Source organism: Urocitellus parryii, chromosome Y (assembly GCF_045843805.1).
Source record: "Urocitellus parryii isolate mUroPar1 chromosome Y, mUroPar1.hap1, whole genome shotgun sequence".
NCBI classification, from domain to species: Eukaryota; Metazoa; Chordata; class Mammalia; order Rodentia; family Sciuridae; genus Urocitellus; species Urocitellus parryii.
In genome coordinates, this window is record NC_135548.1 from 39989947 (window position 1) to 40134125 (window position 144179).

Sequence of the window (144179 nt, forward strand, 5' to 3'; positions counted from 1 at the left end):
TCGTGGCAGTCAGGACCCAAATTTTCAGTGCATCTGCCTCTTGCACCCACAAAGGCAGCCTGCATCCCAGATCACACTTGGTGCGCAGATCCCTGGCCCATTGCTCTCATCTCAGTGAGATGAGAGTGTGTCTGTGCATAGGCAGTTTGGTCCTTTGACATGAGTGGAATGTGGCTCCCCAGGGGGAGGGGAGATGGCAGGTACAGGCAGATATTTGTACCAGGATTGTTCTAGTAGCACATTGCAAGAACCCAGGTGGTATATGGAGGACACACTCAGGTAGCAGGATAACAAGATTGTGCCCTTGTATATGTAGCTGAGATTTCTCCTGAATGTTTGACCACAGTCTTCTGGGTAGCTCTTCTAAAAGCCATTCTCTGATGACATTTGTCCCACCCTGATCCAGGTGACCTTTCAGGAGACGGTGACAAGCCTCATCCGCAGGGCCTTGGACCAAAATTTGTTGCAGCATGAGGATGTGGACAACTTTGAGCTGCTGTATATGATGTCTGAGGATGAGAGTAAGTATTACAATCAGACAGTGGGGAGACATGATCCACAGTGGGCTCAGGAAAACTGACAGCCAAGAGAAAGTGGGCCTTGGCCCCAAAATACCAAAGTGTGATGGGCCTGGCGGAGACTCTCAGGGGTTGTGGGTGTTTTGTGGTATAATCCTTGAGTGCCACCTAACAATTCTCTCCACTTCGCTCTGCAGAAATCAAGGTCTCTGACCACTCACTCGTGTGTCTGTCCATGAATCTGGGAATACAATATTTCATCGTGAGGAAACGCCCCCAGGTCAAGGGAAAGGAGGTAAACACCTACCTTATTCAAGCTGTGCATGTGCTGCCATTCCACTCCGACCTGAGGAAATAAGAAGCCTCAGCACCTGGACATATTTGCTGGAAGCCCATAGAGCCAACTGACAGTCTGGGGTGGCTTTCTGTTTCTGGGTTTGCTGATGTTCCATCCCCCACAGTTCTCAGAATCAACCTGCAAGTCCTCCAGGCCGCTTTCCCACAAGCAGGTGGGAGACACCTGCTTAATTCGTGTCCACTTAGAAACACAAAGTCCAGAGATGGCCAAGAGTGTTCTGGTAAGCCTGGGAGCAGGGGTGTCCCGTGGTGCTTACACCTGGGTGGGGAGCAGACACTGGTCCAATACCATGGACTACTCATGCCCTCTTGAATTTGGAGCTTCTGGATGATCAGGAGGATAGATGGGAATCAAGAAGGGAGAGGTCAGTGTGAAGGGCTGGAGCTGAGATGAGCGAGTGCAGCAGCTTGTCCACTGCCATGTCTGAGGGAGTCTGTGTGTCAGGTGGCAGCATGCAGTCCAGAAGGGCAGGGACAGGTATGGGTGAAAGATGAGAATAGGACAGGAACTAGGTTGCAGGTTCCCTTGTATGGGATGCTGACGTCTATGGAGGAGGACAGCAGTGTGAGGTTCTCCATGTTCCTTGAACAAGGAGCTGAGAGAGTCTCTCTGCAGAGTCGATATGGATGTGGAGCAAGCACACTAAATGTCCAGGTAACCCAATGACCACCCTTGCCGGATGAGGTGCCCTCCTACATCCCAGCCAGCACTGAGCCTCTGGAGGCCAGGAGCTCTCGTGGCTATCTTTCAGCTCTCCTGTGTGTGGTCATGTTCCTGGGTCTGTTTTTGGCCCTGGCAATCCAGACCAAAGCCTCTAGGTTTTGTGCCTAGGCCATTCCCAATGCCGCCTGCATCCTCGGGCAGACCTGGGATCTTGGAGGCTATTGTCCCATTCCTCCCAACTTGTGGGATGAGATTGCATCTGTATGCAGGTAGTGGGGTCCTTTCACTCCGAGAGGAGTGCAGCTCCACAAAGAGCAATGGCAGGCCCAGGAAGTCCTATGTACAAGGATTGGGCTAGTAGCCTGTGGGAAGAGCCCACACGATGAGCAGGAGGTCAGCCTCGGGTAGTAGGGTCATGGATGTTGCCCTTGTATTTAGAGTGGAGGTGCCTCCAGAATGCCCCTGCCCACTGTCCTTGAGTAGTCACTTCAAGGCCCATTTCCTGAAGGCCTGTCTCCCATGCTGCTCCAGGTGACCTGCCACGATAGGGCTCCTGTCGTCATCCGCAGCGCCCTCGACCTACACTTCCTTACTGAGGAGACTCCAGAGGATTATGAGCTGGGCCAAATCATCTCTCGCCGTCAGAGTAAGTGAGACAATCAGATAGCAGAGAGCAAGGGTCAGGATGTGGACTCAGGTCAACTCTTAGCAACAAAGAGTAGTCTCTGACCCCCAAGAACACTCCAACAGGTGTGTTGGGTTCGTGCACAAAGCCAACTGCACTTCTGCTGGTGGAAGGTCTTGAGGTCCAATGGTATACCCCGGTGGATATTGCGGCTCCCCACCAGGTGCCCTCCCCTGGACATGAACAGGCATCCAAAGCTGACATCTTTGAGGAGTGAGGAGGAAAGCCTCTCTCCAGGAGCAGTATGTTTTCATGGTCTGGGATAGGAGTGGTTTCAAAAGAACATGGGAATGCATGGGCTAAAGAGGGAACTGGCATTTTGTGGACTGAAGCAGTACTATTGAAAGCCTTCTGTGTGACCAAAAAACCACTGCCTGGGCAGAGCATTGCCAGGATTCTAGCAAGCAGTAACAGGATGAAATTGGGAAGAAAACACAGCCTGGGAGACAGCCTGAATCATCTGTTTTTGCATAAATTCCATGGTCTTACGCACCTGAGTCCACTAGGAAGGAGTGATCACAATAGCCAGGTTGTGATCCCTAACTAAAGTCAGATGAGGGCTTCCTGAGCACGTAGCCACAGAGCTCATCTGATAATAATGCCAGCGCTTTTTCGTTGGTTGGTTGGTTGTTTTTTGTGAGCCAAACACCACAGCAGCCATTATCCCAGCCTATGTACCCTGAAGACCACCATCCCTATGAGTTCTAGCATCACTTGTCTCCTATCTTAACCTACTGTTAGGTTAGTAGAGTCTATGGAAGAGGAAGTCTGTCTGGGGCCTTGGTAGCCTAAGAAATTCATAGCAGAGATCTCCACATCCAACCCAGAAGGGATGGAGAACAGGCTCTAGGTTAGAGGAGGGCGACAGGAAACACATGTTCAGAGGAAGGAGAAGCGGCTGTTGTATTCCCCCACTCGGGGTCATGGCACCACTGGGCCATACACCATGTTGGAGGGAAGCAGTCCCTTTGCTGGTCTTTGGAACCATTGTTCTCAGTAGGGCAGTATTTGGAATGTGGCCTCCATTCTCAGAAGCCTGGTTCACATGGAGGCGGGCTCCACCAACGCAGAAGCATGGCTCTAACGTGGTATCCGCGCTGGTCAGCCTGTCCTCACTGTGGCCATACTTGAGGAAAATAACTCAGAGGAGGAATCCTAGGCCTTTTTTCTCTGGGTTTCATAGCTTTCTCTTTGGTTGTGCACTGAGGCTGTCCATAAAGCTCTAGTGTGTGGCAGTGGAGAGCTCCTCAGCCCTTGCCACAAAGGCATAGACTGGGAGAGAGAGAACGAGGCTGGCAGAGAGGGAGAGAGAGAAAGATGGAGAGGGAGGACCTCTCCTTGGAGAATGAGGATTCAGTGGAGCCAACAGGAACAAGGTACTGTTGCCCAGGGCACAACCCTGTTTAGGTCTTACTTCAACCATGCTCAACCTTTCTTCCAGTCCCTCCCACCCCCCAGTAGTGTATTCATCTTGAATGAGAATTTCATGTTGACATCAGAGCACTCACCATCCAATGCTTCCCTCCAAACCCACCTATGAAGATGGCTCATGTGGGGACTGAATCTTCGGCACAGGAGCCTTTTGTGGGAGATTTCAGATGCAAACCCTAGTGGTGTGCTTTGGCAGATGCAAGAGGACCTGAGATATTCTGGAGTCCAAAGCCTTCGGTAGGAACAGACATTAGGTCTGTTGAAGTGCTCTGCCTAGTTCTTCCTCAGGGAGGACTGTGGAGGCTGTCTTTGTTGGTATTGGTGCTGAATTGGAGAGCTCACAGGTGTGTGGCTCTGGCCTTTTCTGGCACAGGCTCTCAGATGTTGGCGTGTCCTAGGGAGCACCTCCTGAGTGCCACCTTCTTTTTGTACACCCCTCTCTCCCCAGAGCTGAGGATTCCAGCAGAGGCCAACGTATTTTATGCCAAGAATCCTCACAAAAAATCCAACTTTGTGCTGAGGAAAAGGAGCCTCTCCCAAAAGAATGATGGGTGGATCGAGCCTCAACCTCCCTCTCGTCCTGCAAAGAAGGCTCCTGCCCTCCTGAGGATGCTTGCAAAACCATTCTGGGGCTGTGTGCCTGGGCGGGGCTGAGGCAGCCCAGGAATATTTACATTGATTACTATTTTCTTCAAAGTTTGAATCTATAGTTTGCCATTGTCCTTGACCTTGTTTAGTAACACAGTTGTTACTCTATCCTGTATTTGTTGTTTCCATTAATATATTATTATTATTATTTTAAAATATATATGTTTTTGTTACCTGATCTACTGTGATGATTTGAGTATACTAAATGTAGCAGTGATTCATAAAGGACACATCCAAACCAACAGGAAGGAATGCTTCATTCTATCAGCAAGAACTTTGGTTTTTAGGAGTTTGGCAGATGGCATTATCTGAGTCAGTTTTCCAATGGGGGCAATGAAGTATCAGCTATGATGGTACAAACACAAACAAAGACACACAAACACACACAAGAGCACACACACTCACTGAGAGATAGATAGACAGATGGAGTTGGTCTCTGCTGAAATACTTTGGAGACATGGTTCTGATTTCTCCCCTTTTGGAGTATTTTCAATTGCACAAGGTGTCTTTCAAATGAACCCATGTCTGAGGAAGACATGCATGTGTACTTCACATGCCACTTTTCACATAGCAGGAAGGTCATGTAATATTTTTCATGCAGCTGTCTTTTGAGTGTGAACCATCCCATGAAGTCAGCTGTGGAATTTTCAACTTGTAGCATCACAATGGGGATCCACTCTTTGGATTTGGGGATATTTCCGATTTTCTTGATTCAGATTGGAATGATATATATATTAGTTTTTGATGAAAATTCTGCATTTGATGGTAATGAATGTCGTGCATCTAGGAATCTGTAGAGTGCAGACAATGAATGGATGCCTACTGTTGTCTGGACTGGTCTGAAAAGTCCTGTAGCATCTGAGCATGTGTGAGGGCTGTACAGGTCTTGCCAAAAGTCCAGGTCAGATGATCCTGCACAAAGCTGAACTCCTAGTGGTCTCCACAACAGTGTAAGGGCCAAGGAGAAACACACTTCCACACAGAAGTTGGGAAGCTACCTTATGAAGGTGATCATAGATACGGGATTATTAATATATCCAGGTTGACATCTATTATTTTTTTAGCTTTTGACTTTCGCAGCTGTGGGCATCTTGACAACCATCAACTCCCTGTAAGCACAGACAACTCTATAAGAACCTGAGGATAAATTTCCCTGTGCATGTCCCCTTGTGAAACTGCTTAAGCACCGCCTGGTTTACACACAGGTGGAATTTCTAGGTCAAAGTGTGCATGTTTACTTCTTTGACTAAGCACTGCCAGGTGGCTCTTCTGCATAGCTCTACCTGTGGCCAGGATTGTATTATCTAACTTTCTAACTTTTGCATGTTGAGTAGATACATAGTGGGAGCACACTGTTTTTGTTGGTATTTTTCTTGGTATCTATTCTGATGCTTTTCACTGGGGGATTTTTTCCTGTGAAAATGGGCTTCCTCTACTTGACCTTATTTTCTTCTTTTTAAAATTTTTTCAATGTGACTTTTTAATTTTAGTTTTATTAAAGACATTGCCCCTTGCTTGCATAGTCTATATCTAAAGCACTAGTCCTTGCTCCAAGGCCCAGCTTGCTCTCAGCTGCCCCAGGAGGGGAACAGTCTTTGGCGGTAGACAAGAGACGCCCCTGCAGGGGGCACAAGTGCTTTGGCCCTCTGGTGTCTTGCCAGCAGTGCTTCCCATGCTCACAGAGGGTTTCAGACACTGAGTCAATGGTCCAGGTGGTCTTTTGTTCAGTCTGATCTCAAATTGAGCTCCTCTGAGAGGTCATATTGAAGTCCTTGTGTGTACCTGACCCATCATTTTAAACAATATTCCAAGTTCACTTTTTGTGTGTACGTGGGTTCTGGGGATTGAACCCAGGGCCTTGAGCCTGTGAGGCAAGTGACCTACCTGAGCTACACCCTCAGAGACCCCTGTAAAAGTATTTCCCCTTTGCCTCGGGGTCTAAGTTGCCAAGGCTGACCTCAAACGTTCCTCTTGCCTCAGCCTCCCTGGTGGCTGGCATGACAGGCATGCACCTGGGACTGTCACACTCGAGCCTGTGATGGGAACTCATGTGCATCTGTCCAGGGCTGAGCATGGTTAGGCAGAGCTGTGCTCCAGGCTCCCTGCAGGGCTGTGGAGGCTTCTGCTGCCCAGCAGCCCTGGTGCCATGGCCAGGGCTCCTCCCAGCCGAGGGCAGGCAGCTGCCCATTGCTGTAGGCTGACCTTATTTTCTTCTTATGGCACTCGTCCGTTCTCTGGAGTATGTTGTATGGTTTGTCCATTAGGAGTCTAACAGGTCCTCTAGAACCTTCAAACAATTAGTAAAATTCCTGAACAGTAAGTGAGCGCGTGCAGAAATTGGGCTAATATTTTGGGAAGAACAATGTTGGATGATATATTCATGGCTTGAATATGTCATCCAACATGAAGTTATATTTTATTACTTACAAAATAATAAAATAATGAAGCAATACCATGGGCTGAGCTAAAATAGATCCTTAGGATCTTAGGCATTCTGTAATAAATCTGTGTCACTTGAAGTATAGAGTTGATCGACTCTGAGTAATGAAACAGAAGTAAAGGTATCAAAGCCAATGATCATCTGTTTCCAATTTTCTGTGATTTGGTTCAAGTGGTAAAGTGGTGATATTTATTAATAATGGATCGAATAGGTTCATAATTGTTTTAGAGTACAATTAGATGCCTTCAAACTTTAGGCTACATGGGCACATTTGAGAACGGTTCCAGCCATTGTCTCATCCTTTGGGTCATTCCCCTCCTATGTCCTGTGAGACATTTTCTATGTGAGGCTTTAAGAAGAAGAAGAGAATATTCTGTAAAGAAAACCTTGTGATCTGTGCAGTATGAAGTTGAATGGATTCATTCAGAAATCAGAAATTCTTTTGAAAGATATTTATTTGCATGAGCCAAATAAAACCTATTTTTAGGCATCCTGGTGAAGACAAGGTTTTATCTTTATGTCTCATTTTCTATGTTTTGTTGTTGTTGTTGTTGTTAGAATGAAATTCATATGTTGCCCGACCATTCTATCAGATGTGTAACTAGATGCCATTTAAATTACCCACTTTTACATGGTAGACAGTTTTTAATGAACACTGCCTGTCTGCACCTTTTTTAAAAACAGGACTGGGATCAGAAGCCCAAATACCAATGGTTAGCTGGAGCATATTTTTCATTTGGCCTATCTGTCAGTATTCCCTGAGGTCATCTGTGCAATCAGCTTCGTTACTCCTGCTCCCTCACTGGATTTCATAGAAACCATATGCTATGTATGAATCAGGGACACCAATCCCACATCATAGCATTCTTGGAATATCCAAAGTCCCACTTTTCACTTCGCCATGCCTGAGATCAGCAGTAATATTTATCAGCAAATGTGAGATTTTCAAAAATCCAATTCTATGTGCTCCTTTCTCATAGAGCCTTAGGCAGGGATATAGCATACATAAATATTAAGTAAAGTCCATAGTTTTTAAAATGTCATCCATTGAATAGTTGACACATGTCTGAGATACTTTTTATTTTGGAGGAGGTATTATTTAATAGGGAATTCCAACAGCTACCTAATAGTGAAATGAGAAGTCTTGCATCCATTTTATTTTGTTTCTGATGATTTTTATGAGTAAGGGTAAGATACTTCCTTGTTCTTATGCAGATGTTGCCCACTTTTGTGAATGGATGCGGGGTGTCACCTACTACTTGCATATCTGCATATTGGGCTTGACACTGCTATCGTACTTGGTAGTTGGCAAAAAGTCAATACTGAAGTTAAGCTCTTGTGTTCTAGCAGCAGAGCTGAAGATCCTTGATGTGCCACCTTCTGCAATCCATGCTGCTCTCTTCATGTTCCTTATTGACTTCCTGGTGATGAGCATCATGGTCTCCTGGTCTTGAGAATGGCCAAGCATTGCTCTGTGAATGTGGAAGATGGGCATGTGGAAGGCTCCAGGGAGGAGGGATCATTGAACATGTACTCGAATCCATGTGCCTGTTGAATGACCTGTTTTTTTTATTTTTGGGTTTTAAGGGAGACACTGCCCTAAAACACTTCTGTGCAGCTGGGGATGCAGGCTTCTGCTTCACCTTGCAGGAAGCATTAACGAATCCTTTCCAGAAGACATGAGAAGAGAGAAGTGAGCCTCTGGTATCATGCAGGTTCCTTGCATTGCCCATGGGCTAGAAGAGAGAAGAGTTGCTTCATGAGATTTGATCCCCTTTTTCCTGAAAAGTTCCACACAGAGGTGAGTCCCCAGCATGTTTAGAAATCATTTCAGACACCTTTCTGGACGGAATTGAATCAGAGCCCCTGATGATGTGGAAGAGCTAAAGATGGGTTTGCTATGAATTTTCTATTTCATTCATCAGGGCCTGAGTCAAGTCAGTCATTGTGCTGTCAACACATGAGCTGCTGGTCAAATGTGAGGAAGTGGTCTTGCTTTATGAAAACACCACCCTGATTCAGTGAGCCAGAGGCAGCCTGCAGTCCCTGTTTTCCTGTAAAGGCAGATTGCTGTGGATGGCCTCTGGCCTCGTCATGCAGCCCTGCTCAGAGTAGGGGATTGAGGGACCAGGCAGATCCCTAGTTCCTTTTGACCTTTATTGCCATTGGGCCACCCCAGGGTCCTTGGACTCTACCTGGTGTTCTGGCCTGGGTCAGGGGATGTGAGGTTTGGAATCCCCCTCTGTGGCAGGATCCCAGCCCCCCAGCCACTTGAGGTCAGCACATCCTTCCCTAATTGTGTTAGAGTTGGAGACTTCTCCCACCCATCCTCATCCATGCTCATCCCACATTTTGTAGCTTGGCACCTGAGGACCTTTATTCATTGACTTAGTTGTTAGTGATGATGGTTACTAAGACTAAGTGACTCTTTCAAGTCACATCACTTGCATGGTAGGGCTAGAGCATGGATCTTCCTAATTGATTTCATGGGACTCTCTCATGGAAACTGTGACTGCTTCCTAAACACACACTCTACATTTGGAGTGTCAAAATTCTTGCCACTGCCTCCTTGGCAAGTGTATCTTGTCTTCTACGTGGGAATTTCACAAATATTTTCCTTTGGTTTGTGGAGGTCATGCAGAAGGGATTTCATTTGAAATAGCCCAAACAAGAAATACCAGTTGTCTTTTTCGCACATGGATGTGTGTAGTGAACACCCCTTTCTGTGTGCTTGCATGAGTTACTCCTTTGAATTTGTTGAAGAATGGTTGGCTGGGGAGCAAGTTAACGAGAGATGGATATCAATGGTTGTCAAGTATTCTGACGTGAAGAATGTATTGAGGATGTGAAGGCTTTTCTAGCCAGTTCCTATGGCTCAGTCAGGGATCAGTCAGAGGATTCTGTTTGGTAGACTCTTTGGCACAGATGTCAAAGTGGCCTGGTCTTACCCTGTCCAGGACTGAATGCTGAGCTTGAGTGGGAGCTTCTTGTCATTTCAAGCATTTCCATGAGTCTGTCCTCTGTTCTCTTGTATCCAAGTGGTTTCTAATGGGAAAGCAGAACAAAAATTGAAAGTATGGTGATTGATTATTTTTACCAATGTTATTTCAATCCACTTTGTTTAATACGAAATTACCTTTATGCTAGTAAGATTTCATATGTGAGGAAATAATGAAAATATTGGGGTTAGGGGATGAGAATATGCAAATCAAACATTTTTGAGCACCAAGACCCGTTTTTTGTTTTTTTTTTTTTTTTTTTTTTTAACTTAAATAATATTAAGTGCCAGAGTACCACCGCTGCCATTCAGCCTCAACAACCTCCAGGTCCAGCCTCCAGGTGGCCCATTTCACCAGGGTGTGTGGGACCACACTGTCCTGGGATGAGAGAACAGTACCCACGGATGTTGACATCTCACAGAGTAGATATTGCCAGTGACAGTAGGGAGCTATTGGCACATGAGGAAGGGAAGAGCTCTCAGGATGGGAAGAGGGGGCCGCTTCGAGACTCATTGGGTATGGCACGAGGCTGCTGGGTGTGGTGTTGGCCTGGGCCCACTGAGTGGGGCAGATCCGTGGTCTGTGTTTCTGTACCCTCCTCTGTAGCCTGTGTTGGCAGCAGATCAGGGAATTGCGATCAGAAGTGCTCCCAGTAACACAGGCACCAGCCCCCAGAGTGTGTGCCTATCCGTTTCCCCACCTGGCCTGACTTAGTGCCTGTCTTGCCTCAGGGCTGAGACCCTACAATCTCTGATGAGGGTGTCTGTGGTCCAGATCCAACCTGCATGGCCAACATGCTCAGACCTTCAGCTGGGTCCTAGGCTGCTGCAACCAAACTCTGTTAACTGGGTGGCCGACAACAGAGGAAGTGTCTTCCGTTGAGCTCCAGAGGCTCAACACAGTAGGTGTTGGGCTGTCCCAGTGCCATAACCCCTCCCAGGTTTCAAGGGGACTGTCTCCCCAACTCTCCCAGCCCTTGCCCACTCTCCTATTGCTGCCCACGATCTGTGGTTCCCATATGGGCATCCCGCCCTGGCTCCAACCTCACATATCTGGTATCCCCCAGTCTCCCTGGTATCTGGGTCCAGACTCTCCTCTTCCTACAAGAATATCAGATATTGGATTTGGTCCCAGTTGATGCTGTGTTCCATCATGTGAGCTCTTAGCTTCATCACTGTGCAAAGACTCTTTTCCCACACAAGTTCGCACGGCTTTTGGCTGGCTAAGAATTTTCAGGCGACACTTTTCTAATGAGTACACTTTCCTTCCTTCCGATCTCCCACCAGTGAGCATTCCTCGCACCCTTGTCCTAGTTCCTTTATGGCAGTTTCCCTCCTTATGGCTGAGAGGACCTAGTGACCCCTGAATTCACACGTTCTCCTTAATCACCAACACACTGCAGAATTCTCCAGGGGGCCATATATGCTCCTGGAAGTTGGTGTTGGAAATAGTTCTCCATCCATTAATCACTCCCTCACTCACTAATGTCCTTGTGTCGTTGAGAAAGGCTCTCCCTTTCCTGGTTTTCCTGAATAGAAATCCTCTTGCCTCTTGGGTGAATAGGGTTATGGGTTGTGCAGAGGGTGTTGGTCCACTGAGCATCTTAGAGACTCTCCTTTATGGAGCCTAATGATCCTCACTGGGGAATGAGGCCAGGGTCCTAACTGTGGTTAGTTAGAGAGGGAAAGAAGGACAAGGGAAACTCAGATGTCCCTTCATGGCCCCTGGAGTTAGAGGACTTACCCCTTTGCACCTGGGATCAGGAGACCTCATTTCCTGGAGGACACGCACACTCAGACGTTAATCTTGAGTGTGGGTTCCTTTCTGGGGTCCAGGGCTGTTGTTAGCCACCAGGAATGACAGTGCTCTCCATGCTGAGTGGAGCCATTTTTGCCAGGAAAGAGAGCCCATGGTCACGCCTTGTGCAAAGCATCCCACGCCAGGGGCTCCCATGCCTACATTCCTGTCCTGAAAGGAAGCCACTCAGAGGCAAGGTGGGTCCAACCACCTCCCATGTGTTCACTCATCACTGTGTTCCAGCAGTCACCCCAGTGAACAGTCCTGATGGGATTGGATGTGGCTCAGAATGTCACCCTCATGAGCTCTACCCTGCCACAGCTGCAGTTCTGCAGTGGGAGAAACTCAAAACCTCAAAACACATGCACATGAAAGAAAAGAGCAAGAGCCAGAGCCCAAACAGGCCAGGTGTGGCAAAGACAGCTGGAGTGCCTAGGTTGGGGCTCAGAATTATGTCAGTGGGGTGGCATTGCTGCTGGCACCAGCATGATAACCGAGAGCCAGCCCTGCTCATTTTGGGGAGCAGTGTGTTGGGGAAGGCAGCAGAAATTGAGAGGCAGGATTGAGTTTGGCCCTAGGAGGAGGTTGGGTAAGAGGCCAGTGTGGGTTGGAGAGCCTGGGCAGATAGACAGAGGCCAGGACACACCCCAAAGCCTGGAGACTGCACTTGATGTCCAGGGTTGTGAAACACCACTTCCCCTCTTACTCACAACTGAGAGCAAGGGGCATTGATGAGTTCAGTTTGTGTGCGGCTGCATCCAAGGTGGCTCGGTTAGGAACCTCTGTTTCCTTGACTCAGGAGGCTGGGAGTCCAGGCTCCACTGAGGCTCGGCTGGGAGGATCGGAGTCTGAGTTTATGCCTGTGTTCCCTGTAGGATCCATGTTGGCTGAGCCTCAGTGTTTTTGTAATGAGAGGATGGGTGACCGTCATGTCTTTATCACAGGACACACTTGCTAAATGGATTTGTTTGCTCTGAGGAGGAAAGAGAGAGGGGGGAGTGGTGCTGGAGACAGGGATGCAGACAGGGGTCATGGACTTGGCATAACTCAGTCTTGGAGGTGATATCCCATCACCTGTACCCACTTCAATTCCCATGAATCCAGAGGCTGAGCCCCCTTGAGGTGAGGGGTGAACCGGTTCTGGGCAGCAGGATGCTGTGGTACCTCGGAGTCTCTGTGAGACCCCAACACTAGACACACTTGGCCCTTTTGAAATCTTAGGAGAAGCCTTGGGAAGTTGTATGGCAGAGGGGAGCAGCCTCTGCATCTCAGTCCCCTCCAACTTGCCATGGTGTAGAGAGGGAACTGCAGCCATGATGGGACGGACATTGGCCATGTCCCTGTGTGGGACACAGGCCTGATTGAGTTAGGGTGCATTCTTTGTCTCTCCCTTTCTTGTGATTATCCCATCTCTACATTTGTGCTTTAGCCACCTGTGAGTCCCATCTCTGGTTTCAGAGAGAACAGAGGGTGTTATGGGCCAATAGACACAATAAACCCTAGAGATTAGATGCTACCCTACTTTCCAGAAAAGACTGGGCACACCATGAGTTGCACAATGATGGGACCAGGGTCCAAAAGCTGCTGAGAGGGAAGGACTGGTTGTGAATGCATTTTTGAAGGCTCCAAGCTGGAACTCTAGTGGCACCAAGCAGGGCAGATGCTGGTGGGGATGTTTGGGTAGTTGTTGGTGAACACCTGCGCACCTGAGATGGGTAGGCATGGAGGAGAAATCGGCAGCCCATAGGGCTGTTGAAAGTGGTCTTATGTGAAAAGAGGCTCAGGTATGGGCACAGGAAATGACATCATTGCCTTGACAATGGATCAAACAGAACATGGAACCCTGGTATCCAGGCACCCACTTCACTGACCAAGCCATCCGAGCTCACTTGGTTGGAGCCACTGGAGGGAGAAGGATGTTCTCCTGTGGTTGCAGACAATGCCGAGCCTCAGGCTCCCAGGAATCTCAGGGGGGCCAACTAGCCCTTTTGTGGATACACTGGGTGAGGCTTCATCTTAGACGCCAGAGCCTCTGGCGATTGTCGCAGAGGAGCTCAAGAGTAACAGTGAGTAGCACAGGGCAGGTGAGCCCAGCAGGCCCTCTAGTCTGATCCCTGATGAATGGCCCAGGACTCCTATTCTGACTCTGTGTGTGTGTGTGTGTGTGTGTGTGTGTGTGTGTGTGTGTGTGTGTGTGTTTGTACTGATGGGAACTGTCCCATTGTGCTTTGACTCTAGTGTATTGGCACAAGTCATTTTTCTGTTTATCACCATTTCCATTTTGAACCCACCATTCTTGGTCCCAACCCAGGGTGAAAATGATCAGAACACGGAGGAGCCCTTCAGGGTTCAGAGCCTTGAACCTTACAGGCAGGACCAGCTTAGGAATGAGCTCCTGCCTGTCATTTGTGGGAGGAACCTACATTTCAGCAGCAACATGGGGTTAATCTCCTGGGATTTCATCCCCACCCAGCAGGTGCTGGATCTCTTGTTCCCAAAACAGCCACCTTCTTCAGTCTTTACTCCTGGTGCCACTCCACATCCTCCAAGGGGACAAGAACCTCAGGTTCTGGATGGATGTTGTAGAATGCCCACAGAGCCAACTGCCAGGCTGGGTGGGGTGCAGTTGCTGGGCTTTGCTGATGTTGTCATCCCCCACAGTTCTTGGAACCTTCTGTGGCAGTGGCATCCAGGACCCCAGCAGCTGTGAGTAGCAGCTCCTCACTGCTTCACTCCAGCGAGCAGGTGGAAGACAGCCGCGTTGTTCACGTCCTCCTAGAGGGACAGAGCCTGAGGGAGACAAAGCGCATCCCGGTAAGCCCGACAGCAGGGCTGCCTCCTGGGTGTCCACACAGTGGAAGGCAGGAGACACAGCCAACCCCAGGGCTATGGTGGGAAATAAAGAAGAGAGAGGTCCGTCTTAAGGGCTTGACCTGAGGAGGGAGAGCATCAGCATGCCCAGCTTCAGTGGTGAGTGGGCCTGTGTATTGTGGGTTTTGCAGGCCAGAAGTGCAGACGGAAGTGCTGTGGACAGATGAAGGCAGAGATATGTCCAGGGTGCAGGCTGCAGTGCCTAGAACTTGGTATTCTCAATGAGTGAAGTTGGAGCAGAGGAGGTGGCAGTGACTTGTCACATGTGTAGGAGGGGATGTGTTCCTGGTGGCAGGGAAGAGAACCTCCTTAGCATGACTAGGTGTAGGAATTTGGGGTCGGGATCACCTGGGGGGTCATGCCAAAGCTTCGGAATGTTAGGCTTTGCATGTATGTAAATACGGAGCTAAAGGGGTTCTTGGCAGAATTTCTATGGATGTGCAGTAGACACGCTAATGCTGCAGGTGTCCAGCTGCAGAGGAGACATGTTCAGTGACTGCCAGTGCTGAGTCAAGTACATCATTACAACCAGACCCGCACCGAGCTTCCAGAGGCCAGGGTCTCTCAACGCTATCATGAAGCACTCAAGTGCACACTCTTGTATCTGAGTCTGTTTTGTGTCGTGGCAGTCAGGACCCAAATTTTCAGTGCATCTGCCTCTTGCACCCACAAAGGCAGCCTGCATCCCAGATCACACTTGGTGCGCAGATCCCTGGCCCATTGCTCTCATCTCAGTGAGATGAGAGTGTGTCTGTGCATAGGCAGTTTGGTCCTTTGACATGAGTGGAATGTGGCTCCCCAGGGGGAGGGGAGATGGCAGGTACAGGCAGATATTTGTACCAGGATTGTTCTAGTAGCACATTGCAAGAACCCAGGTGGTATATGGAGGACACACTCAGGTAGCAGGATAACAAGATTGTGCCCTTGTATATGTAGCTGAGATTTCTCCTGAATGTTTGACCACAGTCTTCTGGGTAGCTCTTCTAAAAGCCATTCTCTGATGACATTTGTCCCACCCTGATCCAGGTGACCTTTCAGGAGACGGTGACAAGCCTCATCCGCAGGGCCTTGGACCAAAATTTGTTGCAGCATGAGGATGTGGACAACTTTGAGCTGCTGTATATGATGTCTGAGGATGAGAGTAAGTAGGACAATCAGACAGTGGGGAGACATGATCCACAGTGGGCTCAGGAAAACTGACAGCCAAGAGAAAGTGGGCCTTGGCCCCAAAATACCAAAGTGTGATGGGCCTGGCGGAGACTCTCAGGGGTTGTGGGTGTTTTGTGGTATAATCCTTGAGTGCCACCTAACAATTCTCTCCACTTCGCTCTGCAGAAATCAAGGTCTCTGACCACTCACTCGTGTGTCTGTCCATGAATCTGGGAATACAATATTTCATCGTGAGGAAACGCCCCCAGGTCAAGGGAAAGGAGGTAAACACCTACCTTATTCAAGCTGTGCATGTGCTGCCATTCCACTCCGACCTGAGGAAATAAGAAGCCTCAGCACCTGGACATATTTGCTGGAAGCCCATAGAGCCAACTGACAGTCTGGGGTGGCTTTCTGTTTCTGGGTTTGCTGATGTTCCATCCCCCACAGTTCTCAGAATCAACCTGCAAGTCCTCCAGGCCGCTTTCCCACAAGCAGGTGGGAGACACCTGCTTAATTCGTGTCCACTTAGAAACACAAAGTCCAGAGATGGCCAAGAGTGTTCTGGTAAGCCTGGGAGCAGGGGTGTCCCGTGGTGCTTACACCTGGGTGGGGAGCAGACACTGGTCCAATACCATGGACTACTCATGCCCTCTTGAATTTGGAGCTTCTGGATGATCAGGAGGATAGATGGGAATCAAGAAGGGAGAGGTCAGTGTGAAGGGCTGGAGCTGAGATGAGCGAGTGCAGCAGCTTGTCCACTGCCATGTCTGAGGGAGTCTGTGTGTCAGGTGGCAGCATGCAGTCCAGAAGGGCAGGGACAGGTATGGGTGACAGATGAGAATAGGACAGGAACTAGGTTGCAGGTTCCCTTGTATGGGATGCTGACGTCTATGGAGGAGGACAGCAGTGTGAGGTTCTCCATGTTCCTTGAACAAGGAGCTGAGAGAGTCTCTCTGCAGAGTCGATATGGATGTGGAGCAAGCACACTAAATGTCCAGGTAACCCAATGACCACCCTTGCCGGATGAGGTGCCCTCCTACATCCCAGCCAGCACTGAGCCTCTGGAGGCCAGGAGCTCTCGTGGCTATCTTTCAGCTCTCCTGTGTGTGGTCATGTTCCTGGGTCTGTTTTTGGCCCTGGCAATCCAGACCAAAGCCTCTAGGTTTTGTGCCTAGGCCATTCCCAATGCCGCCTGCATCCTCGGGCAGACCTGGGATCTTGGAGGCTATTGTCCCATTCCTCCCAACTTGTGGGATGAGATTGCATCTGTATGCAGGTAGTGGGGTCCTTTCACTCCGAGAGGAGTGCAGCTCCACAAAGAGCAATTGCAGGCCCAGGAAGTCCTATGTACAAGGATTGGGCTAGTAGCCTGTGGGAAGAGCCCACACGATGAGCAGGAGGTCAGCCTCGGGTAGTAGGGTCATGGATGTTGCCCTTGTATTTAGAGTGGAGGTGCCTCCAGAATGCCCCTGCCCACTGTCCTTGAGTAGTCACTTCAAGGCCCATTTCCTGAAGGCCTGTCTCCCATGCTGCTCCAGGTGACCTGCCACGATAGGGCTCCTGTCGTCATCCGCAGCGCCCTCGACCTACACTTCCTTACTGAGGAGAATCCAGAGGATTATGAGCTGGGCCAAATCATCTCTCGCCGTCAGAGTAAGTGAGACAATCAGATAGCAGAGAGCAAGGGTCAGGATGTGGACTCAGGTCAACTCTTAGCAACAAAGAGTAGTCTCTGACCCCCAAGAACACTCCAACAGGTGTGTTGGGTTCGTGCACAAAGCCAACTGCACTTCTGCTGGTGGAAGGTCTTGAGGTCCAATGGTATACCCCGGTGGATATTGCGGCTCCCCACCAGGTGCCCTCCCCTGGACATGAACAGGCATCCAAAGCTGACATCTTTGAGGAGTGAGGAGGAAAGCCTCTCTCCAGGAGCAGTATGTTTTCATGGTCTGGGATAGGAGTGGTTTCAAAGGAACATGGGAATGCATGGGCTAAAGAGGGAACTGGCATTTTGTGGACTGAAGCAGTACTATTGAAAGCCTTCTGTGTGACCAAAAAACCACTGCCTGGGCAGAGCATTGCCAGGATTCTAGCAAGCAGTAACAGGATGAAATTGGGAAGAAAACACAGCCTGGGAGACAGCCTGAATCATCTGTTTTTGCATAAATTCCATGGTCTTACGCACCTGAGTCCACTAGGCAAGGAGTGATCACAATAGCCAGGTTGTGATCCCTAACTAAAGTCAGATGAGGGCTTCCTGAGCACGTAGCCACAGAGCTCATCTGATAATAATGCCAGCGCTTTTTCGTTGGTTGGTTGGTTGGTTTTTGTGAGCCAAACACCACAGCAGCCATTATCCCAGCCTATGTACCCTGAAGACCACCATCCCTATGAGTTCTAGGATCACTTGTCTCCTATCTTAACCTACTGTTAGGTTAGTAGAGTCTATGGAAGAGGAAGTCTGTCTGGGGCCTTGGTAGCCTAAGAAATTCATAGCAGAGATCTCCACATCCAACCCAGAAGGGATGGAGAACAGGCTCTAGGTTAGAGGAGGGCGACAGGAAACACATGTTCAGAGGAAGGAGAAGCAGCTGTTGTATTCCCCCAATCGGGGTCATGGCACCACTGGGCCATACACATTGTTGGAGGGAAGCAGTCCCTTTGCTGGTCTTTGGAACCATTGTTCTCAGTAGGGCAGTATTTGGAATGTGGCCTCCATTCTCAGAAGCCTGGTTCACATGGAGGCGGGCTCCACCAACGCAGAAGCATGGCTCTAACGTGGTATCCGTGCTGGTCAGCCTGTCCTCACTGTGGCCATACTTGAGGAAAATAACTCAGAGGAGGAATCCTAGGCCTTTTTTCTCTGGGTTTCATAGCTTTCTCTTTGGTTGTGCACTGAGGCTGTCCATAAAGCTCTAGTGTGTGGCAGTGGAGAGCTCCTCAGCCCTTGCCACAAAGGCATAGACTGGGAGAGAGAGAACGAGGCTGGCAGAGAGGGAGAGAGAGAAAGATGGAGAGGGAGGACCTCTCCTTGGAGAATGAGGATTCAGTGGAGCCAACAGGAACAAGGTACTGTTGCCCAGGGCACAACCCTGTTTAGGTCTTACTCCAACCATGCTCAACCTTTCTTCCAGTCCCTCCCACCCCCCAGTAGTGTATTCATCTTGAATGAGAATTTCATGTTGACATCAGAGCACTCACCATCCAATGCTTCCCTCCAAACCCACCTATGAAGATGGCTCATGTGGGGACTGAATCTTCGGCACAGGAGCCTTTTGTGGGAGATTTCAGATGCAAACCCTAGTGGTGTGCTTTGGCAGATGCAAGAGGACCTGAGATATTCTGGAGTCCAAAGCCTTCGGTAGGAACAGACATTAGGTCTGTTGAAGTGCTCTGCCTAGTTCTTCCTCAGGGAGGACTGTGGAGGCTGTCTTTGTTGGTATTGGTGCTGAATTGGAGAGCTCTCAGGTGTGTGGCTCTGGCCTTTTCTGGCACAGGCTCTCAGATGTTGGCGTGTCCTAGGGAGCACCTCCTGAGTGCCACCTTCTTTTTGTACACCCCTCTCTCCCCAGAGCTGAGGATTCCAGCAGAGGCCAACGTATTTTATGCCAAGAATCCTCACAAAAAATCCAACTTTGTGCTGAGGAAAAGGAGCCTCTCCCAAAAGAATGATGGGTGGATCGAGCCTCAACCTCCCTCTCATCCTGCAAAGAAGGCTCCTGCCCTCCTGAGGATGCTTGCAAAACCATTCTGGGGCTGTGTGCCTGGGCGGGGCTGAGGCAGCCCAGGAATATTTACATTGATTACTATTTTCTTCAAAGTTTGAATCTATAGTTTGCCATTGTCCTTGACCTTGTTTAGTAACACAGTTGTTACTCTATCCTGTATTTGTTGTTTCCATTAATATATTATTATTATTTTAAAATATATATGTTTTTTTTACCTGATCTACTGTGATGATTTGAGTATACTAAATGTACCAGTGATTCCTAAAGGACACATCCAAACCAACAGGAAGGAATGTTTCATTCTATCAGCAAGAACTTTGGTTTTTAGGAGTTTGGCAGATGGCATTATCTGAGTCAGTTTTCCAATGGGGGCAATGAAGTATCAGCTGTGATGGTACAAACACAAACAAAGACACACAAACACACACAAGAGCACACACACTCACTGAGAGATAGATAGACAGATGGAGTTGGTCTCTGCTGAAATACTTTGGAGACATGGTTCTGATTTCTCCCCTTTTGGAGTATTTTCAATTGCACAAGGTGTCTTGCAAATGAACCCATGTCTGAGGAAGACATGCATGTGTACTTCACATGCCACTTTTCACATAGCAGGAAGGTCATGTAATATTTTTCATGCAGCTGTCTTTTGACTGTGAACCATCCCATGAGGTCAGCTGTGGAATTTTCAACTTGTAGCATCACAATTGGGATCCACTCTTTGGATTTGGGGATATTTCCGATTTTCTTGATTCAGATTGGAATGATATATATATTAGTTTTTGATGAAAATTCTGCATTTGATGGTAATGAATGTCGTGCATCTAGGAATCTGTAGAGTGCAGACAATGAATGGATGCCTACTGTTGTCTGGACTGGTCTGAAAAGTCCTGTAGCATCTGAGCATGTGTGAGGGCTGTACAGGTCTTGCCAAAAGTCCAGGTCAGATGATCCTGCACAAAGCTGAACTCCTAGTGGTCTCCACAACAGTGTAAGGGCCAAGGAGAAACACACTTCCACACAGAAGTTGGGAAGCTACCTTATGAAGGTGATCATAGATACGGGATTATTAATATATCCAGGTTGGCATCTATTATTTTTTTAGCTTTTGACTTTCGCAGCTGTGGGCATCTTGACAACCATCAACTCCCTGTAAGCACAGACAACTCTATAAGAACCTGAGGATAAATTTCCCTGTGCATGTCCCCTTGTGAAACTGCTTAAGCACCGCCTGGTTTACACACAGGTGGAATTTCTAGGTCAAAGTGTGCATGTTTACTTCTTTGACTAAGCACTGCCAGGTGGCTCTTCTGCATAGCTCTACCTGTGGCCAGGATTGTATTATCTAGCTTTCTAACTTTTGCAGGTTGAGTAGATACATAGTGGGAGCACACTGTTTTTGTTGGTATTTTTCTTGGTATCTATTCTGATGCTTTTCACTGGGGGATTTTTTCCTGTGAAAATGGGCTTCCTCTACTTGACCTTATTTTCTTCTTTTTAAAATTTTTTCAATGTGACTTTTTAATTTTAGTTTTATTAAAGACATTGCCCCTTGCTTGCATAGTCTATATCTAAAGCACTAGTCCTTGCTCCAAGGCCCAGCTTGCTCTCAGCTGCCCCAGGAGGGGAACAGTCTTTGGCGGTAGACAAGAGACGCCCCTGCAGGGGGCACAAGTGCTTTGGCCCTCTGGTGTCTTGCCAGCAGTGCTTCCCATGCTCACAGAGGGTTTCAGACACTGAGTCAATGGTCCAGGTGGTCTTTTGTTCAGTCTGATCTCAAATTGAGCTCCTCTGAGAGGTCATATTGAAGTCCTTGTGTGTACCTGATCCATCATTTTAAACAATATTCCAAGTTCACTTTTTGTGTGTACGTGGGTTCTGGGGATTGAACCCAGGGCCTTGAGCCTGTGAGGCAAGTGACCTACCTGAGCTACACCCTCAGAGACCCCTGTAAAAGTATTTCCCCTTTGCCTTGGGTTCTAAGTTGCCAAGGCTGACCTCAAACGTTCCTCTTGCCTCAGCCTCCCTGGTGGCTGGCATGACAGGCATGCACCTGGGACTGTCACACTCGAGCCTGTGATGGGAACTCATGTGCATCTGTCCAGGGCTGAGCATGGTTAGGCAGAGCTGTGCTCCAGGCTCCCTGCAGGGCTGTGGAGGCTTCTGCTGCCCAGCAGCCCTGGTGCCATGGCCAGGGCTCCTCCCAGCCGAGGGCAGGCAGCTGCCCATTGCTGTAGGCTGACCTTATTTTCTTCTTATGGCACTCGTCCGTTCTCTGGAGTATGTTGTATGGTTTGTCCATTAGGAGTCTAACAGGTCCTCTAGAACCTTCAAACAATTAGTAAAATTCCTGAACAGTAAGTGAGCGCGCACAGAAATTGGGCTAATATTTTGGGAAGAACAATGTTGGATGATATATTCATGGCTTGAATATATCATCCAACATGAAGTTATATTTTATTACTTACAAAATAATAAAATAATGAAACAATACCATGGGCTGAGCTAAAATAGATCCTTAGGATCTTAGGCATTCTGTAATAAATCTGTGTCACTTGAAGTATAGAGTTGATCGACTCTGAGTAATGAAACAGAAGTAAAGGTATCAAAGCCAATTATCATCTGTTTCCAATTTTCTGTGATTTGGTTCAAGTGGTAAAGTGGTGATATTTATTAATAATGGATCGAATAGGTTCATAATTGTTTTAGAGTACAATTAGATGCCTTCAAACTTTAGCCCTCCTATGTCCTGTGAGACATTTTCTATGTGAGGCTTTAAGAAGAAGAAGAGAATATTCTGTAAAGAAAACCTTGTGATCTGTGCAGTATGAAGTTGAATGGATTCATTCAGAAATCAGAAATTCTATTGAAAGATATTTATTGGCATGAGCCAAATAAAACCTATTTTTAGGCATCCTGGTGAAGACAAGGTTTTATCTTTATGTCTCATTTTCTATGTTTTGTTGTTGTTGTTGTTGTTAGAATGAAAGTCATATGTTGCCAGACCATTCTATCAGATGTGTAACTAGATGCCATTTAAATTACCCACTTTTACATGGTAGACAGTTTTTAATGAACACTGCCTGTCTGCACCTTTTTTAAAAACAGGACTGGGATCAGAAGCCCAAATACCAATGGTTAGCTGGAACATATTTTTCATTTGGCCTATCTGTCAGTATTCCCTGAGGTCATCTGTGCAATCAGCTTCGTTACTCCTGCTCCCTCACTGGATTTCATAGAAACCATATGCTATGTATGAATCAGGGACACCAATCCCACAACATAGCATTCTTGGAATATCCAAAGTCCCACTTTTCACTTCGCCATGCCTGAGATCAGCAGTAATATTTATCAGCAAATGTGAGATTTTCAAAGATCCAATTCTATGTGCTCCTTTCTCATAGAGCCTTAGGCAGGGATATAGCATACATAAATATTAAGTAAAGTCCATAGTTTTTAAAATGTCATCCATTGAATAGTTGACACATGTCTGAGATACTTTTTATTTTGGAGGAGGTATTATTTAATAGGGAATTCCAACAGCTACCTAATAGTGAAATGAGAAGTCTTGCATCCATTTTATTTTGTTTCTGATGATTTTTATGAGTAAGGGTAAGATACTTCCTTGTTCTGATGCAGATGTTGCCCACTTTTGTGAATGGATGCGGGGTGTCACCTACTACTTGCATATCTGCATATTGGGCTTGACACTGCTATCGTACTTGGTAGTTGGCAAAAAGTCAATACTGAAGTTAAGCTCTTGTGTTCTAGCAGCAGAGCTGAAGATCCTTGATGTGCCACCTTCTGCAATCCATGCTGCTCTCTTCATGTTCCTTATTGACTTCCTGGTGAGGAGCATCATGGTCTCCTGGTCTTGAGAATGGCCAAGCATTGCTCTGTGAATGTGGAAGATGGGCATGTGGAAGGCTCCAGGGAGGAGGGATCATTGAACATGTACTCGAATCCATGTGCCTGTTGAATGACCTGTTTTTTTTATTTTTGGGTTTTAAGGGAGACACTGCCCTAAAACACTTCTGTGCAGCTGGGGATGCAGGCTTCTGCTTCACCTTGCAGGAAGCATTAACGAATCCTTTCCAGAAGACATGAGAAGAGAGAAGTGAGCCTCTGGTATCATGCAGGTTCCTTGCATTGCCCATGGGCTAGAAGAGAGAAGAGTTGCTTCATGAGATTTGATCCCCTTTTTCCTGAAAAGTTCCACACAGAGGTGAGTCCCCAGCATGTTTAGAAATCATTTCAGACACCTTTCTGGACGGAATTGAATCAGAGCCCCTGATGATGTGGAAGAGCTAAAGATGGGTTTGCTATGAATTTTCTATTTCATTCATCAGGGCCTGAGTCAAGTCAGTCATTGTGCTGTCAACACATGAGCTGCTGGTCAAATGTGAGGAAGTGGTCTTGCTTTATGAAAACACCACCCTGATTCAGTGAGCCAGAGGCAGCCTGCAGTTCCTGTTTTCCTGTAAAGGCAAATTGCTGTGGATGGCCTCTGGCCTCGTCATGCAGCCCTGCTCAGAGTAGGGGATTGAGGGACCAGGCAGATCCCTAGTTCCTTTTGACCTTTATTGCCATTGGGCCACCCCAGGGTCCTTGGACTCTACCTGGTCTTCTGGCCTGGGTCAGGGGATGTGAGGTTTGGAATCCCCCTCTGTGGCAGGATCCCAGCCCCCCCAGCCACTTGAGGTCAGCACATCCTTCCCTAATTGTGTTAGAGTTGGAGACTTCTCCCACCCATCCTCATCCATGCTCATCCCACATTTTGTAGCTTGGCACCTGAGGACCTTTATTCATTGACTTAGTTGTTAGTGATGATGGTTACTAAGACTAAGTGACTCTTTCGAGTCACATCACTTGCATGGTAGGGCTAGAGCATGGATCTTCCTAATTGATTTCATGGGACTCTCTCATGGAAACTGTGACTGCTTCCTAAACACACACTCTACATTTGGAGTGTCAAAATTCTTGCCACTGCCTCCTTGGCAAGTGTATCTTGTCTTCTACGTGGGAATTTCACAAATATTTTCCTTTGGTTTGTGGAGGTCATGCAGAAGGGATTTCATTTGAAATAGCCCAAACAAGAAATACCAGTTGTCTTTTTCGCACATGGATGTGTGTAGTGAACACCCCTTTCTGTGTGCTTGCATGAGTTACTCCTTTGAATTTGTTGAAGAATGGTTGGCTGGGGAGCAAGTTAACGAGAGATGGATATCAATGGTTGTCAAGTATTCTGACGTGAAGAATGTATTGAGGATGTGAAGGCTTTTCTAGCCAGTTCCTATGGCTCAGTCAGGGATCAGTCAGAGGATTCTGTCTGGTAGACTCTTTGGCACAGATGTCAAAGTGGCCTGGTCTTACCCTGTCCAGGACTGAATGCTGAGCTTGAGTGGGAGCTTCTTGTCATTTCAAGCATTTCCATGAGTCGGTCCTCTGTTCTCTTGTATCCAAGTGGTTTCTAATGGGAAAGCAGAACAAAAATTGAAAGTATGGTGATTGATTATTTTTACCAATGTTATTTCAATCCACTTTGTTTAATACGAAATTACCTTTATGCTAGTAAGATTTCATATGTGAGGAAATAATGAAAATATTGGGGTTAGGGGATGAGAATATGCAAATCAAACATTTTTGAGCACCAAGACCCGTTTTTTGTTTTTTTTTTTTTTTGTTTTTTTTTTTTAACTTAAATAATATTAAGTGCCAGAGGACCACCGCTGCCATTCAGCCTCAACAACCTCCAGGTCCAGCCTCCAGGTGGCCCATTTCACCAGGGTGTGTGGGACCACACTGTCCTGGGATGAGAGAACAGTACCCACGGATGTTGACATCTCACAGAGTAGATATTGCCAGTGACAGTAGGGAGCTATTGGCACATGAGGAAGGGAAGAGCTCTCAGGATGGGAAGAGGGGGCCGCTTCGAGACTCATTGGGTATGGCACGAGGCTGCTGGGTGTGGTGTTGGCCTGGGCCCACTGAGTGGGGCAGATCCGTGGTCTGTGTTTCTGTACCCTCCTCTGTAGCCTGTGTTGGCAGCAGATCAGGGAATTGCGATCAGAAGTGCTCCCAGTAACACAGGCACCAGCCCCCAGAGTGTGTGCCTATCCGTTTCCCCACCTGGCCTGACTTAGTGCCTGTCTTGCCTCAGGGCTGAGACCCTACAATCTCTGATGAGGGTGTCTGTGGTCCAGATCCAACCTGCATGGCCAACATGCTCAGACCTTCAGCTGGGTCCTAGGCTGCTGCAACCAAACTCTGTTAACTGGGTGGCCGACAACAGAGGAAGTGTCTTCCGTTGAGCTCCAGAGGCTCAACACAGTAGGTGTTGGGCTGTCCCAGTGCCATAACCCCTCCCAGGTTTCAAGGGGACTGTCTCCCCAACTCTCCCAGCCCTTGCCCACTCTCCTATTGCTGCCCATGATCTGTGGTTCCCATATGGGCATCCCGCCCTGGCTCCAACCTCACATATCCGGTATCCCCCAGTCTCCCTGGTATCTGGGTCCAGACTCTCCTCTTCCTACAAGAATATCAGATATTGGATTTGGTCCCAGTTGATGCTGTGTTCCATCATGTGAGCTCTTAGCTTCATCACTGTGCAAAGACTCTTTTCCCACACAAGTTCGCACGGCTTTTGGCTGGCTAAGAATTTTCAGGCGACACTTTTCTAATGAGTACACTTTCCTTCCTTCCGATCTCCCACCAGTGAGCATTCCTCGCACCCTTGTCCTAGTTCCTTTATGGCAGTTTCCCTCCTTATGGCTGAGAGGACCTAGTGACCCCTGAATTCACACGTTCTCCTTAATCACCAACACACTGCAGAATTCTCCAGGGGGCCATATATGCTCCTGGAAGTTGGTGTTGGAAATAGTTCTCCATCCATTAATCACTCCCTCACTCACTAATGTCCTTGTGTCCTTGAGAAAGGCTCTCCCTTTCCTGGTTTTCCTGAATAGAAATCCTCTTGCCTCTTGGGTGAATAGGGTTATGGGTTGTGCAGAGGGTGTTGGTCCACTGAGCATCTTAGAGACTCTCCTTTATGGAGCCTAATGATCCTCACTGGGGAACGAGGCCAGGGTCCTAACTGTGGTTAGTTAGAGAGGGAAAGAAGGACAAGGGAAACTCAGATGTCCCTTCATGGCCCCTGGAGTTAGAGGACTTACCCCTTTGCACCTGGGATCAGGAGACCTCATTTCCTGGAGGACACGCACACTCAGACGTTAATCTTGAGTGTGGGTTCCTTTCTGGGGTCCAGGGCTGTTGTTAGCCACCAGGAATGACAGTGCTCTCCATGCAGAGTGGAGCCATTTTTGCCAGGAAAGAGAGCCCATGGTCACGCCTTGTGCAAAGCATCCCACGCCAGGGGCTCCCATGCCTACATTCCTGTCCTGAAAGGAAGCCACTCAGAGGCAAGGTGGGTCCAACCACCTCCCATGTGTTCACTCATCACTGTGTTCCAGCAGTCACCCCAGTGAACAGTCCTGATGGGATTGGATGTGGCTCAGAATGTCACCCTCATGAGCTCTACCCTGCCACAGCTGCAGTTCTGCAGTGGGAGAAACTCAAAACCTCAAAACACATGCACATGAAAGAAAAGAGCAAGAGCCAGAGCCCAAACAGGCCAGGTGTGGCAAAGACAGCTGGAGTGCCTAGGTTGGGACTCAGAATTATGTCAGTGGGGTGGCATTGCTGCTGGCACCAGCATGATAACCGAGAGCCAGCCCTGCTCATTTTGGGGAGCAGTGTGTTGGGGAAGGCAGCAGAAATTGAGAGGCAGGATTGAGTTTGGCCCTAGGAGGAGGTTGGGTAAGAGGCCAGTGTGGGTTGGAGAGCCTGGGCAGATAGACAGAGGCCAGGGCACACCCCAAAGCCTGGAGACTGCACTTGATGTCCAGGGTTGTGAAACACCACTTCCCCTCTTACTCACAACTGAGAGCAAGGGGCATTGATGAGTTCAGTTTGTGTGCGGCTGCATCCAAGGTGGCTCGGCTAGGAACCTCTGTTTCCTTGACTCAGGAGGCTGGGAGTCCAGGCTCCACTGAGGCTCGGCAGGGAGGATCGGAGTCTGAGTTTATGCCTGTGTTCCCTGTAGGATCCATGTTGGCTGAGCCTCAGTGTTTTTGTAATGAGAGGATGGGTGACCGTCATGTCTTTATCACAGGACACACTTGCTAAATGGATTTGTTTGCTCTGAGGAGGAAAGAGAGAGGGGGGAGTGGTGCTGGAGACAGGGATGCAGACAGGGGTCATGGACTTGGCATAACTCAGTCTTGGAGGTGATATCCCATCACCTGTACCCACTTCAATTCCCATGAATCCAGAGGCTGAGCCCCCTTGAGGTGAGGGGTGAACCGGTTCTGGGCAGCAGGATGCTGTGGTACCTCGGAGTCTCTGTGAGACCCCAACACTAGACACACTTGGCCCTTTTGAAATCTTAGGAGAAGCCTTGGGAAGTTGTATGGCAGAGGGGAGCAGCCTCTGCATCTCAGTCCCCTCCAACTTGCCATGGTGTAGAGAGGGAACTGCAGCCATGATGGGACGGACATTGGCCATGTCCCTGTGTGGGACACAGGCCTGATTGAGTTAGGGTGCATTCTTTGTCTCTCCCTTTCTTGTGATTATCCCATCTCTACATTTGTGCTTTAGCCACCTGTGAGTCCCATCTCTGGTTTCAGAGAGAACAGAGGGTGTTATGGGCCAATAGACACAATAAACCCTAGAGATTAGATGCTACCCTACTTTCCAGAAAAGACTGGGCACACCATGAGTTGCACAATGATGGGACCAGGGTCCAAAAGCTGCTGAGAGGGAAGGACTGGTTGTGAATGCATTTTTGAAGGCTCCAAGCTGGAACTCTAGTGGCACCAAGCAGGGCAGATGCTGGTGGGGATGTTTGGGTAGTTGTTGGTGAACACCTGCGCACCTGAGATGGGTAGGCATGGAGGAGAAATCGGCAGCCCATAGGGCTGTTGAAAGTGGTCTTATGTGAAAAGAGGCTCAGGTATGGGCACAGGAAATGACATCATTGCCTTGACAATGGATCAAACAGAACATGGAACCCTGGTATCCAGGCACCCACTTCACTGACCAAGCCATCCGAGCTCACTTGGTTGGAGCCACTGGAGGGAGAAGGATGTTCTCCTGTGGTTGCAGACAATGCCGAGCCTCAGGCTCCCAGGAATCTCAGGGGGGCCAACTAGCCCTTTTGTGGATACACTGGGTGAGGCTCCATCTTAGACGCCAGAGCCTCTGGCGATTGTCGCAGAGGAGCTCAAGAGTAACAGTGAGTAGCACAGGGCAGGTAAGCCCAGCAGGCCCTCTAGTCTGATCCCTGATGAATGGCCCAGGACTCCTATTCTGACTCTGTGTGTGTGTGTGTGTGTGTGTGTGTGTTTGTACTGATGGGAACTGTCCCATTGTGCTTTGACTCTAGTGTATTGGCACAAGTCATTTTCCTGTTTGTCACCATTTCCATTTTGAACCCACCATTCTTGGTCCCAACCCAGGGTGAAAATGATCAGAACACGGAGGAGCCTTTCAGGGTTCAGAGCCTTGTACCTTACAGGCAGGACCAGCTTAGGAATGAGCTCCTGCCTGTCATTTGTGGGAGGAACCTACATTTCAGCAGCAACATGGGGTTAATCTCCTGGGATTTCATCCCCACCCAGCAGGTGCTGGATCTCTTGTTCCCAAAACAGCCACCTTCTTCAGTCTTTACTCCTGGTGCCACTCCACATCCTCCAAGGGGACAAGAACCTCAGGTTCTGGATGGATGTTGTAGAATGCCCACAGAGCCAACTGCCAGGCTGGGTGGGGTGCAGTTGCTGGGCTTTACTGATGTTGTCATCCCCCACAGTTCTTGGAACCTTCTGTGGCAGTGGCATCCAGGACCCCAGCAGCTGTGAGTAGCAGCTCCTCACTGCTTCACTCCAGCGAGCAGGTTGAAGACAGCCACGTTGTTCACGTCCTCCTAGAGGGACAGAGACTGAGGGAGACAAAGCGCATCCCGGTAAGCCCGACAGCAGGGCTGCCTCCTGGGTGTCCACACAGTGGAAGGCAGGAGACACAGCCAACCCCAGGGCTATGGTGGGAAATAAAGAAGAGAGAGGTCCGTCTTAAGGGCTTGACCTGAGGAGGGAGAGCATCAGCATGCCCAGCTTCAGTGGTGAGTGGGCCTGTGTATTGTGGGTTTTGCAGGCCAGAAGTGCAGACGGAAGTGCTGTGGACAGATGAAGGCAGAGATATGTCCAGGGTGCAGGCTGCAGTGCCTAGAACTTGGTATTCTCAATGAGTGAAGTTGGAGCAGAGGAGGTGGCAGTGACTTGTCACATGTGTAGGAGGGGATGTGTTCCTGGTGGCAGGGAAGAGAACCTCCTTAGCATGACTAGGTGTAGGAATTTGGGGTCGGGATCACCTGGGGGGTCATGCCAAAGCTTCGGAATGTTAGGCTTTGCATGTATGTAAATACGGAGCTAAAGGGGTTCTTGGCAGAATTTCTATGGATGTGCAGTAGACACGCTAATGCTGCAGGTGTCCAGCTGCAGAGGAGACATGTTCAGTGACTGCCAGTGCTGAGTCAAGTACATCATGACAACCAGACCCGCACCGAGCTTCCAGAGGCCAGGGCCTCTCAAAGCTATCATGAAGCACTCAAGTGCACACTCTTGTATCTGAGTCTGTTTTGTGGCGTGGCAGTCAGGACCCAAATTTTCAGTGCATCTGCCTCTTCCACCCACAAAGGCAGCCTGCATCCCAGATCACACTTGGTGCGCAGATCCCTGGCCCATTGCTCTCATCTCAGTGAGATGAGAGTGTGTCTGTGCATAGGCAGTTTGGTCCTTTGACATGAGTGGAATGTGGCTCCCCAGGGGGAGGGGAGATGGCAGGTACTGGCAGATATTTGTACCAGGATTGTTCTAGTAGCACATTGCAAGAACCCAGGTGGTATATGGAGGACACACTCAGGTAGCAGGATAACAAGATTGTGCCCTTGTATATGTAGCTGAGATTTCTCCTGAATGTTTGACCACAGTCTTCTGGGTAGCTCTTCTAAAAGCCATTCTCTGATGACATTTGTCCCACCCTGATCCAGGTGACCTTTCAGGAGACGGTGACAAGCCTCATCCGCAGGGCCTTGGACCAAAATTTGTTGCAGCATGAGGATGTGGACAACTTTGAGCTGCTGTATATGATGTCTGAGGATGAGAGTAAGTAGGACAATCAGACAGTGGGGAGACATGATCCACAGTGGGCTCAGGATAACGGACAGCCAAGAGAAAGTGGGCCTTGGCCCCAAAATACCAAAGTGTGATGGGCCTGGCGGAGACTCTCAGGGGTTGTGGGTGTTTTGTGGTATAATCCTTGAGTGCCACCTAACAATTCTCTCCACTTCGCTCTGCAGAAATCAAGGTCTCTGACCACTCACTCGTGTGTCTGTCCATGAATCTGGGAATACAATATTTCATCGTGAGGAAACGCCCCCAGGTCAAGGGAAAGGAGGTAAACACCTACCTTATTCAAGCTGTGCATGTGCTGCCATTCCACTCCGACCTGAGGAAATAAGAAGCCTCAGCACCTGGACATATTTGCTGGAAGCCCATAGAGCCAACTGACAGTCTGGGGTGGCTTTCTGTTTCTGGGTTTGCTGATGTTCCATCCCCCACAGTTCTCAGAATCAACCTGCAAGTCCTCCAGGCCGCTTTCCCACAAGCAGGTGGGAGACACCTGCTTAATTCGTGTCCACTTAGAAACACAAAGTCCAGAGATGGCCAAGAGTGTTCTGGTAAGCCTGGGAGCAGGGGTGTCCCGTGGTGCTTACACCTGGGTGGGGAGCAGACACTGGTCCAATACCATGGACTACTCATGCCCTCTTGAATTTGGAGCTTCTGGATGATCAGGAGGATAGATGGGAATCAAGAAGGGAGAGGTCAGTGTGAAGGGCTGGAGCTGAGATGAGCGAGTGCAGCAGCTTGTCCACTGCCATGTCTGAGGGAGTCTGTGTGTCAGGTGGCAGCATGCAGTCCAGAAGGGCAGGGACAGGTATGGGTGACAGATGAGAATAGGACAGGAACTAGGTTGCAGGTTCCCTTGTATGGGATGCTGACGTCTATGGAGGAGGACAGCAGTGTGAGGTTCTCCATGTTCCTTGAACAAGGAGCTGAGAGAGTCTCTCTGCAGAGTCGATATGGATGTGGAGCAAGCACACTAAATGTCCAGGTAACCCAATGACCACCCTTGCCGGATGAGGTGGCCTCCTACATCCCAGCCAGCACTGAGCCTCTGGAGGCCAGGAGCTCTCGTGGCTATCTTTCAGCTCTCCTGTGTGTGGTCATGTTCCTGGGTCTGTTTTTGGCCCTGGCAATCCAGACCAAAGCCTCTAGGTTTTGTGCCTAGGCCATTCCCAATGCCGCCTGCATCCTCGGGCAGACCTGGGATCTTGGAGGCTATTGTCCCATTCCTCCCAACTTGTGGGATGAGATTGCATCTGTATGCAGGTAGTGGGGTCCTTTCACTCCGAGAGGAGTGCAGCTCCACAAAGAGCAATGGCAGGCCCAGGAAGTCCTATGTACAAGGATTGGGCTAGTAGCCTGTGGGAAGAGCCCACACGATGAGCAGGAGGTCAGCCTCGGGTAGTAGGGTCATGGATGTTGCCCTTGTATTTAGAGTGGAGGTGCCTCCAGAATGCCCCTGCCCACTGTCCTTGAGTAGTCACTTCAAGGCCCATTTCCTGAAGGCCTGTCTCCCATGCTGCTCCAGGTGACCTGCCACGATAGGGCTCCTGTCGTCATCCGCAGCGCCCTCGACCTACACTTCCTTACTGAGGAGAATCCAGAGGATTATGAGCTGGGCCAAATCATCTCTCGCCGTCAGAGTAAGTGAGACAATCAGATAGCAGAGAGCAAGGGTCAGGATGTGGACTCAGGTCAACTCTTAGCAACAAAGAGTAGTCTCTGACCCCCAAGAACACTCCAACAGGTGTGTTGGGTTCGTGCACAAAGCCAACTGCACTTCTGCTGGTGGAAGGTCTTGAGGTCCAATGGTATACCCCGGTGGATATTGCGGCTCCCCACCAGGTGCCCTCCCCTGGACATGAACAGGCATCCAAAGCTGACATCTTTGAGGAGTGAGGAGGAAAGCCTCTCTCCAGGAGCAGTATGTTTTCATGGTCTGGGATAGGAGTGGTTTCAAAGGAACATGGGAATGCATGGGCTAAAGAGGGAACTGGCATTTTGTGGACTGAAGCAGTACTATTGAAAGCCTTCTGTGTGACCAAAAAACCACTGCCTGGGCAGAGCATTGCCAGGATTCTAGCAAGCAGTAACAGGATGAAATTGGGAAGAAAACACAGCCTGGGAGACAGCCTGAATCATCTGTTTTTGCATAAATTCCATGGTCTTACGCACCTGAGTCCACTAGGCAAGGAGTGATCACAATAGCCAGGTTGTGATCCCTAACTAAAGTCAGATGAGGGCTTCCTGAGCACGTAGCCACAGAGCTCATCTGATAATAATGCCAGCGCTTTTTCGTTGGTTGGTTGGTTGGTTTTTGTGAGCCAAACACCACAGCAGCCATTATCCCAGCCTATGTACCCTGAAGACCACCATCCCTATGAGTTCTAGGATCACTTGTCTCCTATCTTAACCTACTGTTAGGTTAGTAGAGTCTATGGAAGAGGAAGTCTGTCTGGGGCCTTGGTAGCCTAAGAAATTCATAGCAGAGATCTCCACATCCAACCCAGAAGGGATGGAGAACAGGCTCTAGGTTAGAGGAGGGCGACAGGAAACACATGTTCAGAGGAAGGAGAAGCGGCTGTTGTATTCCCCCACTCGGGGTCATGGCACCACTGGGCCATACGCCATGTTGGAGGGAAGCAGTCCCTTTGCTGGTCTTTGGAACCATTGTTCTCAGTAGGGCAGTATTTGGAATGTGGCCTCCATTCTCAGAAGCCTGGTTCACATGGAGGCGGGCTCCACCAACGCAGAAGCATGGCTCTAACGTGGTATCCGCGCTGGTCAGCCTGTCCTCACTGTGGCCATACTTGAGGAAAATAACTCAGAGGAGGAATCCTAGGCCTTTTTTCTCTGGGTTTCATAGCTTTCTCTTTGGTTGTGCACTGAGGCTGTCCATAAAGCTCTAGTGTGTGGCAGTGGAGAGCTCCTCAGCCCTTGCCACAAAGGCATAGACTGGGAGAGAGAGAACGAGGCTGGCAGAGAGGGAGAGAGAGAAAGATGGAGAGGGAGGACCTCTCCTTGGAGAATGAGGATTCAGTGGAGCCAACAGGAACAAGGTACTGTTGCCCAGGGCACAACCCTTTTTAGGTCTTACTCCAACCATGCTCAACCTTTCTTCCAGTCCCTCCCACCCCCCAGTAGTGTATTCATCTTGAATGAGAATTTCATGTTGACATCAGAGCACTCACCATCCAGTGCTTCCCTCCAAACCCACCTATGAAGATGGCTCATGTGGGGACTGAATCTTCGGCACAGGAACCTTTTGTGGGAGATTTCAGATGCAAACCCTAGTGGTGTGCTTTGGCAGATGCAAGAGGACCTGAGATATTCTGGAGTCCAAAGCCTTCGGTAGGAACAGACATTAGGTCTGTTGAAGTGCTCTGCCTAGTTCTTCCTCAGGGAGGACTGTGGAGGCTGTCTTTGTTGGTATTGGTGCTGAATTGGAGAGCTCTCAGGTGTGTGGCTCTGGCCTTTTCTGGCACAGGCTCTCAGATGTTGGCGTGTCCTAGGGAGCACCTCCTGAGTGCCACCTTCTTTTTGTACACCCCTCTCTCCCCAGAGCTGAGGATTCCAGCAGAGGCCAACGTATTTTATGCCAAGAATCCTCACAAAAAATCCAACTTTGTGCTGGGGAAAAGGAGCCTCTCCCAAAAGAATGATGGGTGGATCCAGCCTCAACCTTCCTCTCGTCCTGGAAAGAAGGCTCCAGCCCTCCTGAGGATGCTTGCAAAACCATTCTGGGGCTGTGTGCCTGGGCGGGGCTGAGGCAGCCCAGGAATATTTACATTGATTACTATTTTCTTCAAAGTTTGAATCTATAGTTTGCCATTGTCCTTGACCTTGTTTAGTAACACAGTTGTTACTCTATCCTGTATTTGTTGTTTCCATTAATATATTATTATTTTAAAATATATATGTTTTTGTTACCTGATCTACTGTGATGATTTGAGTATACTAAATGTAGCAGTGATTCCTAAAGGACACATCCAAACCAACAGGAAGGAATGTTTCATTCTATCAGCAAGAACTTTGGTTTTTAGGAGTTTGGCAGATGGCATTATCTGAGTCAGTTTTCCAATGGGGGCAATGAAGTATCAGCTATGATGGTACAAACACAAACAAAGACACACAAACACACACAAGAGCACACACACTCACTGAGAGATAGATAGACAGATGGAGTTGGTCTCTGCTGAAATACTTTGGAGACATGGTTCTGATTTCTCCCCTTTTGGAGTATTTTCAATTGCACAAGGTGTCTTTCAAATGAACCCATGTCTGAGGAAGACATGCATGTGTACTTCACATGCCACTTTTCACATAGCAGGAAGGTCATGTAATATTTTTCATGCAGCTGTCTTTTGACTGTGAACCATCCCATGAGGTCAGCTGTGGAATTTTCAACTTGTAGCATCACAATGGGGATCCACTCTTTGGATTTGGGGATATTTCCGATTTTCTTGATTCAGATTGGAATGATATATATATTAGTTTTTGATGAAAATTCTGCATTTGATGGTAATGAATGTCGTGCATCTAGGAATCTGTAGAGTGCAGACAATGAATGGATGCCTACTGTTGTCTGGACTGGTCTGAAAAGTCCTGTAGCATCTGAGCATGTGTGAGGGCTGTACAGGTCTTGCCAAAAGTCCAGGTCAGATGATCCTGCACAAAGCTGAACTCCTAGTGGTCTCCACAACAGTGTAAGGGCCAAGGAGAAACTCACTTCCACACAGAAGTTGGGAAGCTACCTTATGAAGGTGATCATAGATACGGGATTATTAATATATCCAGGTTGGCATCTATTATTTTTTTAGCTTTTGACTTTCGCAGCTGTGGGCATCTTGACAACCATGAACTCCCTGTAAGCACAGACAACTCTATAAGAACCTGAGGATAAATTTCCCTGTGCATGTCCCCTTGTGAAACTGCTTAAGCACCGCCTGGTTTACACACAGGTGGAATTTCTAGGTCAAAGTGTGCATGTTTACTTCTTTGACTAAGCACTGCCAGGTGGCTCTTCTGCATAGCTCTACCTGTGGCCAGGATTGTATTATCTAGCTTTCTAACTTTTGCAGGTTGAGTAGATACATAGTGGGAGCACACTGTTTTTGTTGGTATTTTTCTTGGTATCTATTCTGATGCTTTTCACTGGGGGATTTTTTCCTGTGAAAATGGGCTTCCTCTACTTGACCTTATTTTCTTCTTTTTAAAATTTTTTCAATGTGACTTTTTAATTTTAGTTTTATTAAAGACATTGCCCCTTGCTTGCATAGTCTATATCTAAAGCACTAGTCCTTGCTCCAAGGCCCAGCTTGCTCTCAGCTGCCCCAGGAGGGGAACAGTCTTTGGCGGTAGACAAGAGACGCCCCTGCAGGGGGCACAAGTGCTTTGGCCCTCTGGTGTCTTGCCAGCAGTGCTTCCCATGCTCACAGAGGGTTTCAGACACTGAGTCAATGGTCCAGGTGGTCTTTTGTTCAGTCTGATCTCAAATTGAGCTCCTCTGAGAGGTCATATTGAAGTCCTTGTGTGTACCTGACCCATCATTTTAAACAATATTCCAAGTTCACTTTTTGTGTGTACGTGGGTTCTGGGGATTGAACCCAGGGCCTTGAGCCTGTGAGGCAAGTGACCTACCTGAGCTACACCCTCAGAGACCCCTGTAAAAGTATTTCCCCTTTGCCTCGGGGTCTAAGTTGCCAAGGCTGACCTCAAACGTTCCTCTTGCCTCAGCCTCCCTGGTGGCTGGCATGACAGGCATGCACCTGGGACTGTCACACTCGAGCCTGTGATGGGAACTCATGTGCATCTGTCCAGGGCTGAGCATGGTTAGGCAGAGCTGTGCTCCAGGCTCCCTGCAGGGCTGTGGAGGCTTCTGCTGCCCAGCAGCCCTGGTGCCATGGCCAGGGCTCCTCCCAGCCGAGGGCAGGCAGCTGCCCATTGCTGTAGGCTGACCTTATTTTCTTCTTATGGCACTCGTCCGTTCTCTGGAGTATGTTGTATGGTTTGTCCATTAGGAGTCTAACAGGTCCTCTAGAACCTTCAAACAATTAGTAAAATTCCTGAACAGTAAGTGAGCGCGCACAGAAATTGGGCTAATATTTTGGGAAGAACAATGTTGGATGATATATTCATGGCTTGAATATATCATCCAACATGAAGTTATATTTTATTACTTACAAAATAATAAAATAATGAAGCAATACCATGGGCTGAGCTAAAATAGATCCTTAGGATCTTAGGCATTCTGTAATAAATCTGTGTCACTTGAAGTATAGAGTTGATCGACTCTGAGTAATGAAACAGAAGTAAAGGTATCAAAGCCAATGATCATCTGTTTCCAATTTTCTGTGATTTGGTTCAAGTGGTAAAGTGGTGATATTTATTAATAATGGATCGAATAGGTTCATAATTGTTTTAGAGTACAATTAGATGCCTTCAAACTTTAGCCCTCCTATGTCCTCTGAGACATTTTGTATGTGAGGCTTTAAGAAGAAGAAGAGAATATTCTGTAAAGAAAACCTTGTGATCTGTGCAGTATGAAGTTGAATGGATTCATTCAGAAATCAGAAATTCTATTGAAAGATATTTATTGGCATGAGCCAAATAAAACCTATTTTTAGGCATCCTGGTGAAGACAAGGTTTTATCTTTATGTCTCATTTTCTATGTTTTGTTGTTGTTGTTGTTGTTAGAATGAAATTCATATGTTGCCAGACCATTCTATCAGATGTGTAACTAGATGCCATTTAAATTACCCACTTTTACATGGTAGACAGTTTTTAATGAACACTGCCTGTCTGCACCTTTTTTAAAAACAGGACTGGGATCAGAAGCCCAAATACCAATGGTTAGCTGGAGCATATTTTTCATTTGGCCTATCTGTCAGTATTCCCTGAGGTCATCTGTGCAATCAGCTTCGTTACTCCTGCTCCCTCACTGGATTTCATAGAAACCATATGCTATGTATGAATCAGGGACACCAATCCCACAACATAGCATTCTTGGAATATCCAAAGTCCCACTTTTCACTTCGCCATGCCTGAGATCAGCAGTAATATTTATCAGCAAATGTGAGATTTTCAAAGATCCAATTCTATGTGCTCCTTTCTCATAGAGCCTTAGGCAGGGATATAGCATACATAAATATTAAGTAAAGTCCATAGTTTTTAAAATGTCATCCATTGAATAGTTGACACATGTCTGAGATACTTTTTATTTTGGAGGAGGTATTATTTAATAGGGAATTCCAACAGCTACCTAATAGTGAAATGAGAAGTCTTGCATCCATTTTATTTTGTTTCTGATGATTTTTATGAGTAAGGGTAAGATACTTCCTTGTTCTGATGCAGATGTTGCCCACTTTTGTGAATGGATGCGGGGTGTCACCTACTACTTGCATATCTGCATATTGGGCTTGACACTGCTATCGTACTTGGTAGTTGGCAAAAAGTCAATACTGAAGTTAAGCTCTTGTGTTCTAGCAGCAGAGCTGAAGATCCTTGATGTGCCACCTTCTGCAATCCATGCTGCTCTCTTCATGTTCCTTATTGACTTCCTGGTGAGGAGCATCATGGTCTCCTGGTCTTGAGAATGGCCAAGCATTGCTCTGTGAATGTGGAAGATGGGCATGTGGAAGGCTCCAGGGAGGAGGGATCATTGAACATGTACTCGAATCCATGTGCCTGTTGAATGACCTGTTTTTTTATTTTTGGGTTTTAAGGGAGACACTGCCCTAAAACACTTCTGTGCAGCTGGGGATGCAGGCTTCTGCTTCACCTTGCAGGAAGCATTAACGAATCCTTTCCAGAAGACATGAGAAGAGAGAAGTGAGCCTCTGGTATCATGCAGGTTCCTTGCATTGCCCATGGGCTAGAAGAGAGAAGAGTTGCTTCATGAGATTTGATCCCCTTTTTCCTGAAAAGTTCCACACAGAGGTGAGTCCCCAGCATGTTTAGAAATCATTTCAGACACCTTTCTGGACGGAATTGAATCAGAGCCCCTGATGATGTGGAAGAGCTAAAGATGGGTTTGCTATGAATTTTCTATTTCATTCATCAGGGCCTGAGTCAAGTCAGTCATTGTGCTGTCAACACATGAGCTGCTGGTCAAATGTGAGGAAGTGGTCTTGCTTTATGAAAACACCACCCTGATTCAGTGAGCCAGAGGCAGCCTGCAGTCCCTGTTTTCCTGTAAAGGCAGATTGCTGTGGATGGCCTCTGGCCTCGTCATGCAGCCCTGCTCAGAGTAGGGGATTGAGGGACCAGGCAGATCCCTAGTTCCTTTTGACCTTTATTGCCATTGGGCCACCCCAGGGTCCTTGGACTCTACCTGGTCTTCTGGCCTGGGTCAGGGGATGTGAGGTTTGGAATCCCCCTCTGTGGCAGGATCCCAGCCCCCCCAGCCACTTGAGGTCAGCACATCCTTCCCTAATTGTGTTAGAGTTGGAGACTTCTCCCACCCATCCTCATCCATGCTCATCCCACATTTTGTAGCTTGGCACCTGAGGACCTTTATTCATTGACTTAGTTGTTAGTGATGATGGTTACTAAGACTAAGTGACTCTTTCAAGTCACATCACTTGCATGGTAGGGCTAGAGCATGGATCTTCCTAATTGATTTCATGGGACTCTCTCATGGAAACTGTGACTGCTTCCTAAACACACACTCTACATTTGGAGTGTCAAAATTCTTGCCACTGCCTCCTTGGCAAGTGTATCTTGTCTTCTACGTGGGAATTTCACAAATATTTTCCTTTGGTTTGTGGAGGTCATGCAGAAGGGATTTCATTTGAAATAGCCCAAACAAGAAATACCAGTTGTCTTTTTCGCACATGGATGTGTGTAGTGAACACCCCTTTCTGTGTGCTTGCATGAGTTACTCCTTTGAATTTGTTGAAGAATGGTTGGCTGGGGAGCAAGTTAACGAGAGATGGATATCAATGGTTGTCAAGTATTCTGACGTGAAGAATGTATTGAGGATGTGAAGGCTTTTCTAGCCAGTTCCTATGGCTCAGTCAGGGATCAGTCAGAGGATTCTGTCTGGTAGACTCTTTGGCACAGATGTCAAAGTGGCCTGGTCTTACCCTGTCCAGGACTGAATGCTGAGCTTGAGTGGGAGCTTCTTGTCATTTCAAGCATTTCCATGAGTCTGTCCTCTGTTCTCTTGTATCCAAGTGGTTTCTAATAGGAAAGCAGAACAAAAATTGAAAGTATGGTGATTGATTATTTTTACCAATGTTATTTCAATCCACTTTGTTTAATACGAAATTACCTTTATGCTAGTAAGATTTCATATGTGAGGAAATAATGAAAATATTGGGGTTAGGGGATGAGAATATGCAAATCAAACATTTTTGAGCACCAAGACCCGTTTTTTGTTTTTTTTTTTTTTTGTTTTTTTTTTTTAACTTAAATAATATTAAGTGCCAGAGGACCACCGCTGCCATTCAGCCTCAACAACCTCCAGGTCCAGCCTCCAGGTGGCCCATTTCACCAGGGTGTGTGGGACCACACTGTCCTGGGATGAGAGAACAGTACCCACGGATGTTGACATCTCACAGAGTAGATATTGCCAGTGACAGTAGGGAGCTATTGGCACATGAGGAAGGGAAGAGCTCTCAGGATGGGAAGAGGGGGCCGCTTCGAGACTCATTGGGTATGGCACGAGGCTGCTGGGTGTGGTGTTGGCCTGGGCCCACTGAGTGGGGCAGATCCGTGGTCTGTGTTTCTGTACCCTCCTCTGTAGCCTGTGTTGGCAGCAGATCAGGGAATTGCGATCAGAAGTGCTCCCAGTAACACAGGCACCAGCCCCCAGAGTGTGTGCCTATCCGTTTCCCCACCTGGCCTGACTTAGTGCCTGTCTTGCCTCAGGGCTGAGACCCTACAATCTCTGATGAGGGTGTCTGTGGTCCAGATCCAACCTGCATGGCCAACATGCTCAGACCTTCAGCTGGGTCCTAGGCTGCTGCAACCAAACTCTGTTAACTGGGTGGCCGACAACAGAGGAAGTGTCTTCCGTTGAGCTCCAGAGGCTCAACACAGTAGGTGTTGGGCTGTCCCAGTGCCATAACCCCTCCCAGGTTTCAAGGGGACTGTCTCCCCAACTCTCCCAGCCCTTGCCCACTCTCCTATTGCTGCCCACGATCTGTGGTTCCCATATGGGCATCCCGCCCTGGCTCCAACCTCACATATCCGGTATCCCCCAGTCTCCCTGGTATCTGGGTCCAGACTCTCCTCTTCCTACAAGAATATCAGATATTGGATTTGGTCCCAGTTGATGCTGTGTTCCATCATGTGAGCTCTTAGCTTCATCACTGTGCAAAGACTCTTTTCCCACACAAGTTCGCACGGCTTTTGGCTGGCTAAGAATTTTCAGGCGACACTTTTCTAATGAGTACACTTTCCATCCTTCCGATCTCCCACCAGTGAGCATTCCTCGCACCCTTGTCCTTGTTCCTTTATGGCAGTTTCCCTCCTTATGGCTGAGAGGACCTAGTGACCCCTGAATTCACACGTTCTCCTTAATCACCAACACACTGCAGAATTCTCCAGGGGGCCATATATGCTCCTGGAAGTTGGTGTTGGAAATTGTTCTCCATCCATTAATCACTCCCTCACTCACTAATGTCCTTGTGTCCTTGAGAAAGGCTCTCCCTTTCCTGGTTTTCCTGAATAGAAATCCTCTTGCCTCTTGGGTGAATAGGGTTATGGGTTGTGCAGAGGGTGTTGGTCCACTGAGCATCTTAGAGACTGTCCTTTATGGAGCCTAATGATCCTCACTGGGGAATGAGGCCAGGGTCCTAACTGTGGTTAGTTAGAGAGGGAAAGAAGGACAAGGGAAACTCAGATGTCCCTTCATGGCCCCTGGAGTTAGAGGACTTACCCCTTTGCACCTGGGATCAGGAGACCTCATTTCCTCGAGGACACGCACACTCAGACGTTAATCTTGAGTGTGGGTTCCTTTCTGGGGTCCAGGGCTGTTGTTAGCCACCAGGAATGACAGTGCTCTCCATGCAGAGTGGAGCCATTTTTGCCAGGAAAGAGAGCCCATGGTCACGCCTTGTGCAAAGCATCCCACGCCAGGGGCTCCCATGCCTACATTCCTGTCCTGAAAGGAAGCCACTCAGAGGCAAGGTGGGTCCAACCACCTCCCATGTGTTCACTCATCACTGTGTTCCAGCAGTCACCCCAGTGAACAGTCCTGATGGGATTGGATGTGGCTCAGAATGTCACCCTCATGAGCTCTACCCTGCCACAGCTGCAGTTCTGCAGTGGGAGAAACTCAAAACCTCAAAACACATGCACATGAAAGAAAAGAGCAAGAGCCAGAGCCCAAACAGGCCAGGTGTGGCAAAGACAGCTGGAGTGCCTAGGTTGGGACTCAGAATTATGTCAGTGGGGTGGCATTGCTGCTGGCACCAGCATGATAACCGAGAGCCAGCCCTGCTCATTTTGGGGAGCAGTGTGTTGGGGAAGGCAGCAGAAATTGAGAGGCAGGATTGAGTTTGGCCCTAGGAGGAGGTTGGGTAAGAGGCCAGTGTGGGTTGGAGAGCCTGGGCAGATAGACAGAGGCCAGGGCACACCCCAACGCCTGGAGACTGCACTTGATGTCCAGGGTTGTGAAACACCACTTCCCCTCTTACTCACAACTGAGAGCAAGGGGCATTGATGAGTTCAGTTTGTGTGCGGCTGCATCCAAGGTGGCTCGGCTAGGAACCTCTGTTTCCTTGACTCAGGAGGCTGGGAGTCCAGGCTCCACTGAGGCTCGGCTGGGAGGATCGGAGTCTGAGTTTATGCCTGTGTTCCCTGTAGGATCCATGTTGGCTGAGCCTCAGTGTTTTTGTAATGAGAGGATGGGTGACCGTCATGTCTTTATCACAGGACACACTTGCTAAATGGATTTGTTTGCTCTGAGGAGGAAAGAGAGAGGGGGGAGTGGTGCTGGAGACAGGGATGCAGACAGGGGTCATGGACTTGGCATAACTCAGTCTTGGAGGTGATATCCCATCACCTGTACCCACTTCAATTCCCATGAATCCAGAGGCTGAGCCCCCTTGAGGTGAGGGGTGAACCGGTTCTGGGCAGCAGGATGCTGTGGTACCTCGGAGTCTCTGTGAGACCCCAACACTAGACACACTTGGCCCTTTTGAAATCTTAGGAGAAGCCTTGGGAAGTTGTATGGCAGAGGGGAGCAGCCTCTGCATCTCAGTCCCCTCCAACTTGCCATGGTGTAGAGAGGGAACTGCAGCCACGATGGGACGGACATTGGCCATGTCCCTGTGTGGGACACAGGCCTGATTGAGTTAGGGTGCATTCTTTGTCTCTCCCTTTCTTGTGATTATCCCATCTCTACATTTGTGCTTTAGCCACCTGTGAGTCCCATCTCTGGTTTCAGAGAGAACAGAGGGTGTTATGGGCCAATAGACACAATAAACCCTAGAGATTAGATGCTACCCTACTTTCCAGAAAAGACTGGGCACACCATGAGTTGCACAATGATGGGACCAGGGTCCAAAAGCTGCTGAGAGGGAAGGACTGGTTGTGAATGCATTTTTGAAGGCTCCAAGCTGGAACTCTAGTGGCACCAAGCAGGGCAGATGCTGGTGGGGATGTTTGGGTAGTTGTTGGTGAACACCTGCGCACCTGAGATGGGTAGGCATGGAGGAGAAATCGGCAGCCCATAGGGCTGTTGAAAGTGGTCTTATGTGAAAAGAGGCTCAGGTATGGGCACAGGAAATGACATCATTGCCTTGACAATGGATCAAACAGAACATGGAACCCTGGTATCCAGGCACCCACTTCACTGACCAAGCCATCCGAGCTCACTTGGTTGGAGCCACTGGAGGGAGAAGGATGTTCTCCTGTGGTTGCAGACAATGCCGAGCCTCAGGCTCCCAGGAATCTCAGGGGGGCCAACTAGCCCTTTTGTGGATACACTGGGTGAGGCTTCATCTTAGACGCCAGAGCCTCTGGCGATTGTCGCAGAGGAGCTCAAGAGTAACAGTGAGTAGCACAGGGCAGGTGAGCCCAGCAGGCCCTCTAGTCTGATCCCTGATGAATGGCCCAGGACTCCTATTCTGACTCTGTGTGTGTGTGTGTGTGTGTGTGTGTGTGTGTGTGTGTGTGTGTGTTTGTACTGATGGGAACTGTCCCATTGTGCTTTGACTCTAGTGTATTGGCACAAGTCATTTTTCTGTTTGTCACCATTTCCATTTTGAACCCACCATTCTTGGTCCCAACCCAGGGTGAAAATGATCAGAACACGGAGGAGCCCTTCAGGGTTCAGAGCCTTGAACCTTACAGGCAGGACCAGCTTAGGAATGAGCTCCTGCCTGTCATTTGTGGGAGGAACCTACATTTCAGCAGCAACATGGGGTTAATCTCCTGGGATTTCATCCCCACCCAGCAGGTGCTGGATCTCTTGTTCCCAAAACAGCCACCTTCTTCAGTCTTTACTCCTGGTGCCACTCCACATCCTCCAAGGGGACAAGAACCTCAGGTTCTGGATGGATGTTGTAGAATGCCCACAGAGCCAACTGCCAGGCTGGGTGGGGTGCAGTTGCTGGGCTTTGCTGATGTTGTCATCCCCCACAGTTCTTGGAACCTTCTGTGGCAGTGGCATCCAGGACCCCAGCAGCTGTGAGTAGCAGCTCCTCACTGCTTCACTCCAGCGAGCAGGTGGAAGACAGCCGCGTTGTTCACGTCCTCCTAGAGGGACAGAGCCTGAGGGAGACAAAGCGCATCCCGGTAAGCCCGACAGCAGGGCTGCCTCCTGGGTGTCCACACAGTGGAAGGCAGGAGACACAGCCAACCCCAGGGCTATGGTGGGAAATAAAGAAGAGAGAGGTCCGTCTTAAGGGCTTGACCTGAGGAGGGAGAGCATCAGCATGCCCAGCTTCAGTGGTGAGTGGGCCTGTGTATTGTGGGTTTTGCAGGCCAGAAGTGCAGACGGAAGTGCTGTGGACAGATGAAGGCAGAGATATGTCCAGGGTGCAGGCTGCAGTGCCTAGAACTTGGTATTCTCAATGAGTGAAGTTGGAGCAGAGGAGGTGGCAGTGACTTGTCACATGTGTAGGAGGGGATGTGTTCCTGGTGGCAGGGAAGAGAACCTCCTTAGCATGACTAGGTGTAGGAATTTGGGGTCGGGATCACCTGGGGGGTCATGCCAAAGCTTCGGAATGTTAGGCTTTGCATGTATGTAAATACGGAGCTAAAGGGGTTCTTGGCAGAATTTCTATGGATGTGCAGTAGACACGCTAATGCTGCAGGTGTCCAGCTGCAGAGGAGACATGTTCAGTGACTGCCAGTGCTGAGTCAAGTACATCATGACAACCAGACCCGCACCGAGCTTCCAGAGGCCAGGGCCTCTCAAAGCTATCATGAAGCACTCAAGTGCACACTCTTGTATCTGAGTCTGTTTTGTGTCGTGGCAGTCAGGACCCAAATTTTCAGTGCATCTGCCTCTTCCACCCACAAAGGCAGCCTGCATCCCAGATCACACTTGGTGCGCAGATCCCTGGCCCATTGCTCTCATCTCAGTGAGATGAGAGTGTGTCTGTGCATAGGCAGTTTGGTCCTTTGACATGAGTGGAATGTGGCTCCCCAGGGGGAGGGGAGATGGCAGGTACAGGCAGATATTTGTACCAGGATTGTTCTAGTAGCACATTGCAAGAACCCAGGTGGTATATGGAGGACACACTCAGGTAGCAGGATAACAAGATTGTGCCCTTGTATATGTAGCTGAGATTTCTCCTGAATGTTTGACCACAGTCTTCTGGGTAGCTCTTCTAAAAGCCATTCTCTGATGACATTTGTCCCACCCTGATCCAGGTGACCTTTCAGGAGACGGTGACAAGCCTCATCCGCAGGGCCTTGGACCAAAATTTGTTGCAGCATGAGGATGTGGACAACTTTGAGCTGCTGTATATGATGTCTGAGGATGAGAGTAAGTAGGACAATCAGACAGTGGGAAGACATGATCCACAGTGGGCTCAGGATAACTGACAGCCAAGAGAAAGTGGGCCTTGGCCCCAAAATACCAAAGTGTGATGGGCCTGGCGGAGACTCTCAGGGGTTGTGGGTGTTTTGTGGTATAATCCTTGAGTGCCACCTAACAATTCTCTCCACTTCGCTCTGCAGAAATCAAGGTCTCTGACCACTCACTCGTGTTTCTGTCCATGAATCTGGGAATACAATATTTCATCGTGAGGAAACGCCCCCAGGTCAAGGGAAAGGAGGTAAACACCTACCTTATTCAAGCTGTGCTTGTGCTGCCATTCCACTCCGACCTGAGGAAATAAGAAGCCTCAGCACCTGGACATATTTGCTGGAAGCCCATAGAGCCAACTGACAGTCTGGGGTGGCTTTCTGTTTCTGGGTTTGCTGATGTTCCATCCCCCACAGTTCTCAGAATCAACCTGCAAGTCCTCCAGGCCGCTTTCCCACAAGCAGGTGGGAGACACCTGCTTAATTCGTGTCCACTTAGAAACACAAAGTCCAGAGATGGCCAAGAGTGTTCTGGTAAGCCTGGGAGCAGGGGTGTCCCGTGGTGCTTACACCTGGGTGGGGAGCAGACACTGGTCCAATACCATGGACTACTCATGCCCTCTTGAATTTGGAGCTTCTGGATGATCAGGAGGATAGATGGGAATCAAGAAGGGAGAGGTCAGTGTGAAGGGCTGGAGCTGAGATGAGCGAGTGCAGCAGCTTGTCCACTGCCATGTCTGAGGGAGTCTGTGTGTCAGGTGGCAGCATGCAGTCCAGAAGGGCAGGGACAGGTATGGGTGACAGATGAGAATAGGACAGGAACTAGGTTGCAGGTTCCCTTGTATGGGATGCTGACGTCTATGGAGGAGGACAGCAGTGTGAGGTTCTCCATGTTCCTTGAACAAGGAGCTGAGAGAGTCTCTCTGCAGAGTCGATATGGATGTGGAGCAAGCACACTAAATGTCCAGGTAACCCAATGACCACCCTTGCCGGATGAGGTGCCCTCCTACATCCCAGCCAGCACTGAGCCTCTGGAGGCCAGGAGCTCTCGTGGCTATCTTTCAGCTCTCCTGTGTGTGGTCATGTTCCTGGGTCTGTTTTTGGCCCTGGCAATCCAGACCAAAGCCTCTAGGTTTTGTGCCTAGGCCATTCCCAATGCCGCCTGCATCCTCGGGCAGACCTGGGATCTTGGAGGCTATTGTCCCATTCCTCCCAACTTGTGGGATGAGATTGCATCTGTATGCAGGTAGTGGGGTCCTTTCACTCCGAGAGGAGTGCAGCTCCACAAAGAGCAATGGCAGGCCCAGGAAGTCCTATGTACAAGGATTGGGCTAGTAGCCTGTGGGAAGAGCCCACACGATGAGCATGAGGTCAGCCTCGGGTAGTAGGGTCATGGATGTTGCCCTTGTATTTAGAGTGGAGGTGCCTCCAGAATGCCCCTGCCCACTGTCCTTGAGTAGTCACTTCAAGGCCCATTTCCTGAAGGCCTGTCTCCCATGCTGCTCCAGGTGACCTGCCACGATAGGGCTCCTGTCGTCATCCGCAGCGCCCTCGACCTACACTTCCTTACTGAGGAGAATCCAGAGGATTATGAGCTGGGCCAAATCATCTCTCGCCGTCAGAGTAAGTGAGACAATCAGATAGCAGAGAGCCAGGGTCAGGATGTGGACTCAGGTCAACTCTTAGCAACAAAGAGTAGTCTCTGACCCCCAAGAACACTCCAACAGGTGTGTTGGGTTCGTGCACAAAGCCAACTGCACTTCTGCTGGTGGAAGGTCTTGAGGTCCAATGGTATACCCCGGTGGTGGATATTGCGGCTCCCCACCAGGTGCCCTCCCCTGGACATGAACAGGCATCCAAAGCTGACATCTTTGAGGAGTGAGGAGGAAAGCCTCTCTCCAGGAGCAGTATGTTTTCATGGTCTGGGATAGGAGTGGTTTCAAAGGAACATGGGAATGCATGGGCTAAAGAGGGAACTGGCATTTTGTGGACTGAAGCAGTACTATTGAAAGCCTTCTGTGTGACCAAAAAACCACTGCCTGGGCAGAGCATTGCCAGGATTCTAGCAAGCAGTAACAGGATGAAATTGGGAAGAAAACACAGCCTGGGAGACAGCCTGAATCATCTGTTTTTGCATAAATTCCATGGTCTTACGCACCTGAGTCCACTAGGCAAGGAGTGATCACAATAGCCAGGTTGTGATCCCTAACTAAAGTCAGATGAGGGCTTCCTGAGCACGTAGCCACAGAGCTCATCTGATAATAATGCCAGCGCTTTTTCGTTGGTTGGTTGGTTGGTTTTTGTGAGCCAAACACCACAGCAGCCATTATCCCAGCCTATGTACCCTGAAGACCACCATCCCTATGAGTTCTAGGATCACTTGTCTCCTATCTTAACCTACTGTTAGGTTAGTAGAGTCTATGGAAGAGGAAGTCTGTCTGGGGCCTTGGTAGCCTAAGAAATTCATAGCAGAGATCTCCACATCCAACCCAGAAGGGATGGAGAACAGGCTCTAGGTTAGAGGAGGGCGACAGGAAACACATGATCAGAGGAAGGAGAAGCGGCTGTTGTATTCCCCCACTCGGGGTCATGGCACCACTGGGCCATACACCATGTTGGAGGGAAGCAGTCCCTTTGCTGGTCTTTGGAACCATTGTTCTCAGTAGGGCAGTATTTGGAATGTGGCCTCCATTCTCAGAAGCCTGGTTCACATGGAGGCGGGCTCCACCAACGCAGAAGCATGGCTCTAACGTGGTATCCGCACTGGTCAGCCTGTCCTCACTGTGGCCATACTTGAGGAAAATAACTCAGAGGAGGAATCCTAGGCCTTTTTTCTCTGGGTTTCATAGCTTTCTCTTTGGTTGTGCACTGAGGCTGTCCATAAAGCTCTAGTGTGTGGCAGTGGAGAGCTCCTCAGCCCTTGCCACAAAGGCATAGACTGGGAGAGAGAGAACGAGGCTGGCAGAGAGGGAGAGAGAGAAAGATGGAGAGGGAGGACCTCTCCTTGGAGAATGAGGATTCAGTGGAGCCAACAGGAACAAGGTACTGTTGCCCAGGGCACAACCCTGTTTAGGTCTTACTCCAACCATGCTCAACCTTTCTTCCAGTCCCTCCCACCCCCCAGTAGTGTATTCATCTTGAATGAGAATTTCATGTTGACATCAGAGCACTCACCATCCAATGCTTCCCTCCAAACCCACCTATGAAGATGGCTCATGTGGGGACTGAATCTTCGGCACAGGAGCCTTTTGTGGGAGATTTCAGATGCAAACCCTAGTGGTGTGCTTTGGCAGATGCAAGAGGACCTGAGATATTCTGGAGTCCAAAGCCTTCGGTAGGAACAGACATTAGGTCTGTTGAAGTGCTCTGCCTAGTTCTTCCTCAGGGAGGACTGTGGAGGCTGTCTTTGTTGGTATTGGTGCTGAATTGGAGAGCTCTCAGGTGTGTGGCTCTGGCCTTTTCTGGCACAGGCTCTCAGATGTTGGCGTGTCCTAGGGAGCACCTCCTGAGTGCCACCTTCTTTTTGTACACCCCTCTCTCCCCAGAGCTGAGGATTCCAGCAGAGGCCAACGTATTTTATGCCAAGAATCCTCACAAAAAATCCAACTTTGTGCTGAGGAAAAGGAGCCTCTCCCAAAAGAATGATGGGTGGATCGAGCCTCAACCTCCCTCTCGTCCTGCAAAGAAGGCTCCTGCCCTCCTGAGGATGCTTGCAAAACCATTCTGTTGCTGTGTGCCTGGGCGGGGCTGAGGCAGCCCAGGAATATTTACATTGATTACTATTTTCTTCAAAGTTTGAATCTATAGTTTGCCATTGTCCTTGACCTTGTTTAGTAACACAGTTGTTACTCTATCCTGTATTTGTTGTTTCCATTAATATATTATTATTATTTTAAAATATATATGTTTTTGTTACCTGATCTGCTGTGATGATTTGAGTATACTAAATGTAGCAGTGATTCCTAGAGGACACATCCAAACCAACAGGAAGGAATGTTTCATTCTATCAGCAAGAACTTTTTTTTTTTTTTTCATATTTTAGGTATTTTATTGGATATTATACATGATAATACTCTTAATTCATCACAAGTTCCCCTAAAATTTCTTTTATTTTAGAATTCAGATTATTTATCAAAGGATTCTCAATATAGTTCAATGCTGCTGTTGGTTTTGAAAATCTACAAAGCCAGGAAGACAAGCAAAAATGTTACCTGACATTTGTAAAACCTAAACAATTACTGAATAAAAATGAAACAAAACAAAACTATATTTTAAATATACTCAACCTTAAATAGCATTTAGAAATGCATTTTTACTTTTACTTATCTAATCAGAAAATTTTATTTTATCCAAAATAAAATAAAATATCTATGAATTATATTTTAAGTTTCCATGGAATTCTTTTTTTTTTTTTTTTTTTTTTTTTTTTTTTTTTATTGGTCGTTCATAACATTACATAGTTCTTAATACATCATATTACACGGTTTGATTCAAGTGGATTATGAACTCCCGCTTTTACCCCGTATACAAATTGCTGTATCACATCAGTTACCCTTCCATTGATTGACATATTGCCTTTCTAGTGTCTGATGTATTCTGCTGTCTGTCCTATTGTCTACTATCCCCCCTCCCCTCCCCTCCCCTCCCCTCCCCTTTTCTCTCTCTACCCCTTCTACTGTAAATCATGTCTTCCATTTGTATTCTCTTGACTTACCCCTCCTTACCTCTTATATGACATTTTGTATAACCCTGAGGATCGCCTTCCATTTCCATGCAATTTCCCTTCTCACTCCCTTTCCCTCCCACCTCTCATCCCTGTTTACTGTAAATATTCTTCTCAAGCTCTTCGACCCTACCCTGTCCTTGTTTACACCCCTTATATCAAAGGAGTCATTTGGTATTTGTTTTTTAAAGATTGACTAGCTTCACTTAGCATAATCTGCTCTAATGCCATCCATTTCCCTCCAAATTCTATAATTTTGTCATTTTTTAATGCAGAGTAATACTCCATAGTGTATAAATGCCACATTTTTTTTATCCATTCATCTATTGAAGGGCATCTAGGCTGGTTCCACAGTCTTGCTATCGTGAATTGAGCTGCTATGAACATCGATGTAGCAGTGTCCCTGTAGCATGCTCTTGTTAGGGCTTTAGGGAATAGACCGAGAAGGGGAATAGCTGGGTCAAATGGTGGTTCCATTCCCAGCTTTCCTAGAAATCTCCATACTGCTTTCCAAATTGGCTGCACCAATTTGCAGTCCCACCAGCAATGAACAAGAGTGCCCTTTTCCCCGCATCCTCTCCAGCACTTATTGTTGTTTGACTTCCTAATGGCTGCCAGTCTTACTGGAGTGAGATGGTATCTTAGGGTAGTTTTGATTTGCATTTCTCTGACTGCTAGCGATGGTGAGCATTTTTTCATGTACTTGTTGATTGATTGTATGTCCTCCTCTGAGAAGTGTCTGTTCAGGTCCTTGGCCCATTTATTGATTGGGTTATTTGTTATCTTATTGTCTAATTTTTTGAGTTCTTTGTATATTCTGGTTATTAGGGCTCTATCTGAAGTGTGTGGAGTAAAGATTTGTTCCCAGGATGTAGGCTCCCTATTTATCTCTCTTATTGTTTCTTTTGCTGAGAAAAAACTTTTTAGTTTGAGTAAGTCCCATTTGTTGATTCTATTTGTTAACTCTAGCGCTATGGGTGTCCTATTGAGGAATTTGGAGCCCGATCCCACAGCGTGTAGATCATAACCAACTTTTTCTTCTATCAGATGCCGTGTCTCTGATTTAATATCAAGCTCCTTGATCCATTTTGAGTTAACTTTTGTGCACGGGGAGAGATAGGGATTCAGATTCATTTTGGTGCAAATGGATTTCCAGTTTTCCCAGCACCATTTGTTGAAGATGCTATCCTTCCTCCATTGCATGCTTTTAGCCCCTTTATCAAATATAAGATAGTTGTAGTTTTGTGGATTGGTTACTGTGTCCTCTATTCTGTACCATTGGTCCACCCGCCTGTTTTGGTACCAGTACCATGCTGTTTTTGTTACTATTGCTCTGTAGTATAGTTTGAAGTCTGGTATGGCTATACCGCCTGATTCACACTTCCTGCTTAGTACTGTTTTTGCTATTCTGGGTCTTTTATTATTCCATATGAATTTCATGATTCTTTTATCTATTTCTACAAGATATGCTGTTGGGATTTTGATTGGCATTGCATTGAACTTATAGAGAACTTTTGGTAATATCGCCATTTTGATGATGTTAGTTCTGCCTATCCATGAGCAGGGTATGTTTTTCCATCTTCTAAGGTCTTCTTCTATGTCTTTCGTTAGGGTTCTGTAATTTTCATTGTATAAATCTTTCACCTCTTTTGTTAGGTTGATTCCCAAGTATTTTATTTTTTGGGGGGATATTGTGAATGGAGTAGTTGTCCTCATTTCCGTTTCAGAGGATTTGTCGCTCATATACAGGAACGCCTTTGATTTATGCGTGTTGATCTTATATCCTGCCACTTTGCTGAATTCATTTATTAGCTCTAATAGCTTCTTTGTAGACCCTTTTGGGTCTTCTTTTCCTATTTTTATGCCTTTAATTTCTTTTGACTGTCTAATTGCTCTGGCCAGTGTTTCGAGGACTATGTTGAACAGAAGTGGTGAGAGAGGGCATCCCTGTCTTGTACCAGATCTTAGAGGGAATGCCTTCAATTTTTCTCCATTCAGAATGATGCTGGCCTGTGGCTTATCATAGATTGCTTTTACAATGTTGAGGTATGATCCTGTTATCCCTAATTTTTCTAGCGTTTTGAACATAAAGGGATGCTGTACTTTGTCGAATGCTTTTTCTGCATCTATTGAGATGATCATATGGTTCTTATTTTTAAGTCTATTGATGTGGTGAATAACATTTATTGATTTCCGTATATTAAACCAGCCTTGCATCCCAGGGATGAATCCTACTTGATCATGATGTATAATTTTTTTGATATGTATTTGAATCCGATTCGCCAGAATTTTATTGAGGATTTTTGCGTCAAGGTTCATTAGAGATATTGGTCTGTAGTTTTCCTTCTTTGATGTGTCTTTGTCTGGTTTCGGAATCAGGGTGATGTTGGCGTCGTAGAATGAATTTGGAAGTTCTCCCTCTTTTTCTATTTCCTGAAATAGCTTGAAAAGTATTGGTGTTAGTTCCTCTTTAAAGGTTTTGTAAAACTCTGCTGTATACCCATCCGGTCCTGGGCTTTTCTTAGTTGGTAGTCTTTTGATGGTTTCTTCTATTTCCTCTATTGTTATTGGTCTGTTTAGGTTGTCTATATCCTCCTGGCTCAATCTGGGCAGATCATAGGACTCAAGGAATTTATCTATGCCTTCACTATCTTCTATTTTATTGGAGTATAAGGATTCAAAGTAATTTCTGATTATCTTCTGTATTTCTGAAGTGTCTGTTGTGATATTGCCTTTTTCATCCCGTATGCTAGTAATTTGGGTTCTCTCTCTTCTTCTCTTCGTTAGCATGGCTAAGGGTCTGTCAATTTTATTTATTTTTTCAAAGAACCAGCTTTTAGTTTTGTCAATTTTTTCAATTGTTTCTTTTGTTTCAATTTCATTAATTTCAGCTCTGATTTTAATTATTTCTTGCCTTCTACTTCTTTTGCTGTTGTTTTGCTCTTCTTTTTCTAGGATTTTGAGATGAAGTATGAGATCATTTATTTGTTGGTTTTTTCTTTTTTTGAGGAATGAACTCCAAGCAATGAATTTTCCTCTTAGAACTGCTTTCAATGTGTCCCATAGATTCCGATATGTTGTGTCTGTGTTTTCATTTAACTCTAGGAATTTTTTAATTTCCTCCTTGATGTCTTCTAAAACCCATTGATCACTCAGCAACCTATTGTTCATTCTCCAGGTGATGCTTGCTTTTTCCTTTCTTCTTTTATCATTGATTTTCAGTTTCATTCCATTATGATCAGATAAGATGCATGGTATTATCTCTACCCCTTTGTATTGTCTAAGAGTTGCCCTGTGACATAGTATATGGTCTATTTTTGAGAAGGTTCCATGTGCTGCTGAGAAAAAAGTGTAGCTACTTGATGTTGGGTGGTATAGTCTATATATGTCAATTAAGTCTAGGTTGTTAATTGTGTTATTGAGTTCTATAGTTTCCTTATTTAACTTTTGTTTGGAAGATCTGTCCAGTGGTGAGAGAGGTGTGTTGAAGTCTCCCATGATTATTGTATGTTGGTCTATTAGACTCTTGAACTTGAGAAGAGTTTGCTTGATGAATACAGCTGCACCATTATTTGGGGCATATATATTTATGATTGTTATGTCTTGTTGGTGTATGGTTCCCTTGAGCAGTATGAAGTGTCCTTCTATATCCCTTTTGATTAGCTTTGGCTTGAAATCTATTTTATTAGATATGAGTATGGACACTCCTGCTTGTTTCCGCGGTCCATATGAGTGATATGATTTTTCCCAACCTTTCACCTTCAGTCTATGTATATCTTTTCCTATCAAATGCGTCTCCTGTAGACAGCATATTGTTGGGTCTTGTTTTTTGATCCATTCTACTAGCCTGTGTCTCTTAATTGGTGAGTTTAAGCCATTAACATTTAGGGTTATTATTGAGATATGGTTTGTTCTTCTATCCATATTTGTTTATTGATGTTACTAAACCTGATTTGTTATCCTCTATGACTACTTTCCCCCCTTTACTGTCCTACCTCCCATTGTTGGTTTTCAATGTTGTTTTCCATTTCCTCTTCCTGTAATGTTTTGCCAAGGATTTTTTGAAGAGATGGTTTTCTAGCTGCGAATTCTTTTAACTTTTGTTTATTGTGGAAGGTTTTAATTTCATCTTCTAACCTGAAGCTTAATTTCGCCGGATACACGATTCTTGGTTGGAGCCCATTGTCTTTCAGTGTTTGAAATATGTTATTCCAGGATCTTCTAGCTTTCAGAGTCTGTGTTGAGAGATCAGCTGTTATCCTGATTGGTTTACCCCTAAATGTAATCTGCTTTCTTTCTCTTGCAGCTTTTAAAATTCTCTCCTTATTCTGTATGTTGGACATCTTCATTATAATGTGTCTAGGTGTGGATCTCTTATGATTTTGCACATTCGGCGTCCTGTAGGCTTCTAGGATTTGGAATTCTGTCTCAATCTTCAATTCTGGGAAGTTTTCTCGTATTATTTCACTGAATAGACTGTTTATTCCTTTGGAATGGAGCTCTGTGCCTTCCTGTATCCCAATGACTCTTAAATTTGGTCTTTTGATATTGTCCCATAATTCTTGGATGTTCTGCTCATGGTTTCTTAGCAGACTTGCTGAGCTGTCTATGTTCTTTTCCAGTTGAAATACTTTGTCTTCATTGTCTGATGTTCTCTCTTCTAAGTGATCTACTCTGCTGGTAGTATTCTCAATTGAGTTTTTAAGTTGGTTTATTGTTTCCTGCATTTCTAGAATTTCAATTTGTTTGTTTTTTATTACCTCTATCTCCCTGTGAAATTGATCTTTGACTTCCTGGATTTGTTTGTCAATGTGATCTTTCATTGTCTGATTTTGCTGTCTCATGTCTTCCTTGAGACTCCAGATCATCTGAAGCATATATATCCTGAACTCTTTATCTGATATTCCATCTGTTGCAGCTATTACCTCTTCTAAAGTTGAGTTGACCTGCATTGCTTGTGGTCCTTTCTTTCCTTGTCTTTTCATACTGCCCGCGTTTCTTTCTGCTTGGTGCAACTGTTGTGTTTTGAAATTTACCCCCTATTTATTTATGTTGCTCTTGTATACTTGAAAAGTCTCCCTTGCAGGTGCGGGCGGCGGCTGTGCCCCTACTCCAATTGGGGTGACGTGTCTATCACGCTGGCGGCTCTCTGGGCCTGTTCCGGGAGTGGAAGGCGGCTCTGCTCTGTCCCTATTCCAATTGGGGTGTCGTGACTACAATGCTGGCAGATCGCTGGGCCTCTTCCGGGCGTGGGCGGTGGGCTTGGCTGGTGGGATTCCACCTAATGGCAGTCCCTAACCTCCCTGCTTGCTAATTAATGGCTTCTCTGAGGCGCCACGCCTTCTGTAGCTGCGGGGCAGGCCGCGCGAATCAGTTGGCCTGGATCTCCGGGGTCCTGCTGCTGGCTGTTTTGATGTTACAAGCTGTTGGAGAGTGGTGGTGTATTCTTCAGCTTTCCCGGATGGTGGCCACTGACTGCCTGGATGGAGTGTCCCCTGTTTTGATGTTGCACTCTGAAGGAGAGTGGCGGTGTATCCTTCAGCTTTCCCGGATGGTGGCCGCTGACTGCCTCGGTGGAGTGTCCGCTGTGGGGGATGGGACTGTACCGCTTTCTTCCCCTTCTGAGAACCCGAGCTCGGCCCAAGGGTCCGTGTGGGCTTGGCTGGTGGGATTCCACCTAATGGCCTTCCCTAACCTCCCTGCTTGCCAATTAATGGCTTCACTGAGGCGCCACTCCTTCTGTAGCCGCAGGGCAGGCCACGCGAATCAGTTGGCCTGGCTCTCCGGGCCCTGTTGCAGGCTGCTGGGATCCCTGGCACTCTATCACTTTGATTCTTTCTGCTTGCCCCTCCCCCAGCGCTGGCTAGCCAGGTTTCCTTTTGGCTGCTACTGGGAGGAGGGGTTGGAGGTCAGGTGTCTCTGGTTTCCCCCTAGCCTGTATGGAGGCTCAGCTTGATACTCCCTCTCCCGGCAAGCCTAGGAGAGATTTTATGCGAATTCCCGCTGTCTGGGGGGTGAGCTGAATGACACCGACCTGTTTTGATGTCGCACTCTGAAGGAGAGTGGCGGTGTATCCTTCAGCTTTCCCGGATGGTGGCCACTGACTGGCTCGGCGGAGTGTCCGCTGTGGGAGATGGGACTGTACCGCTTCCTTCCCCTTCTGAGAACCCGTGCTCGGCCCAAGGGTCCGTGTGGGCTTGGCTGGTGGGATTCCACCTAATGGCCTTCCCTAACCTCCCTGCTTGCCAATTAATGGCTTCACTGAGGCGCCACGCCTTCTGTAGCCGCAGGGCAGGCCACGCGAATCAGTTGGCCTGGCTCTCCGGGCCCTGCTGCAGGCTGCTGGGATCCCTGGCACTCTATCACTTTGATTTTTTCTGCTTGCCCCTCCCCCAGCGCTGGCTAGCCAGGTTTCCTTTTGGCTGCTACTGGGAGGAGGGGTTGGAGGTCAGGTGTCTCTGGTTTCCCCCTAGCCTGTATGGAGGCTCAGCTTGATACTCCCTCTCCCGGCAAGCCTAGGAGAGATTTTATGCGAATTCCCGCTGTCTGGGGGGTGAGCTGGATGACACCGACCTGTTTTGATGTCGCACTCTGAAGGAGAGTGGCGGTGTATCCTTCAGCTTTCCCGGATGGTGGTCGCTGACTGGCTCGGCGGAGTGTCCGCTGTGGGGGATGGGACTGTACCGCTTCCTTCCCCTTCTGAGAACCCGTGCTCGGCCCAAGGGTCCGTGTGGGCTTGGCTGGTGGGATTCCACCTAATGGCCTTCCCTAACCTCCCTGCTTGCCAATTAATGGCTTCACTGAGGCGCCACGCCTTCTGTAGCCGCAGGGCAGGCCACGCGAATCAGTTGGCCTGGCTCTCCGGGCCCTGCTGCAGGCTGCTGGGATCCCTGGCACTCTATCACTTTGATTTTTTTCTGCTTGCCCCTCCCCCAGCGCTGGCTAGCCAGGTTTCTTTTTGGCTGCTACTGGGAGGAGGGGTTGGAGGTCAGGTGTTTCTGGTTTCCCCCTAGCCTGTATGGAGGCTCAGCTTGATACTCCCTCTCCCGGCAAGCCTAGGAGAGATTTTATGCGAATTCCCGCTGTCTGGGGGGTGAGCTGAATGACACCGACCTGTTTTGATGTCGCACTCTGAAGGAGAGTGGCGGTGTATCAGCAAGAACTTTGGTTTTTAGGAGTTTGGCAGATGGCATTATCTGAGTCAGTTTTCCAATGGGGGCAATGAAGTATCAGCTGTGATGGTACAAACACAAACAAAGACACACAAACACACACAAGAGCACACACACTCACTGAGAGATAGATAGACAGATGGAGTTGGTCTCTGCTGAAATACTTTGGAGACATGGTTCTGATTTCTCCCCTTTTGGAGTATTTTCAATTGCACAAGGTGTCTTGCAAATGAACCCATGTCTGAGGAAGACATGCATGTGTACTTCACATGCCACTTTTCACATAGCAGGAAGGTCATGTAATATTTTTCATGCAGCTGTCTTTTGACTGTGAACCATCCCATGAGGTCAGCTGTGGAATTTTCAACTTGTAGCATCACAATGGGGATCCACTCTTTGGATTTGGGGATATTTCCGATTTTCTTGATTCAGATTGGAATGATATATATATTAGGTTTTGATGAAAATTCTGCATTTGATGGTAATGAATGTCGTGCATCTAGGAATCTGTAGAGTGCAGACAATGAATGGATGCCTACTGTTGTCTGGACTGGTCTGAAAAGTCCTGTAGCATCTGAGCATGTGTGAGGGCTGTACAGGTCTTGCCAAAAGTCCAGGTCAGATGATCCTGCACAAAGCTGAACTCCTAGTGGTCTCCACAACAGTGTAAGGGCCAAGGAGGAACTCACTTCCACACAGAAGTTGGGAAGCTACCTTATGAAGGTGATCATAGATACGGGATTATTAATATATCCAGGTTGGCATCTATTATTTTTTTAGCTTTTGACTTTCGCAGCTGTGGGCATCTTGACAACCATCAACTCCCTGTAAGCACAGACAACTCTATAAGAACCTGAGGATAAATTTCCCTGTGCATGTCCCCTTGTGAAACTGCTTAAGCACCGCCTGGTTTACACACAGGTGGAATTTCTAGGTCAAAGTGTGCATGTTTACTTCTTTGACTAAGCACTGCCAGGTGGCTCTTCTGCATAGCTCTACCTGTGGCCAGGATTGTATTATCTAGCTTTCTAACTTTTGCAGGTTGAGTAGATACATAGTGGGAGCACACTGTTTTTGTTGGTATTTTTCTTGGTATCTATTCTGATGCTTTTCACTGGGGGATTTTTTCCTGTGAAAATGGGCTTCCTCTACTTGACCTTATTTTCTTCTTTTTAAAATTTTTTCAATGTGACTTTTTAATTTTAGTTTTATTAAAGACATTGCCCCTTGCTTGCATAGTCTATATCTAAAGCACTAGTCCTTGCTCCAAGGCCCAGCTTGCTCTCAGCTGCCCCAGGAGGGGAACAGTCTTTGGCGGTAGACAAGAGACACCCCTGCAGGGGGCACAAGTGCTTTGGCCCTCTGGTGTCTTGCCAGCAGTGCTTCCCATGCTCACAGAGGGTTTCAGACACTGAGTCAATGGTCCAGGTGGTCTTTTGTTCAGTCTGATCTCAAATTGGGCTCCTCTGAGAGGTCATATTGAAGTCCTTGTGTGTACCTGACCCATCATTTTAAACAATATTCCAAGTTCACTTTTTGTGTGTACGTGGGTTCTGGGGATTGAACCCAGGGCCTTGAGCCTGTGAGGCAAGTGACCTACCTGAGCTACACCCTCAGAGACCCCTGTAAAAGTATTTCCCCTTTGCCTCGGGGTCTAAGTTGCCAAGGCTGACCTCAAACGTTCCTCTTGCCTCAGCCTCCCTGGTGGCTGGCATGACAGGCATGCACCTGGGACTGTCACACTCGAGCCTGTGATGGGAACTCATGTGCATCTGTCCAGGGCTGAGCATGGTTAGGCAGAGCTGTGCTCCAGGCTCCCTGCAGGGCTGTGGAGGCTTCTGCTGCCCAGCAGCCCTGGTGCCATGGCCAGGGCTCCTCCCAGCCGAGGGCAGGCAGCTGCCCATTGCTGTAGGCTGACCTTATTTTCTTCTTATGGCACTCGTCCGTTCTCTGGAGTATGTTGTATGGTTTGTCCATTAGGAGTCTAACAGGTCCTCTAGAACCTTCAAACAATTAGTAAAATTCCTGAACAGTAAGTGAGCGCGCACAGAAATTGGGCTAATATTTTGGGAAGAACAATGTTGGATGATATATTCATGGCTTGAATATATCATCCAACATGAAGTTATATTTTATTACTTACAAAATAATAAAATAATGAAGCAATACCATGGGCTGAGCTAAAATAGATCCTTAGGATCTTAGGCATTCTGTAATAAATCTGTGTCACTTGAAGTATAGAGTTGATCGACTCTGAGTAATGAAACAGAAGTAAAGGTATCAAAGCCAATGATCATCTGTTTCCAATTTTCTGTGATTTGGTTCAAGTGGTAAAGTGGTGATATTTATTAATAATGGATCGAATAGGTTCATAATTGTTTTAGAGTACAATTAGATGCCTTCAAACTTTAGCCCTCCTATGTCCTCTGAGACATTTTGTATGTGAGGCTTTAAGAAGAAGAAGAGAATATTCTGTAAAGAAAACCTTGTGATCTGTGCAGTATGAAGTTGAATGGATTCATTCAGAAATCAGAAATTCTATTGAAAGATATTTATTGGCATGAGCCAAATAAAACCTATTTTTAGGCATCCTGGTGAAGACAAGGTTTTATCTTTATGTCTCATTTTCTATGTTTTGTTGTTGTTGTTGTTGTTAGAATGAAATTCATATGTTGCCCGACCATTCTATCAGATGTGTAGCTAGATGCCATTTAAATTACCCACTTTTACATGGTAGACAGTTTTTAATGAACACTGCCTGTCTGCACCTTTTTTAAAAACAGGACTGGGATCAGAAGCCCAAATACCAATGGTTAGCTGGAGCATATTTTTCATTTGGCCTATCTGTCAGTATTCCCTGAGGTCATCTGTGCAATCAGCTTCGTTACTCCTGCTCCCTCACTGGATTTCATAGAAACCATTTGCTATGTATGAATCAGGGACACCAATCCCACAACATAGCATTCTTGGAATATCCAAAGTCCCACTTTTCACTTCGCCATGCCTGAGATCAGCAGTAATATTTATCAGCAAATGTGAGATTTTCAAAGATCCAATTCTATGTGCTCCTTTCTCATAGAGCCTTAGGCAGGGATATAGCATACATAAATATTAAGTAAAGTCCATAGTTTTTAAAATGTCATCCATTGAATAGTTGACACATGTCTGAGATACTTTTTATTTTGGAGGAGGTATTATTTAATAGGGAATTCCAACAGCTACCTAATAGTGAAATGAGAAGTCTTGCATCCATTTTATTTTGTTTCTGATGATTTTTATGAGTAAGGGTAAGATACTTCCTTGTTCTGATGCAGATGTTGCCCACTTTTGTGAATGGATGCGGGGTGTCACCTACTACTTGCATATCTGCATATTGGGCTTGACACTGCTATCGTACTTGGTAGTTGGCAAAAAGTCAATACTGAAGTTAAGCTCTTGTGTTCTAGCAGCAGAGCTGAAGATCCTTGATGTGCCACCTTCTGCAATCCATGCTGCTCTCTTCATGTTCCTTATTGACTTCCTGGTGAGGAGCATCATGGTCTCCTGGTCTTGAGAATGGCCAAGCATTGCTCTGTGAATGTGGAAGATGGGCATGTGGAAGGCTCCAGGGAGGAGGGATCATTGAACATGTACTCGAATCCATGTGCCTGTTGAATGACCTGTTTTTTTATTTTTGGGTTTTAAGGGAGACACTGCCCTAAAACACTTCTGTGCAGCTGGGGATGCAGGCTTCTGCTTCACCTTGCAGGAAGCATTAACGAATCCTTTCCAGAAGACATGAGAAGAGAGAAGTGAGCCTCTGGTATCATGCAGGTTCCTTGCATTGCCCATGGGCTAGAAGAGAGAAGAGTTGCTTCATGAGATTTGATCCCCTTTTTCCTGAAAAGTTCCACACAGAGGTGAGTCCCCAGCATGTTTAGAAATCATTTCAGACACCTTTCTGGACGGAATTGAATCAGAGCCCCTGATGATGTGGAAGAGCTAAAGATGGGTTTGCTATGAATTTTCTATTTCATTCATCAGGGCCTGAGTCAAGTCAGTCATTGTGCTGTCAACACATGAGCTGCTGGTCAAATGTGAGGAAGTGGTCTTGCTTTATGAAAACACCACCCTGATTCAGTGAGCCAGAGGCAGCCTGCAGTCCCTGTTTTCCTGTAAAGGCAGATTGCTGTGGATGGCCTCTGGCCTCGTCATGCAGCCCTGCTCAGAGTAGGGGATTGAGGGACCAGGCAGATCCCTAGTTCCTTTTGACCTTTATTGCCATTGGGCCACCCCAGGGTCCTTGGACTCTACCTGGTCTTCTGGCCTGGGTCAGGGGATGTGAGGTTTGGAATCCCCCTCTGTGGCAGGATCCCAGCCCCCCAGCCACTTGAGGTCAGCACATCCTTCCCTAATTGTGTTAGAGTTGGAGACTTCTCCCACCCATCCTCATCCATGCTCATCCCACATTTTGTAGCTTGGCACCTGAGGACCTTTATTCATTGACTTAGTTGTTAGTGATGATGGTTACTAAGACTAAGTGACTCTTTCAAGTCACATCACTTGCATGGTAGGGCTAGAGCATGGATCTTCCTAATTGATTTCATGGGACTCTCTCATGGAAACTGTGACTGCTTCCTAAACACACACTCTACATTTGGAGTGTCAAAATTCTTGCCACTGCCTCCTTGGCAAGTGTATCTTGTCTTCTACGTGGGAATTTCACAAATATTTTCCTTTGGTTTGTGGAGGTCATGCAGAAGGGATTTCATTTGAAATAGCCCAAACAAGAAATACCAGTTGTCTTTTTCGCACATGGATGTGTGTAGTGAACACCCCTTTCTGTGTGCTTGCATGAGTTACTCCTTTGAATTTGTTGAAGAATGGTTGGCTGGGGAGCAAGTTAACGAGAGATGGATATCAATGGTTGTCAAGTATTCTGACGTGAAGAATGTATTGAGGATGTGAAGGCTTTTCTAGCCAGTTCCTATGGCTCAGTCAGGGATCAGTCAGAGGATTCTGTCTGGTAGACTCTTTGGCACAGATGTCAAAGTGGCCTGGTCTTACCCTGTCCAGGACTGAATGCTGAGCTTGAGTGGGAGCTTCTTGTCATTTCAAGCATTTCCATGAGTCTGTCCTCTGTTCTCTTGTATCCAAGTGGTTTCTAATAGGAAAGCAGAACAAAAATTGAAAGTATGGTGATTGATTATTTTTACCAATGTTATTTCAATCCACTTTGTTTAATACGAAATTACCTTTATGCTAGTAAGATTTCATATGTGAGGAAATAATGAAAATATTGGGGTTAGGGGATGAGAATATGCAAATCAAACATTTTTGAGCACCAAGACCCGTTTTTTGTTTTTGTTTTTTTTTTTTTTTAACTTAAATAATATTAAGTGCCAGAGGACCACCGCTGCCATTCAGCCTCAACAACCTCCAGGTCCAGCCTCCAGGTGGCCCATTTCACCAGGGTGTGTGGGACCACACTGTCCTGGGATGAGAGAACAGTACCCACGGATGTTGACATCTCACAGAGTAGATATTGCCAGTGACAGTAGGGAGCTATTGGCACATGAGGAAGGGAAGAGCTCTCGGGATGGGAAGAGGGGTCCGCTTCGAGACTCATTGGGTATGGCACGAGGCTGCTGGGTGTGGTGTTGGCCTGGGCCCACTGAGTGGGGCAGATCCGTGGTCTGTGTTTCTGTACCCTCCTCTGTAGCCTGTGTTGGCAGCAGATCAGGGAATTGCGATCAGAAGTGCTCCCAGTAACACAGGCACCAGCCCCCAGAGTGTGTGCCTATCCGTTTCCCCACCTGGCCTGACTTAGTGCCTGTCTTGCCTCAGGGCTGAGACCCTACAATCTCTGATGAGGGTGTCTGTGGTCCAGATCCAACCTGCATGGCCAACATGCTCAGACCTTCAGCTGGGTCCTAGGCTGCTGCAACCAAACTCTGTTAACTGGGTGGCCGACAACAGAGGAAGTGTCTTCCGTTGAGCTCCAGAGGCTCAACACAGTAGGTGTTGGGCAGTCCCAGTGCCATAACCCCTCCCAGGTTTCAAGGGGACTGTCTCCCCAACTCTCCCAGCCCTTGCCCACTCTCCTATTGCTGCCCACGATCTGTGGTTCCCATATGGGCATCCCGCCCTGGCTCCAACCTCACATATCCGGTATCCCCCAGTCTCCCTGGTATCTGGGTCCAGACTCTCCTCTTCCTACAAGAATATCAGATATTGGATTTGGTCCCAGTTGATGCTGTGTTCCATCATGTGAGCTCTTAGCTTCATCACTGTGCAAAGACTCTTTTCCCACACAAGTTCGCACGGCTTTTGGCTGGCTAAGAATTTTCAGGCGACACTTTTCTAATGAGTACACTTTCCTTCCTTCCGATCTCCCACCAGTGAGCATTCCTCGCACCCTTGTCCTAGTTCCTTTATGGCAGTTTCCCTCCTTATGGCTGAGAGGACCTAGTGACCCCTGAATTCACACGTTCTCCTTAATCACCAACACACTGCAGAATTCTCCAGGGGGCCATATATGCTCCTGGAAGTTGGTGTTGGAAATTGTTCTCCATCCATTAATCACTCCCTCACTCACTAATGTCCTTGTGTCCTTGAGAAAGGCTCTCCCTTTCCTGGTTTTCCTGAATAGAAATCCTCTTGCCTCTTGGGTGAATAGGGTTATGGGTTGTGCAGAGGGTGTTGGTCCACTGAGCATCTTAGAGACTGTCCTTTATGGAGCCTAATGATCCTCACTGGGGAATGAGGCCAGGGTCCTAACTGTGGTTAGTTAGAGAGGGAAAGAAGGACGAGGGAAACTCAGATGTCCCTTCATGGCCCCTGGAGTTAGAGGACTTACCCCTTTGCACCTGGGATCAGGAGACCTCATTTCCTCGAGGACACGCACACTCAGACGTTAATCTTGAGTGTGGGTTCCTTTCTGGGGTCCAGGGCTGTTGTTAGCCACCAGGAATGACAGTGCTCTCCATGCTGAGTGGAGCCATTTTTGCCAGGAAAGAGAGCCCATGGTCACGCCTTGTGCAAAGCATCCCACGCCAGGGGCTCCCATGCCTACATTCCTGTCCTGAAAGGAAGCCACTCAGAGGCAAGGTGGGTCCAACCACCTCCCATGTGTTCACTCATCACTGTGTTCCAGCAGTCACCCCAGTGAACAGTCCTGATGGGATTGGATGTGGCTCAGAATGTCACCCTCATGAGCTCTACCCTGCCACAGCTGCAGTTCTGCAGTGGGAGAAACTCAAAACCTCAAAACACATGCACATGAAAGAAAAGAGCAAGAGCCAGAGCCCAAACAGGCCAGGTGTGGCAAAGACAGCTGGAGTGCCTAGGTTGGGACTCAGAATTATGTCAGTGGGGTGGCATTGCTGCTGGCACCAGCATGATAACCGAGAGCCAGCCCTGCTCATTTTGGGGAGCAGTGTGTTGGGGAAGACAGCAGAAATTGAGAGGCAGGATTGAGTTTGGCCCTAGGAGGAGGTTGGGTAAGAGGCCAGTGTGGGTTGGAGAGCCTGGGCCGATAGACAGAGGCCAGGGCACACCCCAAAGCCTGGAGACTGCACTTGATGTCCAGGGTTGTGAAACACCACTTCCCCTCTTACTCACAACTGAGAGCAAGGGGCATTGATGAGTTCAGTTTGTGTGCGGCTGCATCCAAGGTGGCTCGGCTAGGAACCTCTGTTTCCTTGACTCAGGAGGCTGGGAGTCCAGGCTCCACTGAGGCTCGGCTGGGAGGATCGGAGTCTGAGTTTATGCCTGTGTTCCCTGTAGGATCCATGTTGGCTGAGCCTCAGTGTTTTTGTAATGAGAGGATGGGTGACCGTCATGTCTTTATCACAGGACACACTTGCTAAATGGATTTGTTTGCTCTGAGGAGGAAAGAGAGAGGGGGGAGTGGTGCTGGAGACAGGGATGCAGACAGGGGTCATGGACTTGGCATAACTCAGTCTTGGAGGTGATATCCCATCACCTGTACCCACTTCAATTCCCATGAATCCAGAGGCTGAGCCCCCTTGAGGTGAGGGGTGAACCGGTTCTGGGCAGCAGGATGCTGTGGTACCTCGGAGTCTCTGTGAGACCCCAACACTAGACACACTTGGCCCTTTTGAAATCTTAGGAGAAGCCTTGGGAAGTTGTATGGCAGAGGGGAGCAGCCTCTGCATCTCAGTCCCCTCCAACTTGCCATGGTGTAGAGAGGGAACTGCAGCCACGATGGGACGGACATTGGCCATGTCCCTGTGTGGGACACAGGCCTGATTGAGTTAGGGTGCATTCTTTGTCTCTCCCTTTCTTGTGATTATCCCATCTCTACATTTGTGCTTTAGCCACCTGTGAGTCCCATCTCTGGTTTCAGAGAGAACAGAGGGTGTTATGGGCCAATAGACACAATAAACCCTAGAGATTAGATGCTACCCTACTTTCCAGAAAAGACTGGGCACACCATGAGTTGCACAATGATGGGACCAGGGTCCAAAAGCTGCTGAGAGGGAAGGACTGGTTGTGAATGCATTTTTGAAGGCTCCAAGCTGGAACTCTAGTGGCACCAAGCAGGGCAGATGCTGGTGGGGATGTTTGGGTAGTTGTTGGTGAACACCTGCGCACCTGAGATGGGTAGGCATGGAGGAGAAATCGGCAGCCCATAGGGCTGTTGAAAGTGGTCTTATGTGAAAAGAGGCTCAGGTATGGGCACAGGAAATGACATCATTGCCTTGACAATGGATCAAACAGAACATGGAACCCTGGTATCCAGGCACCCACTTCACTGACCAAGCCATCCGAGCTCACTTGGTTGGAGCCACTGGAGGGAGAAGGATGTTCTCCTGTGGTTGCAGACAATGCCGAGCCTCAGGCTCCCAGGAATCTCAGGGGGGCCAACTAGCCCTTTTGTGGATACACTGGGTGAGGCTTCATCTTAGACGCCAGAGCCTCTGGCGATTGTCGCAGAGGAGCTCAAGAGTAACAGTGAGTAGCACAGGGCAGGTGAGCCCAGCAGGCCCTCTAGTCTGATCCCTGATGAATGGCCCAGGACTCCTATTCTGACTGTGTGTGTGTGTGTGTGTGTGTGTGTGTGTGTGTGTGTGTGTTTGTACTGATGGGAACTGTCCCATTGTGCTTTGACTCTAGTGTATTGGCACAAGTCATTTTTCTGTTTGTCACCATTTCCATTTTGAACCCACCATTCTTGGTCCCAACCCAGGGTGAAAATGATCAGAACACGGAGGAGCCCTTCAGGGTTCAGAGCCTTGAACCTTACAGGCAGGACCAGCTTAGGAATGAGCTCCTGCCTGTCATTTGTGGGAGGAACCTACATTTCAGCAGCAACATGGGGTTAATCTCCTGGGATTTCATCCCCACCCAGCAGGTGCTGGATCTCTTGTTCCCAAAACAGCCACCTTCTTCAGTCTTTACTCCTGGTGCCACTCCACATCCTCCAAGGGGACAAGAACCTCAGGTTCTGGATGGATGTTGTAGAATGCCCACAGAGCCAACTGCCAGGCTGGGTGGGGTGCAGTTGCTGGGCTTTGCTGATGTTTTCATCCCCCACAGTTCTTGGAACCTTCTGTGGCAGTGGCATCCAGGACCCCAGCAGCTGTGAGTAGCAGCTCCTCACTGCTTCACTCCAGCGAGCAGGTGGAAGACAGCCGCGTTGTTCACGTCCTCCTAGAGGGACAGAGCCTGAGGGAGACAAAGCGCATCCCGGTAAGCCCGACAGCAGGGCTGCCTCCTGGGTGTCCACACAGTGGAAGGCAGGAGACACAGCCAACCCCAGGGCTATGGTGGGAAATAAAGAAGAGAGAGGTCCGTCTTAAGGGCTTGACCTGAGGAGGGAGAGCATCAGCATGCCCAGCTTCAGTGGTGAGTGGGCCTGTGTATTGTGGGTTTTGCAGGCCAGAAGTGCAGACGGAAGTGCTGTGGACAGATGAAGGCAGAGATATGTCCAGGGTGCAGGCTGCAGTGCCTAGAACTTGGTATTCTCAATGAGTGAAGTTGGAGCAGAGGAGGTGGCAGTGACTTGTCACATGTGTAGGAGGGGATGTGTTCCTGGTGGCAGGGAAGAGAACCTCCTTAGCATGACTAGGTGTAGGAATTTGGGGTCGGGATCACCTGGGGGGTCATGCCAAAGCTTCGGAATGTTAGGCTTTGCATGTATGTAAATACGGAGCTAAAGGGGTTCTTGGCAGAATTTCTATGGATGTGCAGTAGACACGCTAATGCTGCAGGTGTCCAGCTGCAGAGGAGACATGTTCAGTGACTGCCAGTGCTGAGTCAAGTACATCATGACAACCAGACCTGCACCGAGCTTCCAGAGGCCAGGGCCTCTCAAAGCTATCATGAAGCACTCAAGTGCACACTCTTGTATCTGAGTCTGTTTTGTGTCGTGGCAGTCAGGACCCAAATTTTCAGTGCATCTGCCTCTTCCACCCACAAAGGCAGCCTGCATCCCAGATCACACTTGGTGCGCAGATCCCTGGCCCATTGCTCTCATCTCAGTGAGATGAGAGTGTGTCTGTGCATAGGCAGTTTGGTCCTTTGACATGAGTGGAATGTGGCTCCCCAGGGGGAGGGGAGATGGCAGGTACAGGCAGATATTTGTACCAGGATTGTTCTAGTAGCACATTGCAAGAACCCAGGTGGTATATGGAGGACACACTCAGGTAGCAGGATAACAAGATTGTGCCCTTGTATATGTAGCTGAGATTTCTCCTGAATGTTTGACCACAGTCTTCTGGGTAGCTCTTCTAAAAGCCATTCTCTGATGACATTTGTCCCACCCTGATCCAGGTGACCTTTCAGGAGACGGTGACAAGCCTCATCCGCAGGGCCTTGGACCAAAATTTGTTGCAGCATGAGGATGTGGACAACTTTGAGCTGCTGTATATGATGTCTGAGGATGAGAGTAAGTAGGACAATCAGACAGTGGGGAGACATGATCCACAGTGGGCTCAGGATAACGGACAGCCAAGAGAAAGTGGGCCTTGGCCCCAAAATACCAAAGTGTGATGGGCCTGGCGGAGACTCTCAGGGGTTGTGGGTGTTTTGTGGTATAATCCTTGAGTGCCACCTAACAATTCTCTCCACTTCGCTCTGCAGAAATCAAGGTCTCTGACCACTCACTCGTGTGTCTGTCCATGAATCTGGGAATACAATATTTCATGGTGAGGAAACGCCCCCAGGTCAAGGGAAAGGAGGTAAACACCTACCTTATTCAAGCTGTGCATGTGCTGCCATTCCACTCCGACCTGAGGAAATAAGAAGCCTCAGCACCTGGACATATTTGCTGGAAGCCCATAGAGCCAACTGACAGTCTGGGGTGGCTTTCTGTTTCTGGGTTTGCTGATGTTCCATCCCCCACAGTTCTCAGAATCAACCTGCAAGTCCTCCAGGCCGCTTTCCCACAAGCAGGTGGGAGACACCTGCTTAATTCGTGTCCACTTAGAAACACAAAGTCCAGAGATGGCCAAGAGTGTTCTGGTAAGCCTGGGAGCAGGGGTGTCCCGTGGTGCTTACACCTGGGTGGGGAGCAGACACTGGTCCAATACCATGGACTACTCATGCCCTCTTGAATTTGGAGCTTCTGGATGATCAGGAGGATAGATGGGAATCAAGAAGGGAGAGGTCAGTGTGAAGGGCTGGAGCTGAGATGAGCGAGTGCAGCAGCTTGTCCACTGCCATGTCTGAGGGAGTCTGTGTGTCAGGTGGCAGCATGCAGTCCAGAAGGGCAGGGACAGGTATGGGTGACAGATGAGAATAGGACAGGAACTAGGTTGCAGGTTCCCTTGTATGGGATGCTGACGTCTATGGAGGAGGACAGCAGTGTGAGGTTCTCCATGTTCCTTGAACAAGGAGCTGAGAGAGTCTCTCTGCAGAGTCGATATGGATGTGGAGCAAGCACACTAAATGTCCAGGTAACCCAATGACCACCCTTGCCGGATGAGGTGGCCTCCTACATCCCAGCCAGCACTGAGCCTCTGGAGGCCAGGAGCTCTCGTGGCTATCTTTCAGCTCTCCTGTGTGTGGTCATGTTCCTGGGTCTGTTTTTGGCCCTGGCAATCCAGACCAAAGCCTCTAGGTTTTGTGCCTAGGCCATTCCCAATGCCGCCTGCATCCTCGGGCAGACCTGGGATCTTGGAGGCTATTGTCCCATTCCTCCCAACTTGTGGGATGAGATTGCATCTGTATGCAGGTAGTGGGGTCCTTTCACTCCGAGAGGAGTGCAGCTCCACAAAGAGCAATGGCAGGCCCAGGAAGTCCTATGTACAAGGATTGGGCTAGTAGCCTGTGGGAAGAGCCCACACGATGAGCAGGAGGTCAGCCTCGGGTAGTAGGGTCATGGATGTTGCCCTTGTATTTAGAGTGGAGGTGCCTCCAGAATGCCCCTGCCCACTGTCCTTGAGTAGTCACTTCAAGGCCCATTTCCTGAAGGCCTGTCTCCCATGCTGCTCCAGGTGACCTGCCACGATAGGGCTCCTGTCGTCATCCGCAGCGCCCTCGACCTACACTTCCTTACTGAGGAGAATCCAGAGGATTATGAGCTGGGCCAAATCATCTCTCGCCGTCAGAGTAAGTGAGACAATCAGATAGCAGAGAGCAAGGGTCAGGATGTGGACTCAGGTCAACTCTTAGCAACAAAGAGTAGTCTCTGACCCCCAAGAACACTCCAACAGGTGTGTTGGGTTCGTGCACAAAGCCAACTGCACTTCTGCTGGTGGAAGGTCTTGAGGTCCAATGGTATACCCCGGTGGATATTGCGGCTCCCCACCAGGTGCCCTCCCCTGGACATGAACAGGCATCCAAAGCTGACATCTTTGAGGAGTGAGGAGGAAAGCCTCTCTCCAGGAGCAGTATGTTTTCATGGTCTGGGATAGGAGTGGTTTCAAAAGAACATGGGAATGCATGGGCTAAAGAGGGAACTGGCATTTTGTGGACTGAAGCAGTACTATTGAAAGCCTTCTGTGTGACCAAAAAACCACTGCCTGGGCAGAGCATTGCCAGGATTCTAGCAAGCAGTAACAGGATGAAATTGGGAAGAAAACACAGCCTGGGAGACAGCCTGAATCATCTGTTTTTGCATAAATTCCATGGTCTTACGCACCTGAGTCCACTAGGCAAGGAGTGATCACAATAGCCAGGTTGTGATCCCTAACTAAAGTCAGATGAGGGCTTCCTGAGCACGTAGCCACAGAGCTCATCTGATAATAATGCCAGCGCTTTTTCGTTGGTTGGTTGGTTGGTTTTTGTGAGCCAAACACCACAGCAGCCATTATCCCAGCCTATGTACCCTGAAGACCACCATCCCTATGAGTTCTAGGATCACTTGTCTCCTATCTTAACCTACTGTTAGGTTAGTAGAGTCTATGGAAGAGGAAGTCTGTCTGGGGCCTTGGTAGCCTAAGAAATTCATAGCAGAGATCTCCACATCCAACCCAGAAGGGATGGAGAACAGGCTCTAGGTTAGAGGAGGGCGACAGGAAACACATGTTCAGAGGAAGGAGAAGCGGCTGTTGTATTCCCCCACTCGGGGTCATGGCACCACTGGGCCATACACCATGTTGGAGGGAAGCAGTCCCTTTGCTGGTCTTTGGAACCATTGTTCTCAGTAGGGCAGTATTTGGAATGTGGCCTCCATTCTCAGAAGCCTGGTTCACATGGAGGCGGGCTCCACCAACGCAGAAGCATGGCTCTAACGTGGTATCCGTGCTGGTCAGCCTGTCCTCACTGTGGCCATACTTGAGGAAAATAACTCAGAGGAGGAATCCTAGGCCTTTTTTCTCTGGGTTTCATAGCTTTCTCTTTGGTTGTGCACTGAGGCTGTCCATAAAGCTCTAGTGTGTGGCAGTGGAGAGCTCCTCAGCCCTTGCCACAAAGGCATAGACTGGGAGAGAGAGAACGAGGCTGGCAGAGAGGGAGAGAGAGAAAGATGGAGAGGGAGGACCTCTCCTTGGAGAATGAGGATTCAGTGGAGCCAACAGGAAGAAGGTACGGTTGCCCAGGGCACAACCCTATTTAGGTCTTACTCCAACCATGCTCAACCTTTCTTCCAGTCCCTCCCACCCCCCAGTAGTGTATTCATCTTGAATGAGAATTTCATGTTGACATCAGAGCACTCACCATCCAATGCTTCCCTCCAAACCCACCTATGAAGATGGCTCATGTGGGGACTGAATCTTCGGCACAGGAGCCTTTTGTGGGAGATTTCAGATGCAAACCCTAGTGGTGTGCTTTGGCAGATGCAAGAGGACCTGAGATATTCTGGAGTCCACAGCCTTCGGTAGGAACAGACATTAGGTCTGTTGAAGTGCTCTGCCTAGTTCTTCCTCAGGGAGGACTGTGGAGGCTGTCTTTGTTGGTATTGGTGCTGAATTGGAGAGCTCTCAGGTGTGTGGCTCTGGCCTTTTCTGGCACAGGCTCTCAGATGTTGGCGTGTCCTAGGGAGCACCTCCTGAGTGCCACCTTCTTTTTGTACACCCCTCTCTCCCCAGAGCTGAGGATTCCAGCAGAGGCCAACGTATTTTATGCCAAGAATCCTCACAAAAAATGCAACTTTGTGCTGAGGAAAAGGAGCCTCTCCCAAAAGAATGATGGGTGGATCGAGCCTCAACCTCCCTCTCGTCCTGCAAAGAAGGCTCCTGCCCTCCTGAGGATGCTTGCAAAACCATTCTGTTGCTGTGTGCCTGGGCGGGGCTGAGGCAGCCCAGGAATATTTACATTGATTACTATTTTCTTCAAAGTTTGAATCTATAGTTTGCCATTGTCCTTGACCTTGTTTAGTAACACAGTTGTTACTCTATCCTGTATTTGTTGTTTCCATTAATATATTATTATTATTTTAAAATATATAGGTTTTTGTTACCTGATCTACTGTGATGATTTGAGTATACTAAATGTAGCAGTGATTCCTAAAGGACACATCCAAACCAACAGGAAGGAATGTTTCATTCTATCAGCAAGAACTTTGGTTTTTAGGAGTTTGGCAGATGGCATTATCTGAGTCAGTTTTCCAATGGGGGCAATGAAGTATCAGCTATGATGGTACAAACACAAACAAAGACACACAAACACACACAAGAGCACACACACTCACTGAGAGATAGATAGACAGATGGAGTTGGTCTCTGCTGAAATACTTTGGAGACATGGTTCTGATTTCTCCCCTTTAGGAGTATTTTCAATTGCACAAGGTGTCTTGCAAATGAACCCATGTCTGAGGAAGACATGCATGTGTACTTCACATGCCACTTTTCACATAGCAGGAAGGTCATGTAATATTTTTCATGCAGCTGTCTTTTGACTGTGAACCATCCCATGAGGTCAGCTGTGGAATTTTCAACTTGTAGCATCACAATGGGGATCCACTCTTTGGATTTGGGGATATTTCCGATTTTCTTGATTCAGATTGGAATGATATATATATTAGTTTTTGATGAAAATTCTGCATTTGATGGTAATGAATGTCGTGCATCTAGGAATCTGTAGAGTGCAGACAATGAATGGATGCCTACTGTTGTCTGGACTGGTCTGAAAAGTCCTGTAGCATCTGAGCATGTGTGAGGGCTGTACAGGTCTTGCCAAAAGTCCAGGTCAGATGATCCTGCACAAAGCTGAACTCCTAGTGGTCTCCACAACAGTGTAAGGGCCAAGGAGAAACACACTTCCACACAGAAGTTGGGAAGCTACCTTATGAAGGTGATCATAGATACGGGATTATTAATATATCCAGGTTGGCATCTATTATTTTTTTAGCTTTTGACTTTCGCAGCTGTGGGCATCTTGACAACCATCAACTCCCTGTAAGCACAGACAACTCTATAAGAACCTGAGGATAAATTTCCCTGTGCATGTCCCCTTGTGAAACTGCTTAAGCACCGCCTGGTTTACACACAGGTGGAATTTCTAGGTCAAAGTGTGCATGTTTACTTCTTTGACTAAGCACTGCCAGGTGGCTCTTCTGCATAGCTCTACCTGTGGCCAGGATTGTATTATCTAGCTTTCTAACTTTTGCAGGTTGAGTAGATACATAGTGGGAGCACACTGTTTTTGTTGGTATTTTTCTTGGTATCTATTCTGATGCTTTTCACTGGGGGATTTTTTCCTGTGAAAATGGGCTTCCTCTACTTGACCTTATTTTCTTCTTTTTAAAATTTTTTCAATGTGACTTTTTAATTTTAGTTTTATTAAAGACATTGCCCCTTGCTTGCATATTCTATATCTAAAGCACTAGTCCTTGCTCCAAGGCCCAGCTTGCTCTCAGCTGCCCCAGGAGGGGAACAGTCTTTGGCGGTAGACAAGAGACACCCCTGCAGGGGGCACAAGTGCTTTGGCCCTCTGGTGTCTTGCCAGCAGTGCTTCCCATGCTCACAGAGGGTTTCAGACACTGAGTCAATGGTCCAGGTGGTCTTTTGTTCAGTCTGATCTCAAATTGGGCTCCTCTGAGAGGTCATATTGAAGTCCTTGTGTGTACCTGACCCATCATTTTAAACAATATTCCAAGTTCACTTTTTGTGTGTACGTGGGTTCTGGGGATTGAACCCAGGGCCTTGAGCCTGTGAGGCAAGTGACCTACCTGAGCTACACCCTCAGAGACCCCTGTAAAAGTATTTCCCCTTTGCCTCGGTGTCTAAGTTGCCAAGGCTGACCTCAAACGTTCCTCTTGCCTCAGCCTCCCTGGTGGCTGGCATGACAGGCATGCACCTGGGACTGTCACACTCGAGCCTGTGATGGGAACTCATGTGCATCTGTCCAGGGCTGAGCATGGTTAGGCAGAGCTGTGCTCCAGGCTCCCTGCAGGGCTGTGGAGGCTTCTGCTGCCCAGCAGCCCTGGTGCCATGGCCAGGGCTCCTCCCAGCCGAGGGCAGGCAGCTGCCCATTGCTGTAGGCTGACCTTATTTTCTTCTTATGGCACTCGTCCGTTCTCTGGAGTATGTTGTATGGTTTGTCCATTAGGAGTCTAACAGGTCCTCTAGAACCTTCAAACAATTAGTAAAATTCCTGAACAGTAAGTGAGTGCGCGCAGAAATTGGGCTAATATTTTGGGAAGAACAATGTTGGATGATATATTCATGGCTTGAATATATCATCCAACATGAAGTTATATTTTATTACTTACAAAATAATAAAATAATGAAGCAATACCATGGGCTGAGCTAAAATAGATCCTTAGGATCTTAGGCATTCTGTAATAAATCTGTGTCACTTGAAGTATAGAGTTGATCGACTCTGAGTAATGAAACAGAAGTAAAGGTATCAAAGCCAATGATCATCTGTTTCCAATTTTCTGTGATTTGGTTCAAGAGGTAAAGTGGTGATATTTATTAATAATGGATCGAATAGGTTCATAATTGTTTTAGAGTACAATTAGATGCCTTCAAACTTTAGCCCTCCTATGTCCTGTGAGACATTTTCTATGTGAGGCTTTAAGAAGAAGAAGAGAATATTCTGTAAAGAAAACCTTGTGATCTGTGCAGTATGAAGTTGAATGGATTCATTCAGAAATCAGAATTCTATTGAAAGATATTTATTGGCATGAGCCAAATAAAACCTATTTTTAGGCATCCTGGTGAAGACAAGGTTTTATCTTTATGTCTCATTTTCTATGTTTTGTTGTTGTTGTTGTTGTTAGAATGAAATTCATATGTTGCCCGACCATTCTATCAGATGTGTAACTAGATGCCATTTAAATTACCCACTTTTACATGGTAGACAGTTTTTAATGAACACTGCCTGTCTGCACCTTTTTTAAAAACAGGACTGGGATCAGAAGCCCAAATACCAATGGTTAGCTGGAGCATATTTTTCATTTGGCCTATCTGTCAGTATTCCCTGAGGTCATCTGTGCAATCAGCTTCGTTACTCCTGCTCCCTCACTGGATTTCATAGAAACCATATGCTATGTATGAATCAGGGACACCAATCCCACAACATAGCATTCTTGCAATATCCAAAGTCCCACTTTTCACTTCGCCATGCCTGAGATCAGCAGTAATATTTATCAGCAAATGTGAGATTTTCAAAGATCCAATTCTATGTGCTCCTTTCTCATAGAGCCTTAGGCAGGGATATAGCATACATAAATATTAAGTAAAGTCCATAGTTTTTAAAATGTCATCCATTGAATAGTTGACACATGTCTGAGATACTTTTTATTTTGGAGGAGGTATTATTTAATAGGGAATTCCAACAGCTACCTAATAGTGAAATGAGAAGTCTTGCATCCATTTTATTTTGTTTCTGATGATTTTTATGAGTAAGGGTAAGATACTTCCTTGTTCTGATGCAGATGTTGCCCACTTTTGTGAATGGATGCGGGGTGTCACCTACTACTTGCATATCTGCATATTGGGCTTGACACTGCTATCGTACTTGGTAGTTGGCAAAAAGTCAATACTGAAGTTAAGCTCTTGTGTTCTAGCAGCAGAGCTGAAGATCCTTGATGTGCCACCTTCTGCAATCCATGCTGCTCTCTTCATGTTCCTTATTGACTTCCTGGTGAGGAGCATCATGGTCTCCTGGTCTTGAGAATGGCCAAGCATTGCTCTGTGAATGTGGAAGATGGGCATGTGGAAGGCTCCAGGGAGGAGGGATCATTGAACATGTACTCGAATCCATGTGCCTGTTGAATGACCTGTTTTTTTATTTTTGGGTTTTAAGGGAGACACTGCCCTAAAACACTTCTGTGCAGCTGGGGATGCAGGCTTCTGCTTCACCTTGCAGGAAGCATTAACGAATCCTTTCCAGAAGACATGAGAAGAGAGAAGTGAGCCTCTGGTATCATGCAGGTTCCTTGCATTGCCCATGGGCTAGAAGAGAGAAGAGTTGCTTCATGAGATTTGATCCCCTTTTTCCTGAAAAGTTCCACACAGAGGTGAGTCCCCAGCATGTTTAGAAATCATTTCAGACACCTTTCTGGACGGAATTGAATCAGAGCCCCTGATGATGTGGAAGAGCTAAAGATGGGTTTGCTATGAATTTTCTATTTCATTCATCAGGGCCTGAGTCAAGTCAGTCATTGTGCTGTCAACACATGAGCTGCTGGTCAAATGTGAGGAAGTGGTCTTGCTTTATGAAAACACCACCCTGATTCAGTGAGCCAGAGGCAGCCTGCAGTCCCTGTTTTCCTGTAAAGGCAGATTGCTGTGGATGGCCTCTGGCCTCGTCATGCAGCCCTGCTCAGAGTAGGGGATTGAGGGACCAGGCAGATCCCTAGTTCCTTTTGACCTTTATTGCCATTGGGCCACCCCAGGGTCCTTGGACTCTACCTGGTCTTCTGGCCTGGGTCAGGGGATGTGAGGTTTGGAATCCCCCTCTGTGGCAGGATCCCAGCCCCCCAGCCACTTGAGGTCAGCACATCCTTCCCTAATTGTGTTAGAGTTGGAGACTTCTCCCACCCATCCTCATCCATGCTCATCCCACATTTTGTAGCTTGGCACCTGAGGACCTTTATTCATTGACTTAGTTGTTAGTGATGATGGTTACTAAGACTAAGTGACTCTTTCAAGTCACATCACTTGCATGGTAGGGCTAGAGCATGGATCTTCCTAATTGATTTCATGGGACTCTCTCATGGAAACTGTGACTGCTTCCTAAACACACACTCTACATTTGGAGTGTCAAAATTCTTGCCACTGCCTCCTTGGCAAGTGTATCTTGTCTTCTACGTGGGAATTTCACAAATATTTTCCTTTGGTTTGTGGAGGTCATGCAGAAGGGATTTCATTTGAAATAGCCCAAACAAGAAATACCAGTTGTCTTTTTCGCACATGGATGTGTGTAGTGAACACCCCTTTCTGTGTGCTTGCATGAGTTACTCCTTTGAATTTGTTGAAGAATGGTTGGCTGGGGAGCAAGTTAACGAGAGATGGATATCAATGGTTGTCAAGTATTCTGACGTGAAGAATGTATTGAGGATGTGAAGGCTTTTCTAGCCAGTTCCTATGGCTCAGTCAGGGATCAGTCAGAGGATTCTGTCTGGTAGACTCTTTGGCACAGATGTCAAAGTGGCCTGGTCTTACCCTGTCCAGGACTGAATGCTGAGCTTGAGTGGGAGCTTCTTGTCATTTCAAGCATTTCCATGAGTCTGTCCTCTGTTCTCTTGTATCCAAGTGGTTTCTAATAGGAAAGCAGAACAAAAATTGAAAGTATGGTGATTGATTATTTTTACCAATGTTATTTCAATCCACTTTGTTTAATACGAAATTACCTTTATGCTAGTAAGATTTCATATGTGAGGAAATAATGAAAATATTGGGGTTAGGGGATGAGAATATGCAAATCAAACATTTTTGAGCACCAAGACCCGTTTTTTGTTTTTGTTTTTTTTTTTTTTTTAACTTAAATAATATTAAGTGCCAGAGGACCACCGCTGCCATTCAGCCTCAACAACCTCCAGGTCCAGCCTCCAGGTGGCCCATTTCACCAGGGTGTGTGGGACCACACTGTCCTGGGATGAGAGAACAGTACCCACGGATGTTGACATCTCACAGAGTAGATATTGCCAGTGACAGTAGGGAGCTATTGGCACATGAGGAAGGGAAGAGCTCTCGGGATGGGAAGAGGGGTCCGCTTCGAGACTCATTGGGTATGGCACGAGGCTGCTGGGTGTGGTGTTGGCCTGGGCCCACTGAGTGGGGCAGATCCGTGGTCTGTGTTTCTGTACCCTCCTCTGTAGCCTGTGTTGGCAGCAGATCAGGGAATTGCGATCAGAAGTGCTCCCAGTAACACAGGCACCAGCCCCCAGAGTGTGTGCCTATCCGTTTCCCCACCTGGCCTGACTTAGTGCCTGTCTTGCCTCAGGGCTGAGACCCTACAATCTCTGATGAGGGTGTCTGTGGTCCAGATCCAACCTGCATGGCCAACATGCTCAGACCTTCAGCTGGGTCCTAGGCTGCTGCAACCAAACTCTGTTAACTGGGTGGCCGACAACAGAGGAAGTGTCTTCCGTTGAGCTCCAGAGGCTCAACACAGTAGGTGTTGGGCAGTCCCAGTGCCATAACCCCTCCCAGGTTTCAAGGGGACTGTCTCCCCAACTCTCCCAGCCCTTGCCCACTCTCCTATTGCTGCCCACGATCTGTGGTTCCCATATGGGCATCCCGCCCTGGCTCCAACCTCACATATCCGGTATCCCCCAGTCTCCCTGGTATCTGGGTCCAGACTCTCCTCTTCCTACAAGAATATCAGATATTGGATTTGGTCCCAGTTGATGCTGTGTTCCATCATGTGAGCTCTTAGCTTCATCACTGTGCAAAGACTCTTTTCCCACACAAGTTCGCACGACTTTTGGCTGGCTAAGAATTTTCAGTCGACACTTTTCTAATGAGTACACTTTCCTTCCTTCCGATCTACCACCAGTGAGCATTCCTCGCACCCTTGTCCTAGTTCCTTTATGGCAGTTTCCCTCCTTATGGCTGAGAGGACCTAGTGACCCCTGAATTCACACGTTCTCCTTAATCACCAACACACTGCAGAATTCTCCAGGGGGCCATATATGCTCCTGCAAGTTGGTGTTGGAAATAGTTCTCCATCCATTAATCACTCCCTCACTCACTAATGTCCTTGTGTCCTTGAGAAAGGCTCTCCCTTTCCTGGTTTTCCTGAATAGAAATCCTCTTGCCTCTTAGGTGAATAGGGTTATGGGTTGTGCAGAGGGTGTTGGTCCACTGAGCATCTTAGAGACTGTCCTTTATGGAGCCTAATGATCCTCACTGGGGAATGAGGCCAGGGTCCTAACTGTGGTTAGTTAGAGAGGGAAAGAAGGACAAGGGAAACTCAGATGTCCCTTCATGGCCCCTGGAGTTAGAGGACTTACCCCTTTGCACCTGGGATCAGGAGACCTCATTTCCTCGAGGACACGCACACTCAGACGTTAATCTTGAGTGTGGGTTCCTTTCTGGGGTCCAGGGCTGTTGTTAGCCACCAGGAATGACAGTGCTCTCCATGCTGAGTGGAGCCATTTTTGCCAGGAAAGAGAGCCCATGGTCACGCCTTGTGCAAAGCATCCCACGCCAGGGGCTCCCATGCCTACATTCCTGTCCTGAAAGGAAGCCACTCAGAGGCAAGGTGGGTCCAACCACCTCCCATGTGTTCACTCATCACTGTGTTCCAGCAGTCACCCCAGTGAACAGTCCTGATGGGATTGGATGTGGCTCAGAATGTCACCCTCATGAGCTCTACCCTGCCACAGCTGCAGTTCTGCAGTGGGAGAAACTCAAAACCTCAAAACACATGCACATGAAAGAAAAGAGCAAGAGCCAGAGCCCAAACAGGCCAGGTGTGGCAAAGACAGCTGGAGTGCCTAGGTTGGGACTCAGAATTATGTCAGTGGGGTGGCATTGCTGCTGGCACCAGCATGATAACCGAGAGCCAGCCCTGCTCATTTTGGGGAGCAGTGTGTTGGGGAAGGCAGCAGAAATTGAGAGGCAGGATTGAGTTTGGCCCTAGGAGGAGGTTGGGTAAGAGGCCAGTGTGGGTTGGAGAGCCTGGGCAGATAGACAGAGGCCAGGGCACACCCCAAAGCCTGGAGACTGCACTTGATGTCCAGGGTTGTGAAACACCACTTCCCCTCTTACTCACAACTGAGAGCAAGGGGCATTGATGAGTTCAGTTTGTGTGCGGCTGCATCCAAGGTGGCTCGGCTAGGAACCTCTGTTTCCTTGACTCAGGAGGCTGGGAGTCCAGGCTCCACTGAGGCTCGGCTGGGAGGATCGGAGTCTGAGTTTATGCCTGTGTTCCCTGTAGGATCCATGTTGGCTGAGCCTCAGTGTTTTTGTAATGAGAGGATGGGTGACCGTCATGTCTTTATCACAGGACACACTTGCTAAATGGATTTGTTTGCTCTGAGGAGGAAAGAGAGAGGGGGGAGTGGTGCTGGAGACAGGGATGCAGACAGGGGTCATGGACTTGGCATAACTCAGTCTTGGAGGTGATATCCCATCACCTGTACCCACTTCAATTCCCATGAATCCAGAGGCTGAGCCCCCTTGAGGTGAGGGGTGAACCGGTTCTGGGCAGCAGGATGCTGTGGTACCTCGGAGTCTCTGTGAGACCCCAACACTAGACACACTTGGCCCTTTTGAAATCTTAGGAGAAGCCTTGGGAAGTTGTATGGCAGAGGGGAGCAGCCTCTGCATCTCAGTCCCCTCCAACTTGCCATGGTGTAGAGAGGGAACTGCAGCCACGATGGGACGGACATTGGCCATGTCCCTGTGTGGGACACAGGCCTGATGGAGTTAGGGTGCATTCTTTGTCTCTCCCTTTCTTGTGATTATCCCATCTCTACATTTGTGCTTTAGCCACCTGTGAGTCCCATCTCTGGTTTCAGAGAGAACAGAGGGTGTTATGGGCCAATAGACACAATAAACCCTAGAGATTAGATGCTACCCTACTTTCCAGAAAAGACTGGGCACACCATGAGTTGCACAATGATGGGACCAGGGTCCAAAAGCTGCTGAGAGGGAAGGACTGGTTGTGAATGCATTTTTGAAGGCTCCAAGCTGGAACTCTAGTGGCACCAAGCAGGGCAGATGCTGGTGGGGATGTTTGGGTAGTTGTTGGTGAACACCTGCGCACCTGAGATGGGTAGGCATGGAGGAGAAATCGGCAGCCCATAGGGCTGTTGAAAGTGGTCTTATGTGAAAAGTGGCTCAGGTATGGGCACAGGAAATGACATCATTGCCTTGACAATGGATCAAACAGAACATGGAACCCTGGTATCCAGGCACCCACTTCACTGACCAAGCCATCCGAGCTCACTTGGTTGGAGCCACTGGAGGGAGAAGGATGTTCTCCTGTGGTTGCAGACAATGCCGAGCCTCAGGCTCCCAGGAATCTCAGGGGGGCCAACTAGCCCTTTTGTGGATACACTGGGTGAGGCTTCATCTTAGACGCCAGAGCCTCTGGCGATTGTCGCAGAGGAGCTCAAGAGTAACAGTGAGTAGCACAGGGCAGGTGAGCCCAGCAGGCCCTCTAGTCTGATCCCTGATGAATGGCCCAGGACTCCTATTCTGACTCTGTGTGTGTGTGTGTGTGTGTGTGTGTGTGTGTGTGTGTGTGTTTGTACTGATGGGAACTGTCCCATTGTGCTTTGACTCTAGTGTATTGGCACAAGTCATTTTTCTGTTTGTCACCATTTCCATTTTGAACCCACCATTCTTGGTCCCAACCCAGGGTGAAAATGATCAGAACACGGAGGAGCCCTTCAGGGTTCAGAGCCTTGAACCTTACAGGCAGGACCAGCTTAGGAATGAGCTCCTGCCTGTCATTTGTGGGAGGAACCTACATTTCAGCAGCAACATGGGGTTAATCTCCTGGGATTTCATCCCCACCCAGCAGGTGCTGGATCTCTTGTTCCCAAAACAGCCACCTTCTTCAGTCTTTACTCCTGGTGCCACTCCACATCCTCCAAGGGGACAAGAACCCCAGGTTCTGGATGGATGTTGTAGAATGCCCACAGAGCCAACTGCCAGGCTGGGTGGGGTGCAGTTGCTGGGCTTTGCTGATGTTGTCATCCCCCACAGTTCTTGGAACCTTCTGTGGCAGTGGCATCCAGGACCCCAGCAGCTGTGAGTAGCAGCTCCTCACTGCTTCACTCCAGCGAGCAGGTGGAAGACAGCCACGTTGTTCACGTCCTCCTAGAGGGACAGAGCCTGAGGGAGACAAAGCGCATCCCGGTAAGCCCGACAGCAGGGCTGCCTCCTGGGTGTCCACACAGTGGAAGGCAGGAGACACAGCCAACCCCAGGGCTATGGTGGGAAATAAAGAAGAGAGAGGTCCGTCTTAAGGGCTTGACCTGAGGAGGGAGAGCATCAGCATGCCCAGCTTCAGTGGTGAGTGGGCCTGTGTATTGTGGGTTTTGCAGGCCAGAAGTGCAGACGGAAGTGCTGTGGACAGATGAAGGCAGAGATATGTCCAGGGTGCAGGCTGCAGTGCCTAGAACTTGGTATTCTCAATGAGTGAAGTTGGAGCAGAGGAGGTGGCAGTGACTTGTCACATGTGTAGGAGGGGATGTGTTCCTGGTGGCAGGGAAGAGAACCTCCTTAGCATGACTAGGTGTAGGAATTTGGGGTCGGGATCACCTGGGGGGTCATGCCAAAGCTTCGGAATGTTAGGCTTTGCATGTATGTAAATACGGAGCTAAAGGGGTTCTTGGCAGAATTTCTATGGATGTGCAGTAGACACGCTAATGCTGCAGGTGTCCAGCTGCAGAGGAGACATGTTCAGTGACTGCCAGTGCTGAGTCAAGTACATCATGACAACCAGACCCGCACCGAGCTTCCAGAGGCCAGGGCCTCTCAAAGCTATCATGAAGCACTCAAGTGCACACTCTTGTATCTGAGTCTGTTTTGTGTCGTGGCAGTCAGGACCCAAATTTTCAGTGCATCTGCCTCTTCCACCCACAAAGGCAGCCTGCATCCCAGATCACACTTGGTGCGCAGATCCCTGGCCCATTGCTCTCATCTCAGTGAGATGAGAGTGTGTCTGTGCATAGGCAGTTTGGTCCTTTGACATGAGTGGAATGTGGCTCCCCAGGGGGAGGGGAGATGGCAGGTACAGGCAGATATTTGTACCAGGATTGTTCTAGTAGCACATTGCAAGAACCCAGGTGGTATATGGAGGACACACTCAGGTAGCAGGATAACAAGATTGTGCCCTTGTATATGTAGCTGAGATTTCTCCTGAATGTTTGACCACAGTCTTCTGGGTAGCTCTTCTAAAAGCCATTCTCTGATGACATTTGTCCCACCCTGATCCAGGTGACCTTTCAGGAGACGGTGACAAGCCTCATCCGCAGGGCCTTGGACCAAAATTTGTTGCAGCATGAGGATGTGGACAACTTTGAGCTGCTGTATATGATGTCTGAGGATGAGAGTAAGTAGGACAATCAGACAGTGGGGAGACATGATCCACAGTGGGCTCAGGATAACTGACAGCCAAGAGAAAGTGGGCCTTGGCCCCAAAATACCAAAGTGTGATGGGCCTGGCGGAGACTCTCAGGGGTTGTGGGTGTTTTGTGGTATAATCCTTGAGTGCCACCTAACAATTCTCTCCACTTCGCTCTGCAGAAATCAAGGTCTCTGACCACTCACTCGTGTTTCTGTCCATGAATCTGGGAATACAATATTTCATCGTGAGGAAACGCCCCCAGGTCAAGGGAAAGGAGGTAAACACCTACCTTATTCAAGCTGTGCTTGTGCTGCCATTCCACTCCGACCTGAGGAAATAAGAAGCCTCAGCACCTGGACATATTTGCTGGAAGCCCATAGAGCCAACTGACAGTCTGGGGTGGCTTTCTGTTTCTGGGTTTGCTGATGTTCCATCCCCCACAGTTCTCAGAATCAACCTGCAAGTCCTCCAGGCCGCTTTCCCACAAGCAGGTGGGAGACACCTGCTTAATTCGTGTCCACTTAGAAACACAAAGTCCAGAGATGGCCAAGAGTGTTCTGGTAAGCCTGGGAGCAGGGGTGTCCCGTGGTGCTTACACCTGGGTGGGGAGCAGACACTGGTCCAATACCATGGACTACTCATGCCCTCTTGAATTTGGAGCTTCTGGATGATCAGGAGGATAGATGGGAATCAAGAAGGGAGAGGTCAGTGTGAAGGGCTGGAGCTGAGATGAGCGAGTGCAGCAGCTTGTCCACTGCCATGTCTGAGGGAGTCTGTGTGTCAGGTGGCAGCATGCAGTCCAGAAGGGCAGGGACAGGTATGGGTGACAGATGAGAATAGGACAGGAACTAGGTTGCAGGTTCCCTTGTATGGGATGCTGACGTCTATGGAGGAGGACAGCAGTGTGAGGTTCTCCATGTTCCTTGAACAAGGAGCTGAGAGAGTCTCTCTGCAGAGTCGATATGGATGTGGAGCAAGCACACTAAATGTCCAGGTAACCCAATGACCACCCTTGCCGGATGAGGTGGCCTCCTACATCCCAGCCAGCACTGAGCCTCTGGAGGCCAGGAGCTCTCGTGGCTATCTTTCAGCTCTCCTGTGTGTGGTCATGTTCCTGGGTCTGTTTTTGGCCCTGGCAATCCAGACCAAAGCCTCTAGGTTTTGTGCCTAGGCCATTCCCAATGCCGCCTGCATCCTCGGGCAGACCTGGGATCTTGGAGGCTATTGTCCCATTCCTCCCAACTTGTGGGATGAGATTGCATCTGTATGCAGGTAGTGGGGTCCTTTCACTCCGAGAGGAGTGCAGCTCCACAAAGAGCAATGGCAGGCCCAGGAAGTCCTATGTACAAGGATTGGGCTAGTAGCCTGTGGGAAGAGCCCACACGATGAGCAGGAGGTCAGCCTCGGGTAGTAGGGTCATGGATGTTGCCCTTGTATTTAGAGTGGAGGTGCCTCCAGAATGCCCCTGCCCACTGTCCTTGAGTAGTCACTTCAAGGCCCATTTCCTGAAGGCCTGTCTCCCATGCTGCTCCAGGTGACCTGCCACGATAGGGCTCCTGTCGTCATCCGCAGCGCCCTCGACCTACACTTCCTTACTGAGGAGAATCCAGAGGATTATGAGCTGGGCCAAATCATCTCTCGCCGTCAGAGTAAGTGAGACAATCAGATAGCAGAGAGCAAGGGTCAGGATGTGGACTCAGGTCAACTCTTAGCAACAAAGAGTAGTCTCTGACCCCCAAGAACACTCCAACAGGTGTGTTGGGTTCGTGCACAAAGCCAACTGCACTTCTGCTGGTGGAAGGTCTTGAGGTCCAATGGTATACCCCGGTGGATATTGCGGCTCCCCACCAGGTGCCCTCCCCTGGACATGAACAGGCATCCAAAGCTGACATCTTTGAGGAGTGAGGAGGAAAGCCTCTCTCCAGGAGCAGTATGTTTTCATGGTCTGGGATAGGAGTGGTTTCAAAGGAACATGGGAATGCATGGGCTAAAGAGGGAACTGGCATTTTGTGGACTGAAGCAGTACTATTGAAAGCCTTCTGTGTGACCAAAAAACCACTGCCTGGGCAGAGCATTGCCAGGATTCTAGCAAGAAGTAACAGGATGAAATTGGGAAGAAAACACAGCCTGGGAGACAGCCTGAATCATCTGTTTTTGCATAAATTCCATGGTCTTACGCACCTGAGTCCACTAGGCAAGGAGTGATCACAATAGCCAGGTTGTGATCCCTAACTAAAGTCAGATGAGGGCTTCCTGAGCACGTAGCCACAGAGCTCATCTGATAATAATGCCAGCGCTTTTTCGTTGGTTGGTTGGTTGGTTTTTGTGAGCCAAACACCACAGCAGCCATTATCCCAGCCTATGTACCCTGAAGACCACCATCCCTATGAGTTCTAGGATCACTTGTCTCCTATCTTAACCTACTGTTAGGTTAGTAGAGTCTATGGAAGAGGAAGTCTGTCTGGGGCCTTGGTAGCCTAAGAAATTCATAGCAGAGATCTCCACATCCAACCCAGAAGGGATGGAGAACAGGCTCTAGGTTAGAGGAGGGCGACAGGAAACACATGTTCAGAGGAAGGAGAAGCGGCTGTTGTATTCCCCCACTCGGGGTCATGGCACCACTGGGCCATACACCATGTTGGAGGGAAGCAGTCCCTTTGCTGGTCTTTGGAACCATTGTTCTCAGTAGGGCAGTATTTGGAATGTGGCCTCCATTCTCAGAAGCCTGGTGCACATGGAGGCGGGCTCCACCAATGCAGAAGCATGGCTCTAACGTGGTATCCGTGCTGGTCAGCCTGTCCTCACTGTGGCCATACTTGAGGAAAATAACTCAGAGGAGGAATCCTAGGCCTTTTTTCTCTGGGTTTCATAGCTTTCTCTTTGGTTGTGCACTGAGGCTGTCCATAAAGCTCTAGTGTGTGGCAGTGGAGAGCTCCTCAGCCCTTGCCACAAAGGCATAGACTGGGAGAGAGAGAACGAGGCTGGCAGAGAGGGAGAGAGAGAAAGATGGAGAGGGAGGACCTCTCCTTGGAGAATGAGGATTCAGTGGAGCCAACAGGAACAAGGTACTGTTGCCCAGGGCACAACCCTGTTTAGGTCTTACTCCAACCATGCTCAACCTTTCTTCCAGTCCCTCCCACCCCCCAGTAGTGTATTCATCTTGAATGAGAATTTCATGTTGACATCAGAGCACTCACCATCCAATGCTTCCCTCCAAATCCACCTATGAAGATGGCTCATGTGGGGACTGAATCTTCGTCACAGGAGCCTTTTGTGGGAGATTTCAGATGCAAACCCTAGTGGTGTGCTTTGGCAGATGCAAGAGGACCTGAGATATTCTGGAGTCCAAAGCCTTCGGTAGGAACAGACATTAGGTCTGTTGAAGTGCTCTGCCTAGTTCTTCCTCAGGGAGGACTGTGGAGGCTGTCTTTGTTGGTATTGGTGCTGAATTGGAGAGCTCTCAGGTGTGTGGCTCTGGCCTTTTCTGGCACAGGCTCTCAGATGTTGGCGTGTCCTAGGGAGCACCTCCTGAGTGCCACCTTCTTTTTGTACACCCCTCTCTCCCCAGAGCGGAGGATTCCAGCAGAGGCCAACGTATTTTATGCCAAGAATCCTCACAAAAAATCCAACTTTGTGCTGAGGAAAAGGAGCCTCTCCCAAAAGAATGATGGGTGGATCGAGCCTCAACCTCCCTCTCGTCCTGCAAAGAAGGCTCCTGCCCTCCTGAGGATGCTTGCAAAACCATTCTGGGGCTGTGTGCCTGGGCGGGGCTGAGGCAGCCCAGGAATATTTACATTGATTACTATTTTCTTCAAAGTTTGAATCTATAGTTTGCCATTGTCCTTGACCTTGTTTAGTAACACAGTTGTTACTCTATCCTGTATTTGTTGTTTCCATTAATATATTATTATTATTTTAAAATATATATGTTTTTGTTACCTGATCTACTGTGATGATTTGAGTATACTAAATGTAGCAGTGATTCCTAAAGGACACATCCAAACCAACAGGAAGGAATGCTTCATTCTATCAGCAAGAACTTTGGTTTTTAGGAGTTTGGCAGATGGCATTATCTGAGTCAGTTTTCCAATGGGGGCAATGAAGTATCAGCTATGATGGTTCAAACACAAACAAAGACACACAAACACACACAAGAGCACACACACTCACTGAGAGATAGATAGACAGATGGAGTTGGTCTCTGCTGAAATACTTTGGAGACATGGTTCTGATTTCTCCCCCTTTGGAGTATTTTCAATTGCACAAGGTGTCTTGCAAATGAACCCATGTCTGAGGAAGACATGCATGTGTACTTCACATGCCACTTTTCACATAGCAGGAAGGTCATGTAATATTTTTCATGCAGCTGTCTTTTGACTGTGAACCATCCCATGAGGTCAGCTGTGGAATTTTCAACTTGTAGCATCACAATGGGGATCCACTCTTTGGATTTGTGGATATTTCCGATTTTCTTGATTCAGATTGGAATGATATATATATATTAGTTTTTGATGAAAATTCTGCATTTGATGGTAATGAATGTCGTGCATCTAGGAATCTGTAGAGTGCAGACAATGAATGGATGCCTACTGTTGTCTGGACTGGTCTGAAAAGTCCTGTAGCATCTGAGCATGTGTGAGGGCTGTACAGGTCTTGCCAAAAGTCCAGGTCAGATGATCCTGCACAAATCTGAACTCCTAGTGGTCTCCACAACAGTGTAAGCGCCAAGGAGAAACTCACTTCCACACAGAAGTTGGGAAGCTACCTTATGAAGGTGATCATAGATACGGGATTATTAATATATCCAGGTTGGCATCTATTATTTTTTTAGCTTTTGACTTTCGCAGCTGTGGGCATCTTGACAACCATCAACTCCCTGTAAGCACAGACAACTCTATAAGAACCTGAGGATAAATTTCCCTGTGCATGTCCCCTTGTGAAACTGCTTAAGCACCACCTGGTTTACACACAGGTGGAATTTCTAGATCAAAGTGTGCATGTTTACTTCTTTGACTAAGCACTGACAGGTGGCTCTTCTGCATAGCTCTACCTGTGGCCAGGATTGTATTATCTAGCTTTCTAACTTTTGCATGTTGAGTAGATACATAGTGGGAGCACACTGTTTTTGTTGGTATTTTTCTTGGTATCTATTCTGATGCTTTTCACTGGGGGATTTTTTCCTGTGAAAATGGGCTTCCTCTACTTGACCTTATTTTCTTCTTTTTAAAATTTTTTCAATGTGACTTTTTAATTTTAGTTTTATTAAAGACATTGCCCCTTGCTTGCATAGTCTATATCTAAAGCACTAGTCCTTGCTCCAAGGCCCAGCTTGCTCTCAGCTGCCCCAGGAGGGGAACAGTCTTTGGCAGTAGACAAGAGACGCCCCTGCAGGGGGCACAAGTGCTTTGGCCCTCTGGTGTCTTGCCAGCAGTGCTTCTCATGCTCACAGAGGGTTTCAGACACTGAGTCAATGGTCCAGGTGGTCTTTTGTTCAGTCTGATCTCAAATTGAGCTCCTCTGAGAGGTCATATTGAAGTCCTTGTGTGTACCTGACCCATCATTTTAAACAATATTCCAAGTTCACTTTTTGTGTGTACGTGGGTTCTGGGGATTGAACCCAGGGCCTTGAGCCTGTGAGGCAAGTGACCTACCTGAGCTACACCCTCAGAGACCCCTGTAAAAGTATTTCCCCTTTGCCTCGGGGTCTAAGTTGCCAAGGCTGACCTCAAACGTTCCTCTTGCCTCAGCCTCCCTGGTGGCTGGCATGACAGGCATGCACCTGGGACTGTCACACTCGAGCCTGTGATGGGAACTCATGTGCATCTGTCCAGGGCTGAGCATGGTTAGGCAGAGCTGTGCTCCAGGCTCCCTGCAGGGCTGTGGAGGCTTCTGCTGCCCAGCAGCCCTGGTGCCATGGCCAGGGCTCCTCCCAGCCGAGGGCAGGCAGCTGCCCATTGCTGTAGGCTGACCTTATTTTCTTCTTATGGCACTCGTCCGTTCTCTGGAGTATGTTGTATGGTTTGTCCATTAGGAGTCTAACAGGTCCTCTAGAACCTTCAAACAATTAGTAAAATTCCTGAACAGTAAGTGAGCGCGCGCAGAAATTGGGCTAATATTTTGGGAAGAACAATGTTGGATGATATATTCATGGCTTGAATATATCATCCAACATGAAGTTATATTTTATTACTTACAAAATAATAAAATAATGAAGCAATACCATGGGCTGAGCTAAAATAGATCCTTAGGATCTTAGGCATTCTGTAATAAATCTGTGTCACTTGAAGTATAGAGTTGATCGACTCTGAGTAATGAAACAGAAGTAAAGGTATCAAAGCCAATGATCATCTGTTTCCAATTTTCTGTGATTTGGTTCAAGTGGTAAAGTGGTGATATTTATTAATAATGGATCGAATAGGTTCATAATTGTTTTAGAGTACAATTAGATGCCTTCAAACTTTAGGCTACATGGGCACATTTGAGAACGGTTCCAGCCATTCTCTCATCCTTTGGGTCATTCCCCTCCTATGTCCTATGAGACATTTTCTATTAGAGGCTTTAAGAAGAAGAAGAGAATATTCTGTAAAGAAAACCTTGTGATCTGTGCAGTATGAAGTTGAATGGATTCATTCAGAAATCAGAAATTCTATTGAAAGATATTTATTGGCATGAGCCAAATAAAACCTATTTTTAGGCATCCTGGTGAAGACAAGGTTTTATCTTTATGTCTCATTTTCTATGTTTTGTTGTTGTTGTTGTTGTTAGAATGAAATTCATATGTTGCCAGACCATTCTATCAGATGTGTAACTAGATGCCATTTAAATTACCCACTTTTACATGGTAGACAGTTTTTAATGAACACTGCCTGTCTGCACCTTTTTTAAAAACAGGACTGGGATCAGAAGCCCAAATACCAATGGTTAGCTGGAGCATATTTTTCATTTGGCCTATCTGTCAGTATTCCCTGAGGTCATCTGTGCAATCAGCTTCGTTACTCCTGCTCCCTCACTGGATTTCATAGAAACCATATGCTATGTATGAATCAGGGACACCAATCCCACAACATAGCATTCTTGGAATATCCAAAGTCCCACTTTTCACTTCGCCATGCCTGAGATCAGCAGTAATATTTATCAGCAAATGTGAGATTTTCAAAGATCCAATTCTATGTGCTCCTTTCTCATAGAGCCTTAGGCAGGGATATAGCATACATAAATATTAAGTAAAGTCCATAGTTTTTAAAATGTCATCCATTGAATAGTTGACACATGTCTGAGATACTTTTTATTTTGGAGGAGGTATTATTTAATAGGGAATTCCAACAGCTACCTAATAGTGAAATGAGAAGTCTTGCATCCATTTTATTTTGTTTCTGATGATTTTTATGAGTAAGGGTAAGATACTTCCTTGTTCTGATGTAGATGTTGCCCACTTTTGTGAATGGATGCGGGGTGTCACCTACTACTTGCATATCTGCATATTGGGCTTGACACTGCTATCGTACTTGGTAGTTGGCAAAAAGTCAATACTGAAGTTAAGCTCTTGTGTTCTAGCAGCAGAGCTGAAGATCCTTGATGTGCCACCTTCTGCAATCCATGCTGCTCTCTTCATGTTCCTTATTGACTTCCTGGTGATGAGCATCATGGTCTCCTGGTCTTGAGAATGGCCAAGCATTGCTCTGTGAATGTGGAAGATGGGCATGTGGAAGGCTCCAGGGAGGAGGGATCATTGAACATGTACTCGAATCCATGTGCCTGTTGAATGACCTGTTTTTTTATTTTTGGGTTTTAAGGGAGACACTGCCCTAAAACACTTCTGTGCAGCTGGGGATGCAGGCTTCTGCTTCACCTTGCAGGAAGCATTAACGAATCCTTTCCAGAAGACATGAGAAGAGAGAAGTGAGCCTCTGGTATCATGCAGGTTCCTTGCATTGCCCATGGGCTAGAAGAGAGAAGAGTTGCTTCATGAGATTTGATCCCCTTTTTCCTGAAAAGTTCCACACAGAGGTGAGTCCCCAGCATGTTTAGAAATCATTTCAGACACCTTTCTGGACGGAATTGAATCAGAGCCCCTGATGATGTGGAAGAGCTAAAGATGGGTTTGCTATGAATTTTCTATTTCATTCATCAGGGCCTGAGTCAAGTCAGTCATTGTGCTGTCAACACATGAGCTGCTGGTCAAATGTGAGGAAGTGGTCTTGCTTTATGAAAACACCACCCTGATTCAGTGAGCCAGAGGCAGCCTGCAGTCCCTGTTTTCCTGTAAAGGCAGATTGCTGTGGATGGCCTCTGGCCTCGTCATGCAGCCCTGCTCAGAGTAGGGGATTGAGGGACCAGGCAGATCCCTAGTTCCTTTTGACCTTTATTGCCATTGGGCCACCCCAGGGTCCTTGGACTCTACCTGGTCTTCTGGCCTGGGTCAGGGGATGTGAGGTTTGGAATCCCCCTCTGTGGCAGGATCCCAGCCCCCCAGCCACTTGAGGTCAGCACATCCTTCCCTAATTGTGTTAGAGTTGGAGACTTCTCCCACCCATCCTCATCCATGCTCATCCCACATTTTGTAGCTTGGCACCTGAGGACCTTTATTCATTGACTTACTTGTTAGTGATGATGGTTACTAAGACTAAGTGACTCTTTCAAGTCACATCACTTGCATGGTAGGGCTAGAGCATGGATCTTCCTAATTGATTTCATGGGACTCTCTCATGGAAACTGTGACTGCTTCCTAAACACACACTCTACATTTGGAGTGTCAAAATTCTTGCCACTGCCTCCTTGGCAAGTGTATCTTGTCTTCTACGTGGGAATTTCACAAATATTTTCCTTTGGTTTGTGGAGGTCATGCAGAAGGGATTTCATTTGAAATAGCCCAAACAAGAAATACCAGTTGTCTTTTTCGCACATGGATGTGTGTAGTGAACACCCCTTTCTGTGTGCTTGCATGAGTTACTCCTTTGAATTTGTTGAAGAATGGTTGGCTGGGGAGCAAGTTAACGAGAGATGGATATCAATGGTTGTCAAGTATTCTGACGTGAAGAATGTATTGAGGATGTGAAGGCTTTTCTAGCCAGTTCCTATGGCTCAGTCAGGGATCAGTCAGAGGATTCTGTCTGGTAGACTCTTTGGCACAGATGTCAAAGTGGCCTGGTCTTACCCTGTCCAGGACTGAATGCTGAGCTTGAGTGGGAGCTTCTTGTCATTTCAAGCATTTCCATGAGTCTGTCCTCTGTTCTCTTGTATCCAAGTGGTTTCTAATAGGAAAGCAGAACAAAAATTGAAAGTATGGTGATTGATTATTTTTACCAATGTTATTTCAATCCACTTTGTTTAATACGAAATTACCTTTATGCTAGTAAGATTTCATATGTGAGGAAATAATGAAAATATTGGGGTTAGGGGATGAGAATATGCAAATCAAACATTTTTGAGCACCAAGACCCGTTTTTTGTTTTTGTTTTTGTTTTTTTTTTAACTTAAATAATATTAAGTGCCAGAGGACCACCGCTGCCATTCAGCCTCAACAACCTCCAGGTCCAGCCTCCAGGTGGCCCATTTCACCAGGGTGTGTGGGACCACACTGTCCTGGGATGAGAGAACAGTACCCACGGATGTTGACATCTCACAGAGTAGATATTGCCAGTGACAGTAGGGAGCTATTGGCACATGAGGAAGGGAAGAGCTCTCAGGATGGGAAGAGGGGGCCGCTTCGAGACTCATTGGGTATGGCACGAGGCTGCTGGGTGTGGTGTTGGCCTGGGCCCACTGAGTGGGGCAGATCCGTGGTCTGTGTTTCTGTACCCTCCTCTGTAGCCTGTGTTGGCAGCAGATCAGGGAATTGCGATCAGAAGTGCTCCCAGTAACACAGGCACCAGCCCCCAGAGTGTGTGCCTATCCGTTTCCCCACCTGGCCTGACTTAGTGCCTGTCTTGCCTCAGGGCTGAGACCCTACAATCTCTGATGAGGGTGTCTGTGGTCCAGATCCAACCTGCATGGCCAACATGCTCAGACCTTCAGCTGGGTCCTAGGCTGCTGCAACCAAACTCTGTTAACTGGGTGGCCGACAACAGAGGAAGTGTCTTCCGTTGAGCTCCAGAGGCTCAACACAGTAGGTGTTGGGCTGTCCCAGTGCCATAACCCCTCCCAGGTTTCAAGGGGACTGTCTCCCCAACTCTCCCAGCCCTTGCCCACTCTCCTATTGCTGCCCACGATCTGTGGTTCCCATATGGGCATCCCGCCCTGGCTCCAACCTCACATATCCGGTATCCCCCAGTCTGGGTCCAGACTCTCCTCTTCCTACAAGAATATCAGATATTGGATTTGGTCCCAGTTGATGCTGTGTTCCATCATGTGAGCTCTTAGCTTCATCACTGTGCAAAGACTCTTTTCCCACACAAGTTCGCACGGCTTTTGGCTGGCTAAGAATTTTCAGGCGACACTTTTCTAATGAGTACACTTTCCTTCCTTCCGATCTCCCACCAGTGAGCATTCCTCGCACCCTTGTCCTAGTTCCTTTATGGCAGTTTCCCTCCTTATGGCTGAGAGGACCTAGTGACCCCTGAATTCACACGTTCTCCTTAATCACCAACACACTGCAGAATTCTCCAGGGGGCCATATATGCTCCTGGAAGTTGGTGTTGGAAATAGTTCTCCATCCATTAATCACTCCCTCACTCACTAATGTCCTTGTGTCCTTGAGAAAGGCTCTCCCTTTCCTGGTTTTCCTGAATAGAAATCCTCTTGCCTCTTGGGTGAATAGGGTTATGGGTTGTGCAGAGGGTGTTGGTCCACTGAGCATCTTAGAGACTGTCCTTTATGGAGCCTAATGATCCTCACTGGGGAATGAGGCCAGGGTCCTAACTGTGGTTAGTTAGAGAGGGAAAGAAGGACAAGGGAAACTCAGATGTCCCTTCATGGCCCCTGGAGTTAGAGGACTTACCCCTTTGCACCTGGGATCAGGAGACCTCATTTCCTCGAGGACACGCACACTCACACGTTAATCTTGAGTGTGGGTTCCTTTCTGGGGTCCAGGGCTGTTGTTAGCCACCAGGAATGACAGTGCTCTCCATGCTGAGTGGAGCCATTTTTGCCAGGAAAGAGAGCCCATGGTCACGCCTTGTGCAAAGCATCCCACGCCAGGGGCTCCCATGCCTACATTCCTGTCCTGAAAGGAAGCCACTCAGAGGCAAGGTGGGTCCAACCACCTCCCATGTGTTCACTCATCACTGTGTTCCAGCAGTCACCCCAGTGAACAGTCCTGATGGGATTGGATGTGGCTCAGAATGTCACCCTCATGAGCTCTACCCTGCCACAGCTGCAGTTCTGCAGTGGGAGAAACTCAAAACCTCAAAACACATGCACATGAAAGAAAAGAGCAAGAGCCAGAGCCCAAACAGGCCAGGTGTGGCAAAGACAGCTGGAGTGCCTAGGTTGGGACTCAGAATTATGTCAGTGGGGTGGCATTGCTGCTGGCACCAGCATGATAACCGAGAGCCAGCCCTGCTCATTTTGGGGAGCAGTGTGTTGGGGAAGGCAGCAGAAATTGAGAGGCAGGATTGAGTTTGGCCCTAGGAGGAGGTTGGGTAAGAGGCCAGTGTGGGTTGGAGAGCCTGGGCAGATAGACAGAGGCCAGGGCACACCCCAAAGCCTGGAGACTGCCCTTGATGTCCAGGGTTGTGAAACACCACTTCCCCTCTTACTCACAACTGAGAGCAAGGGGCATTGATGAGTTCAGTTTGTGTGCGGCTGCATCCAAGGTGGCTCGGCTAGGAACCTCTGTTTCCTTGACTCAGGAGGCTGGGAGTCCAGGCTCCACTGAGGCTCGGCTGGGAGGATCGGAGTCTGAGTTTATGCCTGTGTTCCCTGTAGGATCCATGTTGGCTGAGCCTCAGTGTTTTTGTAATGAGAGGATGGGTGACCGTCATGTCTTTATCACAGGACACACTTGCTAAATGGATTTGTTTGCTCTGAGGAGGAAAGAGAGAGGGGGGAGTGGTGCTGGAGACAGGGATGCAGACAGGGGTCATGGACTTGGCATAACTCAGTCTTGGAGGTGATATCCCATCACCTGTACCCACTTCAATTCCCATGAATCCAGAGGCTGAGCCCCCTTGAGGTGAGGGGTGAACCGGTTCTGGGCAGCAGGATGCTGTGGTACCTCGGAGTCTCTGTGAGACCCCAACACTAGACACACTTGGCCCTTTTGAAATCTTAGGAGAAGCCTTGGGAAGTTGTATGGCAGAGGGGAGCAGCCTCTGCATCTCAGTCCCCTCCAACTTGCCATGGTGTAGAGAGGGAACTGCAGCCACGATGGGACGGACATTGGCCATGTCCCTGTGTGGGACACAGGCCTGATTGAGTTAGGGTGCATTCTTTGTCTCTCCCTTTCTTGTGATTATCCCATCTCTACATTTGTGCTTTAGCCTCCTCTGAGTCCCATCTCTGGTTTCAGAGAGAACAGAGGGTGTTATGGGCCAATAGACACAATAAACCCTAGAGATTAGATGCTACCCTACTTTCCAGAAAAGACTGGGCACACCATGAGTTGCACAATGATGGGACCAGGGTCCAAAAGCTGCTGAGATGGAAGGACTGGTTGTGAATGCATTTTTGAAGGCTCCAAGCTGGAACTCTAGTGGCACCAAGCAGGGCAGATGCTGGTGGGGATGTTTGGGTAGTTGTTGGTGAACACCTGCGCACCTGAGATGGGTAGGCATGGAGGAGAAATCGGCAGCCCATAGGGCTGTTGAAAGTGGTCTTATGTGAAAAGAGGCTCAGGTATGGGCACAGGAAATGACATCATTGCCTTGACAATGGATCAAACAGAACATGGAACCCTGGTATCCAGGCACCCACTTCACTGACCAAGCCATCCGAGCTCACTTGGTTGGAGCCACTGGAGGGAGAAGGATGTTCTCCTGTGGTTGCAGACAATGCCGAGCCTCAGGCTCCCAGGAATCTCAGGGGGGGCCAACTAGCCCTTTTGTGGATACACTGGGTGAGGCTTCATCTTAGACGCCAGAGCCTCTGGCGATTGTCGCAGAGGAGCTCAAGAGTAACAGTGAGTAGCACAGGGCAGGTGAGCCCAGCAGGCCCTCTAGTCTGATCCCTGATGAATGGCCCAGGACTCCTATTCTGACTCTGTGTGTGTGTGTGTGTGTGTGTGTGTGTGTGTGTGTGTGTTTGTACTGATGGGAACTGTCCCATTGTGCTTTGACTCTAGTGTATTGGCACAAGTCATTTTTCTGTTTGTCACCATTTCCATTTTGAACCCACCATTCTTGGTCCCAACCCAGGGTGAAAATGATCAGAACACGGAGGAGCCCTTCAGGGTTCAGAGCCTTGAACCTTACAGGCAGGACCAGCTTAGGAATGAGCTCCTGCCTGTCATTTGTGGGAGGAACCTACATTTCAGCAGCAACATGGGGTTAATCTCCTGGGATTTCATCCCCACCCAGCAGGTGCTGGATCTCTTGTTCCCAAAACAGCCACCTTCTTCAGTCTTTACTCCTGGTGCCACTCCACATCCTCCAAGGGGACAAGAACCTCAGGTTCTGGATGGATGTTGTAGAATGCCCACAGAGCCAACTGCCAGGCTGGGTGGGGTGCAGTTGCTGGGCTTTGCTGATGTTGTCATCCCCCACAGTTCTTGGAACCTTCTGTGGCAGTGGCATCCAGGACCCCAGCAGCTGTGAGTAGCAGCTCCTCACTGCTTCACTCCAGCGAGCAGGTGAAAGACAGCCGCGTTGTTCACGTCCTCCTAGAGGGACAGAGCCTGAGGGAGACAAAGCGCATCCCGGTAAGCCCGACAGCAGGGCTGCCTCCTGGGTGTCCACACAGTGGAAGGCAGGAGACACAGCCAACCCCAGGGCTATGGTGGGAAATAAAGAAGAGAGAGGTCCGTCTTAAGGGCTTGACCTGAGGAGGGAGAGCATCAGCATGCCCAGCTTCAGTGGTGAGTGGGCCTGTGTATTGTGGGTTTTGCAGGCCAGAAGTGCAGACGGAAGTGCTGTGGACAGATGAAGGCAGAGATATGTCCAGGGTGCAGGCTGCAGTGCCTAGAACTTGGTATTCTCAATGAGTGAAGTTGGAGCAGAGGAGGTGGCAGTGACTTGTCACATGTGTAGGAGGGGATGTGTTCCTGGTGGCAGGGAAGAGATCCTCCTTAGCATGACTAGGTGTAGGAATTTGGGGTCGGGATCACCTGGGGGGTCATGCCAAAGCTTCGGAATGTGAGGCTTTGCATGTAGGTAAATACGGAGCTAAAGGGGTTCTTGGCAGAATTTCTATGGATGTGCAGTAGACACGCTAATGCTGCAGGTGTCCAGCTGCAGAGGAGACATGTTCAGTGACTGCCAGTGCTGAGTCAAGTACATCATTACAACCAGACCCGCACCGAGCTTCCAGAGGCCAGGGCCTCTCAAAGCTATCATGAAGCACTCAAGTGCACACTCTTGTATCTGAGTCTGTTTTGTGTCGTGGCAGTCAGGACCCAAGTTTTCAGTGCATCTGCCTCTTCCACCCACAAAGGCAGCCTGCATCCCAGATCACACTTGGTGCGCAGATCCCTGGCCCATTGCTCTCATCTCAGTGAGATGAGAGTGTGTCTGTGCATAGGCAGTTTGGTCCTTTGACATGAGTGGAATGTGGCTCCCCAGGGGGAGGGGAGATGGCAGGTACAGGCAGATATTTGTACCAGGATTGTTCTAGTAGCACATTGCAAGAACCCAGGTGGTATATGGAGGACACACTCAGGTAGCAGGATAACAAGATTGTGCCCTTGTATATGTAGCTGAGATTTCTCCTGAATGTTTGACCACAGTCTTCTGGGTAGCTCTTCTAAAAGCCATTCTCTGATGACATTTGTCCCACCCTGATCCAGGTGACCTTTCAGGAGACGGTGACAAGCCTCATCCGCAGGGCCTTGGACCAAAATTTGTTGCAGCATGAGGATGTGGACAACTTTGAGCTGCTGTATATGATGTCTGAGGATGAGAGTAAGTAGGACAATCAGACAGTGGGGAGACATGATCCACTGTGGGCTCAGGATAACTGACAGCCAAGAGAAAGTGGGCCTTGGCCCCAAAATACCAAAGTGTGATGGGCCTGGCGGAGACTCTCAGGGGTTGTGGGTGTTTTGTGGTATAATCCTTGAGTGCCACCTAACAATTCTCTCCACTTCGCTCTGCAGAAATCAAGGTCTCTGACCACTCACTCGTGTGTCTGTCCATGAATCTGGGAATACAATCTTTCATGGTGAGGAAACGCCCCCAGGTCAAGGGAAAGGAGGTAAACACCTACCTTATTCAAGCTGTGCATGTGCTGCCATTCCACTCCGACCTGAGGAAATAAGAAGCCTCAGCACCTGGACATATTTGCTGGAAGCCCATAGAGCCAACTGACAGTCTGGGGTGGCTTTCTGTTTCTGGGTTTGCTGATGTTCCATCCCCCACAGTTCTCAGAATCAACCTGCAAGTCCTCCAGCCCGCTTTCCCACAAGCAGGTGGGAGACACCTGCTTAATTCGTGTCCACTTAGAAACACAAAGTCCAGAGATGGCCAAGAGTGTTCTGGTAAGCCTGGGAGCAGGGGTGTCCCGTGGTGCTTACACCTGGGTGGGGAGCAGACACTGGTCCAATACCATGGACTACTCATGCCCTCTTGAATTTGGAGCTTCTGGATGATCAGGAGGATAGATGGGAATCAAGAAGGGAGAGGTCAGTGTGAAGGGCTGGAGCTGAGATGAGCGAGTGCAGCAGCTTGTCCACTGCCATGTCTGAGGGAGTCTGTGTGTCAGGTGGCAGCATGCAGTCCAGAAGGGCAGGGACAGGTATGGGTGACAGATGAGAATAGGACAGGAACTAGGTTGCAGGTTCCCTTGTATGGGATGCTGACGTCTATGGAGGAGGACAGCAGTGTGAGGTTCTCCATGTTCCTTGAACAAGGAGCTGAGAGAGTCTCTCTGCAGAGTCGATATGGATGTGGAGCAAGCACACTAAATGTCCAGGTAACCCAATGACCACCCTTGCCGGATGAGGTGCCCTCCTATATCCCAGCCAGCACTGAGCCTCTGGAGGCCAGGAGCTCTCGTGGCTATCTTTCAGCTCTCCTGTGTGTGGTCATGTTCCTGGGTCTGTTTTTGGCCCTGGCAATCCAGACCAAAGCCTCTAGGTTTTGTGCCTAGGCCATTCCCAATGCTGCCTGCATCCTCGTGCAGACCTGGGATCTTGGAGGCTATTGTCCCATTCCTCCCAACTTGTGGGATGAGATTGCATCTGTATGCAGGTAGTGGGGTCCTTTCACTCCGAGAGGAGTGCAGCTCCACAAAGAGCAATGGCAGGCCCAGGAAGTCCTATGTACAAGGATTGGGCTAGTAGCCTGTGGGAAGAGCCCACACGATGAGCAGGAGGTCAGCCTCGGGTAGTAGGGTCAGGGATGTTGCCCTTGTATTTAGAGTGGAGGTGCCTCCAGAATGCCCCTGCCCACTGTCCTTGAGTAGTCACTTCAAGGCCCATTTCCTGAAGGCCTGTCTCCCATGCTGCTCCAGGTGACCTGCCACGATAGGGCTCCTGTCGTCATCCGCAGCGCCCTCGACCTACACTTCCTTACTGAGGAGAATCCAGAGGATTATGAGCTGGGCCAAATCATCTCTCGCCGTCAGAGTAAGTGAGACAATCAGATAGCAGAGAGCAAGGGTCAGGATGTGGACTCAGGTCAACTCTTAGCAACAAAGACTAGTCTCTGACCCCCAAGAACACTCCAACAGGTGTGTTGGGTTCGTGCACAAAGCCAACTGCACTTCTGCTGGTGGAAGGTCTTGAGGTCCAATGGTATACCCCGGTGGATATTGCGGCTCCCCACCAGGTGCCCTCCCCTGGACATGAACAGGCATCCAAAGCTGACATCTTTGAGGAGTGAGGAGGAAAGCCTCTCTCCAGGAGCAGTATGTTTTCATGGTCTGGGATAGGAGTGGTTTCAAAGGAACATGGGAATGCATGGGCTAAAGAGGGAACTGGCATTTTGTGGACTGAAGCAGTACTATTGAAAGCCTTCTGTGTGACCAAAAAACCACTGCCTGGGCAGAGCATTGCCAGGATTCTAGCAAGCAGTAACAGGATGAAATTGGGAAGAAAACACAGCCTGGGAGACAGCCTGAATCATCTGTTTTTGCATAAATTCCATGGTCTTACGCACCTGAGTCCACTAGGCAAGGAGTGATCACAATAGCCAGGTTGTGATCCCTAACTAAAGTCAGATGAGGGCTTCCTGAGCACGTAGCCACAGAGCTCATCTGATAATAATGCCAGCGCTTTTTCGTTGGTTGGTTGGTTGGTTTTTGTGAGCCAAACACCACAGCAGCCATTATCCCAGCCTATGTACCCTGAAGACCACCATCCCTATGAGTTCTAGGATCACTTGTCTCCTATCTTAACCTACTGTTAGGTTAGTAGAGTCTATGGAAGAGGAAGTCTGTCTGGGGCCTTGGTAGCCTAAGAAATTCATAGCAGAGATCTCCACATCCAACCCAGAAGGGATGGAGAACAGGCTCTAGGTTAGAGGAGGGCGACAGGAAACACATGTTCAGAGGAAGGAGAAGCGGCTGTTGTATTCCCCCACTCGGGGTCATGGCACCACTGGGCCATACACCATGTTGGAGGGAAGCAGTCCCTTTGCTGGTCTTTGGAACCATTGTTCTCAGTAGGGCAGTATTTGGAATGTGGCCTCCATTCTCAGAAGCCTGGTTCACATGGAGGCGGGCTCCACCAATGCAGAAGCATGGCTCTAACGTGGTATCCGTGCTGTTCAGCCTGTCCTCACTGTGGCCATACTTGTGGAAAATAACTCAGAGGAGGAATCCTAGGCCTTTTTTCTCTGGGTTTCATAGCTTTCTCTTTGGTTGTGCACTGAGGCTGTCCATAAAGCTCTAGTGTGTGGCAGTGGAGAGCTCCTCAGCCCTTGCCACAAAGGCATAGACTGGGAGAGAGAGAACGAGGCTGGCAGAGAGGGAGAGAGAGAAAGATGGAGAGGGAGGACCTCTCCTTGGAGAATGAGGATTCAGTGGAGCCAACAGGAACAAGGTACTGTTGCCCAGGGCACAACCCTGTTTAGGTCTTACTCCAACCATGCTCAACCTTTCTTCCAGTCCCTCCCACCCCCCAGTAGTGTATTCATCTTGAATGAGAATTTCATGTTGACATCAGAGCACTCACCATCCAATGCTTCCCTCCAAACCCACCTATGAAGATGGCTCATGTGGGGACTGAATCTTCGGCACAGGAGCCTTTTGTGGGAGATTTCAGATGCAAACCCTAGTGGTGTGCTTTGGCAGATGCAAGAGGACCTGAGATATTCTGGAGTCCAAAGCCTTCGGTAGGAACAGACATTAGGTCTGTTGAAGTGCTCTGCCTAGTTCTTCCTCAGGGAGGACTGTGGAGGCTGTCTTTGTTGGTATTGGTGCTGAATTGGAGAGCTCTCAGGTGTGTGGCTCTGGCCTTTTCTGGCACAGGCTCTCAGATGTTGGCGTGTCCTAGGGAGCACCTCCTGAGTGCCACCTTCTTTTTGTACACCCCTCTCTCCCCAGAGCTGAGGGTTCCAGCAGAGGCCAACGTATTTTATGCCAAGAATCCTCACAAAAAATCCAACTTTGTGCTGAGGAAAAGGAGCCTCTCCCAAAAGAATGATGGGTGGATCGAGCCTCAACCTCCCTCTCGTCCTGCAAAGAAGGCTCCTGCCCTCCTGAGGATGCTTGCAAAACCATTCTGTTGCTGTGTGCCTGGGCGGGGCTGAGGCAGCCCAGGAATATTTACATTGATTACTATTTTCTTCAAAGTTTGAATCTATAGTTTGCCATTGTCCTTGACCTTGTTTAGTAACACAGTTGTTACTCTATCCTGTATTTGTTGTTTCCATTAATATATTATTATTATTTTAAAATATATATGTTTTTGTTACCTGATCTACTGTGATGATTTGAGTATACTAAATGTAGCAGTGATTCCTAAAGGACACATCCAAACCAACAGGAAGGAATGCTTCATTCTATCAGCAAGAACTTTGGTTTTTAGGAGTTTGGCAGATGGCATTATCTGAGTCAGTTTTCCAATGGGGGCAATGAAGTATCAGCTATGATGGTACAAACACAAACAAAGACACACAAACACACACAAGAGCACACACACTCACTGAGAGATAGATAGACAGATGGAGTTGGTCTCTGCTGAAATACTTTGGAGACATGGTTCTGATTTCTCCCCTTTTGGAGTATTTTCAATTGCACAAGGTGTCTTGCAAATGAACCCATGTCTGAGGAAGACATGCATGTGTACTTCACATGCCACTTTTCACATAGCAGCAAGGTCATGTAATATTTTTCATGCAGCTGTCTTTTGACTGTGAACCATCCCATGAGGTCAGCTGTGGAATTTTCAACTTGTAGCATCACAATGGGGATCCACTCTTTGGATTTGGGGATATTTCCGATTTTCTTGATTCAGATTGGAATGATATATATATTAGTTTTTGATGAAAATTCTGCATTTGATGGTAATGAATGTCGTGCATCTAGGAATCTGTAGAGTGCAGACAATGAATGGATGCCTACTGTTGTCTGGACTGGTCTGAAAAGTCCTGTAGCATCTGAGCATGTGTGAGGGCTGTACAGGTCTTGCCAAAACCCCAGGTCAGATGATCCTGCACAAAGCTGAACTCCTAGTGGTCTCCACAACAGTGTAAGGGCCAAGGAGGAACTCACTTCCACACAGAAGTTGGGAAGCTACCTTATGAAGGTGATCATAGATACGGGATTATTAATATATCCAGGTTGGCATCTATTATTTTTTTAGCTTTTGACTTTCGCAGCTGTGGGCATCTTGACAACCATCAACTCCCTGTAAGCACAGACAACTCTATAAGAACCTGAGGATAAATTTCCCTGTGCATGTCCCCTTGTGAAACTGCTTAAGCACCACCTGGTTTACACACAGGTGGAATTTCTAGGTCAAAGTGTGCATGTTTACTTCTTTGACTAAGCACTGCCAGGTGGCTCTTCTGCATAGCTCTACCTGTGGCCAGGATTGTATTATCTAGCTTTCTAACTTTTGCATGTTGAGTAGATACATAGTGGGAGCACACTGTTTTTGTTGGTATTTTTCTTGGTATCTATTCTGATGCTTTTCACTGGGGGATTTTTTCCTGTGAAAATGGGCTTCCTCTACTTGACCTTATTTTCTTCTTTTTAAAATTTTTTCAATGTGACTTTTTAATTTTAGTTTTATTAAAGACATTGCCCCTTGCTTGCATAGTCTATATCTAAAGCACTAGTCCTTGCTCCAAGGCCCAGCTTGCTCTCAGCTGCCCCAGGAGGGGAACAGTCTTTGGCGGTAGACAAGAGACGCCCCTGCAGGGGCCACAAGTGCTTTGGCCCTCTGGTGTCTTGCCAGCAGTGCTTCCCATGCTCACAGAGGGTTTCAGACACTGAGTCAATGGTCCAGGTGGTCTTTTGTTCAGTCTGATCTCAAATTGAGCTCCTCTGAGAGGTCATATTGAAGTCCTTGTGTGTACCTGACCCATCATTTTAAACAATATTCCAAGTTCACTTTTTGTGTGTACGTGGGTTCTGGGGATTGAACCCAGGGCCTTGAGCCTGTGAGGCAAGTGACCTACCTGAGCTACACCCTCAGAGACCCCTGTAAAAGTATTTCCCCTTTGCCTCGGGGTCTAAGTTGCCAAGGCTGACCTCAAACGTTCCTCTTGCCTCAGCCTCCCTGGTGGCTGGCATGACAGGCATGCACCTGGGACTGTCACACTCGAGCCTGTGATGGGAACTCATGTGCATCTGTCCAGGGCTGAGCATGGTTAGGCAGAGCTGTGCTCCAGGCTCCCTGCAGGGCTGTGGAGGCTTCTGCTGCCCAGCAGCCCTGGTGCCATGGCCAGGGCTCCTCCCAGCCGAGGGCAGGCAGCTGCCCATTGCTGTAGGCTGACCTTATTTTCTTCTTATGGCACTCGTCCGTTCTCTGGACTATGTTGTATGGTTTGTCCATTAGGAGTCTAACAGGTCCTCTAGAACCTTCAAACAATTAGTAAAATTCCTGAACAGTAAGTGAGCGCGCGCAGAAATTGGGCTAATATTTTGGGAAGAACAATGTTGGATGATATATTCATGGCTTGAATATATCATCCAACATGAAGTTATATTTTATTACTTACAAAACAATAAAATAATGAAGCAATACCATGGGCTGAGCTAAAATAGATCCTTAGGATCTTAGGCATTCTGTAATAAATCTGTGTCACTTGAAGTATAGAGTTGATCGACTCTGAGTAATGAAACAGAAGTAAAGGTATCAAAGCCAATGATCATCTGTTTCCAATTTTCTGTGATTTGGTTCAAGTGGTAAAGTGGTGATATTTATTAATAATGGATCGAATAGGTTCATAATTGTTTTAGAGTACAATTAGATGCCTTCAAACTTTAGGCTACATGGGCACATTTGAGAACGGTTCCAGCCATTCTCTCATCCTTTGGGTCATTCCCCTCCTATGTCCTATGAGACATTTTCTATTAGAGGCTTTAAGAAGAAGAAGAGAATATTCTGTAAAGAAAACCTTGTGATCTGTGCAGTATGAAGTTGAATGGATTCATTCAGAAATCAGAAATTCTATTGAAAGATATTTATTGGCATGAGCCAAATAAAACCTATTTTGAGGCATCCTGGTGAAGACAAGGTTTTATCTTTATGTCTCATTTTCTATGTTTTGTTGTTGTTGTTGTTGTTAGAATGAAATTCATATGTTGCCAGACCATTCTATCAGATGTGTAACTAGATGCCATTTAAATTACCCACTTTTACATGGTAGACAGTTTTTAATGAACACTGCCTGTCTGCACCTTTTTTAAAAACAGGACTGGGATCAGAAGCCCAAATACCAATGGTTAGCTGGAGCATATTTTTCATTTGGCCTATCTGTCAGTATTCCCTGAGGTCATCTGTGCAATCAGCTTCGTTACTCCTGCTCCCTCACTGGATTTCATAGAAACCATATGCTATGTATGAATCAGGGACACCAATCCCACAACATAGCATTCTTGGAATATCCAAAGTCCCACTTTTCACTTCGCCATGCCTGAGATCAGCAGTAATATTTATCAGCAAATGTGAGATTTTCAAAGATCCAATTCTATGTGCTCCTTTCTCATAGAGCCTTAGGCAGGGATATAGCATACATAAATATTAAGTAAAGTCCATAGTTTTTAAAATGTCATCCATTGAATAGTTGACACATGTCTGAGATACTTTTTATTTTGGAGGAGGTATTATTTAATAGGGAATTCCAACAGCTACCTAATAGTGAAATGAGAAGTCTTGCATCCATTTTATTTTGTTTCTGATGATTTTTATGAGTAAGGGTAAGATACTTCCTTGTTCTGATGTAGATGTTGCCCACTTTTGTGAATGGATGCGGGGTGTCACCTACTACTTGCATATCTGCATATTGGGCTTGACACTGCTATCGTACTTGGTAGTTGGCAAAAAGTCAATACTGAAGTTAAGCTCTTGTGTTCTAGCAGCAGAGCTGAAGATCCTTGATGTGCCACCTTCTGCAATCCATGCTGCTCTCTTCATGTTCCTTATTGACTTCCTGGTGAGGAGCATCATGGTCTCCTGGTCTTGAGAATGGCCAAGCATTGCTCTGTGAATGTGGAAGATGGGCATGTGGAAGGCTCCAGGGAGGAGGGATCATTGAACATGTACTCGAATCCATGTGCCTGTTGAATGACCTGTTTTTTTATTTTTGGGTTTTAAGGGAGACACTGCCCTAAAACACTTCTGTGCAGCTGGGGATGCAGGCTTCTGCTTCACCTTGCAGGAAGCATTAACGAATCCTTTCCAGAAGACATGAGAAGAGAGAAGTGAGCCTCTGGTATCATGCAGGTTCCTTGCATTGCCCATGGGCTAGAAGAGAGAAGAGTTGCTTCATGAGATTTGATCCCCTTTTTCCTGAAAAGTTCCACACAGAGGTGAGTCCCCAGCATGTTTAGAAATCATTTCAGACACCTTTCTGGACGGAATTGAATCAGAGCCCCTGATGATGTGGAAGAGCTAAAGATGGGTTTGCTATGAATTTTCTATTTCATTCATCAGGGCCTGAGTCAAGTCAGTCATTGTGCTGTCAACACATGAGCTGCTGGTCAAATGTGAGGAAGTGGTCTTGCTTTATGAAAACACCACCCTGATTCAGTGAGCCAGAGGCAGCCTGCAGTCCCTGTTTTCCTGTAAAGGCAGATTGCTGTGGATGGCCTCTGGCCTCGTCATGCAGCCCTGCTCAGAGTAGGGGATTGAGGGACCAGGCAGATCCCTAGTTCCTTTTGACCTTTATTGCCATTGGGCCACCCCAGGGTCCTTGGACTCTACCTGGTCTTCTGGCCTGGGTCAGGGGATGTGAGGTTTGGAATCCCCCTCTGTGGCAGGATCCCAGCCCCCCAGCCACTTGAGGTCAGCACATCCTTCCCTAATTGTGTTAGAGTTGGAGACTTCTCCCACCCATCCTCATCCATGCTCATCCCACATTTTGTAGCTTGGCACCTGAGGACCTTTATTCATTGACTTACTTGTTAGTGATGATGGTTACTAAGACTAAGTGACTCTTTCAAGTCACATCACTTGCATGGTAGGGCTAGAGCATGGATCTTCCTAATTGATTTCATGGGACTCTCTCATGGAAACTGTGACTGCTTCCTAAACACACACTCTACATTTGGAGTGTCAAAATTCTTGCCACTGCCTCCTTGGCAAGTGTATCTTGTCTTCTACGTGGGAATTTCACAAATATTTTCCTTTGGTTTGTGGAGGTCATGCAGAAGGGATTTCATTTGAAATAGCCCAAACAAGAAATACCAGTTGTCTTTTTCGCACATGGATGTGTGTAGTGAACACCCCTTTCTGTGTGCTTGCATGAGTTACTCCTTTGAATTTGTTGAAGAATGGTTGGCTGGGGAGCAAGTTAACGAGAGATGGATATCAATGGTTGTCAAGTATTCTGACGTGAAGAATGTATTGAGGATGTGAAGGCTTTTCTAGCCAGTTCCTATGGCTCAGTCAGGGATCAGTCAGAGGATTCTGTCTGGTAGACTCTTTGGCACAGATGTCAAAGTGGCCTGGTCTTACCCTGTCCAGGACTGAATGCTGAGCTTGAGTGGGAGCTTCTTGTCATTTCAAGCATTTCCATGAGTCTGTCCTCTGTTCTCTTGTATCCAAGTGGTTTCTAATAGGAAAGCAGAACAAAAATTGAAAGTATGGTGATTGATTATTTTTACCAATGTTATTTCAATCCACTTTGTTTAATACGAAATTACCTTTATGCTAGTAAGATTTCATATGTGAGGAAATAATGAAAATATTGGGGTTAGGGGATGAGAATATGCAAATCAAACATTTTTGAGCACCAAGACCCGTTTTTTGTTTTTGTTTTTGTTTTTTTTTTAACTTAAATAATATTAAGTGCCAGAGGACCACCGCTGCCATTCAGCCTCAACAACCTCCAGGTCCAGCCTCCAGGTGGCCCATTTCACCAGGGTGTGTGGGACCACACTGTCCTGGGATGAGAGAACAGTACCCACGGATGTTGACATCTCACAGAGTAGATATTGCCAGTGACAGTAGGGAGCTATTGGCACATGAGGAAGGGAAGAGCTCTCAGGATGGGAAGAGGGGGCCGCTTCGAGACTCATTGGGTATGGCACGAGGCTGCTGGGTGTGGTGTTGGCCTGGGCCCACTGAGTGGGGCAGATCCGTGGTCTGTGTTTCTGTACGCTCCTCTGTAGCCTGTGTTGGCAGCAGATCAGGGAATTGCGATCAGAAGTGCTCCCAGTAACACAGGCACCAGCCCCCAGAGTGTGTGCCTATCCGTTTCCCCACCTGGCCTGACTTAGTGCCTGTCTTGCCTCAGGGCTGAGACCCTACAATCTCTGATGAGGGTGTCTGTGGTCCAGATCCAACCTGCATGGCCAACATGCTCAGACCTTCAGCTGGGTCCTAGGCTGCTGCAACCAAACTCTGTTAACTGGGTGGCCGACAACAGAGGAAGTGTCTTCCGTTGAGCTCCAGAGGCTCAACACAGTAGGTGTTGGGCTGTCCCAGTGCCATAACCCCTCCCAGGTTTCAAGGGGACTGTCTCCCCAACTCTCCCAGCCCTTGCCCACTCTCCTATTGCTGCCCACGATCTGTGGTTCCCATATGGGCATCCCGCCCTGGCTCCAACCTCACATATCCGGTATCCCCCAGTCTCCCTGGTATCTGGGTCCAGACTCTCCTCTTCCTACAAGAATATCAGATATTGGATTTGGTCCCAGTTGATGCTGTGTTCCATCATGTGAGCTCTTAGCTTCATCACTGTGCAAAGACTCTTTTCCCACACAAGTTCGCACGGCTTTTGGCTGGCTAAGAATTTTCAGGCGACACTTTTCTAATGAGTACACTTTCCTTCCTTCCGATCTCCCACCAGTGAGCATTCCTCGCACCCTTGTCCTAGTTCCTTTATGGCAGTTTCCCTCCTTATGGCTGAGAGGACCTAGTGACCCCTGAATTCACACGTTCTCCTTAATCACCAACACACTGCAGAATTCTCCAGGGGGCCATATATGCTCCTGGAAGTTGGTGTTGGAAATAGTTCTCCATCCATTAATCACTCCCTCACTCACTAATGTCCTTGTGTCCTTGAGAAAGGCTCTCCCTTTCCTGGTTTTCCTGAATAGAAATCCTCTTGCCTCTTGGGTGAATAGGGTTATGGGTTGTGCAGAGGGTGTTGGTCCACTGAGCATCTTAGAGACTGTCCTTTATGGAGCCTAATGATCCTCACTGGGGAATGAGGCCAGGGTCCTAACTGTGGTTAGTTAGAGAGGGAAAGAAGGACGAGGGAAACTCAGATGTCCCTTCATGGCCCCTGGAGTTAGAGGACTTACCCCTTTGCACCTGGGATCAGGAGACCTCATTTCCTCGAGGACACGCACACTCAGACGTTAATCTTGAGTGTGGGTTCCTTTCTGGGGTCCAGGGCTGTTGTTAGCCACCAGGAATGACAGTGCTCTCCATGCTGAGTGGAGCCATTTTTGCCAGGAAAGAGAGCCCATGGTCACGCCTTGTGCAAAGCATCCCACGCCAGGGGCTCCCATGCCTACATTCCTGTCCTGAAAGGAAGCCACTCAGAGGCAAGGTGGGTCCAACCACCTCCCATGTGTTCACTCATCACTGTGTTCCAGCAGTCACCCCAGTGAACAGTCCTGATGGGATTGGATGTGGCTCAGAATGTGACCCTCATGAGCTCTACCCTGCCACAGCTGCAGTTCTGCAGTGGGAGAAACTCAAAACCTCAAAACACATGCACATGAAAGAAAAGAGCAAGAGCCAGAGCCCAAACAGGCCAGGTGTGGCAAAGACAGCTGGAGTGACTAGGTTGGGACTCAGAATTATGTCAGTGGGGTGGCATTGCTGCTGGCACCAGCATGATAACCGAGAGCCAGCCCTGCTCATTTTGGGGAGCAGTGTGTTGGGGAAGGCAGCAGAAATTGAGAGGCAGGATTGAGTTTGGCCCTAGGAGGAGGTTGGGTAAGAGGCCAGTGTGGGTTGGAGAGCCTGGGCAGATAGACAGAGGCCAGGGCACACCCCAAAGCCTGGAGACTGCCCTTGATGTCCAGGGTTGTGAAACACCACTTCCCCTCTTACTCACAACTGAGAGCAAGGGGCATTGATGAGTTCAGTTTGTGTGCGGCTGCATCCAAGGTGGCTCGGCTAGGAACCTCTGTTTCCTTGACTCAGGAGGCTGGGAGTCCAGGCTCCACTGAGGCTCGGCTGGGAGGATCGGAGTCTGAGTTTATGCCTGTGTTCCCTGTAGGATCCATGTTGGCTGAGCCTCAGTGTTTTTGTAATGAGAGGATGGGTGACCGTCATGTCTTTATCACAGGACACACTTGCTAAATGGATTTGTTTGCTCTGAGGAGGAAAGAGAGAGGGGGGAGTGGTGCTGGAGACAGGGATGCAGACAGGGGTCATGGACATGGCATAACTCAGTCTTGGAGGTGATATCCCATCACCTGTACCCACTTCAATTCCCATGAATCCAGAGGCTGAGCCCCCTTGAGGTGAGGGGTGAACCGGTTCTGGGCAGCAGGATGCTGTGGTACCTCGGAGTCTCTGTGAGACCCCAACACTAGACACACTTGGCCCTTTTGAAATCTTAGGAGAAGCCTTGGGAAGTTGTATGGCAGAGGGGAGCAGCCTCTGCATCTCAGTCCCCTCCAACTTGCCATGGTGTAGAGAGGGAACTGCAGCAACAATGGGACGGACATTGGCCATGTCCCTGTGTGGGACACAGGCCTGATTGAGTTAGGGTGCATTCTTTGTCTCTCCCTTTCTTGTGATTATCCCATCTCTACATTTGTGCTTTAGCCACCTGTGAGTCCCATCTCTGGTTTCAGAGAGAACAGAGGGTGTTATGGGCCAATAGACACAATAAACCCTAGAGATTAGATGCTACCCTACTTTCCAGAAAAGACTGGGCACACCATGAGTTGCACAATGATGGGACCAGGGTCCAAAAGCTGCTGAGAGGGAAGGACTGGTTGTGAATGCATTTTTGAAGGCTCCAAGCTGGAACTCTAGTGGCACCAAGCAGGGCAGATGCTGGTGGGGATGTTTGGGTAGTTGTTGGGGAACACCTGCGCACCTGAGATGGGTAGGCATGGAGGAGAAATCGGCAGCCCATAGGGCTGTTGAAAGTGGTCTTATGTGAAAAGAGGCTCAGGTATGGGCACAGGAAATGACATCATTGCCTTGACAATGGATCAAACAGAACATGGAACCCTGGTATCCAGGCACCCACTTCACTGACCAAGCCATCCGAGCTCACATGGTTGGAGCCACTGGAGGGAGAAGGATGTTCTCCTGTGGTTGCAGACAATGCCGAGCCTCAGGCTCCCAGGAATCTCAGGGGGGGCCAACTAGCCCTTTTGTGGATACACTGGGTGAGGCTTCATCTTAGACGCCAGAGCCTCTGGCGATTGTCGCAGAGGAGCTCAAGAGTAACAGTGAGTAGCACAGGGCAGGTGAGCCCAGCAGGCCCTCTAGTCTGATCCCTGATGAATGGCCCAGGACTCCTATTCTGACTCTGTGTGTGTGTGTGTGTGTGTGTGTGTGTGTGTGTGTGTGTGTGTGTTTGTACTGATGGGAACTGTCCCATTGTGCTTTGACTCTAGTGTATTGGCACAAGTCATTTTTCTGTTTGTCACCATTTCCATTTTGAACCCACCATTCTTGGTCCCAACCCAGGGTGAAAATGATCAGAACACGGAGGAGCCCTTCAGGGTTCAGAGCCTTGAACCTTACAGGCAGGACCAGCTTAGGAATGAGCTCCTGCCTGTCATTTGTGGGAGGAACCTACATTTCAGCAGCAACATGGGGTTAATCTCCTGGGATTTCATCCCCACCCAGCAGGTGCTGGATCTCTTGTTCCCAAAACAGCCACCTTCTTCAGTCTTTACTCCTGGTGCCACTCCACATCCTCCAAGGGGACAAGAACCTCAGGTTCTGGATGGATGTTGTAGAATGCCCACAGAGCCAACTGCCAGGCTGGGTGGGGTGCAGTTGCTGGGCTTTGCTGATGTTGTCATCCCCCACAGTTCTTGGAACCTTCTGTGGCAGTGGCATCCAGGACCCCAGCAGCTGTGAGTAGCAGCTCCTCACTGCTTCACTCCAGCGAGCAGGTGGAAGACAGCCGCGTTGTTCACGTCCTCCTAGAGGGACAGAGCCTGAGGGAGACAAAGCGCATCCCGGTAAGCCCGACAGCAGGGCTGCCTCCTGGGTGTCCACACAGTGGAAGGCAGGAGACACAGCCAACCCCAGGGCTATGGTGGGAAATAAAGAAGAGAGAGGTCCGTCTTAAGGGCTTGACCTGAGGAGGGAGAGCATCAGCATGCCCAGCTTCAGTGGTGAGTGGGCCTGTGTATTGTGGGTTTTGCAGGCCAGAAGTGCAGACGGAAGTGCTGTGGACAGATGAAGGCAGAGATATGTCCAGGGTGCAGGCTGCAGTGCCTAGAACTTGGTATTCTCAATGAGTGAAGTTGGAGCAGAGGAGGTGGCAGTGACTTGTCACATGTGTAGGAGGGGATGTGTTCCTGGTGGCAGGGAAGAGATCCTCCTTAGCATGACTAGGTGTAGGAATTTGGGGTCGGGATCACCTGGGGGGTCATGCCAAAGCTTCGGAATGTTAGGCTTTGCATGTAGGTAAATACGGAGCTAAAGGGGTTCTTGGCAGAATTTCTATGGATGTGCAGTAGACACGCTAATGCTGCAGGTGTCCAGCTGCAGAGGAGACATGTTCAGTGACTGCCAGTGCTGAGTCAAGTACATCATTACAACCAGACCCGCACCGAGCTTCCAGAGGCCAGGGCCTCTCAAAGCTATCATGAAGCACTCAAGTGCACACTCTTGTATCTGAGTCTGTTTTGTGTCGTGGCAGTCAGGACCCAAGTTTTCAGTGCATCTGCCTCTTCCACCCACAAAGGCAGCCTGCATCCCAGATCACACTTGGTGCGCAGATCCCTGGCCCATTGCTCTCATCTCAGTGAGATGAGAGTGTGTCTGTGCATAGGCAGTTTGGTCCTTTGACATGAGTGGAATGTGGCTCCCCAGGGGGAGGGGAGATGGCAGGTACAGGCAGATATTTGTACCAGGATTGTTCTAGTAGCACATTGCAAGAACCCAGGTGGTATATGGAGGACACACTCAGGTAGCAGGATAACAAGATTGTGCCCTTGTATATGTAGCTGAGATTTCTCCTGAATGTTTGACCACAGTCTTCTGGGTAGCTCTTCTAAAAGCCATTCTCTGATGACATTTGTCCCACCCTGATCCAGGTGACCTTTCAGGAGACGGTGACAAGCCTCATCCGCAGGGCCTTGGACCAAAATTTGTTGCAGCATGAGGATGTGGACAACTTTGAGCTGCTGTATATGATGTCTGAGGATGAGAGTAAGTAGGACAATCAGACAGTGGGGAGACATGATCCACTGTGGGCTCAGGATAACTGACAGCCAAGAGAAAGTGGGCCTTGGCCCCAAAATACCAAAGTGTGATGGGCCTGGCGGAGACTCTCAGGGGTTGTGGGTGTTTTGTGGTATAATCCTTGAGTGCCACCTAACAATTCTCTCCACTTCGCTCTGCAGAAATCAAGGTCTCTGACCACTCACTCGTGTGTCTGTCCATGAATCTGGGAATACAATCTTTCATGGTGAGGAAACGCCCCCAGGTCAAGGGAAAGGAGGTAAACACCTACCTTATTCAAGCTGTGCATGTGCTGCCATTCCACTCCGACCTGAGGAAATAAGAAGCCTCAGCACCTGGACATATTTGCTGGAAGCCCATAGAGCCAACTGACAGTCTGGGGTGGCTTTCTGTTTCTGGGTTTGCTGATGTTCCATCCCCCACAGTTCTCAGAATCAACCTGCAAGTCCTCCAGCCCGCTTTCCCACAAGCAGGTGGGAGACACCTGCTTAATTCGTGTCCACTTAGAAACACAAAGTCCAGAGATGGCCAAGAGTGTTCTGGTAAGCCTGGGAGCAGGGGTGTCCCGTGGTGCTTACACCTGGGTGGGGAGCAGACACTGGTCCAATACCATGGACTACTCATGCCCTCTTGAATTTGGAGCTTCTGGATGATCAGGAGGATAGATGGGAATCAAGAAGGGAGAGGTCAGTGTGAAGGGCTGGAGCTGAGATGAGCGAGTGCAGCAGCTTGTCCACTGCCATGTCTGAGGGAGTCTGTGTGTCAGGTGGCAGCATGCAGTCCAGAAGGGCAGGGACAGGTATGGGTGACAGATGAGAATAGGACAGGAACTAGGTTGCAGGTTCCCTTGTATGGGATGCTGACGTCTATGGAGGAGGACAGCAGTGTGAGGTTCTCCATGTTCCTTGAACAAGGAGCTGAGAGAGTCTCTCTGCAGAGTCGATATGGATGTGGAGCAAGCACACTAAATGTCCAGGTAACCCAATGACCACCCTTGCCGGATGAGGTGCCCTCCTACATCCCAGCCAGCACTGAGCCTCTGGAGGCCAGGAGCTCTCGTGGCTATCTTTCAGCTCTCCTGTGTGTGGTCATGTTCCTGGGTCTGTTTTTGGCCCTGGCAATCCAGACCAAAGCCTCTAGGTTTTGTGCCTAGGCCATTCCCAATGCCGCCTGCATCCTCGGGCAGACCTGGGATCTTGGAGGCTATTGTCCCATTCCTCCCAACTTGTGGGATGAGATTGCATCTGTATGCAGGTAGTGGGGTCCTTTCACTCCGAGAGGAGTGCAGCTCCACAAAGAGCAATGGCAGGCCCAGGAAGTCCTATGTACAAGGATTGGGCTAGTAGCCTGTGGGAAGAGCCCACACGATGAGCAGGAGGTCAGCCTCGGGTAGTAGGGGCATGGATGTTGCCCTTGTATTTAGAGTGGAGGTGCCTCCAGAATGCCCCTGCCCACTGTCCTTGAGTAGTCACTTCAAGGCCCATTTCCTGAAGGCCTGTCTCCCATGCTGCTCCAGGTGACCTGCCACGATAGGGCTCCTGTCGTCATCCGCAGCGCCCTCGACCTACACTTCCTTACTGAGGAGAATCCAGAGGATTATGAGCTGGGCCAAATCATCTCTCGCCGTCAGAGTAAGTGAGACAATCAGATAGCAGAGAGCAAGGGTCAGGATGTGGACTCAGGTCAACTCTTAGCAATAAAGACTAGTCTCTGACCCCCAAGAACACTCCAACAGGTGTGTTGGGTTCGTGCACAAAGCCAACTGCACTTCTGCTGGTGGAAGGTCTTGAGGTCCAATGGTATACCCCGGTGGATATTGCGGCTCCCCACCAGGTGCCCTCCCCTGGACATGAACAGGCATCCAAAGCTGACATCTTTGAGGAGTGAGGAGGAAAGCCTCTCTCCAGGAGCAGTATGTTTTCATGGTCTGGGATAGGAGTGGTTTCAAAGGAACATGGGAATGCATGGGCTAAAGAGGGAACTGGCATTTTGTGGACTGAAGCAGTACTATTGAAAGCCTTCTGTGTGACCAAAAAACCACTGCCTGGGCAGAGCATTGCCAGGATTCTAGCAAGAAGTAACAGGATGAAATTGGGAAGAAAACACAGCCTGGGAGACAGCCTGAATCATCTGTTTTTGCATAAATTCCATGGTCTTACGCACCTGAGTCCACTAGGCAAGGAGTGATCACAATAGCCAGGTTGTGATCCCTAACTAAAGTCAGATGAGGGCTTCCTGAGCACGTAGCCACAGAGCTCATCTGATAATAATGCCAGCGCTTTTTCGTTGGTTGGTTGGTTGGTTTTTGTGAGCCAAACACCACAGCAGCCATTATCCCAGCCTATGTACCCTGAAGACCACCATCCCTATGAGTTCTAGGATCACTTGTCTCCTATCTTAACCTACTGTTAGGTTAGTAGAGTCTATGGAAGAGGAAGTCTGTCTGGGGCCTTGGTAGCCTAAGAAATTCATAGCAGAGATCTCCACATCCAACCCAGAAGGGATGGAGAACAGGCTCTAGGTTAGAGGAGGGCGACAGGAAACACATGTTCAGAGGAAGGAGAAGCGGCTGTTGTATTCCCCCACTCGGGGTCATGGCACCACTGGGCCATACACCATGTTGGAGGGAAGCAGTCCCTTTGCTGGTCTTTGGAACCATTGTTCTCAGTAGGGCAGTATTTGGAATGTGGCCTCCATTCTCAGAAGCCTGGTTCACATGGAGGCGGGCTCCACCAACGCAGAAGCATGGCTCTAACGTGGTATCCGCGCTGGTCAGCCTGTCCTCACTGTGGCCATACTTGAGGAAAATAACTCAGAGGAGGAATCCTAGGCCTTTTTTCTCTGGGTTTCATAGCTTTCTCTTTGGTTGTGCACTGAGGCTGTCCATAAAGCTCTAGTGTGTGGCAGTGGAGAGCTCCTCAGCCCTTGCCACAAAGGCATAGACTGGGAGAGAGAGAACGAGGCTGGCAGAGAGGGAGAGAGAGAAAGATGGAGAGGGAGGACCTCTCCTTGGAGAATGAGGATTCAGTGGAGCCAACAGGAACAAGGTACTGTTGCCCAGGGCACAACCCTGTTTAGGTCTTACTCCAACCATGCTCAACCTTTCTTCCAGTCCCTCCCACCCCCCAGTAGTGTATTCATCTTGAATGAGAATTTCATGTTGACATCAGAGCACTCACCATCCAATGCTTCCCTCCAAACCCACCTATGAAGATGGCTCATGTGGGGACTGAATCTTCGGCACAGGAGCCTTTTGTGGGAGATTTCAGATGCAAACCCTAGTGGTGTGCTTTGGCAGATGCAAGAGGACCTGAGATATTCTGGAGTCCAAAGCCTTCGGTAGGAACAGACATTAGGTCTGTTGAAGTGCTCTGCCTAGTTCTTCCTCAGGGAGGACTGTGGAGGCTGTCTTTGTTGGTATTGGTGCTGAATTGGAGAGCTCTCAGGTGTGTGGCTCTGGCCTTTTCTGGCACAGGCTCTCAGATGTTGGCGTGTCCTAGGGAGCACCTCCTGAGTGCCACCTTCTTTTTGTACACCCCTCTCTCCCCAGAGCTGAGGATTCCAGCAGAGGCCAACGTATTTTATGCCAAGAATCCTCACAAAAAATCCAACTTTGTGCTGAGGAAAAGGAGCCTCTCCCAAAAGAATGATGGGTGGATCGAGCCTCAACCTCCCTCTCGTCCTGCAAAGAAGGCTCCAGCCCTCCTGAGGATGCTTGCAAAACCATTCTGGGGCTGTGTGCCTGGGCCGGGCTGAGGCAGCCCAGGAATATTTACATTGATTACTATTTTCTTCAAAGTTTGAATCTATAGTTTGCCATTGTCCTTGACCTTGTTTAGTAACACAGTTGTTACTCTATCCTGTATTTGTTGTTTCCATTAATATATTATTATTATTTTAAAATATATATGTTTTTGTTACCTGATCTACTGTGATGATTTGAGTATACTAAATGTAGCAGTGATTCCTAAAGGACACATCCAAACCAACAGGAAGGAATGTTTCATTCTATCAGCAAGAACTTTGGTTTTTAGGAGTTTGGCAGATGGCATTATCTGTGTCAGTTTTCCAATGGGGGCAATGAAGTATCAGCTGTGGTGGTACAAACACAAACAAAGACACACAAACACACACAAGAGCACACACACTCACTGAGAGATAGATAGACAGATGGAGTTGGTCTCTGCTGAAATACTTTGGAGACATGGTTCTGATTTCTCCCCTTTTGGAGTATTTTCAATTGCACAAGGTGTCTTGCAAATGAACCCATGTCTGAGGAAGATATGCATGTGTAGTTCACATGCCACTTTTCACATAGCAGGAAGGTCATGTAATATTTTTCATGCAGCTGTCTTTTGACTGTGAACCATCCCATGAGGTCAGCTGTGGAATTTTCAACTTGTAGCATCACAATGGGGATCCACTCTTTGGATTTGGGGATATTTCCGATTTTCTTGATTCAGATTGGAATGATATATATATTAGTTTTTGATGAAAATTCTGCATTTGATGGTAATGAATGTCGTGCATCTAGGAATCTGTAGAGTGCAGACAATGAATGGATGCCTACTGTTGTCTGGACTGGTCTGAAAAGTCCTGTAGCATCTGAGCATGTGTGAGGGCTGTACAGGTCTTGCCAAAAGTCCAGGTCAGATGATCCTGCACAAAGCTGAACTCCTAGTGGTCTCCACAACAGTGTAAGGGCCAAGGAGAAACACACTTCCACACAGAAGTTGGGAAGCTGCCTTATGAAGGTGATCATAGATACGGGATTATTAATATATCCAGGTTGGCATCTATTATTTTTTTAGCTTTTGACTTTCGCAGCTGTGGGCATCTTGACAACCATCAACTCCCTGTAAGCACAGACAACTCTATAAGAACCTGAGGATAAATTTCCCTGTGCATGTCCCCTTGTGAAACTGCTTAAGCACCGCCTGGTTTACACACAGGTGGAATTTCTAGGTCAAAGTGTGCATGTTTACTTCTTTGACTAAGCACTGCCAGGTGGCTCTTCTGCATAGCTCTACCTGTGGCCAGGATTGTATTATCTAGCTTTCTAACTTTTGCAGGTTGAGTAGATACATAGTGGGAGCACACTGTTTTTGTTGGTATTTTTCTTGGTATCTATTCTGATGCTTTTCACTGGGGGATTTTTTCCTGTGAAAATGGGCTTCCTCTACTTGACCTTATTTTCTTCTTTTTAAAATTTTTTCAATGTGACTTTTTAATTTTAGTTTTATTAAAGACATTGCCCCTTGCTTGCATAGTCTATATCTAAAGCACTAGTCCTTGCTCCAAGGCCCAGCTTGCTCTCAGCTGCCCCAGGAGGGGAACAGTCTTTGGCGGTAGACAAGAGACGCCCCTGCAGGGGGCACAAGTGCTTTGGCCCTCTGGTGTCTTGCCAGCAGTGCTTCTCATGCTCACAGAGGGTTTCAGACACTGAGTCAATGGTCCAGGTGGTCTTTTGTTCAGTCTGATCTCAAATTGAGCTCCTCTGAGAGGTCATATTGAAGTCCTTGTGTGTACCTGATCCATCATTTTAAACAATATTCCAAGTTCACTTTTTGTGTGTACGTGGGTTCTGGGGATTGAACCCAGGGCCTTGAGCCTGTGAGGCAAGTGACCTACCTGAGCTACACCCTCAGAGACCCCTGTAAAAGTATTTCCCCTTTGCCTTGGGTTCTAAGTTGCCAAGGCTGACCTCAAACGTTCCTCTTGCCTCAGCCTCCCTGGTGGCTGGCATGACAGGCATGCACCTGGGACTGTCACACTCGAGCCTGTGATGGGAACTCATGTGCATCTGTCCAGGGCTGAGCATGGTTAGGCAGAGCTGTGCTCCAGGCTCCCTGCAGGGCTGTGGAGGCTTCTGCTGCCCAGCAGCCCTGGTGCCATGGCCAGGGCTCCTCCCAGCCGAGGGCAGGCAGCTGCCCAGTGCTGTAGGCTGAACTTATTTTCTTCTTATGGCACTCGTCCGTTCTCTGGAGTATGTTGTATGGTTTGTCCATTAGGAGTCTAACAGGTCCTCTAGAACCTTCAAACAATTAGTAAAATTCCTGAACAGTAAGTGAGCGCGCACAGAAATTGGGCTAATATTTTGGGAAGAACAATGTTGGATGATATATTCATGGCTTGAATATATCATCCAACATGATGTTATATTTTATTACTTACAAAATAATAAAATAATGAAACAATACCATGGGCTGAGCTAAAATAGATCCTTAGGATCTTAGGCATTCTGTAATAAATCTGTGTCACTTGAAGTATGGAGTTGATCGACTCTGAGTAATGAAACAGAAGTAAAGGTATCAAAGCCAATGATCATCTGTTTCCAATTTTCTGTGATTTGGTTCAAGTGGTAAAGTGGTGATATTTATTAATAATGGATCGAATAGGTTCATAATTGTTTTAGAGTACAATTAGATGCCTTCAAACTTTAGCCCTCCTATGTCCTGTGAGACATTTTCTATGTGAGGCTTTAAGAAGAAGAAGAGAATATTCTGTAAAGAAAACCTTGTGATCTGTGCAGTATGAAGTTGAATGGATTCATTCAGAAATCAGAAATTCTATTGAAAGATATTTATTTGCATGAGCCAAATAAAACCTATTTTTAGGCATCCTGGTGAAGACAAGGTTTTATCTTTATGTCTCATTTTCTATGTTTTGTTGTTGTTGTTGTTGTTAGAATGAAATTCATATGTTGCCAGACCATTCTATCAGATGTGTAACTAGATGCCATTTAAATTACCCACTTTTACATGGTAGACAGTTTTTAATGAACACTGCCTGTCTGCACCTTTTTTAAAAACAGGACTGGGATCAGAAGCCCAAATACCAATGGTTAGCTGGAACATATTTTTCATTTGGCCTATCTGTCAGTATTCCCTGAGGTCATCTGTGCAATCAGCTTCGTTACTCCTGCTCCCTCACTGGATTTCATAGAAACCATATGCTATGTATGAATCAGGGACACCAATCCCACAACATAGCATTCTTGGAATATCCAAAGTCCCACTTTTCACTTCGCCATGCCTGAGATCAGCAGTAATATTTATCAGCAAATGTGAGATTTTCAAAGATCCAATTCTATGTGCTCCTTTCTCATAGAGCCTTAGGCAGGGATATAGCATACATAAATATTAAGTAAAGTCCATAGTTTTTAAAATGTCATCCATTGAATAGTTGACACATGTCTGAGATACTTTTTATTTTGGAGGAGGTATTATTTAATAGGGAATTCCAACAGCTACCTAATAGTGAAATGAGAAGTCTTGCATCCAATTTATTTTGTTTCTGATGATTTTTATGAGTAAGGGTAAGATACTTCCTTGTTCTGATGCAGATGTTGCCCACTTTTGTGAATGGATGCGGGGTGTCACCTACTACTTGCATATCTGCATATTGGGCTTGACACTGCTATCGTACTTGGTAGTTGGCAAAAAGTCAATACTGAAGTTAAGCTCTTGTGTTCTAGCAGCAGAGCTGAAGATCCTTGATGTGCCACCTTCTGCAATCCATGCTGCTCTCTTCATGTTCCTTATTGACTTCCTGGTGAGGAGCATCATGGTCTCCTGGTCTTGAGAATGGCCAAGCATTGCTCTGTGAATGTGGAAGATGGGCATGTGGAAGGCTCCAGGGAGGAGGGATCATTGAACATGTACTCGAATCCATGTGCCTGTTGAATGACCTGTTTTTTTATTTTTGGGTTTTAAGGGAGACACTGCCCTAAAACACTTCTGTGCAGCTGGGGATGCAGGCTTCTGCTTCACCTTGCAGGAAGCATTAACGAATCCTTTCCAGAAGACATGAGAAGAGAGAAGTGAGCCTCTGGTATCATGCAGGTTCCTTGCATTGCCCATGGGCTAGAAGAGAGAAGAGTTGCTTCATGAGATTTGATCCCCTTTTTCCTGAAAAGTTCCACACAGAGGTGAGTCCCCAGCATGTTTAGAAATCATTTCAGACACCTTTCTGGACGGAATTGAATCAGAGCCCCTGATGATGTGGAAGAGCTAAAGATGGGTTTGCTATGAATTTTCTATTTCATTCATCAGGGCCTGAGTCAAGTCAGTCATTGTGCTGTCAACACATGAGCTGCTGGTCAAATGTGAGGAAGTGGTCTTGCTTTATGAAAACACCACCCTGATTCAGTGAGCCAGAGGCAGCCTGCAGTCCCTGTTTTCCTGTAAAGGCAGATTGCTGTGGATGGCCTCTGGCCTCGTCATGCAGCCCTGCTCAGAGTAGGGGATTGAGGGACCAGGCAGATCCCTAGTTCCTTTTGACCTTTATTGCCATTGGGCCACCCCAGGGTCCTTGGACTCTACCTGGTCTTCTGGCCTGGGTCAGGGGATGTGAGGTTTGGAATCCCCCTCTGTGGCAGGATCCCAGCCCCCCAGCCACTTGAGGTCAGCACATCCTTCCCTAATTGTGTTAGAGTTGGAGACTTCTCCCACCCATCCTCATCCATGCTCATCCCACATTTTGTAGCTTGGCACCTGAGGACCTTTATTCATTGACGTAGTTGTTAGTGATGATGGTTACTAAGACTAAGTGACTCTTTCAAGTCACATCACTTGCATGGTAGGGCTAGAGCATGGATCTTCCTAATTGATTTCATGGGACTCTCTCATGGAAACTGTGACTGCTTCCTAAACACACACTCTACATTTGGAGTGTCAAAATTCTTGCCACTGCCTCCTTGGCAAGTGTATCTTGTCTTCTACGTGGGAATTTCACAAATATTTTCCTTTGGTTTGTGGAGGTCATGCAGAAGGGATTTCATTTGAAATAGCCCAAACAAGAAATACCAGTTGTCTTTTTCGCACATGGATGTGTGTAGTGAACACCCCTTTCTGTGTGCTTGCATGAGTTACTCCTTTGAATTTGTTGAAGAATGGTTGGCTGGGGAGCAAGTTAACGAGAGATGGATATCAATGGTTGTCACGTATTCTGACGTGAAGAATGTATTGAGGATGTGAAGGCTTTTCTAGCCAGTTCCTATGGCTCAGTCAGGGATCAGTCAGAGGATTCTGTCTGGTAGACTCTTTGGCACAGATGTCAAAGTGGCCTGGTCTTACCCTATCCAGGACTGAATGCTGAGCTTGAGTGGGAGCTTCTTGTCATTTCAAGCATTTCCATGAGTCTGTCCTCTGTTCTCTTGTATCCAAGTGGTTTCTAATAGGAAAGCAGAACAAAAATTGAAAGTATGGTGATTGATTATTTTTACCAATGTTATTTCAATCCACTTTGTTTAATACGAAATTACCTTTATGCTAGTAAGATTTCATATGTGAGGAAATAATGAAAATATTGGGGTTAGGGGATGAGAATATGCAAATCAAACATTTTTGAGCACCAAGACCCGTTTTTTGTTTTTGTTTTTGTTTTTGTTTTTATTAACTTAAATAATATTAAGTGCCAGAGGACCACCGCTGCCATTCAGCCTCAACAACCTCCAGGTCCAGCCTCCAGGTGGCCAATTTCACCAGGGTGTGTGGGACCACACTGTCCTGGGATGAGAGAACAGTACCCACGGATGTTGACATCTCACAGAGTAGATATTGCCAGTGACAGTAGGGAGCTATTGGCACATGAGGAAGGGAAGAGCTCTCAGGATGGCAAGAGGGGGCCGCTTCGAGACTCATTGGGTATGGCACGAGGCTGCTGGGTGTGGTGTTGGCCTGGGCCCACTGAGTGGGGCAGATCCGTGGTCTGTGTTTCTGTACCCTCCTCTGTAGCCTGTGTTGGCAGCAGATCAGGGAATTGCGATCAGAAGTGCTCCCAGTAACACAGGCACCAGCCCCCAGAGTGTGTGCCTATCCGTTTCCCCACCTGGCCTGACTTAGTGGCTGTCTTGCCTCAGGGCTGAGACCCTACAATCTCTGATGAGGGTGTCTGTGGTCCAGATCCAACCTGCATGGCCAACATGCTCAGACCTTCAGCTGGGTCCTAGGCTGCTGCAACCAAACTCTGTTAACTGGGTGGCCGACAACAGAGGAAGTGTCTTCCGTTGAGCTCCAGAGGCTCAACACAGTAGGTGTTGGGCTGTCCCAGTGCCATAACCCCTCCCAGGTTTCAAGGGGACTGTCTCCCCAACTCTCCCAGCCCTTGCCCACTCTCCTATTGCTGCCCACGATCTGTGGTTCCAATATGGGCATCCCGCCCTGGCTCCAACCTCACATATCCGGTATCCCCCAGTCTCCCTGGTATCTGGGTCCAGACTCTCCTCTTCCTACAAGAATATCAGATATTGGATTTGGTCCCAGTTGATGCTGTGTTCCATCATGTGAGCTCTTAGCTTCATCACTGTGCAAAGACTCTTTTCCCACACAAGTTCGCACGGCTTTTGGCTGGCTAAGAATTTTCAGGCGACACTTTTCTAATGAGTACACTTTCCTTCCTTCCGATCTCCCACCAGTGAGCATTCCTCGCACCCTTGTCCTAGTTCCTTTATGGCAGTTTCCCTCCTTATGGCTGAGAGGACCTAGTGACCCCTGAATTCACACGTTCTCCTTAATCACCAACACACTGCAGAATTCTCCAGGGGGCCATATATGCTCCTGGAAGTTGGTGTTGGAAATAGTTCTCCATCCATTAATCACTCCCTCACTCACTAATGTCCTTGTGTCCTTGAGAAAGGCTCTCCCTTTCCTGGTTTTCCTGAATAGAAATCCTCTTGCCTCTTGGGTGAATAGGGTTATGGGTTGTGCAGAGGGTGTTGGTCCACTGAGCATCTTAGAGACTGTCCTTTATGGAGCCTAATGATCCTCACTGGGGAATGAGGCCAGGGTCCTAACTGTGGTTAGTTAGAGAGGGAAAGAAGGACGAGGGAAACTCAGATGTCCCTTCATGGCCCCTGGAGTTAGAGGACTTACCCCTTTGCACCTGGGATCAGGAGACCTCATTTCCTCGAGGACACGCACACTCAGACGTTAATCTTGAGTGTGGGTTCCTTTCTGGGGTCCAGGGCTGTTGTTAGCCACCAGGAATGACAGTGCTCTCCATGCTGAGTGGAGCCATTTTTGCCAGGAAAGAGAGCCCATGGTCACGCCTTGTGCAAAGCATCCCACGCCAGGGGCTCCCATGCCTACATTCCTGTCCTGAAAGGAAGCCACTCAGAGGCAAGGTGGGTCCAACCACCTCCCATGTGTTCACTCATCACTGTGTTCCAGCAGTCCCCCCAGTGAACAGTCCTGATGGGATTGGATGTGGCTCAGAATGTGACCCTCATGAGCTCTACCCTGCCACAGCTGCAGTTCTGCAGTGGGAGAAACTCAAAACCTCAAAACACATGCACATGAAAGAAAAGAGCAAGAGCCAGAGCACAAACAGGCCAGGTGTGGCAAAGACAGCTGGAGTGCCTAGGTTGGGACTCAGAATTATGTCAGTGGGGTGGCATTGTTGCTGGCACCAGCATGATAACCGAGAGCCAGCCCTGCTCATTTTGGGGAGCAGTGTGTTGGGGAAGGCAGCAGAAATTGAGAGGCAGGATTGAGTTTGGCCCTAGGAGGAGGTTGGGTAAGAGGCCAGTGTGGGTTGGAGAGCCTGGGCAGATAGACAGAGGCCAGGGCACACCCCAAAGCCTGGAGACTGCACTTGATGTCCAGGGTTGTGAAACACCACTTCCCCTCTTACTCACAACTGAGAGCAAGGGGCATTGATGAGTTCAGTTTGTGTGCGGCTGCATCCAAGGTGGCTCGGCTAGGAACCTCTGTTTCCTTGACTCAGGAGGCTGGGAGTCCAGGCTCCACTGAGGCTCGGCTGGGAGGATCGGAGTCTGAGTTTATGCCTGTGTTCCCTGTAGGATCCATGTTGGCTGAGCCTCAGTGTTTTTGTAATGAGAGGATGGGTGACCGTCATGTCTTTATCACAGGACACACTTGCTAAATGGATTTGTTTGCTCTGAGGAGGAAAGAGAGAGGGGAGAGTGGTGCTGGAGACAGGGATGCAGACAGGGGTCATGGACTTGGCATAACTCAGTCTTGGAGGTGATATCCCATCACCTGTACCCACTTCAATTCCCATGAATCCAGAGGCTGAGCCCCCTTGAGGTGAGGGGTGAACCGGTTCTGGGCATCAGGGTGCTGTGGTACCTCGGAGTCTCTGTGAGACCCCAACACTAGACACACTTGGCCCTTTTGAAATCTTAGGAGAAGCCTTGGGAAGTTGTATGGCAGAGGGGAGCAGCCTCTGCATCTCAGTCCCCTCCAACTTGCCATGGTGTAGAGAGGGAACTGCAGCCACGATGGGACGGACATTGGCCATGTCCCTGTGTGGAACACAGGCCTGATGGAGTTAGGGTGCATTCTTTGTCTCTCCCTTTCTTGTGATTATCCCATCTCTACATTTGTGCTTTAGCCACCTGTGAGTCCCATCTCTGGTTTCAGAGAGAACAGAGGGTGTTATGGGCCAATAGACACAATAAACCCTAGAGATTAGATGCTACCCTACTTTCCAGAAAAGACTGGGCACACCATGAGTTGCACAATGATGGGACCAGGGTCCAAAAGCTGCTGAGAGGGAAGGACTGGTTGTGAATGCATTTTTGAAGGCTCCAAGCTGGAACTCTAGTGGCACCAAGCAGGGCAGATGCTGGTGGGGATGTTTGGGTAGTTGTTGGTGAACACCTGGGCACCTGAGATGGGTAGGCATGGAGGAGAAATCGGCAGCCCATAGGGCTGTTGAAAGTGGTCTTATGTGAAAAGAGGCTCAGGTATGGGCACAGGAAATGACATCATTGCCTTGACAATGGATCAAACAGAACATGGAACCCTGGTATCCAGGCACCCACTTCACTGACCAAGCCATCCGAGCTCACTTGGTTGGAGCCACTGGAGGGAGAAGGATGTTCTCCTGTGGTTGCAGACAATGCTGAGCCTCAGGCTCCCAGGAATCTCAGGGGGGCCAACTAGCCTTTTTGTGGATACACTGTGTGAGGCTTCATCTTAGACGCCAGAGCCTCTGGTGATTGTCGCAGAGGAGCTCAAGAGTAACAGTGAGTAGCACAGGGCAGGTGAGCCCAGCAGGCCCTCTAGTCTGATCCCTGATGAATGGCCCAGGACTCCTATTCTGACTCTGTGTGTGTGTGTGTGTGTGTGTGTGTGTGTGTGTGTGTTTGTACTGATGGGAACTGTCCCATTGTGCTTTGACTCTAGTGTATTGGCACAAGTCATTTTTCTGTTTGTCACCATTTCCATTTTGAACCCACCATTCTTGGTCCCAACCCAGGGTGAAAATGATCAGAACACGGAGGAGCCCTTCAGGGTTCAGAGCCTTGAACCTTACAGGCAGGACCAGCTTAGGAATGAGCTCCTGCCTGTCATTTGTGGGAGGAACCTACATTTCAGCAGCAACATGGGGTTAATCTCCTGGGATTTCATCCCCACCCAGCAGGTGCTGGATCTCTTGTTCCCAAAACAGCCACCTTCTTCAGTCTTTACTCCTGGTGCCACTCCACATCCTCCAAGGGGACAAGAACCTCAGGTTCTGGATGGATGTTGTAGAATGCCCACAGAACCAACTGCCAGGCTGGGTGGGGTGCAGTTGCTGGGCTTTGCTGATGTTGTCATCCCCCACAGTTCTTGGAACCTTCTGTGGCAGTGGCATCCAGGACCCCAGCAGCTGTGAGTAGCAGCTCCTCACTGCTTCACTCCAGCGAGCAGGTGGAAGACAGCCGCGTTGTTCACGTCCTCCTAGAGGGACAGAGCCTGAGGGAGACAAAGCGCATCCCGGTAAGCCCGACAGCAGGGCTGCCTCCTGGGTGTCCACACAGTGGAAGGCAGGAGACACAGCCAACCCCAGGGCTATGGTGGGAAATAAAGAAGAGAGAGGTCCGTCTTAAGGGCTTGACCTGAGGAGGGAGAGCATCAGCATGCCCAGCTTCAGTGGTGAGTGGGCCTGTGTATTGTGGGTTTTGCAGGCCAGAAGTGCAGACGGAAGTGCTGTGGACAGATGAAGGCAGAGATATGTCCAGGGTGCAGGCTGCAGTGCCTAGAACTTGGTATTCTCAATGAGTGAAGTTGGAGCAGAGGAGGTGGCAGTGACTTGTCACATGTGTAGGAGGGGATGTGTTCCTGGTGGCAGGGAAGAGAACCTCCTTAGCATGACTAGGTGTAGGAATTTGGGGTCGGGATCACCTGGGGGGTCATGCCAAAGCTTCGGAATGTTAGGCTTTGCATGTATGTAAATACGGAGCTAAAGGGGTTCTTGGCAGAATTTCTATGGATGTGCAGTAGACACGCTAATGCTGCAGGTGTCCAGCTGCAGAGGAGACATGTTCAGTGACTGCCAGTGCTGAGTCAAGTACATCATGACAACCAGACCCGCACCGAGCTTCCAGAGGCCAGGGCCTCTCAAAGCTATCATGAAGCACTCAAGTGCACACTCTTGTATCTGAGTCTGTTTTGTGTCGTGGCAGTCAGGACCCAAATTTTCAGTGCATCTGCCTCTTCCACCCACAAAGGCAGCCTGCATCCCAGATCACACTTGGTGCGCAGATCCCTGGCCCATTGCTCTCATCTCAGTGAGATGAGAGTGTGTCTGTGCATAGGCAGTTTGGTCCTTTGACATGAGTGGAATGTGGCTCCCCAGGGGGAGGGGAGATGGCAGGTACAGGCAGATATTTGTACCAGGATTGTTCTAGTAGCACATTGCAAGAACCCAGGTGGTATATGGAGGACACACTCAGGTAGCAGGATAACAAGATTGTGCCCTTGTATATGTAGCTGAGATTTCTCCTGAATGTTTGACCACAGTCTTCTGGGTAGCTCTTCTAAAAGCCATTCTCTGATGACATTTGTCCCACCCTGATCCAGGTGACCTTTCAGGAGATGGTGACAAGCCTCATCCGCAGGGCCTTGGACCAAAATTTGTTGCAGCATGAGGATGTGGACATCTTTGAGCTGCTGTATATGATGTCTGAGCATGAGAGTAAGTAGGACAATCAGACAGTGGGGAGACATGATCCACTGTGGGCTCAGGATAACTGACAGCCAAGAGAAAGTGGGCCTTGGCCCCAAAATACCAAAGTGTGATGGGCCTGGCGGAGACTCTCAGGGGTTGTGGGTGTTTTGTGGTATAATCCTTGAGTGCCACCTAACAATTCTCTCCACTTCGCTCTGCAGAAATCAAGGTCTCTGACCACTCACTCGTGTGTCTGTCCATGAATCTGGGAATACAATATTTCATGGTGAGGAAACGCCCCCAGGTCAAGGGAAAGGAGGTAAACACCTACCTTATTCAAGCTGTGCATGTGCTGCCATTCCACTCCGACCTGAGGAAATAAGAAGCCTCAGCACCTGGACATATTTGCTGGAAGCCCATAGAGCCAACTGACAGTCTCGGGTGGCTTTCTGTTTCTGGGTTTGCTGATGTTCCATCCCCCACAGTTCTCAGAATCAACCTGCAAGTCCTCCAGGCCGCTTTCCCACAAGCAGGTGGGAGACACCTGCTTAATTCGTGTCCACTTAGAAACACAAAGTCCAGAGATGGCCAAGAGTGTTCTGGTAAGCCTGGGAGCAGGGGTGTCCCGTGGTGCTTACACCTGGGTGGGGAGCAGACACTGGTCCAATACCATGGACTACTCATGCCCTCTTGAATTTGGAGCTTCTGGATGATCAGGAGGATAGATGGGAATCAAGAAGGGAGAGGTCAGTGTGAAGGGCTGGAGCTGAGATGAGCGAGTGCAGCAGCTTGTCCACTGCCATGTCTGAGGGAGTCTGTGTGTCAGGTGGCAGCATGCAGTCCAGAAGGGCAGGGACAGGTATGGGTGACAGATGAGAATAGGACAGGAACTAGGTTGCAGGTTCCCTTGTATGGGATGCTGACGTCTATGGAGGAGGACAGCAGTGTGAGGTTCTCCATGTTCCTTGAACAAGGAGCTGAGAGAGTCTCTCTGCAGAGTCGATATGGATGTGGAGCAAGCACACTAAATGTCCAGGTAACCCAATGACCACCCTTGCCGGATGAGGTGCCCTCCTACATCCCAGCCAGCACTGAGCCTCTGGAGGCCAGGAGCTCTCGTGGCTATCTTTCAGCTCTCCTGTGTGTGGTCATGTTCCTGGGTCTGTTTTTGGCCCTGGCAATCCAGACCAAAGCCTCTAGGTTTTGTGCCTAGGCCATTCCCAATGCCGCCTGCATCCTCGGGCAGACCTGGGATCTTGGAGGCTATTGTCCCATTCCTCCCAACTTGTGGGATGAGATTGCATCTGTATGCAGGTAGTGGGGTCCTTTCACTCCGAGAGGAGTGCAGCTCCACAAAGAGCAATGGCAGGCCCAGGAAGTCCTATGTACAAGGATTGGGCTAGTAGCCTGTGGGAAGAGCCCACACGATGAGCAGGAGGTCAGCCTCGGGTAGTAGGGTCATGGATGTTGCCCTTGTATTTAGAGTGGAGGTGCCTCCAGAATGCCCCTGCCCACTGTCCTTGAGTAGTCACTTCAAGGCCCATTTCCTGAAGGCCTGTCTCCCATGCTGCTCCAGGTGACCTGCCACGATAGGGCTCCTGTCGTCATCCGCAGCGCCCTCGACCTACACTTCCTTACTGAGGAGAATCCAGAGGATTATGAGCTGGGCCAAATCATCTCTCGCCGTCAGAGTAAGTGAGACAATCAGATAGCAGAGAGCAAGGGTCAGGATGTGGACTCAGGTCAACTCTTAGCAACAAAGAGTAGTCTCTGACCCCCAAGAACACTCCAACAGGTGTGTTGGGTTCGTGCACAAAGCCAACTGCACTTCTGCTGGTGGAAGGTCTTGAGGTCCAATGGTATACCCCGGTGGATATTGCGGCTCCCCACCAGGTGCCCTCCCCTGGACATGAACAGGCATCCAAAGCTGACATCTTTGAGGAGTGAGGAGGAAAGCCTCTCTCCAGGAGCAGTATGTTTTCATGGTCTGGGATAGGAGTGGTTTCAAAGGAACATGGGAATGCATGGGCTAAAGAGGGAACTGGCATTTTGTGGACTGAAGCAGTACTATTGAAAGCCTTCTGTGTGACCAAAAAACCACTGCCTGGGCAGAGCATTGCCAGGATTCTAGCAAGCAGTAACAGGATGAAATTGGGAAGAAAACACAGCCTGGGAGACAGCCTGAATCATCTGTTTTTGCATAAATTCCATGGTCTTACGCACCTGAGTCCACTAGGCAAGGAGTGATCACAATAGCCAGGTTGTGATCCCTAACTAAAGTCAGATGAGGGCTTCCTGAGCACGTAGCCACAGAGCTCATCTGATAATAATGCCAGCGCTTTTTCGTTGGTTGGTTGGTTGGTTTTTGTGAGCCAAACACCACAGCAGCCATTATCCCAGCCTATGTACCCTGAAGACCACCATCCCTATGAGTTCTAGGATCACTTGTCTCCTATCTTAACCTACTGTTAGGTTAGTAGAGTCTATGGAAGAGGAAGTCTGTCTGGGGCCTTGGTAGCCTAAGAAATTCATAGCAGAGATCTCCACATCCAACCCAGAAGGGATGGAGAACAGGCTCTAGGTTAGAGGAGGGCGACAGGAAACACATGTTCAGAGGAAGGAGAAGCGGCTGTTGTATTCCCCCACTCGGGGTCATGGCACCACTGGGCCATACACCATGTTGGAGGGAAGCAGTCCCTTTGCTGGTCTTTGGAACCATTGTTCTCAGTAGGGCAGTATTTGGAATGTGGCCTCCATTCTCAGAAGCCTGGTTCACATGGAGGCGGGCTCCACCAACGCAGAAGCATGGCTCTAACGTGGTATCCGTGCTGGTCAGCCTGTCCTCACTGTGGCCATACTTGAGGAAAATAACTCAGAGGAGGAATCCTAGGCCTTTTTTCTCTGGGTTTCATAGCTTTCTCTTTGGTTGTGCACTGAGGCTGTCCATAAAGCTCTAGTGTGTGGCAGTGGAGAGCTCCTCAGCCCTTGCCACAAAGGCATAGACTGGGAGAGAGAGAACGAGGCTGGCAGAGAGGGAGAGAGAGAAAGATGGAGAGGGAGGACCTCTCCTTGGAGAATGAGGATTCAGTGGAGCCAACAGGAACAAGGTACTGTTGCCCAGGGCACAACCCTGTTTAGGTCTTACTCCAACCATGCTCAACCTTTCTTCCAGTCCCTCCCACCCCCCAGTAGTGTATTCATCTTGAATGAGAATTTCATGTTGACATCAGAGCACTCACCATCCAATGCTTCCCTCCAAACCCACCTATGAAGATGGCTCATGTGGGGACTGAATCTTCGGCACAGGAGCCTTTTGTGGGAGATTTCAGATGCAAACCCTAGTGGTGTGCTTTGGCAGATGCAAGAGGACCTGAGATATTCTGGAGTCCAAAGCCTTCGGTAGGAACAGACATTAGGTCTGTTGAAGTGCTCTGCCTAGTTCTTCCTCAGGGAGGACTGTGGAGGCTGTCTTTGTTGGTATTGGTGCTGAATTGGAGAGCTCTCAGGTGTGTGGCTCTGGCCTTTTCTGGCACAGGCTCTCAGATGTTGGCGTGTCCTAGGGAGCACCTCCTGAGTGCCACCTTCTTTTTGTACACCCCTCTCTCCCCAGAGCTGAGGATTCCAGCAGAGGCCAACGTATTTTATGCCAAGAATCCTCACAAAAAAATCCAACTTTGTGCTGAGGAAAAGGAGCCTCTCCCAAAAGAATGATGGGTGGATCGAGCCTCAACCTCCCTCTCGTCCTGCAAAGAAGGCTCCTGCCCTCCTGAGGATGCTTGCAAAACCATTCTGTTGCTGTGTGCCTGGGCGGGGCTGAGGCAGCCCAGGAATATTTACATTGATTACTATTTTCTTCAAAGTTTGAATCTATAGTTTGCCATTGTCCTTGACCTTGTTTAGTAACACAGTTGTTACTCTATCCTGTATTTGTTGTTTCCATTAATATATTATTATTATTTTAAAATATATATGTTTTTGTTACCTGATCTACTGTGATGATTTGAGTATACTAAATGTAGCAGTGATTCCTAAAGGACACATCCAAACCAACAGGAAGGAATGTTTCATTCTATCAGCAAGAACTTTGGTTTTTAGGAGTTTGGCAGATGGCATTATCTGAGTCAGTTTTCCAATGGGGGCAATGAAGTATCAGCTATGATGGTACAAACACAAACAAAGACACACAAACACACACAAGAGCACACACACTCACTGAGAGATAGATAGACAGATGGAGTTGGTCTCTGCTGAAATACTTTGGAGACATGGTTCTGATTTCTCCCCTTTTGGAGTATTTTCAATTGCACAAGGTGTCTTGCAAATGAACCCATGTCTGAGGAAGACATGCATGTGTACTTCACATGCCACTTTTCAAATAGCAGGAAGGTCATGCAATATTTTTCATGCAGCTGTCTTTTGACTGTGAACCATCCCATGAGGTCAGCTGTGGAATTTTCAACTTGTAGCATCACAATGGGGATCCACTCTTTGGATTTGGGGATATTTCCGATTTTCTTGATTCAGATTGGAATGATACATATATATTAGTTTTTGATGAAAATTCTGCATTTGATGGTAATGAATGTCGTGCATCTAGGAATCTGTAGAGTGCAGACAATGAATGGATGCCTACTGTTGTCTGGACTGGTCTGAAAAGTCCTGTAGCATCTGAGCATGTGTGAGGGCTGTACAGGTCTTGCCAAAAGTCCAGGTCAGATGATCCTGCACAAAGCTGAACTCATAGTGGTCTCCACAACAGTGTAAGGGCCAAGGAGAAACACACTTCCACACAGAAGTTGGGAAGCTACCTTATGAAGGTGATCATAGATACGGGATTATTAATATATCCAGGTTTGGGTCTATTATTTTTTTAGCTTTTGACTTTCGCAGCTGTGGGCATCTTGACAACCATCAACTCCCTGTAAGCACAGACAACTCTATAAGAACCTGAGGATTAATTTCCCTGTGCATGTCCCCTTGTGAAACTGCTTAAGCACCGCCTGGTTTACACACAGGTGGAATTTCTAGGTCAAAGTGTGCATGTTTACTTCTTTGACTAAGCACTGCCAGGTGGCTCTTCTGCATAGCTCTACCTGTGGCCAGGATTGTATTATCTAGCTTTCTAACTTTTGCATGTTGAGTAGATACATAGTGGGAGCACACTGTTTTTGTTGGTATTTTTCTTGGTATCTATTCTGATGCTTTTCACTGGGGGATTTTTTCCTGTGAAAATTGGCTTCCTCTACTTGACCTTATTTTCTTCTTTTTAAAATTTTTTCAATGTGACTTTTTAATTTTAGTTTTATTAAAGACATTGCCCCTTGCTTGCATAGTCTATATCTAAAGCACTAGTCCTTGCTCCAAGGCCCAGCTTGCTCTCAGCTGCCCCAGGAGGGGAACAGTCTTTGGCGGTAGACAAGAGACGCCCCTGCAGGGGGCACAAGTGCTTTGGCCCTCTGGTGTCTTGCCAGCAGTGCTTCCCATGCTCACAGAGGGTTTCAGACACTGAGTCAATGGTCCAGGTGGTCTTTTGTTCAGTCTGATCTCAAATTGAGCTCCTCTGAGAGGTCATATTGAAGTCCTTGTGTGTACCTGATCCATCATTCTAAACAATATTCCAAGTTCACTTTTTGTGTGTACGTGGTTTCTGGGGATTGAACCCAGGGCCTTGAGCCTGTGAGGCAAGTGACCTACCTGAGCTACACCCTCAGAGACCCCTGTAAAAGTATTTCCCCTTTGCCTCGGGGTCTAAGTTGCCAAGGCTGACCTCAAACGTTCCTCTTGCCTCAGCCTCCCTGGTGGCTGGCATGACAGGCATGCACCTGGGACTGTCACACTCGAGCCTGTGATGGGAACTCATGTGCATCTGTCCAGGGCTGAGCATGGTTAGGCAGAGCTGTGCTCCAGGCTCCCTGCAGGGCTGTGGAGGCTTCTGCTGCCCAGCAGCCCTGGTGCCATGGCCAGGGCTCCTCCCAGCCGAGGGCAGGCAGCTGCCCATTGCTGTAGGCTGACCTTATTTTCTTCTTATGGCACTCGTCCATTCTCTGGAGTATGTTGTATGGTTTGTCCATTAGGAGTCTAACAGGTCCTCTAGAACCTTCAAACAATTAGTAAAATTCCTGAACAGTAAGTGAGCGCGCGCAGAAATTGGGCTAATATTTTGGGAAGAACAATGTTGGATGATATATTCATGGCTTGAATATATCATCCAACATGAAGTTATATTTTATTACTTACAAAATAATAAAATAATGAAGCAATACCATGGGCTGAGCTAAAATAGATCCTTAGGATCTTAGGCATTCTGTAATAAATCTGTGTCACTTGAAGTATAGAGTTGATCGACTCTGAGTAATGAAACAGAAGTAAAGGTATCAAAGCCAATGATCATCTGTTTCCAATTTTCTGTGATTTGGTTCAAGTGGTAAAGTGGTGATATTTATTAATAATGGATCGAATAGGTTCATAATTGTTTTAGAGTACAATTAGATGCCTTCAAACTTTAGGCTACATGGGCACATTTGAGAACGGTTCCAGCCATTCTCTCATCCTTTGGGTCATTCCCCTCCTATGTCCTGTGAGACATTTTCTATGTGAGGCTTTAAGAAGAAGAAGAGAATATTCTGTAAAGAAAACCTTGTGATCTGTGCAGTATGAAGTTGAATGGATTCATTCAGAAATCAGAAATTCTATTGAAAGATATTTATTTGCATGAGCCAAATAAAACCTATTTTTAGGCATCCTGGTGAAGACAAGGTTTTATCTTTATGTCTCATTTTCTATGTTTTGTTGTTGTTGTTGTTGTTAGAATGAAATTCATATGTTGCCAGACCATTCTATCAGATGTGTAACTAGATGCCATTTAAATTACCCACTTTTACATGGTAGACAGTTTTTAATGAACACTGCCTGTCTGCACCTTTTTTAAAAACAGGACTGGGATCAGAAGCCCAAATACCAATGGTTAGCTGGAGCATATTTTTCATTTGGCCTATCTGTCAGTATTCCCTGAGGTCATCTGTGCAATCAGCTTCGTTACTCCTGCTCCCTCACTGGATTTCATAGAAACCATATGCTATGTATGAATCAGGGACACCAATCCCACAACATAGCATTCTTGGAATATCCAAAGTCCCACTTTTCACTTCGCCATGCCTGAGATCAGCAGTAATATTTATCAGCAAATGTGAGATTTTCAAAGATCCAATTCTATGTGCTCCTTTCTCATAGAGCCTTAGGCAGGGATATAGCATACATAAATATTAAGTAAAGTCCATAGTTTTTAAAATGTCATCCATTGAATAGTTGACACATGTCTGAGATACTTTTTATTTTGGAGGAGGTATTATTTAATAGGGAATTCCAACAGCTACCTAATAGTGAAATGAGAAGTCTTGCATCCATTTTATTTTGTTTCTGATGATTTTTATGAGTAAGGGTAAGATACTTCCTTGTTCTGATGCAGATGTTGCCCACTTTTGTGAATGGATGCGGGGTGTCACCTCCTACTTGCATATCTGCATATTGGGCTTGACACTGCTATCGTACTTGGTAGCTGGCAAAAAGTCAATACTGAAGTTAAGCTCTTGTGTTCTAGCAGCAGAGCTGAAGATCCTTGATGTGCCACCTTCTGCAATCCATGCTGCTCTCTTCATGTTCCTTATTGACTTCCTGGTGATGAGCATCATGGTCTCCTGGTCTTGAGAATGGCCAAGCATTGCTCTGTGAATGTGGAAGATGGGCATGTGGAAGGCTCCAGGGCGGAGGGATCATTGAACATGTACTCGAATCCATGTGCCTGTTGAATGACCTGTTTTTTTATTTTTGGGTTTTAAGGGAGACACTGCCCTAAAACACTTCTGTGCAGCTGGGGATGCAGGCTTCTGCTTCACCTTGCAGGAAGCATTAACGAATCCTTTCCAGAAGACATGAGAAGAGAGAAGTGAGCCTCTGGTATCATGCAGGTTCCTTGCATTGCCCATGGGCTAGAAGAGAGAAGAGTTGCTTCATGAGATTTGATCCCCTTTTTCCTGAAAAGTTCCACACAGAGGTGAGTCCCCAGCATGTTTAGAAATCATTTCAGACACCTTTCTGGACGGAATTGAATCAGAGCCCCTGATGATGTGGAAGAGCTAAAGATGGGTTTGCTATGAATTTTCTATTTCATTCATCAGGGCCTGAGTCAAGTCAGTCATTGTGCTGTCAACACATGAGCTGCTGGTCAAATGTGAGGAAGTGGTCTTGCTTTATGAAAACACCACCCTGATTCAGTGAGCCAGAGGCAGCCTGCAGTCCCTGTTTTCCTGTAAAGGCAGATTGCTGTGGATGGCCTCTGGCCTCGTCATGCAGCCCTGCTCAGAGTAGGGGATTGAGGGACCAGGCAGATCCCTAGTTCCTTTTGACCTTTATTGCCATTGGGCCACCCCAGGGTCCTTGGACTCTACCTGGTCTTCTGGCCTGGGTCAGGGGATGTGAGGTTTGGAATCCCCCTCTGTGGCAGGATCCCAGCCCCCCAGCCACTTGAGGTCAGCACATCCTTCCCTAATTGTGTTAGAGTTGGAGACTTCTCCCACCCATCCTCATCCATGCTCATCCCACATTTTGTAGCTTGGCACCTGAGGACCTTTATTCATTGACTTAGTTGTTAGTGATGATGGTTACTAAGACTAAGTGACTCTTTCAAGTCACATCACTTGCATGGTAGGGCTAGAGCATGGATCTTCCTAATTGATTTCATGGGACTCTCTCATGGAAACTGTGACTGCTTCCTAAACACACACTCTACATTTGGAGTGTCAAAATTCTTGCCACTGCCTCCTTGGCAAGTGTATCTTGTCTTCTACGTGGGAATTTCACAAATATTTTCCTTTGGTTTGTGGAGGTCATGCAGAAGGGATTTCATTTGAAATAGCCCAAACAAGAAATACCAGTTGTCTTTTTCGCACATGGATGTGTGTAGTGAACACCCCTTTCTGTGTGCTTGCATGAGTTACTCCTTTGAATTTGTTGAAGAATGGTTGGCTGGGGAGCAAGTTAACGAGAGATGGATATCAATGGTTGTCAAGTATTCTGACGTGAAGAATGTATTGAGGATGTGAAGGCTTTTCTAGCCAGTTCCTATGGCTCAGTCAGGGATCAGTCAGAGGATTCTGTCTGGTAGACTCTTTGGCACAGATGTCAAAGTGGCCTGGTCTTACCCTGTCCAGGACTGAATGCTGAGCTTGAGTGGGAGCTTCTTGTCATTTCAAGCATTTCCATGAGTCTGTCCTCTGTTCTCTTGTATCCAAGTGGTTTCTAATAGGAAAGCAGAACAAAAATTGAAAGTATGGTGATTGATTATTTTTACCAATGTTATTTCAATCCACTTTGTTTAATACGAAATTACCTTTATGCTAGTAAGATTTCATATGTGAGGAAATAATGAAAATATTGGGGTTAGGGGATGAGAATATGCAAATCAAACATTTTTGAGCACCAAGACCCGTTTTTTGTTTTTGTTTTTGTTTTTTTTTTTAACTTAAATAATATTAAGTGCCAGAGGACCACCGCTGCCATTCAGCCTCAACAACCTCCAGGTCCAGCCTCCAGGTGGCCCATTTCACCAGGGTGTGTGGGACCACACTGTCCTGGGATGAGAGAACAGTACCCACGGATGTTGACATCTCACAGAGTAGATATTGCCAGTGACAGTAGGGAGCTATTGGCACATGAGGAAGGGAAGAGCTCTCAGGATGGGAAGAGGGGGCCGCTTCGAGACTCATTGGGTATGGCACGAGGCTGCTGGGTGTGGTGTTGGCCTGGGCCCACTGAGTGGGGCAGATCCGTGGTCTGTGTTTCTGTACCCTCCTCTGTAGCCTGTGTTGGCAGCAGATCAGGGAATTGCGATCAGAAGTGCTCCCAGTAACACAGGCACCAGCCCCCAGAGTGTGTGCCTATCCGTTTCCCCACCTGGCCTGACTTAGTGCCTGTCTTGCCTCAGGGCTGAGACCCTACAATCTCTGATGAGGGTGTCTGTGGTCCAGATCCAACCTGCATGGCCAACATGCTCAGACCTTCAGCTGGGTCCTAGGCTGCTGCAACCAAACTCTGTTAACTGGGTGGCCGACAACAGAGGAAGTGTCTTCCGTTGAGCTCCAGAGGCTCAACACAGTAGGTGTTGGGCTGTCCCAGTGCCATAACCCCTCCCAGGTTTCAAGGGGACTGTCTCCCCAACTCTCCCAGCCCTTGCCCACTCTCCTATTGCTGCCCACGATCTGTGGTTCCCATATGGGCATCCCACCCTGGCTCCAACCTCACATATCCGGTATCCCCCAGTCTCCCTGGTATCTGGGTCCAGACTCTCCTCTTCCTACAAGAATATCAGATATTGGATTTGGTCCCAGTTGATGCTGTGTTCCATCATGTGAGCTCTTAGCTTCATCACTGTGCAAAGACTCTTTTCCCACACAAGTTCGCACGACTTTTGGCTGGCTAAGAATTTTCAGGCGACACTTTTCTAATGAGTACACTTTCCTTCCTTCCGATCTCCCACCAGTGAGCATTCCTCGCACCCTTGTCCTAGTTCCTTTATGGCAGTTTCCCTCCTTATGGCTGAGAGGACCTAGTGACCCCTGAATTCACACGTTCTCCTTAATCACCAACACACTGCAGAATTCTCCAGGGGGCCATATATGCTCCTGGAAGTTGGTGTTGGAAATAGTTCTCCATCCATTAATCACTCCCTCACTCACTAATGTCCTTGTGTCCTTGAGAAAGGCTCTCCCTTTCCTGGTTTTCCTGAATAGAAATCCTCTTGCCTCTTGGGTGAATAGGGTTATGGGTTGTGCAGAGGGTGTTGGTCCACTGAGCATCTTAGAGACTGTCCTTTATGGAGCCTAATGATCCTCACTGGGGAATGAGGCCAGGGTCCTAACTGTGGTTAGTTAGAGAGGGAAAGAAGGACAAGGGAAACTCAGATGTCCCTTCATGGCCCCTGGAGTTAGAGGACTTACCCCTTTGCACCTGGGATCAGGAGACCTCATTTCCTCGAGGACACGCACACTCAGACGTTAATCTTGAGTGTGGGTTCCTTTCTGGGGTCCAGGGCTGTTGTTAGCCACCAGGAATGACAGTGCTCTCCATGCTGAGTGGAGCCATTTTTGCCAGGAAAGAGAGCCCATGGTCACGCCTTGTGCAAAGCATCCCACGCCAGGGGCTCCCATGCCTACATTCCTGTCCTGAAAGGAAGCCACTCAGAGGCAAGGTGGGTCCAACCACCTCCCATGTGTTCACTCATCACTGTGTTCCAGCAGTCACCCCAGTGAACAGTCCTGATGGGATTGGATGTGGCTCAGAATGTGACCCTCATGAGCTCTACCCTGCCACAGCTGCAGTTCTGCAGTGGGAGAAACTCAAAACCTCAAAACACATGCACATGAAAGAAAAGAGCAAGAGCCAGAGCCCAAACAGGCCAGGTGTGGCAAAGACAGCTGGAGTGCCTAGGTTGGGACTCAGAATTATGTCAGTGGGGTGGCATTGCTGCTGGCACCAGCATGATAACCGAGAGCCAGCCCTGCTCATTTTGGGGAGCAGTGTGTTGGGGAAGGCAGCAGAAATTGAGAGGCAGGATTGAGTTTGGCCCTAGGAGGAGGTTGGGTAAGAGGCCAGTGTGGGTTGGAGAGCCTGGGCAGATAGACAGAGGCCAGGGCACACCCCAAAGCCTGGAGACTGCACTTGATGTCCAGGGTTGTGAAACACCACTTCCCCTCTTACTCACAACTGAGAGCAAGGGGCATTGATGAGTTCAGTTTGTGTGCGGCTGCATCCAAGGTGGCTCGGCTAGGAACCTCTGTTTCCTTGACTCAGGAGGCTGGGAGTCCAGGCTCCACTGAGGCTCGGCTGGGAGGATCGGAGTCTGAGTTTATGCCTGTGTTCCCTGTAGGATCCATGTTGGCTGAGCCTCAGTGTTTTTGTAATGAGAGGATGGGTGACCGTCATGTCTTTATCACAGGACACACTTGCTAAATGGATTTGTTTGCTCTGAGGAGGAAAGAGAGAGGGGGGAGTGGTGCTGGAGACAGGGATGCAGACAGGGGTCATGGACTTGGCATAACTCAGTCTTGGAGGTGATATCCCATCACCTGTACCCACTTCAATTCCCATGAATCCAGAGGCTGAGCCCCCTTGAGGTGAGGGGTGAACCGGTTCTGGGCAGCAGGATGCTGTGGTACCTCGGAGTCTCTGTGAGACCCCAACACTAGACACACTTGGCCCTTTTGAAATCTTAGGAGAAGCCTTGGGAAGTTGTATGGCAGAGGGGAGCAGCCTCTGCATCTCAGTCCCCTCCAACTTGCCATGGTGTAGAGAGGGAACTGCAGCCACGATGGGACGGACATTGGCCATGTCCCTGTGTGGGACACAGGCCTGATTGAGTTAGGGTACATTCTTTGTCTCTCCCTTTCTTGTGATTATCCCATCTCTACATTTGTGCTTTAGCCACCTGTGAGTCCCATCTCTGGTTTCAGAGAGAACAGAGGGTGTTATGGGCCAATAGACACAATAAACCCTAGAGATTAGATGCTACCCTACTTTCCAGAAAAGACTGGGCACACCATGAGTTGCACAATGATGGGACCAGGGTCCAAAAGCTGCTGAGAGGGAAGGACTGGTTGTGAATGCATTTTTGAAGGCTCCAAGCTGGAACTCTAGTGGCACCAAGCAGGGCAGATGCTGGTGGGGATGTTTGGGTAGTTGTTGGTGAACACCTGGGCACCTGAGATGGGTAGGCATGGAGGAGAAATCGGCAGCCCATAGGGCTGTTGAAAGTGGTCTTATGTGAAAAGAGGCTCAGGTATGGGCACAGGAAATGACATCATTGCCTTGACAATGGATCAAACAGAACATGGAACCCTGGTATCCAGGCACCCACTTCACTGACCAAGCCATCCGAGCTCACTTGGTTGGAGCCACTGGAGGGAGAAGGATGTTCTCCTGTGGTTGCAGACAATGCCGAGCCTCAGGCTCCCAGGAATCTCAGGGGGGCCAACTAGCCCTTTTGTGGATACACTGGGTGAGGCTTCATCTTAGACGCCAGAGCCTCTGGCGATTGTCGCAGAGGAGCTCAAGAGTAACAGTGAGTAGCACAGGGCAGGTGAGCCCAGCAGGCCCTCTAGTCTGATCCCTGATGAATGGCCCAGGACTCCTATTCTGACTCTGTGTGTGTGTGTGTGTGTGTGTGTGTGTGTGTGTGTGTGTGTTTGTACTGATGGGAACTGTCCCATTGTGCTTTGACTCTAGTATATTGGCACAAGTCATTTTTCTGTTTGTCACCATTTCCATTTTGAACCCACCATTCTTGGTCCCAACCCAGGGTGAAAATGATCAGAACACGGAGGAGCCCTTCAGGGTTCAGAGCCTTGAACCTTACAGGCAGGACCAGCTTAGGAATGAGCTCCTGCCTGTCATTTGTGGGAGGAACCTACATTTCAGCAGCAACATGGGGTTAATCTCCTGGGATTTCATCCCCACCCAGCAGGTGCTGGATCTCTTGTTCCCAAAACAGCCACCTTCTTCAGTCTTTACTCCTGGTGCCACTCCACATCCTCCAAGGGGACAAGAACCTCAGGTTCTGGATGGATGTTGTAGAATGCCCACAGAGCCAACTGCCAGGCTGGGTGGGGTGCAGTTGCTGGGCTTTGCTGATGTTGTCATCCCCCACAGTTCTTGGAACCTTCTGTGGCAGTGGCATCCAGGACCCCAGCAGCTGTGAGTAGCAGCTCCTCACTGCTTCACTCCAGCGAGCAGGTGGAAGACAGCCGCGTTGTTCACGTCCTCCTAGAGGGACAGAGCCTGAGGGAGACAAAGCGCATCCCGGTAAGCCCGACAGCAGGGCTGCCTCCTGGGTGTCCACACAGTGGAAGGCAGGAGACACAGCCAACCCCAGGGCTATGGTGGGAAATAAAGAAGAGAGAGGTCCGTCTTAAGGGCTTGACCTGAGGAGGGAGAGCATCAGCATGCCCAGCTTCAGTGGTGAGTGGGCCTGTGTATTGTGGGTTTTGCAGGCCAGAAGTGCAGACGGAAGTGCTGTGGACAGATGAAGGCAGAGATATGTCCAGGGTGCAGGCTGCAGTGCCTAGAACTTGGTATTCTCAATGAGTGAAGTTGGAGCAGAGGAGGTGGCAGTGACTTGTCACATGTGTAGGAGGGGATGTGTTCCTGGTGGCAGGGAAGAGAACCTCCTTAGCATGACTAGGTGTAGGAATTTGGGGTCGGGATCACCTGGGGGGTCATGCCAAAGCTTCGGAATGTTAGGCTTTGCATGTATGTAAATACGGAGCTAAAGGGGTTCTTGGCAGAATTTCTATGGATGTGCAGTAGACACGCTAATGCTGCAGGTGTCCAGCTGCAGAGGAGACATGTTCAGTGACTGCCAGTGCTGAGTCAAGTACATCATGACAACCAGACCCGCACCGAGCTTCCAGAGGCCAGGGCCTCTCAACGCTATCATGAAGCACTCAAGTGCACACTCTTGTATCTGAGTCTGTTTTGTGTCGTGGCAGTCAGGACCCAAATTTTCAGTGCATCTGCCTCTTCCACCCACAAAGGCAGCCTGCATCCCAGATCACACTTGGTGCGCAGATCCCTGGCCCATTGCTCTCATCTCAGTGAGATGAGAGTGTGTCTGTGCATAGGCAGTTTGGTCCTTTGACATGAGTGGAATGTGGCTCCCCAGGGGGAGGGGAGATGGCAGGTACAGGCAGATATTTGTACCAGGATTGTTCTAGTAGCACATTGCAAGAACCCAGGTGGTATATGGAGGACACACTCAGGTAGCAGGATAACAAGATTGTGCCCTTGTATATGTAGCTGAGATTTCTCCTGAATGTTTGACCACAGTCTTCTGGGTAGCTCTTCTAAAAGCCATTCTCTGATGACATTTGTCCCACCCTGATCCAGGTGACCTTTCAGGAGACGGTGACAAGCCTCATCTGCAGGGCCTTGGACCAAAATTTGTTGCAGCATGAGGATGTGGACAACTTTGAGCTGCTGTATACGATGTCTGAGGATGAGAGTAAGTAGGACAATCAGACAGTGGGTAGACATGATCCACAGTGGGCTCAGGATAACGGACAGCCAAGAGAAAGTGGGCCTTGGCCCCAAAATACCAAAGTGTGATGGGCCTGGCGGAGACTCTCAGGGGTTGTGGGTGTTTTGTGGTATAATCCTTGAGTGCCACCTAACAATTCTCTCCACTTCGCTCTGCAGAAATCAAGGTCTCTGACCACTCACTCGTGTGTCTGTCCATGAATCTGGGAATACAATATTTCATGGTGAGGAAACGCCCCCAGGTCAAGGGAAAGGAGGTAAACACCTACCTTATTCAAGCTGTGCATGTGCTGCCATTCCACTCCGACCTGAGGAAATAAGAAGCCTCAGCACCTGGACATATTTGCTGGAAGCCCATAGAGCCAACTGACAGTCTGGGGTGGCTTTCTGTTTCTGGGTTTGCTGATGTTCCATCCCCCACAGTTCTCAGAATCAACCTGCAAGTCCTCCAGGCCGCTTTCCCACAAGCAGGTGGGAGACACCTGCTTAATTCGTGTCCACTTAGAAACACAAAGTCCAGAGATGGCCAAGAGTGTTCTGGTAAGCCTGGGAGCAGGGGTGTCCCGTGGTGCTTACACCTGGGTGGGGAGCAGACACTGGTCCAATACCATGGACTACTCATGCCCTCTTGAATTTGGAGCTTCTGAATGATCAGGAGGATAGATGGGAATCAAGAAGGGAGAGGTCAGTGTGAAGGGCTGGAGCTGAGATGAGCGAGTGCAGCAGCTTGTCCACTGCCATGTCTGAGGGAGTCTGTGTGTCAGGTGGCAGCATGCAGTCCAGAAGGGCAGGGACAGGTATGGGTGACAGATGAGAATAGGACAGGAACTAAGTTGCAGGTTCCCTTGTATGGGATGCTGACGTC